This window comes from Trachypithecus francoisi, unplaced genomic scaffold, assembly GCF_009764315.1.
Source record: "Trachypithecus francoisi isolate TF-2019V2 unplaced genomic scaffold, Tfra_2.0 Contig01580, whole genome shotgun sequence".
In the NCBI taxonomy this organism is placed as follows: Eukaryota; Metazoa; Chordata; class Mammalia; order Primates; family Cercopithecidae; genus Trachypithecus; species Trachypithecus francoisi.
In genome coordinates, this window is record NW_022681443.1 from 354,742 (window position 1) to 475,838 (window position 121,097).

Sequence of the window (121,097 nt, forward strand, 5' to 3'; positions counted from 1 at the left end):
ATATGGGTCACAGTGGGGGAGAACAGCCCAGAGGTATAGTACATTGTCACTGCTGCGTGTCGGGGGTACAGGATGCATCGCTGGTGAAACTAACCCTGGTCACTTGGTTAGAGTGGGGCTTCCTTCACTTAACAGATAGCCTTAAACTGAGGCCTGGAGAGGTGAAGCTGCTTGCACTGGGGTGATGGTAGAGCAGGAGGTGAACCAGGCCCATCTGACTCCCATCATCCCACAATTCATTTTAGGCAGGGAAACTGAGGCAGAAGCCCAGCTCTAAGAGTTAGAAGGTGAAAAAAAGCTGTACCATGGAGTCTGTATTTGGTATGCAGCAAGAGAACTGAGCCCAAGACTTCTTTTTTGGGAGGTGAGTCCCCATCAGAATGGGCCTGGGGGCCTGGAAGTCATGGTAGATGCCAGACAAGAGGAGTGGGGAAAGGAAACGGGGGTGGGCATGAGGACCGTGGGAAGGAAGAATGAAGGAAAGAGGGAGTGGTGAGCACAACTGAGCTGGAGCAATCCAGGAAGGCTTCTTGGAAGAGAAAGCCACAATTTTAAGAATAGTCAGGAGAGCAGCTCAGGTGTGAGGTCCTTCCCAGGAGACAGGAGAGTAAAGTATTTAAGACCACAGGCCAGGCTGGGCAAGGTGGCTCACACTTGTAATCCCAACACTTTAGGAGGCCAAGGCAGGTGGATCACTTGAGGTCAGGAGTTCAAGACCAGCCTGGCCAACATGGTGAAATCCCAGCTCTACTAAAAATACAAAAATTATCAGGGTGTAGTGGTGGGCACCTGTAAACCCAGCTACTCGGGAGGCTGAGTCTGGAGAATTGTTTGAACCCAGGAGGTGGAGGTTGCAGTGAGCAGAGATTGCGCCATTGCACTCCAGCCTGGGCTACAAGAGCAAAACTTGGACTCAAAAAACAAGACCACAGGCCCTGGAGTTCGAGAGGCCTAGGTTTAAACCCCTGTGCTACCGCTTCCTGACTGGTGATCTTGGGCAAGCCACTGCTTCCCAAACTGGTGAAGTTTTCCAGCCCCCAGGTCTTGCCTGTCCTGCTCACCTGTCTGAAACAGTCATTCCTGAACCAGCCCCTGACCTCCCCAGACTGAACCAGCTACTGATTTTGTGAAGCTCAGTGAAAAATGAAAATACTAGGCTGGGCGCTGTGGCTCACGCCTGTAATCCCAGCACTCTGGGAGACCGAGACGGGCGGATCACAAGGTCAGCAGATCGAGACCATCCTGGCTAACACGGTGAAACCCCGTCTCTACTAAAAATACAAAAATTAGCCGGGCGCAGTGGCGGGCACCTGTAGTCCCAGCTACACGGGAGGCTGAGGCTCGTAGGAGAATGGTATGAACCCAAGAAGCAGAGCTTGCAGTGAGTGGAGATCGCGCCACTGCACCCCAGCCTGGGCAACAGAGTGAGACTCCGTCTCAAAAAAAAAAAAAAAGAAAAATGAAAATACTGGACTCTGGACTCTTTTTTCAAAAATTTATTATGAATTTCAAGACAGCAATAGCAGAGCATTAAATCAAGCATGGGATCCTTCCAGGTGGGAAGCCCTGAGCGACTGTGCAGGTTACATACCCTTGAGGCTGGCCCCGTCCCTGGCCTCAGTGACCACCTGAGCCCTGTGATCTGATGTCCATATTTTCTCTGCAGTTCCTTGTTAATCACAAGCTGTCTGCCGCAACTGCTCAGACCATCACATCAAACGGTTGCTTCACTCACACATGTTTTTTCTTGTCTTGCCCTGGGTGGAAGGTTAGATGCGATGGACTCCAAGGGGCATCCAACAGTTAAATTTGATGTCCTTTAATTTTACGGCTCTAATATTTTTCACCAGGAAACTTCTGAGCTTCCATGACCTAAAATGCTAAGAGTTAAGGGGTCAGAGCTTCCCCTGTGCGGTCTCAAAACTGTGATGATCCCCGGGCAGTTTGGAGGTTTCAGATGAAAGAAGAAAGGTTGTTAGAATTTCATTTACTGACGTTTTGCAAATTTGAAATGTGAAATTAATTGTGATTTTTGCAGGAATTTCTCAGTTCTTAAAGGTGCTGTGTGTACTATACAGTCCACCCATCCAAAATGGATCCAAAGGAAACCAGATGCCATGGCTTATAACTATAATCCCAGCACTTTGGGAGGCCAAGATGGGAGGATCATCCAGCTCAGGAATTTTAGACCAGTCTGGGCAACACAGTAAGACCCCATCTCTACCAAAAAAAAAACAAAAAACAAAATTAGTCAGGCACGGTGGTATGCATCCGTAGTCCCAGCTACTCGGAAGGCTGAGGTGGAAGATCACTTGAGCCCAGGAGGTGTGGCTACAGTGAGCTACAATTGTACCACTGCACTCCAGCCTGGGTAACAGAGCAAGAACCTGTCTCCAAAAACAAAAAGAAAAACAATGGATTTCTCAACAGCCCTGAGCCTGGCTGGCACATTTTTACATGTTTTGCATAACCACTTGTTAACTTTGCGTTTTTCTCCCTTATTATTGTCAAGAGGCAGAATATTAGAATCAACTGTACTCACCTCTTATCTCTTCCCTGAGAACATGTGCAAGTTGCTTAATCTCTCTGGGTCTCAATTTCTTTATCTGAGAAATGGAGATTAAATGAGTTCTATGTCTTCTGGTGATCATTGCTAATTAGAAATGCTAGTGGTGCAAAAAAAAAAAAAAAGGCACAGCTGCTTTATTTTGCTCAAAATTCTGTGGGTCAAGAATGGAAGGGCTTAGCTGGGTTGTTTTTGCTTGGGGTTTTCATGCAGTTGGCCTCAGATGTCTGCTGGAGCTGCCATCATCTGATAGCTCAGCTGGGATGGGTGCAATCAAGACGGTTCACCCGCACAGCTGGCACCTGATGCCTGCCATCGGTTGGCAGCTCTGCTGGAGCTGGTGACTGAAGTGGCTATCTGCAGCATAGCAGAACCAGAAGAGCCAAGCCTATTACACGGCAGCCGGCTTCCCCCAGAACAAGCATCCCAGGAGAACCAGGAGGAAAACACTTGGCCTTGGAAATGACAAAACATCACTTCTGCTGTTTTCTATTGATTATAATCGAGCCAGTAAGTCCAGCCCACATTTAAGAGGAAGGAACATAGACCCCACCCATCAACAGGAAGAGTGTCCAAAATTGGGGTCATGTTTTAAAACCACCACAGTATTTATAAAAAGCACTTAGAGCCGGGTGTGGTGACTCACGCCTGTAATCCCAGCACTTTGGGAGGCCAAAACAGGCAGATCACCTGAGGCCAGGAGTTCTAGATCAGCCTGGCCAACATGGTGAAACCCCATCTCTACTAAAAATACAAAACAATTAGCCGGGTGTGGTGGCACGTACCTGTAATCTTAGCTACTCGGGAGGCTGAGGCAGGAGAATCACTTGAACCCAGGAGGCAGAGGTTACAGTGGCCCAAGATCATGCCATTGCACTCCAGCCTGGACAGCAAGAGCGAAACTCTGTCTCAAAAAAAAAAAAAAAAAAAAAAACCACTTAGAATAGTGCCCAGCACAGAGTTGGCCCTATGTATTCCCTGTCGTGTTAAGCCCCAAATGACAAAAATGGATGGATAAGGCAAAATGGTTGTTGAAACATCAAAGTGGGGATGAAAATATTAACAAAAATTCTATGATTCAGAATACAACACAACCATAAGTGGTAAGTAGGATTTTTATATGCCTGTGGAATGTGCTGGTTCGGAAATGTATGATTTTGCACAAACAAAGAAGAAAAGTAAAAATAGAAAGTGCAACCCTAAATACCTGAAAGAGGAGACGCATCATACCTCTGGCCAGTGTGGGCTCTCTTATCTCAGGTGGCTGGTGGTGGCTGGAAGCCTTTGAAATGTTTTCATCTTTCCCCTACAAAACAAGGTATCACTCCAGGGAACCATTGGAATTTTTTTAGAACAAGCACAAAATAAAACTTTCCAGTACAAAATTGATGACTTCCATCACTAAAGGCAGAGAAGCGACCAAAAGCACAGAGGTGTTATTCAAAGTGGTGTGCCATGTAGAAAAGCCAGGTACAAGCCATTCTATTGCCAAGACACTTATAAAGCTAGTCACACAATGAGTGACAAGTCAGAGAAAACAGGTTAGGCTATTGGCAAGTAACATTACTGGTGGAGGGGCGCTTGAAATCCATGGCAAACAATATGGAAGGTCCATAAAATTGTCACATGTGCATGCCAGCAGATATTTCACTAGCAGATGAGCAAAGCTGCTGGTGAACAGGACATATTAGACTTGGGTGGCAGGCACATCCCCCATCTTTCTCTTAGCGAACCCATCTTTCTCTTAATGGAACCCTCAAGGAGGCAGTGCACCCTGTTCTAAGCCAGTCTTGAGATCCTGGTTCCTGATTTCCCAGCCTCCCTTGCAGCTAAGGATACCCATGTGACCCAGTCTGACCAATGAGATCTAACCAAAAAGCAGCTGGTGCGTTTCTAAAGAAGTTTTTTCCTTTTCTTTTAAAAGACATGAGACACAACCAGTGGGGCCCCACCTTTCTTCCACCTTCTTCCTGCTTGGAATGCTGGTGGTGATGCCGGAGCCCACTGAGGAAACCGTCTTGTCCCACCTTGAGGCTTGTTGTCATGTGAAGAAGCCCCAACCCCTGCAGCAGAAACACACCTCCTCTGCCCCAAAATTTCCTACCGCTCTTCCCCATCTTTACTCAAGACATCCATGACCTTGCTTCCCATTTCACTGAGGGAGCAGAAATTATCCAAAGAGGCTCCACCAACACCTACATTCCTCTTTCCGAGGCTGACTCGTCAATTCTGCCCCTCACCAAAGTCCACCTCCTCTGTGCCTTATACCCAGCCCTCTTACTTCCTTAAGGAGGGCACTCCTGCAGTGGGTACCCCTCTTTCTCCTCTTTCTCCTGCATTTTCATTTTTCTTTTTTTGAGACAGGGTCTCTGATGCCCAGGCTGGAGTGCAGTGGCACCATCATGTTTCATTATAGCCTTGAACTCCTGGTCCTGGGCTCAAGTGATCCTCCCACCTCAGCCTCCCAAGTAGCTGGGACTACAGGTGTATGCCACCATACCTGGCTAATTTGTTTTTTTTTTTTCCCTGTAGAGACGGGTTTTGCCATGTTGCCCAGGTTGGTCTCAAACTCCTGGGCTTCAGTGATTTGCCTCAGTCTCCCAGGTAGCTGGGACTACAGGCATGAGCCCTGTGCCCAACCCTCCTGCATTTTCATTTTTCCTTCTCCAGGAGGGATCATTCCCATCATAACCACATGCATGTACTGCCATTTCTCCATCTTAAAAACCTGTCTCATGCACACCTATAGCCCCAGCTACTCAGGAGGCTGAGGCAGGAGAATCACTTGAACCTGGGAGACAGAGGTTGCAGTGAGCCATGAGCTGAGATTGAGCCACTGCACTCCAGCCTGCTGACAGGGCAAGACTCCGTCAAAAAAAAGAAAAAAGAAAAAAAAAAAAAAACCTGTCTCAACAGCACATCCCCAGTTCTCTCCTTTCCTTAATAGAAAGAAGATACATCCAAAGAGCTGCCTTTTTTTTCACCCCAATTCCTATGCATTAGGTACTAGACTCCCCAGGCTTTGCCCTTCCTTGTCACTGATATGACTTTGTCAAGGTCTCCAGGGACTCCAACGGCCAGACATTCACCCTGCCTCTCTCTGACGCGCTCATCAGCTACAACAGACTCAGCTGGTCACTCCCTCCTCCTTGAAACGCTCTCCTTCTGGCTTCCAGGACACCAGGTTCTCCTCACTTGAATATAAGCTCTGGGAGAAACAGGATGTTTGTCATCTTGCCCACTACTGTATCCTCACCACCTAAAACAGTGCTTAGCAACAGTGGGGGCTCATCTCTCTTCATTTAATTCATGAAGAGCCTGCTGGTTGTCCCTCAATATCCACTATCCCTTTCTTCTATAGTAATATTAATAGTTTTAGCTGAGTCCATGGCTGCCTAGATAAAGACTACATTTCCCAGCTTACCATGCACATGGGCATGGCCACATGACTGGATTCCGGCCAATGAAATGAGGGCAGAAATGAGCTGTGCAATTTCCTGTTCAAGCCCGCCAAAGAAAAGGTGCATTCTTCCCTTTGTTTTTCTGCCCTTTCCATGGGCTGAAATGCAGATGTGACGGCAGGAGCTGCAGCAGCCATCATAAACCAGATGGTGAAGCCACCTGCAGATTGAGGAAAAATGGGTAATAAAAGGGGCACCCGCTCAGCATTGGTCACATTATGTTCAGATTGTCACTGACAGAGAAGTAAATGTCTATCTTATTCAAATCATGGCGATTTTGACTTTTGTTACAGCAGACAGACCTGTACTCTGAGGAATGCACTGTTATTTATTAAACCAATTGTAGTTTGATTTTCCATAACTTGCATCTTGATCCATCCATCCAGGAGGGAAATGGGTACCACTATGTATTTGAGTCCTGTTCATCACGTAACAGTGATGCTGCAAGGGAGGATGTTTACAGGGTAAGTTAATGAATACTTTGTGAGCTGGAAAGGGACTCTGGGAACCGGACCGGCAGAGTGCCCACCATGTGGGCTGCCAGGAAGGGCACCGCTATGTGGATGGAGGCACCTGCTCCAGAATGCCAGCACTCGGCACTTATTCACAGCGAGCAGCTGGTGGGCAACAATGTGCCTCCCAATCTTCATGCAGCACAGAGAGAAACTGAGAACATTACAATTAAACCCAGGCCACTGAGTGGACGTCGTTTTAGCCAGCTGTCAGAAGAGATGGGCAGAACAAAACTGCTTTTCCAACCTGAGCAACTCTCACTGTGGAATAAATGTGCATGTCAAGGTTTTTGAAATGGGGGGCAAGATTTTTTCAATCTTTTTAATCTTGCTTTTTAAAAAAATTTTTAATTTTTTTATTTTGTTATTTTATTTTATTTTATTTTATTTTATTTTATTTTATTTTGAGACAGAGTCTTACTCTGTCACCCAGGCTGGAGTGCAGTGGTGCAATCTTGGGTAACAGCAACCTCTACCTCCCAGGTTCAAGCAATTCTCATGCCTCAGCCTCCCGAGTAACTGGGATTACAGGCATATGCTAATTTTTGTTTGTTTTTGTTTTTGCTTTTAGTAGAGACAGGATTTTGCCACGTTGGCCAGGCTGGTTTTGAACTCCTGACCTCAAGTGATCCACCCACCTCAGCCTCCCAAAGTGCTGGGATTACAGGCATGAGCCACCACCACACCCAACCTAAATATTTTTTTAATTTTTTAAATCTTGCTCTACCAGGCACCACGGCTCACACCTGTATTCCTAGCACTTTGGGAGACCAAGGCGGGAGGATCACTTGAACCCAGGAGTTCAAGGCTTTGGTGAGCTATTACCACATCACTGTACTCCAGCCTGGGCTAGAGTGAAACCTGTCTCAAAAAAAAAACAAAAAGTCTCTGTATGACACAATAATGCCATTGAAAACCATTCCTTTGATTTTAAGAAACATGACTCAATGACACAATCAGCATCTTGAATATCCTGCCTCTGTCGCCTTGAAGCTAAAGCACAATTTTCACATTTGATCAACTGTGGGGCAAACTTCTTGATCCCCGACAGCCTGACTCCATCCCAGTACTGGTTGTTTTTGTCCACTGCTCAGGGGAAGAAATCAATGACACAGCAACGAACATCTTAAAAACCACATCCACATACTGCTGTCAAACAAGAAGGAATCCTCTCGAGTGTGAAATATTAAATACAACCAAAGCAGGGTCCGGGCCATTTGTCTGGACAACTTGCCAGTTCTTGAGTGTGCTGTGTGGGATGTCTCCTCTTCTGACGGGTACTGGAAGGACGCTTCCATGAGAAATCACCTTTTTGTCACTTCTGAGGCTGTGTCTAATCCGCAAATCCCAGAACAGGCATTTTCGGGCGCCATCACTGACCACCTGCAGCCTAGCAAGGGGCTATTGGCTTTGGGGAGATGAAGAGTACGAGGAAAGAAGCTGCCTGGATAGGAAACATGAACTGCTGGCCGAATTAGCTTGCCATGGTGCCAGCCGGACCATTTGTCCACTCAGCAAACAATGATTAAGGATCTACCGTGTGTTGGGAACACAGAGCCTGGAGGCACGATGGTGAACAGAAAAAAAAAAAAAAAAAGACAGAAGGATTGTAAACAGAATCATCACTCTCAGTGACACAAAACCTTGTTTAAAAAATTGTGATAAAGGGTTGGGCGTGGTGGCTCACACCCATAATCCCGGCACTTTGGGAGACCAAGGTGGGCTGACTGCTTGAGCCCAAGAGTACAAGACCAGCCTGGGCAACATGGTGAAACCCCATCTCTACAAAAAAAATACAAAAATTAGCCAGGCATGGTGGTGGGTGTCTGTAATCCCAGCTAATCCCAGCTACTTGGGAGGCTGAAGTTGGAGGATGACTTGAGTCCAGGAGGCAGAGATTGCAGTGAGCCAAAGATTGTGCCACTCCACTCCAGCCTGAGTGATAGAGCCAGACCTTGTCTCAAAACAAAACACAAGCAAAACAAAATTGTGACCAAATATACACAATGTAAAGCTTACCATTTTTAATCTTTTTATTTATTTATTTTTATTTTCATTTATTTATTTATTTTTTGAGATGAAGTCTCGCTCTGTCACCCAGGCTGGAGTGCAATGGTGTGATCTTGGCTCACTGCAACCTCCACCTCCTGGGTTCAAGCGATTCTCCTGCCTCAGCCTTCTGCGTAGCTGGGATAACAGGTGGGTGCCACCAGCCCAGCTAATTTTTGTATTTTTAGCAGAGACAAGGTTTCACCGTGTTGGTCAGGCTGGTCTCAAACTCCTGACCTCAGGTGATCCACCTACCTTGGCCTCCCACAGTGCTACTGGGATTACAGGCATGAGCCACTGCCCTCGGCCAATTTTCATCATTTTTAAATGCACAGTTCACTGGCATTTAGTACATCCGTGTTGTTGTACAAACATCATCACTGTGCCTTTCCACGCCTTTTTCATCATCCCCAACATAAACTCTGTACCCATTCAATGATAAGTCCCCAATTCTCCCTCCCCACTGCCCCTGGTAACCTCTGTTCAACTATCTCTATGAATTTCACCATTCCAGGTACTTTCTATGCATGGAATCATACAATATTTGTCTTTTTTTTTTTTTCTTTGAGATGGAGTCCCACTCTATCACCCAAGCTGGAGTGCAGTGGCACGATCTCGGCTCACCGCAAGCTCCGCCTCTTGGGTTCGAACGATTCTCCTGCCTCAGCCTCCTGAGTAGCTGGGATTACAGGCACCTACCACCACGCCTGGCTAATTTTTGTATTTTTAGTAGAGACAGGGTTTCGCCATGTTGGTCAGGCTGATCTCGAACTCCTGACCTCAAGTGATCCACCTGCCTTGGCCTTCCAAAGTGCTCGGATTATAGGCATGAGCCACTGCACCTGGTCAATATTTGTCCTTTTATGTCCAGTTTCTTCCACTTAGCATATTTTCGAGGTTCACTCATGTTGTAGCATGCATCAGATTTTCCTTTTTAAGGCTAAATAATACTCCACTGCATATCTACACCACATTTTGTTAGTCCGCCCTGTGTTGATGAGTATTTGGGCTGTTTCTACCTTTGGCTATTGTGAACAAGGCTGCCACAAACATGGGTGGACATGTATCTGTTTCAGTCCCTGCTCCTAGTCCCTTAAGTTACATGTCCAGGAGTGGGACTGCAGGATCACATGGTGATTCTATATTTAACTTTTTTTTTTTTTTTTTTTTTTTTGAGATGGAGTCTTGCTCTGTCGCCCAGGCTGGAGTGCAGTGGCATGATCTCGGCTCACTGCAACCTCCGCCTCCCGGGTTCAGGCAATTCTCCTGCCTCAGCCTCCCGAGTAGCTGGGATTACAGGCACCCACCACCACGCCTGGCTAGTTTTTGTATTTTTAGTAGAGACAGGGTCTCGCCATGGTAGCCAGCCTGGTCTTGAACTCCTGACCGCAAGTGATCCACCCCCCCAGGCCTCCCGAAGTGCTGGGATTACAGACGTGAGCCGCCGCACCCAGCCGTATATTTAACTTTTTAAGAAACTGTTAAACTGCTAAACTGTCTTCCACAGCAGTTGCACCCTCTACATTGTGTTTTGTTTGTTTGTTTGTTTTTGTTTTGTTTTGTTTTTTTGAGATGGAGCATTGCTCTGTCGCCCAGCCTGGAGTGCAGTGGCCTGATCTGGGCTCACTGCAAGCTCTGCCTCCCAGGTTCACGCCATTCTCCTGCCTCAGTCTCCCAAGTAGCTGGGACTGCAGGTGTCCGCCACCATGCTCAGCTGATTTTTTTGTGTTTTTAGCAGAGACGGGGTTTCACCGTGTTAGCCAGGATGGTCTCGATCTCCTGATCTTGTGATCTAATCACCCCAAACTGCCTCTCTACATGCACAAGCCTTCTCTGAGGATTCTGAAGGTGAGACGTGGGAAGGGACTGACACACACTCCACAGAATCGGAGGTTTCCAAGTCCTCTCAGGGATGGCACTACCATCAGTATCCCTCTGTCTAGCCCCCTCAAGCTGTCTCTGGGTCCCCCTTCCTTCTGCCCAGATCCCTACAGCACCCACCCCACCCTCTGCAGCAACAAATTTCTCTTCCTTCTGGAAAGCAGTGGCTGACATGCCCAACCCACCACGGCAGCCTCCACGGAAAGCTGGGCTCTCTCACTCCTCGTGAGCAGTCAGGGCTGCTAAGAACAAACATTTTTCCCCTTTGTCACATAGAGTAATAGACTCTTGAAAAATCGCATTCTGGAAGGCTCATGGCTGAATCTTATCATCTGAGACTCTCCATCAAAGAACCTCAGAGCCACCGACTAATAGAATCTCAAAGTCAGTGACCGGAGAATCCTACGATGCTGCACTCTCTCCATCAGCGACTGGACAACAGCTGGTGTCATACAGCAGGGCAGGCAGGGAGGCTGAGGGATGGCAGAGGCAAGAAAACCTTGGGGTACAGAGGACAGGGTGGGGTGCTGGAGAGAGGCCCAGCCTGTTGTCATGCTGGAGGAAGCAGTTGGTGGGTGAGGCCTGGCTTTGTTACTGATGGTTTTTAATTATGTAAATCAGCCCAGGGCCTGCGCCTGGCACAGGCTTGGCATTCATCAGCTGGCAGCAGAATTAATCAATAAATAACCAGCTGGATGGGCCTCAGCATGAACACCCAGCCACGCCCCCACCATCCCTCCAGAGGGGTCCTCCCAGGTAGGCAGGGGAGGAGCTACATGGAAGCTGCCACTCCCGGCTCTCAGTGCAGTTGCACACACGTACACACACGCACACACACGCACGCACATGTACCACACATGAATCAGCAGCTTGGACTCGCTGTGCATATGCACAGGTGAATACACCTGCACATACAGAGAGGCGTGGCATGCAAAGCATGCACTGAGACCCTGCGCCCCCGCAGCCCAGCACACATGCACAAATACAGCCATAAGAAGCGAGGGCCTCATTACAGCCTTACATTTCTCAGCTCACAGCCACACCATTCCCCTCTACAACCCACCCTGGGAGGCTGCCTGGGCTGGGCTGGGCTGAAGCCCTTATGTTACAGATGAGGAAACTGAGATCTAGAGAAGGGACTTGCCCAGGGTCCTCTCCAGGGGTCCTTCCTCCCTACCCACCTCACTCCAAGGTACAAAGGTGCTGCAGGCCCAAGAGAACTGAGGAAGGAAAGAGAGGGGCACAGGTGCTGGTGGCCCCAAAGCTTCTGAGGCAAGGTCTCCTCCCTGAAAGCAGGGCCCTTGGTGATCTGGCAGAGAACAGGGCAGGGCAGGTGACCCAGTGGGGGAACAGGTGGGGGCCGGGCAGGAGCAGGCAGTGGAGCTGGGCGCCAAGGCCCTCTCCACTCTCCAGGGAGCCGCGATGGATGGCTGCCTCCCAGCCTGCGTGCTCACTCCTGCTCCTGGGGCTGCCCAATAAATCAACTCCCTCGGCTCTGCCGTGGCTGTTCCTTGATCACTTTTCAGCATCAACGGGAGAGGGGCAAGTTCACCATCCCTAGCAGCAGGAGGGGGCTAGCAGAGAGGATCATAAAATTAATAGAAAGGTTTTCTCGTCCCCTTTTTGCCTTCTCTCTGCTTCCAGCTTTCTGCCAGCCTCTACCCCTCTCTGGCTGGGGCTCACTAAATACTGAGTGAGGAAATAGGACCTGAGGCATGGATGAATCTCCGAGACATCTAGCACTGTGTGTCTCTGTCACAGCCTCAGCCATGGGGTTTCCTAGCAGCCCCCAAAGACCAGGAGAGGAAGCAGGAGGTGCCCTTCCTTGTCCGAGCAGATCTCAAGTGGCTCTGGAAGGAGGCCAGGAAAGGGCCTTGAGCACCAGGGACTCCTTTTAGAGACCAGCCTTTTGGAGCCCCCCGCCCCTTGGAGAAGCCGATGAAGGCTGTGGGTGTCTGTGAAGGCCCTGGGAATGCGACGCCACACAGCGCAGTAGTTAGCAGTTCAGCCTCTGGGGCCAGCCTCCCCAGTCCAAGTTCAGGTTCTGCCACTTAGTAGCTGTTTCAGCATGGGCAAGCTGCTTCCCCTCTCTGTGCCTCAGTTTCCTCATGTGCAAAGCAGGGTGAGTTACAGGACCTGCATCCTAATCAATAGATACATATTTTTTAGAAGAGTCACTGGGGATTATAGAGTTAAATGCTCTAAAGATTATCAAGCGTTATCATTATTAAAGACACTGGCTCTCAGACCTTCGTGTGTATTCGCTGGAGGCTTTTCAAACCCTGTTTGCTGCCCCCTGAGTTCCTGTCTCAGTAGGCCTGGGGAAGGGCCCGAGGTTGCATTTGTAACAAGTTACTAACTGATGCTCAAACACTGGCGGGCCACTCTCAGAACCCACTAGAGTCCGTGTTGGTGTCACTGATCCAGCTCAGCCTCCTCAGCACTCTACATCTTAAGAGCTAAGGCCCAGAAAGGTAAGCTTGTGTCCATGGCCATACCCAGTGAGGGTGGCCTAGGCCTCAGTCTACCAGGCAGAGGGGTTCTCAGCAGGAAGTCAGAGGAGGGGACCTGGAGGTGGAGGCGGCTCTGTCACAGCCACCACCCGCCCTCCTTCCTCCCCCATTCACCCCTAACCAGCTCCAAGAGCAAAGAGGCAGAATTTGCCTTCCTGGCCAGAGGTAATCTTTTAATCTCTTTGGCTTTAATCTTGCAGCATAAACCCAAATCTGTACAGGGGAAGGAAGAGGGTGGGAGATACAGATCTCCCGTCCTGGGAAGGGGGTAATCTAGGCTTTACCTTTCACTTTGCCACAGATCTCCCATACCATCTCCACCTTCCCTACTCCTGCTTCTGGGAGCACTGGGCTGGGAGGCAGATCTAATAGGGCATGAGGAGGCAGACAGAGCAGCCAGATGGGGTGAGGCAAGGGAGAGTCACTTGTTAAAAGCACTCCACTTTGATAGGCAAAGCTTTCTTAAACAAGACATGAGAAGCATTAGACATAAAAGGAAAAAATTACAAATTGGGCTTCCTTACAATGAAAAACTTATGTTCAGCAAAATACACCATCAAGAGAAAGAAAAATCAATCCACACATGCAGAAAAGGTATCTCAATACATATATGTGACAAAGGACTAGTAGCCAGCATAAGTAAAGGACTCCTACAAATCAATAAGAAAAAAAATTTTCAAGTGGGCAAAAGATATGAACAGGCACTTCACAAAAGAGAATATCAAAATGCTCAATATATACTTGAAAAAGACACCAGCAATGAGCAAGCAGCAGAGATACACAACTTGAAATTACCTCAAGCTGTCATTCACACTCGCCAGACTGGCAACATTTAAAAGAACAAAAACATCAAACGTTGGAAGGATGAGGATCAACTCTCTTATACAGTGAGTGGGAGTGTAAATGGTTTAGCCACTTTGAAAAACTGTTTGGCAGTTTCTTCCTGCTATGGTTTGAAGGTATGTGTCCCCTCCAAAATTCATGTTGAAACTTACTTGTCAATGTGAGAGGACTAAGAAATGAGATCTTTAGGAGGTGATGAAGCCATGAGGGTGGAACCCTTCTGGATGGGAATCATGGTTTTATACAGGAGGTTCAAGGGAACTGTTCATCCCTTTTTGTCCCTTCCACCATGTGAGCATGTAATAAGAAATCCCAGGCCCTCAGCAGACACTGAATTTGCAGGCATCTTGATCTTGGACTTCCCAGCCTCCAGAACCATGGGAAATATATTTCTCTTATATGAATTACCCAGTCTCAGGTATTTTGTTGTAGCAAGAGGAAGGGACTAAGACACTTAAAAAACTAAATAAACATCTATTCTACAACCTGATCATTCCATTCCTAGGTATTTACACAAGATAAATGAAAGCAGGCAGACACTGGCTCACATCTGTAACCCCAATACTTTGAGAGGTCAAGGCAGGAGGATCACTTAAGGCCAGGTGTTGGAAACCAGCCTAGTCAACAGAGTAAAACCCCATCTCCACAAAAGAAATGTAAAAAAAAAATTAGCTGGGTATGGTAGCATGCACCTGTAGTTCCAGCTACTCAGGAGGCTGAGGTGGGAGGATCATTTGAGCCCAGGAGGTCGAGGCTGCAGTGAGCCAAGATTGTGCCACTTGCCACTGCACTCCAGCCTGGGAGGCAATAGAGTGAGACCTTGCCTCAAAAAAAAAAAAAAAGAAAAAACAGAAGAAAAGAAGAAATGAAAGCTTATGTGTATACAATGAATGCAAATTATCACGGCTAATTTTAGTCCCAAACAGAAAACAGCCCAAATGTCCATCAACACGTGAGTGAATAAACAATTCTGGTCTATCGCCACAGTGGAGTTCCACTCAGCGATAAAAAAGGATCGATTCCTGACATACGAACCACAACCCAGATGAATCTCACAAGGCTTATGCTAAGTCCAAGAAGCAAGATAACGCACTTTAGGAATCTATTTGAGGTATAAGAACAGGAAAAAACAATTTCTAGCAATAGGGGTTAGAAAAGTGGTTACCTTTGTGGAACGGGAGGTCAGTGACTGGGAAGGGACACAAAAGGGACCTTTTGGGGGTTTTGTTTTCATTTTTTGTTTTTTTGAGGTGGAGTTTCCTTCTTGTTGCCCAGGCTGGAGTGCAATGGTAGGATCTCGGCTCACTGCAACCTCTGCCTCCTGGGTTCAAGCAATTCTCCTGCTTCAGCCTCCCAAGTAGCTGGGATTACAGACACGCAGCTAATTTTTTGTAGTTTTAGTAGAGACGGGGTTTCACCATGTTGGCCAGGCTGGTCTTGAACTCCTAACCTCAGGTGAGCCACCTGCCTCAGCCTCTACAAGTACTGGGATTATAGGCGTGAGCCACCGCGCCTGGCCAAAAGAGACCTTTTTGGAAAGCTGGGTATGTTTGATAAATGTATGTATATCAACAAACTAAACACTTAAAACCCATGCACTTTCTTTGCTTTTCTGTATGTAAACTATACTCAGTTTTTTTAAGTTAAAGTAAAAAAGAAAAGGTACCACATTAGGAAATGCACTCAGGCCATCCCCAACCCCCTCAGGAATGAAGGACACAGGGACCCAGCCCAGCTCTGCCACCATGTGCCTTCCACCTCATTCTTTAGCTTCCCTCAGCCTCTGCACCTGCACAGTCTTCCCATCTGTAAAATGGGGATGACAATTTCTGCCCACCATACCCAATGTGGAGAGGACCAATGGGAAAATGGAGGCGAATGTTCCTTCCTGATTAAATGTTCCCTTTCATTGTCACAACCCTCGTGACGCTTTCCCAGGGCCGAGCAGAAAGGGTGAGGAACCAGGAGCATGGGCTTGGTCACTGGCCCTGCCGCAGAATCTCAGGAGGCCGTTCCAGGCGGCCTGTCATCTGGGGGTCACCACATCCGCAGGACCCTGGGGTGCCTCCATCCTGCCCTCCCAGATGGGCCACCCAGACCTCCCAACTCAGAGCGATGCCTGCAGTGCCAGATGACTATACTGCCACTGTCGCCACAGTTCCTCTCGGAACATACCTGCCAGGCACAGCCCCGTGCCTGGCAGTCTTCTCCTTCTCTCCTTAGACCTCTTCACGACTGTCCACAGAACCTCCCTCCCCAAGGCTGGAACTGCCACAGGATACTAAGGGAGAAATAAAATCCCGAACTCACAATCAGCTGACGGGGCGGGTTTCCAGTGCTTGCCTGTAGGACTCCTTTCCCCTCACCTGTCTGGCTGTTTGGGCTGAAATGGTCACAGCGCTTGGACAAACAGACAGGTTGCACCTTGGGATGCACAGGAGTCTACTGCTTGCTGTGGCAGAGACTGTGGGGTGCCCCTACCATATCCTGTCTCCCACTTGCCTTTACAACAAACACTTGGATGGCAATGTGCCTGGCCAAAAGGTTCTGTTTCTCAGCCTCCCTTGCAGCTAGGAGTGGCCAATGAGGGCCAAGTGTAAGTTATCAAGTAGGACAGAAAGCAACATTGGGCTAGTGTGTGCCCACTCCCTGCTGAAAGTTAGATGTGATGATGGAGGCCCAGCAGCCATCTTGGAACATGAGGTGACCCTGAGGATGGAAGCTGGCTGCTAAGGTGGGTGGGACTGAAAGAGAGGAGCCTGGGTCCTCAAAAACACCATTGGGGCCCCCACCAACCCAGGACGCCTACCCCCTGACCTGTGTTAGGTGAGAGAGTGGGAAGTCTGGATATGGTTTAAACCACTCTTATCAATATTTCCAGCCTCTGCTCCGCAATGGGAAATAAGCCCTGACTGATACACAAACCCTGTGAGATATTGCTGTGCCCCTGCCTCTCACACCCCCATTTTACAGATGCACCCCCAGCCTCCCTGCCTTCCTCTATGATGTCCACAATGCCCAAAAGACCAGTGTTCCATTCCCAGTCCCGCGACACTGTGAGTCAGCCTCTGCTGGACCTGGAGCGGGTCTCACCGCTCCAATGTCAACGGTGCTCCATGCAGATGGCTGCGGCTCGAGCTGGTGATATGAGCACTGTTGAGAAAGCAAAACGCTGTCATGGACAGCGTGCCCTGCTGTAGAGATCAAGGGGAAGCCGGAGAATATTTACAAACCACAGAGAACAGACACATGAAGCGAATACCAGTTGGGTCTAGTCAAAGCCTCTTTTAAACCTGTCCTCCTCTTTCTCTGCCATATGAAATCAAGTCATTGGCAAGAAGCTCCCCGGTAAGACTAAGGTTTGCGGTTCTGCTGCAGGAAACACCGTGAATTCCACACCGTGACCATGTGTGGGGCTGCCCTGCAATGCAGGGCACAGTGGCTGGGTACTTGGCAAGGACCCTAGACAGCCTGGGCTCACATCCCTGCTCCGTGAACTGGTTAATCTCAGAGCAAATTATTTTACTTCTTTGTGCCTTAGTTTCTTCATCTGTGAAATGGGCAACAGAGGGCGGCTGATCTGGGAAGAGCTGCTACACAGGAGAGGCCATTAAGGATCAGCACCATTCTCGGGTTCACGGTGAGAACCTAATTTCCTTATTGTCTGTTTGTTGTAGGAAACTGAATTTACTCACCAGTGTTGGAACATTCCATCCGCTGAGTCACACTCACTTCTCTTATCATCATTAACCCCACGTAGGGGATCCTGGCACCAGGAGGAGCCACCCAAAGCTCTTCGTCTTGGTGAGGCTGATGCAAGTAAAAATAAGTGGTGATTATAAGTGATTCATTTGTCAAACGCAAGGTCAAGGGTCCCAATTTGTACATGTCACTAAGGCAGCATCAAGAAGCTCCCCACATCCCAAACTGTCTCCCCTCTGACACTAGTGGAAATTTCACCATCAGAGCCAGAGAACTCCGAGGAGGAGAAGCGATTTCAGAGCACAGCGTCTTAGAGTAAATGCACGTATTGAGATCAGCTGCGGTGGGGGCGGGGCAGGGGAAGCGAATCATGGCAAGGAAAGGGAGGGAAGGCCACGGGCAAGTATTTGGACACTCTCAGGGTGGTTGAGGATTCCGCAGTCACTAAAGGCGCGCGCACACACACACACACACACGCTGGTAATCGCTTTACCCCAGTAGTAGAGGCTTAAGCCTCTATCTAGGCTAGTCCCACCCCCGCCCCCAGCTGCATTAGCCACCTCTGTCCCAAGGCAGGATTCCCAGAGATTCAGCAAGGAAACCCTGGAGGGCTGGAAGCCGAATGCAACAGAGAGTTAGCAGCCACCAGTGGTCACAACAACTCACACGCATACACACTCATGCACTCATACACACAGACAACACACTAGACTCAGACACCCACCGAGCTGTCCTCCCAAAGTCGCGACAAATGCAGAGAGATGTCCACAGAATTGTCCTATCCCAGAGAAAGCCGCAGAAACACAAGAAGCTGGGCACCGAGATGCTCACACTCTGCCCCCCGGATCTCTCTGCCTGGGTGCCCCCATTCCTGCCCCTGGATAGACATTCTGCCCCTGGGAGCCAACCCCAGTCAGGGTTTCCTCTCCCCACCTCTCCTTTCCCAGGTACGCAGGCCCCCAGTACATTTTCGCCTCCCGTACCTCCATTCGTGCCCCTCCTTGCCCAGGGACTGTGAGAACCCAAGAACAAGGACAGTCTGCCATTTTCCTGCGACCTCCCCAGCCCCCATGGCAGGAGCCGCAAACCTCCCCCAACCCTTCTCAGGGTTCACGCCTCATTCCAGCTCCTCAGAGAAGCTGGTGGCTCTTCTCATTTTCCAGTGAGTGCGTGAAAATACAGATTAGACCAATTAGGGAAAAGCCATCAGAGGGCAAGGCCAGAACCACCACTGCACCTAATCGTCAGGTCCAGCAACGTACGATGAGGCAGACTCACAGATTACAAATGCACACAAATTCCGGAGCAGGAAGAGGGTGGCGGGAGGGGAGCGGGCGAGCTCCATTTTAGATTCCCTTGTTTTTGTTTAGACAGCTCTCCCCTGTTGGCAACACACTTCCGCGTTCATGCTCCCAGGAGAAACAGGTAGGGTGGGAATGATTTCAGTCCCATCTTGCAGAAGGGGAACATGAGGCCCAAGGGACTGGTAAAGGACAGTTGCAGAAGGCCCAGGCCACCTGGACTGGTCTTCTCCTGGCTGGGCTGGAGGTGGGATTAGGGGGGCCCGTCCCCAGGAGAGCCCCCATTGGCCCGAAGTCCTGCTCTCTGGCCCACTCCTCTCCCTACAAAGAACCAGCATGTGCCCGAGAGGCAATCTTGTCCTTCACCAAACGGCAGGATTATTTAACTGATGGCTGCTGTCCCCCAGATGCTCATGTTTGTTAAGTCTGGTAAGGAGATGTGCTGTGTGCTTTTCTTCCCCCTGGCTGGGGAGGATTTTCTCAAAATCTGAGTGCAAGGGGCCCACTTTCATGCCCTTTTATCCCATAAGGCCCCTCCCAAGCCTGGCCTGGTACCCCCCAGCGGCACCCCAATCATCTTAACCTTCCAGCCAGGCCTGCCTTGCCCTGGCCCAGGTGAGAAGCCAGTGGTGATGCATGAGTGCCCCCTGCTGGTGATGTTCTGCACTGTCCACTGGGACTCCAAGCCCGGATCCAGCCAGGTAGCAGCATTCCTCACACACACCTCCAGGACTGCCTGGCTGGAGGGAAGGAAAGGGTGGGCACCTGTGGGAGGAGCACAGCGCTCTAAGACTGTGCTTCCTAAAGGCTCGAAGAAGCTAGGAACAGCTCCATTCCTGTTCCAGCAGCAGGGAGTGTGACTGTGGGTGGCAGGTAGACACTGAGCATTTTCCAGCAGGGGGCAGGGGAGGGTGCCTGTCATTGAGTATGAACTGCCAGAGAGACTCAGGATATGTGGGATGGATGAAGGAAGGAATGAGTGAATGAGGAATGAATGAACTCATTATTTCCTAAAAGATCGTGTGAATAACACTAGTAAACGATCAGGGTAATTTTTAGATAATAGCGATGAACTTCTGTAAGAGTTATGTATCTATTTTGATTGTATCTGACCCATCACATTCATTAATATTTAAAACAAATGTCTTTAGATACAAAAGCGTCCATGTAAAGAAAGACATTAGGTAAATAACATGTATGTACTCTCAGCTCCTAGCATAGGTATTCAATAAATGCTAGTAATAAATGAACAAAGAAGAAACAAATGCATGTACAGCTGACAAGGCAGATCATGGATGATCATTACAGGGCAGTCGGTACCACACTAAGCTGTACCTTGATATCACCTGGAGAGCTTTAAAAATGATCACTGGGCGACTCTGTCTCTGAACCTCAGGGGGCTGGGGAGGAAGATGGTGTACCCTGGACAACCCTCAGAGGAGGAGAAAATCACGGGCACCCAATTTGGGCAGCGAATCAGAAGCAGCATGGATTAACTGCCTTTTGAAATAGTGAGGCCGGGCGCGGTGGCTCACGCCTGTAATCCCAGCACTTTGGGAGGCCAAGACGGGCGGATCACGAGGTCAGGAGATCGAGACCATCCTGGCTAACACGGTAAGACCCCCTCTCTACTAAAAATACAAAAAATTAGCCGGGAGTGGTGGCGGGCACCTGTGGTCCCAGCTACTCGGGAGGTTGAGGCAGGAGAATGGCGTGAACCTGGGAGGCGGAGCTTGCAGTGAGCTGGGTGACAGAGAGAGACTCCATCTCAAAAAAAAAAAAAAGCCGGCGCGGTGGCTCGCACCTGTAATCCCAGCACTTTGGGAGGCCAAGGCAGGAGGATCACGAGGTCAGGAGATCGAGACCATCCTGGCTAACACGGTGAAACCCCGTGTCTACCAAAAATACAAAAAATTAGCCGAGAGTGGTGGCGGGCGCTTGTGGTCTCAGCTACTCGGGAGGCTGAGGAAGAATGGCATGAACCCGGGAGGTGGAGCTTGCGGTGATCCGAGATCGTGCCACTGCACTCCAGCCTGGGTGACAGAGCGAGACTCCATCTCAAAAAAAAAAGAAAGAAAAAAGAAAGGAAAGGAGGAAGGAAGGAAGGAAGGAAGGAAGGAAGGAAGGAAGGAAGGAAGGAAAAGAAAGAAAGAAGAAAGAAAGAGAGAGAGAGAGAGAAAGAAAGAAAGAAAGGAGAGAGAGAGAAAGAAAGAAGAAAGAAAGAGAGAGAAAGAAAGAAAGAAAGAAAAGAAAGAAAGAAAGAAAGAAAGAAAGAAAGAAAGAAAGAAAGAAAGAAAGAAAGAAAGAAAGAAAGAAAAAGAAAGAAAGGAAGAAAGAAAGAAAGAAAGAAAGAAACTGCAGTCATTGGAGAAAGGCAAACTTACTGGGAGAGAGGTTGAACTAGATGAACTTGAAGGTTTCATGCAAGGAAAGAGAAGTGAGCTGATATTTATGTAAACCAGCTTCTAGATTGACACTAAGTATAAAGCTAATGTATATTTACTATGGCTTTAATCTATATCGATTAAGAATGTCTCATTTATTCACCTGCACATCATGTTTTACTTGGCATATGTCTTTATTATAGTTAATATGAATATTACATTAGTTGCTTACAGAGCATATAGAATTTGCTGTCCTGAGTTTATTTATAAGTTAGTACCTCGCTTATGATGCTTTTTACCCCTTGAGAACATCCCCCTTCTTCTTGAAAACTGTGACTGGTTCATTATAAACATATATTCATATAAAGGAGTTAATGTGGTTATTATCTGTTTATCTCTTTTAATTAGGCCCTGATTTGCCCATAACAATTTCAGTTACTTTCTTGATTACAGTTGGAGGAGCATGTGGTTTGGTGTGGGCTTGGTAAAGAGCTGCTGTCTGCTTCTCTAAATCCACATATAGGACACTATGTGCAGGTTGAGTTAATATTTGATACGTGAGTTGTTCCCTTCTCTTGTTAGATACTCCTGATAAAAGAATTCCCACTCATGAATTTTCATGGCTAAACCTCTGGTAAGGAATTGAGAAAAATAAATGTTGTGCTATTTGGAAAGATTGGGAGACACGTTGCGATTGAGTCTGAGTTTTGATATCAGCTTAATGGTATTCAAATAGCAGCTTTTTTTTTAGCTTTGAGCGGATTTTTAAAACATAAAGCATAAATAGATTTGTCACAGTGCAGGGTCAAAATTAGTTCTGTCGATGGCAAGTTATGCAATATTAATTCTGTTTTATGAACAAATGCAATTAAGTTGCAAATCCCTTGACAGAGTGCAATGTTAGGCCAATGTTTTCATCAGTATGAGGAAATGTCAGATTAGCCTCCCCAAGGAAGACAAAATCTTTGGCACGATGCCAAAAACATACGTGTTTGTTTTATAGCTGTGCCTTGCTCTCTTACATGGCTGGTGGGAATAAAAGTGGACATATTCACTCTCAAGGACAATTGGACAGCGTCTACCCAAATGATAAATACACCTTCTCTCTCTCTCTCTCTTTTTTTTTTTTTTTAAGACAGAGTCTCACTCTGTTGCCTAGGCTGGAGTGCAATGGTGCGATCTTGGCTCACTGCAACCTCTGCCTCCCAGGTTCAAGTGATTCTCCTACCTGTCTCCTGAATAGCTGGGATTATAGATGCACACCATCACAGGTGACCAATTTTTTTTTTTTTTTTTGTATTTTTAATAGGGACAGGGTTTCACCATGTTGGTCAGGCTGGTCTTGAACTCCTGACCTCGTGATCCACCCACCTCCGCTTCCCAAAGTGCTGGGATTACAGGCGTGAGCCTCTGCACCCGACCATAGATGCACCTTCTTTTTAATCCACCAGTCCTCCAATGTACTCACACCTGCACTTAATAACACGTGTATGAGAAAATTCACTGCAGCATTGTTGGAACAGCACATGATTGGAAAAACCATCCAAATGCCCATCCGTAGAGGACTGGTCAATAGAAAACTGTACATCATCTATTATGTGGAATGCCATGTGGCTGTCAAAAAAAGAATGAGGACTCAACAACAACAACAAAACCACCTGAATAAAAACTGGGCCAAAGGGTTGAATAGACATTTCTCCAAAGAAATTACACAATGGGTGCCCAGTAACACCTGCAAAGATGTTCAGCATCCCTAATCATTAGGGGAATGCCAATCAAAACCACAATGAGGTGCCATTTCATACCCAGGACAATGGCTATTTTTAAAAAGAAAAACAGGCAAGTGTGATGACTCATGCCTGTAATCCCAGCACTTTGGGAGGCTGAGGCGGGCGGATCACCTGAGGCCAGGAGTTCGAGACCAGCCTGGCCAACACAGTGAGACCCTGTCTCTACTAAAAATGCAAAAATTAGCCAGGTGCCATGGCATGTACCTGTAGTCCCAGCTACTTGGGAGGCTGAGGCAGGGGAATCACTTGAACACAGGAGGTGGAGGTTGCAGTGATCTGAGATCATGACACTGCACTCTAGCCTGGGTGACAGAGTGAGACTCCGTCTCAAAAAAAAAAAAAAAAAAACACAGAAAATAAGTGTTGGCCATGATGCAGAGAAATTAGAACCCTTGGGCATGGCTGGTAAGAATATAAAATGATGCTCTACTATGGAAAACAGTATAGCAGTTCCTCAAAAAAAATTAAACATAAACTTTCCATATGATCTAGCAATTCTGGATATATGTCCTGAAAAACTTGAAAGTCGGGACTTAGACGGGTATCTGTATACCCATGTTCATGCCAGCATTATTCGCAATAGCCAAAAGATGGAAGCAAGCCAAATGTCCATTGATATGAATGGATGAGCAAACTGAGACATATCCATTCAATGGAATAGTATGCTGCCATAAAAAGGAACGGGGTGCTGATGTATGCTACAGCATGGGTGACCCTTGAAAACATTATGCTTAAACATTACAAAAAAGTTGTGGCGATGGTCACATAACATTGTGAATAAAATCAATGCCACTGAATTGTACACTTAAAAGTGGTTAAAAGCCAATCACAGGAGGATTGCTTTGGCAGGAGGATCGCTTGAATCCAGAGTTCAAGACCAGCCTGGGCAAAATGGTGAGACCCTGTCTCTACAAAAAAAAAAAAAAGAAGAAGAAGAAGAAGATTTAAATTAGCCGGAGTGTAGTGGCATGCCCCTATAGTCCCAGCTACTCAGGAGGCTGAGGTGGGAGGATGACTTGAACCCAGGAATTCAAGGCGGCAGTGAGCTATGATTATGCCACTGCACTCCAGCCTGGGCAACAGAGTGAGACCTCGTCTCTTTTAAAAAAAAAAAAAAAAAAAAAGGGCCGGCATGGTGGCTTACGCCTGTAATCTCAGCACTTTTGGAGGCCGAGGCAGGCAGATCATGAGGTCAGGAGATCAAGACCATCCTGGGTAACATGGTGAAACCCCATCTCTACTAAACAAAATATAAAAAATTAGCTGGGCATGGTGGCAGGCACCTGTAGTCCCAGCTACTTGGGAGGCTGAGGCAGGAGAAAGGCATGAACCCGAGAGGTGGAGCTGGCAGTGAGCCGAGATCGTGCCACTGCACTCCAGCCTGGAAAACAGAGTGAGACTCATCTAAAAAAAAAAAAAATTGCTAAAATGGCAAATTTTGTTATATATATTTTAACGCAATTTTAAAAAATTAATCATGTCATTTTTAAAAGTGTGGAAGTCTAGGGCCGGGCACAGTGGCTCACACCTGTAATCCCAGTACTTTAGGAGGCCAAGGCGGGCGGATCACCTGAGGTCAGGAGTTCAAGACCAGCCTCACCAAGATGGTGAAACCCCCTTCTCTACTAAAAATACAAAATTTAGCCGGGCATGGTGGTGTGTGCCTGTAATCCCAGCTACTTGGGAGGCTGAGGCATGAGAATTGCTTGAACCTGAGAGGTGGAGATTGCAGTGAGCCGAGATGGCACCCCCGCACTCCAGCCTGGGCGACAGAGTGAGACTCCATCTCAAAAATAAATAAATAAATAAATAAATAAAGTGGGAGTCTAAATCCCCTCCCTTTGAATATGGGCTGACCTTGGTTACTGGATTCTAATAGCATGATGCTGCCTATCTTCCTAGACCAAGTCATAAGAGGCCCTTTGGCTTCCACCAAGCTCTCTTAGCTGGGAACCCTGAGTCAACATGTAGGAGTCCAGCTACCCTGCAACAAGATACTGGAGAGCACTCATAGTCACAGGAAATGATGCCTGCCCAGTGCTGGCCCGATAGGACCAGCTGTTCCAGCCCCAGCTATCAGGGTCTGCCCCACCTGGGCCTCAGACAGGTGAGAAAGCCTCCTGATTGTCCCACCCCATTTGGGGCCACCTCAGTCAACACGGTGCAGAGGTGGATGGAGCAGAGATGAGCTTTCCCCACGGAGCCTGCCAAGTTGTGGGTTCACAAGCAAAATGAGCGCTGGTGCTGTTTTATGCCATGAGGTTTTGGAGTGGTTTGTAATGCAGCGGTAGATAAATGGAACAGTGAACATATTACTTATGTATTTGAATTTGTCTCAATTTAATTTAAAAAGCATCAGATTTAAAGAAAATGGATTTAAACTACATAAATGTCTCTTGCAAACCAATTGGTAAATTGGATGGTTTTCATTCTCATGGTTTGCATCTAGCCTCTATATTAAAGGTACAAAAATGTTTTCACCTGATTACTGAACAAAGCTTGGAGGTGGGGGGCATCGTCAGTGAGGTGGAGTGAGGGGGAATATAGTTTGGAGGGCTCTCTGCCCAGAAGGCAAAGGCGGGAAGGGGAAAGGTGGCTGGGGCTACATACCATGAAGGGGCAGACTTCCAACCCAGAAAATTAAAGACTAACCTAGTCAGCAGGTGCTTGAAATAAAACCCAGAATGTGGAGAAGTTAAGTGAGTGATTGATACATCACCTGAGATGGGGTTTCAGGAGGTTTGAGAAGGGAAGGAAGTTATATGGCCTAAAACCAGGACCCCTGAGGAGCTAAAGGTTTATTCGTTTAGTTTAGAAGAATTTAAAAGAAATCTGGCCGGGCGCGGGTGACTGTAATCCCAGCACTTTGGGAGGCCAAGGCAGGTGGATCACCTGAGGTCAGGGGTTCGAGACCAGCCTGACCAATATGGTGAAACTCCATCTCTACTAAAAATACAAAAATTGGCCGGGCATGGTGGCAGGCGCCTGTAACCCCAGCTACTTAGGAGGCTGAGGCAGGAGAATCGCTTGCAGTGAGCCGAGATCGCGCCACTGCATTCCAGCCTGGGTGACAGAGCGAGACTCCGTCTCAAAAAAAAGAAAACAAAGGAAATCCATAATATATCCTCCCCAAGGATTCTCCACTGTCCCCTTCCTGTTTATTTCCTCCATCACTCTGTCATCTCTGAAACTCCTGCTTGTTTGCACCTGCTTGATGTCTGTCTCTCTGTATTTGTCAGGACAGGCTAAGTGCTGCAACAAACACCCCAAAATTAAGGGCCTCAGCTCAACACTAATATGTTTCTGCTGCTCACAACAGTTCAGTGCCACTATTTGGTGAACAGCCTTCCTCCTGCTGTTTCTGGTCCTGGGCCCCTCCCATCTCCAGGCTCTGCCCTTTTTGCACCCGGAGGCTTTTCTCACCAGCCAGGGATGAAGACGAAAAGAGATCATCTCATGGGGGAGGGTTTTATGGGCCAGCCCTGCAAGTGGGGCACATCCATCAGGCGGAACTCAGTCACATGGCCACCCTCACTGCAAGGGAAGCTGGAAACGTCGCCCAGCTGGGGGCACAGGAGGAAAAGAGAAGGAGCCAGCCATGTCTGCCTACTCTCCCAGTATCAGATCCCTGGGTGCCAGTTCTCATCCACCTTATTGTCCATGTCTGGCACTGCACCTGGCATATAATGGGTCTTCAGCAAATGTGGAGTCTATGAATAAATGAATGGTGCTGAGGTTGGGTCCTGGGAACCAGGCCAGGTGGGCACTTTCCTAGTACATGCTGGGGGGTGGGGCAGGGATAGAAGGAGGGATGCAGTCACTCCCAGTTCTCAGATCAGGAAACCGAGGCTCTGAGAGCAAAGACACATGCACAAGGTCACGCAGCTTGTCAGTGCCAGTTCTCAAATGCGGGAAGCCTCTGCCACCAAATGTCTGTTCTCTCCACTCCCCTGGCTGCCTCTCTAACACGCACACTGACCGGACTCAGGGTCTGGTTATCTTCAAGGCTGCTCTCCTTTCTAACAACCAGTGAACCATGTTTGACAAGCTGCAGGTGGCTTGAGGCGGCGGCTGTATCTCTCTCTCATCCCTACATGCCCTATGGCTACCAGCACAGCCCTTGAACACAGTAGGTGCTCAAACCATGTTTGGGAGATTAATTTGTTCACACAGGCTCAGGCTTCATGCTTTGCTGCTTGCACAGTATGGGGGTCGCTTACAACTTATAAAGGAAATCGAGGGGATATTTATTATACGGCCCCTCCCTGCACAGAGTCAAAGCTGTCTCTGCAGCGAGACCGTTGTCCTCCCTGAAACTTGCTCCTGAAGTAGGGACCGGGGCTGCGTCTTGCGGGGGTCAAGACCACAGGTGTCACCTGGCCCCCATCGGGATTAGACTGTGGATCCCTGCCACATACAGAGACTGACCTTCCTTGCCCCCAGCTAGTCAGTCCCAGGAAAGAGAGTCGATGGAGGTGACAATGTGGCTCTGTCCGCGGTGCTGAACTCTCTTCTAACTCCCTCACCTCCTTCTCTAACCCAGCAGCCACTTACGACCTCCTGGGTGGGGGCCAGGTAAAAATACAGATTCCCTGGCCCTTTCTTTAAAGGCTTGGGCTCTGAGGGTCTAATATGGAGCCCTGGGATCTGTTTTAACCACCTATCCTAACTGCCTGTGATTCTATCCAGCCATTTTGGTACTGGCCTGAGTTTGAACACTGACCTCAATAATCAGTTGGTCTTCATGGATTGCCTGCTATGTACCCAGCACTGTGCCAGATACTGTGAGGCACAGAGCTGCATCAGGCAGGGTAGATGTGGGGAGGGAGGGACAGAGGGAGCCCCTTCTGTTTTGTGTAGACAGCACCAGGCACATACCTGGTCTTTATCCTGCAAGATGAGATACAAAGGCACATGAAAACAGTAGTTATTATAACCGTAACCAGCATCTGTATCTTTCCTTGGAGTCTCCATGGCCCTATCTGCAAGATGGAGTATGACACAGTCTGCTCCTTCAGATCTCCTCATGGCCTAGGACCCAGACACAATGCCACTTCACACATCAATGTGCCTGATTCCTGCCACCCTGAACCCCCCAGAATGTAGTCCACCCTCCCTGCACCACACGGTTGCTGATTATCGTTGTTTACATGATGTGCTATTTATTTATTTATTTTTTTTTTTTTTTTTTGAGATGGAGTCTCGCTATGTTGCCTGGGCTGGAGTGCAGTGGCACAATCTTGGCTCACTGCAACCTCTGCCTCCCGGGTTCAAGCGATTCTTCTGCCTCAGCCTCCTGAGTAGCTGGGATCATAGGCATATGCCACCATGCCCAGCTAATTTTTGTATTTTTAGTAGAGATGGGGTGTCACCATATTGGCCAGGCTAGTCTTGAACTCCTGACCTCATGATCCACCCGCCTCGGCCTCCCAAAGTGCTGAGATTACAGGTGTGAGCCACTGCGTGGCTGCTATGTTTTCAATCATGTCCCAACTGGGATTGGGACTCCCTATTGAGAGCAGGGCTTGTATCTGATTGTCCCATGTAGCATCTGACACAGAGACCCATCCCATCCCTACTTCTGCCACCCTGACCCCTGCCAGAGGAGGTGAGTAATTATTGGAGGATGAGTAGGGAGAGGAATGTGCCCAGGGGCAGTGCTCCTGGGTTACAGAGCAGCTGAGACAAGTGCTCAGAACCCAAAGAAATCAGGGTGGGCCTCTGGGAAACCAGGCAACAGGCCAAATGCAAATCAGGCAGGGGCCAGCATTGAGTCAAGGCCTGGCTTTCCTTTCTCTGGGTGTTTGGGGCTAACAAGAAGTGGGGCCAGGACAGCTGTGCCTGGTGAAAACAGATGTTCTCTGGGCCTGAATGTGGGGCATGGAGGAGGGGAGAACTGGAAGGGGAGGGCCACAGCCAGAGAAATGAAATATGCACAGACCCACTTTTATTTATTCCATTTTACTTTTATTGTGGAAAATCTCAAACCCCTACAGAAGTAAAGGGACTGGTATGAGGCACTCCCACGCACCCCTCACCCAGCTCTAACTGCCACCCCCACTTTGCCATTCTCATTCCTTTCCTCTCTCAAGCCCCTTTTTAACAAAAATGTCAGACATCAGATCATTTCACCCATTAATATTTCAGAATGTATCTCTCACACATTAGCACATTTCTAAAAATAAGTCCAACATCATCACCACACCTAATAAAATGAACCATTCCTTAAGATCCTTTAATATGCAGTCCATCTTCAAATTTTCTCATTGTCCTGAAAAATGCCATTTTAGGGTTCATCTGTTTGAATAAAGATCTAAACAAGGTCTTGTCGGCCAGGCTGGAGTGTAGCAGCACGATCTCGGCTCACTGCAATCTTCGCCTCCCAGATTCAAGTGATTCTCCTGCCTCAGCCTCCCGAGAAGCTGGGATTACAGGCACCTGCTACCACGCCTGGCTAATTTCTGTATTTTTGGTAGAGATGGGGTTTCTCCATGTTGGCCAGGCTGGTCTCGAACTCCTGACCTCAGGTAATCTGCCCACCTTGGCCTCCCAGTGCTGGGATTACAGGCATGATCCACGGGGCCTGGCCCATACATTGCATTTTGGTGCTTTATTTCTTAAATCTCTTTTCCTCTGTAACAGTCCTTTCTCTCTTCCTTTTTATGCCCTTTTACTTGTTGAGGAAACCAGGCCCTTCGTCATGTGAGACTGTCCTCATTGTTGATGTGGTGAACCGAACCCTCATGGTGTCATTTAACATGTTGCACTGTCCTCCTGCTTCCTGTGGACTGGCGTTGAGGTCCAGAGGGTGGATGTGATGTAGTGTCAATTATTTTAGCAAGCAGACTTCCTGGGAAGTGTTGCATCCTTCCTACGGGATCACATCTGGAGCATACTAAGAATGCTTTCTGGGTGATACTAAGAAGGTGTGGGGCGCTGGTGCACCGCTCACCCTTAGGGAAGAATGAAGGCAAAAGGGCTCAAGATGCCAGCCATGGCCAGCACATAAAATCATAGGATCGGCCGGGCGCGGTGACACACCTGTCATCCCAGCACTTTGGGAGGCCAAGACGGGCGGATCATGAGGTCAGGAGATCGAGACCATCCTGGCTAACACGGTGAAACCCCGTCTCTACTAAAAATACAAAAAATTAGCCGGGCATGGTGGTGGGCACCTGTAGTCCCAGCTACTCAGGAGGCTGAGGCAGGAGAATGGCATGAACCCGGGAGGCAGAGCTTGCAGTGAGCAGAGATCACGCCACTGCACTCCAGCCTGGGTGACAGAGCAAGACTCCATCTCAAAAAAAAAAAAAAAGAAGAAGAAGAAGGTTTGGTGCATTCCGCTATTGCCAGTCTGATCCCTCCATTAAGAAGCCCCCATTGCATTGCCTCAGTTATTTCAGTACCTTTCACAGAATCTTAAAATACGGACAGAGATGGAAGAGATCTGAGAAGCTCATTCACTTACGTTTCTATTTGTTCCTCAAATATTTGTTAAGCATCTACTATGCCAGGTCACGAGCTACAGGGAACAGAAGCAAAGGGATCCCTGATCATGGAGCTCACAGCCAGGTGGGAGTAGACAACAAACAAATACCTGGAAGGCAGGTCTGCAAGGGTGACGGGTTATGAGTGGCTGTAACAGGAGGTCATTGATGACCATGAGTGGCTGCTGTGTAATGGGAGTGGGGAGCCTCCCTAAGAGATGGGACATGGGAGCTTGACAAGAACAAGCCAGCCATGCAGGAATGGGGGTTGCAATACAAGGAGAGGCAAGAACTGGTGCTGGCAGAAAACGTGGCACCTGCCACAGCAAGCAAGGAGGCCCTTGTGCCTGGAGCCAGTGAGCAGTGGGGAGAGAACTACAGGAGCAGTGAGGAGGCTGCTGTGATAACAGCCCGGACAGGGAGTGGAGGTGATGGCCAGTCCAGTACCCCTACCTCTTACTGCTGAGAACGTGAGCTCAGCAAGGACAGAGAGGTGCTACTTACTGAGCAACCACCCCGCATCAGGAGCTTTCTAGGCAGCATCTCAAAGCCTCACATCCTGCTGCATAGGAGTCACTGTGCCCATTTTACAGATGAGGCTAGTGAAAAGTGAAGCCACCTGCCTAAGGGCCTAGAGCCACAGGTGGGCAGCAAGGTGGAGCCCAGGCCTGAGGAGGTTCTCCAACTCTTCAAAGTCGTCCCGCAGCGAGATGACCACTGCAGAGCCAGGCTGCCTCCAACCTTGGCTCTGGCACCGAGGAGACCTGTGACCTGGCCCAAGGACCTTCTCCCCTTCTGTGCCTCAGTTTCCCAATCTGTAAAACAGGAATAATGATTGCACCTACTTCAAATAGGTGGGAATGAAATGAATTAATTTATGTCAAGTACTTAGAACAGTGTCTGACCACCAGCATGCCCTTGATGGTAGATATTGACGTTTATAGTTCTGTTGGCATCAGTATTTACAGAAGGGCAAAGCTGAGATGCTAGGTCACCAGCCTCCTGGGGTGGAGTCAACCTCACTCACAGCAGGTGCAGGTGCATCAAATAAGAGGTTGTCAGGGCCAGGTGCGGTGGCTCGCATCTATAATCCCAGCACTTTGGGAGGCCAAGGCGGGCATATCACTTGTCAGGAGTTCAAGATCAGCCTGGCCAACTTGGCAAAACCCCATCTCTACTAAAAATACAAAAATTAGTCAGGCGTAGTGGCACATGCCTGTAATCCCAGCTACTCAGGAGACTGAAGCACGAGAATCCCTTGAACCCGGGAGGCGGAGGGTGCAGTAAGCCAAGATCACACCACTGAACTCCAGCCTCAGTGGCAGAGTGAGACTCTGTCTCAAAAAAAAAAAAAAAGTTGCTGGGAGGAGAGGAGGTTTACCTTGGGCCCCCTGCACTCTCCTTGCTGGGGACAGGGGCTGGTTGAGGGAGCCGTAGACCCCTGGAGGAGATCTCTAGGCTCCTTCTAATGTCTGCCCCAGGCCAGGGCTCCTGTTCTGGAGTCACTCTCTGTCCCTGTTATCATGGGGGCCTACCCTCAGCCAACCAGCCGAAGGATCAGTGACCACCCATGGTCCTCAAAGTATCCCATCCACATGCACCCTAAAATGGGCAGGCAGGGCTCAGGCTAAACGCGAGGACGCTGAGCGGCAGCTATGTGCCCAAGGGGCATGGCAAGGCCAAGACTAGGTGGCCTAACCTTCCTGCCCCACCCCACACTCAGGCCCTCCCTCTGGGGCCCAGATGGGTCACTTCGGCACATGGCACAGGGAGCTTCCTAACTTCCAGGCAGACACGCAAAGGGTTAAACTCAGACTCCCTCCTTCCTCCATCCCAATTCTGATCCTTGCTGACTCTGCTCCCCCTCCCTACCCCCAGCTATTCTGGGACAATGGAGGCAGCAGATGGCCCAAGTCCTGTTCCCTCCACCCGACCCTCAGGATCTGGGAGCAACCCGAAAATCTGCTGCTGCGTCTAAATGCGGGCCGACGAGCAGCCTTCCCTGGGTGGGGTGGGGAGGACGACGGCTATGGATGGCACCATTCCAGCCCTACCGGGCTGCAGGGCCAGAAGCTGCCCTCACTTGACTGGCATCCCATACACCCAGCCCTGGGCCAGCCCAGAAAGAAACGGAGCTTTGGAGAAGCACAAGAGGCCGGCTGCACCCAACTCACTGTGTGACCACAGCACGTGGCAGTCCCTCTCTGGACCTCTCCTCCCTGGAAAACAAGGGGCTGGCTTCAGGTGCTCAGTGGTTCCAGATGTCCCCACCACAGATGTAGCCAGAAGACAGTTACTGATTCTTCAAGAGTGGAGCCCCTGGCCCTGGCTCCCTGTGTCAGGGCCCCTCTGGCCCTCAGGATCCCTCCTCTTTCTTCCCCATTCGAGAGCCTCACTGTGACTCCAACTCCTAGCATCACTGGGCATGACACAGACCTCCCCTCTCTAACCCTTCCCTGCCTACATGCCGCCATACCTGAAATTTCACCATGATCACTTTCACTCATCCATCCACCTCCTTGGGATCCGACATTCCAAGGGCACTTGTGTTTATTCAGTTCCTGCCCTTGGCTGTCAAATCGCCCTTCGGCACCATTATCTGATACCTGAGGCTAAGTCCCTCAGCCCTGAGTCTCCATTCCGCCTTCCCTGATTCTCTGACCTCCCCCAACCCAGGGGCAGAGAAAAGGAGGAACCACTCCACACCTCACAGCACGCACGCTCACATGTACACATCATGTACACATGTGCAACACAGCCACAAAAACACACACCACAGGTTGGGCGTGGTGGCTCACGCCTGTAATCCCAGCACTTGGGGAGGCCAAGGCAGGCGGATCTCAAGGTCAGGAGATCGAGACCATCCTGGCCAACATGGTGAAACCCTGTCTCTACTAAAAATACAGAAATTAGTCGGGCATGGTGGCACGTGCCTGTAATCCCAGCTACTCAGGAGGCTGAGGCAGGAGAATTGGGAGAATTGCTTGAACCTGGGAGGCGGAGGTTGCAGTGAGCCAAGATTGTGCCACTGTACTCCACCCTGGTAACAGAGTGAGACTCTGTCAAAAAAAACCAAACAAACAAACAAACAAAAGAAAAACACATGTACATTTTTATGCACAGACACATGTAGAAGGTACATGCCACACACACACACACACCCCTGTGCACCGCCTCACACACCATGACTCACAAACACACTAGTAACAGTCACCATCCACTGTGCCCTTCCTTTCTCTGTGCCAGGCTCTGTAACATGGTCTTTGCATGCATCATATCACACCACCAAAAGTGACCGCCATCTGCACTGTGATAGACAGATAGACCCTACCCCCGTCAGGAACACTTTGGCTGCATGTAACAGAAAACTGGACCAAGAGAGACTTAAACAAATAAGCATTTAATTTTCGTACAGAACCAGATGCTGGAGGGAATAGCTGGGATGATTGTCTTGGCCTTTCCTTCATGGTAGCAAGGTGGCTGCCCCAGATCCAGCCATCACACCCACATTCACAGCAGGAAGATGGGGAGTGGGCTGCAAAACCTTCCCCAGAAATGTCTCTATTGGATTTGCTTAGTTCCCTCTGGCCAGAGCTGGTCCCATGGTAGCCCCTAACAGCAAGGGAGGCTGGGAAATGAGCAAAAAGGATCATCACGATTGGCTGGGACCCACTATGCTCCATCATCTGGGTCCCAGCATGCTGAGGATCCAAACCAAATCTGGTCCTGTTAGCAAGGGGTGGGGAGCAAGGAGCTTTGGGAGACTGGTTGGCAACAACAGCAGGTGCTTCAGACCCTGGGTTCTGCCATCATTCCTATATCCCTTTAGGAACTCAGGACCCAGGCGAGGGAGGCAGGAGTGGGCGGCCCAGTGCTTGAGCCCCAGGGGAATGACTGAGAGACATGAGCCACGGCCAAGGGCCAGACCCCACCCAGAGGCCATGTCACTGCCTAAAGGGTTAGGACCCCTGAGCCCCAGGCCAGCTCAAGTGCCCCCTGCCCTTCTTCAGTTCAGCCTCCGGAGGGAGTCTAGCCCCTGGAGCTTCTCTGGCCATCACCTGATCCACCTGGTCCCCTGGGCTGTCTAACTCACCTCCCAGGGGCCTGGGGTGCCTTCAGTGCCAATTGCCACCCAGATCCTGGGCTTGCCAACCACCAGAAGGCCCTGCCAGGGACTGTCTATCACAAGACACTTGCCAGGGACCCTCAGTGCCACCTTGCGAGCCAAGGCACACCCAGAAGCCTCTGCCCAACCTTTGCCCAGCAGTTCAGGATTCATCGGGCACCCAGCTGGGGACACCAGGGTGTATCTGGGTAGAGGAGACAATGGAGGGAGCGAAACCTGCAGAGAAACCAGAAAAGGACAGGATGGTCACCCCCACTTCTGCTCTCAGCCCACTCTCCTAGGTGGACACATGCCACAGAAATGGTTTGGAGCAGGGTTTCTCTATCTCAACACCACTAACACTTAGGGCCAGAGAATTCTTTGTTGTGGAGCCATCCTGTGCCTTGCGAGATATTTAACAGCATTCCTGGGCTCTACCCACAAGATTCCAGTAGCATTTTCCTGAATCGTAATAATCAAAAATGTCTCCGACACTGCCAGATGTCCCCTAGGAGACAAATCACCCCCACTTGAGAACTGCTGGTTTGGAGAAACTTCAAAAGCCAGAGAAGCCATCAAGAGACCTCAGCTGAGGCCAATCATCTGACCATCTAAGTGGCTCCAGACCCATTTGACAGTAATCTATGACTTCTAAAATCTTCGGGCTTTGAGGAAATTTAACAGCAATTCTTAAACCTCTTGTCAGTATAGCTATGGCTTACACACTTCTGCTGACGGGAGCTCATTCTATTAGAAGGCAGCTCCATTCATCTTGGAATTTTGAATTTTTGTTTCTATATCGAGCCAAATTCTGTCTCCTTGTAATATCCAACTTGTTCAACGCAGCCTTGGCCGCAAGGGCGCTCAGCATCGTGGGAGCCCTCTGCCCCGGGACAGGCAGCACTGCAGAATGTCAGGGCCAGGCGCCCTGTTTCCCCCAAGCATCGCAAGCATCCAGACAGAGCCTACAAAGGCCTTGGAGAGGCCCCCTGCCACGTCCCCAACCAAATCTGACACCATTCCTTCCTCTTCTCCACATTCTGGTCACACAGGCTCCCTTTCCCACCTTGAGCAGGTCAAGGCCTGTCTCCTGCCATCAGGTTTTTGCATATGCTGTCCCCTCTGCGGGAGCGATCTGCCACCTGCTCTTCTCCTAGCGAACTCCTGCTAGCCTTTCAGGTCCTTCACGTTACCTCCTCAGAGAAGCCTTCCCCGGCCAGCCACTACTCCCCGGTCAATATCAGGGCTCTGGCTTACTCTCCCATAACAGCCTGTACTTGCATACTCACCCTCATCCCCTACACACACAGTCTCCCGGACTCCCCGTCCCCCAGGACTCCCTCTGGATAAGTCTCTGTCACTCAAGTGAACCCAGAGTTCACCCATGCCCTCCTCTACTCATTACCTCCCTCAGTCCCTGCTCAGTCCCCAAAGGTAGGATCAGGCCTCCTTCCCCAGTTTCCAGACCCACTGCATGTCACTACACGGAGCAGAAATGGATATAGAAGGGCTGGGGCCAGTCCAGCTGCCTAGAGATGGAACAGACTGCCACAGGAGGGAGGAGCTCCCCATGGCTGGAGGCATGCAAGGTGAAGCCAGCCCATTAGTTGATGGAGATGCTGGGAGGGGTCAAGCATCCGTTCTGGGGTTGGACTGATGGACCCAGAGTCCATGTGTCCCCTCCCCCGACTCCTCTCCACCCCCATCCCACCACCCCTGGCCAGAATCACAAGCCATAGCTGGGCCAGGGGCAGCGGCTCATGCCTGTAATCCCAGCACTTTGGGAGTCGAGGCAGGCGGATCACTTGAGGTCAGGAGTTAGAAACCAGCCTAGCCAACACAGTGAAACCCCGCCTCCACTAAAAACACAAAAACTAGCCAGGCATGGTGGCAGGCGCCTGTAATCCCAGCTACTCGGGAGGCCAAGGCAGGAGAATTGCTTGAACACGGGAGGTAGAGATTGCAGTGAGTCGAGATTGCACCACTGCACTCCAGCCTGGGCGACAGAGCGAGACTCCATCGACTCCATCTCAAAAAAAAAAAAAAGAAAGAAAGAAAGAAAGAAAAAGAAAAAGAAAACCAGCCATGGCTGGCAGGTGCTGGTGTGTGGAAAGGAAGCTGCATCTCATAGGCTATGTTCCAAGACTGCTCTAGACCAGTCAGGAGTGAATTTGGGTGGCCCATCTCCCCGTGGCCAGTTCTGGGCAGAACTGGAAGGCATTATTCCAACCCTTTACCTACCTAAAAGAAGCATTTAAGAGTATCAAAGAAACCACAAGTCCAAAAGAGATAAAATAAACAATCCCCCATTAGAACCTGAAGTTCCACCATGAGAGCATTGCCTGTGCTCAGGGAAGGCATTTCAGCCTTCCAGGGACTCCTGAAGAACCCAGAGGACTGAGGCTGGGAGAGCTCTTCAGATTCACGATGGCCAGCATCCAGGTGTTACTAATGGGAGACTGAGTCCCAGAGAGGGCAAGACACTTGCCCAAGGTCACACAGCAAGCCAGTGGCAGGGTCAGAAACTGAAATCCACTCCGTCCACTCCTACCTCTGTGCTGTCAGCCACCAAAACCTGTCCAACTCCGCTCCCTCCCAGCTCCCCCATGTTTGGATGCCTGGACTCAGCCCCCACTCCTCCCATGCAAGGTTCTAGCCCTCAGACCCACCTGGAGGGGTCCTCCTCCGGGGAGAAGGGGCCCTGGAGCTTAATGACGTTGAGTTTCCCCTCAAAGACACCGTAGCTGAGGGTGACCTGGGCAGGGAGATAAAAGAGTGAGTGTTGGGGTGTCGCACTGGGGATCCCCACAAGGGGGCAGCATCCTGGCACAGGTGGAGGAGGGTGTTTAAGCTGCAGGGAAAGCTGCCCCGGAACCTGAAATTCCCCACTGGTGGTGGGAGCCCACCCCACGCCCCAAGGCGCTTGACAGCTGGAAAAGCACTGCCATGCTCTTAATCTCATTTGCTCCCTCGAAGGTTGAGCTCCCCTGAGAGGCTGGAACAATACTGCACCTACAGATTTGGAAACTGAGGCTCAACAGGAAAAGGCACCTTTCCAGTAAGCTGCATGCCTGGACTAGAGTGGAGGTTTTCTGAGACTCACTGGAGGGCCTTGGTACATCCCTCTTCACCCGGAGCCTGTACTGCACCAGTCAGTGATGACATAGATCATGATTTCAGCTCAGAGGCTGCAGAGCACAGTGGTTAAAGATTGTGGGCATAGGGACCACCCAGCTAGGGTTCCAGTGCCCCTCTGCCCCGTATTAGCTGTGTGCCATGGTTAGTTCAGCTCGCTGGGTCTCATTTTCCCCATCTATAGAATGGAGATAATGTTAGTACTGACCTCGTGTGAATATTGTGAGGAAACAGAGAGTTAAAGAAGGGTGGCTGGGCTTGGTGGCTCATGTCTGTAATCCCAGAACTTTGGAAGGCTGAGGCAGGTGGATTACTTGAGGTCAGGAGTTCGAGACCAGCCTGGCCAACATGGTGAAACCCTGTCTCTACTAAAAATATAAAAAATAGCCTGGCATGGTGGTGGGTGCCTGTAGTCCCAGCTACTCAGGAGGCTGAGGCAGGAGAATCACTTGAACCCAGGAGGTGGAAGTTGCAGTGAGCCAAAATCGTGCCATTGCACTCTAGCCTGGGCAACAGAGCGAGACTCCATCTCAAAAAAAAAAAAAAAAGAGGAAGAGAAAGCCCCCAGCGTGGTGCCTGGCATTGTGGGTACTCAGGATACCCTAACCATTAGAGTGCCCTGGTGTGGGCTGCCTCAAATCTGCCTCCTTTTCCTGGCTTCAGGCCCTGCCATCCTAATGGGACCAACCTCACACCCCAGTTCCAGGCCTGGCCAATCAACACTAACTCCAGGTGCTGGCAGGAGATGGGTCACGTGACCCAAGCTAAGTTGTCAGACCCATGAATGTCAGCCCTGGGATCTGAAGGAAGGGGGTGCTCTCCTCCGATGGTGGGGGGAAAGCTGGGGCTGCCATCTTGCCAACATGAAGGCTGAGCCCACTTGAGGACGGGCCAACTTGGGGGGAGAGCGGACTAGAGTGGAGAGAGTCTGGGAGGCCATCTGCACGCCTAGACCCCGCCGGACCTAGCCAGCCAGGCCCTCAGCTTCTCAGTTATGTGAGCCAACCATTTCCTTTTCAGGCTACCCAGTCCATGTTGAGTTTCTGTCATACTGTTGGGCAGGAGATTCCAGGGACACTCCCAGCCAGGACCATCTACAGCGTCAGAGGGCAGCCTCTCCGAGGCAGAGCCAGTTGGACCTGTATTACCTACCAGGTGGTGGGATGGGGTCCCCCTTCTCCCCCAGCCTAACGTAATGCTGAGCATCCCCCCGAAGACCCATTCCATCCCGGTAACCTCAGGGTTGGCAGGAACAGCACTCAGCAATGGATAGGGGAGTTTTGATGAAGAAGGGGCTCCCAAAAGGGAAATCAGAAAGGGCCAGCTGGGCTCCCAGGGAGGAATGTGGGGAGGATAGAAGACTGAGTAGAGGCAGCGGTGGGGAGCAGGGTGTTGGGAACCTGGAGACAGCCTCATCTCATCTGTTCAGGTCCTTTTGGCTGGCATTTGAGGACCAGATCAAAGAATTCAGCTTCACAAATGCTAATCCTTGAGGGTTAGAGGTGAAGGGGTTGAGTCCCTGTGTGCCCTTAGGGGGTCCTTCGCCACCCTAGGCCTCAGTTTCCCCATCAATAGGGAAGAGCCAAGCCCCATAATCTGGAGTTCCAGGTTTCTTTCAAACACCAGGAGGGAGGGTTGGGGAGACCTCATGTTCCTTTGGTTCCTCCTTCCCATTTGCCACCTGCCCCAAGGCCAGCTCACCTGTTCTGGGAGCTGTGCAGTCCTCAGCAGCTGCAGGGTCTCCAGGTGGGAGTGGAAGAGGGGGCTGGGCTGCAGGCTGCCGCCCAGTTTGCACTCAATGATATAGCCCATGGTGCAGTCATCAGGCAGCCGGATGAGAGCGGATGTGTCCATGAAACGGGAGCCGCTGAGGGACAGAGCCAGACTGTAGACACTGGCCCAGGCCCTCCACACCCAAAGCCGTGGGCTACCCCACGAAGGCCCTCCCCTGGGACAAGCTGGCAGAGCAGAGCACCTGCCTCCTGCATACTGTATGACCTTGAGCAAGTCGGGAACCTTGGGGAGCCTCAGCCTCAGTGTCCTGTTCTATGAAATGGGGATGCTAATGGCCCTGTCTTCACGGGGCTGTTGTGAGGATTAAATGGGGAATGGGAAGGTGAGGCCCTTTATACCTGTAGCCTTTCCTTCTCTCCCTGTCTTGTTATTCATTCATTTACTCATGTATTCATTGTTGGTGCCAGATACTATGCTAGGGCTGAGGATACAGAGATGAGAAGGAAACGCTTCCTGCCCCCGATAGCAGTCCCTATTCTGGAGGGAGACAGAGCAGGGAGCAGGGCTTTCAAAGAGTGGTGCTAAGTCAGAGGGAAGCAGGCTGCCTGGGGGTATAGGAAGAATCAGGTAGGCTTCCCAGAGGAGGTGGTAGCTTTTTTGTGTGTTTGTTTGTGTGTTTGTTTGTTTGTTTTTGAGACAGAGTCTCCCTTCATTGCCCAGGCTGGAGTGCAGTGGTGCAATCTCGGCTCACTGCAACTTCTGCCTCCCGGGTTTAAGCAATTCTCCTGCCTCAGCCTCCCGAGCCCGCCGCCATACCCGGCTAATTTTTGTATTTTTCATAGAGACAGGGTTTCACCATGTTGGCCAGGCTGGTCTCGAACTCCTGACCTCAAGTGATTCACCCACCTCAACCTCCCAAAGTGCTGGGATTACAGGCATGAGCCACCTAAGCAGTCTTGCAGGACGGGCTGGAGTCAGCCAGTACTGAGGGGAGAGAGGAACAGAGTCCCAGGCAAGAACTTCTACTGGCCACACATACCCCATTTATGCTGCCACCCTGGATGCTTGGCCAAGGGGCAAATGGGTGCAGAAATCCAGCCTGTACTCCCCTCCCTAGCCTGCGAGCCCTCAAGCTGCACCTGCAGGATTTGGAGGGAGGGGGCTTTTTCTAATTCACACACAGGTAATTTAGAGGTTGGCAGAAGCCTGGGTGGGGGCATCCCAGGCACAGGGATGACCCTGGTCATGTGTACACACACAGCTCTGTGGACATGCCTCAGGACAATTAGCCCGCTCTTGTCCTGGGGGGCCCCTCCCAGCCAGGCAAGGCAGGGCAGGCTTGGGTAGTAGCAAGGCTTGCAGACGTTAGAGCCAAACCCAGCAACTGAGTGACCTCGAACCTGGCTGACCTCAGACTGGCTTAATCTCAGCGCCTCAGTTGCCTGAGATCTAGAAACACAAGGCTAAGGCCACCTGCTCCCTGAGGTGTTGTGATCCTGTTGATGGAGCACAGAGCTGGCTCAGAGTCAGCCCTCAATACAAGAGAGTGGCCGCTGATGGTGCTGTTAATAATCATAAGAGCCCAGAAAGACCTCCGGAGGCCAGGCCTTGCCACTTCTGGAATACCAGTGTCCCGCCCCCACCCACACTGCGGCCTCCACTACCCCTGAGATCCCCTCATGAGATTAGGAGTGATATCATCTCCCTTAGATGGTATTCTGAGTAGTATCACAGGGTGTACACCCACTGTGATACATGGGGCTGACCCAGCTCAAATACCACCTCTTCCTGGAAGTCTTCCCTTCTGCCCTCAACCAGAAGGCCCTTCTCCCTCCTCTGAAGGCCCTTACATTTGGCCTTCGCCTCCCCTACGGCACTGACCGGTCAGAAAAGGGCAGCAAATAGCAGCTACCAGGACCAGTCCAGACATTTTCTCATTTAACCCTTACCACACCACTGGCCATTGTATTATCAGGCCCATGGGCAGACGGAGGGACTGGGGCTCTTGGAGATGATATGACTTGCCTGTGTGTGGCAAGTCATGCACTCAGCTGCGCAGCCCCGAGGGCAGGTGGCAGGTGGTTTGCTCACCACTAACTGCCACACTGTGACACACATGAATGAGGAGCAGGTTCTCCTGAGCTCACTCTCAAAGCCCTTCCTGCTGCAAAGGCCCTCCAGTACCCCAGCCACCACCCCCTCCCTGCCTTCCTGCCCACCTCGGGGTATCTGCTTACCTGGCCCACGGAGCCATCTTCAAAGCCAGTTTGCGATTGATGCAGAAGCCAGCACCCCCAGTGGCGAACCAGAACTGTACCAGCCTCTGAGGGAGAGGAGGTCAAGGGGCAGAGTGAGCCTGGTGGGATTTGTGGGGGAAAGGGACAGCCAGGCCACCCTTCACCCCCAATCAGTATGACTCAAAAGCTCTTTATTTTGAATCTCACTAGAATCTTGCTACGGCCTGGCATTACTGTGACCATTCTATAGATAAGAAAACAGAGGCCCGAAGTCACATAGTTAATTAGGAGTGATGAAGTCACTGATCAGACTCAAGTCCAGCTGGATTCCAGTTAAAGGGGATGAGTACTGGTTTACCCACTTGCCCCTTGGCCAGGCATCCAGGGCAGCGGCATTAATGGGGTGTGTGCGGTCAGTTGAAGTCCTTGCCTGGGACTCTGTTTCTCTCTCCCCTCAGCATTGGCTGACTCCAGCCCATCCTGCAACACTCTGTTTAGGTGGCTCATGCCTGTAATCCCAGCACTTTCTTTGGGAGGCTGAGGTGGGTGAATCACTTGAGGTCAGGAGTTCGAGACCAGCCTGGCCAACATGGTGAAACCCTGTCTCTACTAAAAGGCCACTGTGCCCCTTTTCCCTGAGAAAGGTCTCTACCACACTCCATGTGGCTTGGGAGGGGCTGCCAAACACCACACCTGCTCTCCTGGGCCACAGAGGTGGGCCTAGGTTGACGGGGCCTGAGTGTGCAGAGGAAAGATGTGGCTGGGAAATGAAGGTCAGGCTATGTCCAATACGGATCACTAACACTTTCTTTCCTTTTTTTTTTTTTCAGAGACAGAGTCTTGCTCTGTTGCCCAGGCTCAAGTGTAAGTGCAGTGTTGCGATCTCGGCTCACTGTAGCCTCCGCCTCCCAGGTTCAGGCAATTCTCCTGCCTCTGCTTCCCAAGTAGCTGGGACTACAGGCGTGCATCACCACGCCCAACTAACTTTTGTATTTTTTAGTAGAGATGGGGTTTCACTATATGTTGGCTGGCCAGGCTGGTCTCAAACTCCTGACCTCAGGTGATCCATCTGCCTCGGCCTCCCAAAGTGCTGGGATTACAGACATGAGCCACCGCGCCTGGCCTCAGATCACTAACACTTTCTAGTGTTGACTTCGTGCCAGGTCTCATTCCAAGGATTGGATAGATGACATCATTTCATTCTTTCTTCTATGTTCACAACCACTCTTTGAGTAGGGGCTGTTATTACCCATTTCACAGATTAGGAAACAGAGGCACAGAGAGGTGAGGTGACCTCATCAAGATCACAAAGCCAGGAGGTGGCAGGGCTGCCGTGTAAACCCAGGGAGTCAGGCTCCAGCGCGCAGTTCTCCACCCCAGAGGCAAATGGCTTAGGCAGAGGTGAGTGGCCAGTGGTGAAGTGGTATGGAAGCCTGGGGCCCCCTGGCTCCCCTGGAATCACTCACACACAGAGCCCCAGGACCCAGAAGAATTTAATTAAGGCTCAGAGGCTGATTAGCTACTGATAATTAAGGTTTTGTGTTTTCTGCTCTTGTTTTTTTTCTAATGAAGCAGATGGTGACCTGAGAAGGGAGGTTGAGCCCCACTGTGTGCCCAGCTCCTGCACCAGGCACTGCCTCTAGAGAGGGACCTCCCGACCTGCCTTTTTCCTTGGGCCAAGGGAGCCCTAAGGCCTGGACCACTCTAACACCTGATATCCAGTGGGTCCTGGGGACAGGAAAAGAACCATGCAATATTTGGGACATACTTATACTAAAAAATTCCTCATTACTTATTTGAAAGTCAAGTTTAACTGGATGTAGTGGTTTTTCATTTATTTGTTTAATGAATCTGGCAACCCGAATTAGCATCCATCCAGGTCAGGAACTGAGGTGGGTATGGAGCCCCCTGTTGTGCCAGGTGTCAACTCTTCAGTCACAGGCTAGTGGAGGTGTCTGGAGAGAGAGGGTGCCCAAGGAGGGGAAGTGGGGGAAGGGTTCTGGGGCTCAGGCAGCAGTAATTGATCACCCAGCCCCATAATATTCCAGCAATTTTTTTTTTGAGATGGAGTCTTGCTCTACCACCCAGGTTGGAGTGCAATGTCGCCATCTCAGCTCACTGTAACCTCTGCCTCCCGGGTTCAAGCGATTCTCTCTCTCAGCCTCCCAAGAAGCTGGGACTACAGGTACCAAACCCACATGAGGCCAAACCCAGAACCCAGAACCCAGAACCCCTCTCACCTCTCTAGCACACCCCCGCCCCTGGGACTGGCCCAGCCCTGGGACCAATGGGCCAAGAGGCAAAGGAGGAGGAGAGGGACTCACCGTGCGGTTGTGGGGCTGTGGCTCTGAGGCGTGGATGGGCCGGTTCAGGCTGGGCCTTCCCACGTAGACGTCGCTGGCCAGCGGGAAGGCTCTCAGCAGCTGCAGCAGCGCTTTTGGGTTCACATAGTTGTCATCGTCCACGTGGCAGAACCACCTGTAGGGATGAAACGGGGACAGTGAACTTGTTGGGGGGGTGTTCCAAGCCAGGGTCCCTAAGCAGCCCCACAGTCGGTCAACAGTGACAGAATGGGGGTAGGGGTGGGGGAGGCTGACATTTAAGGTATCTGCTTTGTGCCAAGTTGCATATTGTGTAAGCTCGTGAGGAGGGCACTCACTTCACAGTTGAGAACCAAGACTGAGAGGTTAAGACACTTGCCCTGGCCAGGTGTGGTGGCTCACGCCTGTAAGCCCAGCATTTTAGGAGGCCAAGGCGGGTGAATCACCTGAGGTCAGGAGTTTGAGACCAGCCTGGCCAACATGATGAAACCCCGTCTCTAGTAAAATTACAAAAGTTAGCCAGGCGTGATGGTGGGCATCTGTCATCCCAGCTACTCAGGAGGCTGAGGCAGGAGAATCGCTTGAATCCAGGAGGCGGAGGTTTCAATGAGCCAAGACCGCACCATTGCACTCCAGCCTGGGCAACAAGAGTGAAATTAACTCAAAAAAAAAAAAAGTCATTTTCCCAAGGTCACATATCCAATCCTGAATGGCAGCTGAACCCCCAGCTGGACTTCATCTGCCCACTGCCTGCTAGGGGAGTGGGGGCTGAAGTCAGATCCCAGGAGACCCACGGGTTATTTCCACTGGGCCCAGACCACACCTATCCCCAGAGACTCAGGAACACTCGCCTAAGCCCACTGGCCAAGAAGGTGTCGAACTCAGCAGCCATCTTGCAGGACAGAGCGGGGTGGCTGTGTTCCGCGGAACAGTTGGTGACCACAAGGTGGGACCCTGGAGAAGCGAGGAGGAGTCAGGGGACCCCGCCCAGCTCCCCCCTTCGCAGCCCTGAACACAGAATAGAGAGCAAGGCTGGACTACAGGGAGCCTGGAGCGGCCCACCCACTCCCATTTGACACATGGTAACACTGAGGCCCGGGGAAGGCAGACCTGCCCAGGACCACAGAGCTAGTGGACAGCAGGCTGGACTGGGACTCAGGTGTCCAGGGCCTTGTCCAGCACAGCTCCTCCCCTACCCACGCCCACACCGGTTTCCAGGGAAGAGGCCCACTTCCCTCCTGGACAAAGGGGGATCCCCGCATGCCAAGGGTGGGCAGCCCATTTCCCGGTAACCCTCAGGCCAGGACACAGCCGCCCCAGCTTTCCTGGGCAACAGCTAAAGACCCCCACCCAGGCAAGGCAGAGTTACCCAGTCTCTCCTGGAGGCCTTTGTCTGGGCTGTCGGTGAAGACAAATGTCTAGGAAGGAGAAGAAGGGGTCAGGACTCACGTCGGCCCAAGCAACACCCCAGACCAATCCACAGCCCACCACCACCAGGCCCCAGATGGACTCTGTACTCCTCCAGTGACACGCACACCCCTCTCATGGTCACACGCTGCTTCAGGACAACATATAACACATACAACTCAGCCTTCATAGACACACAACTCCAGGGTGTACACAGCCCACAGTCTAAACACATACACTCGCCCCCTTTCCAGAGCAGCCACAGGGACCCAACCACAACCACACACCTGGGCAGCATCTCACCCTTTTCTATCACACACACACACACACACACACACACACACACACAGCTGCACTCGGCTCCTCCACAGTCACGTAACACAACCTTAAACCCATTATCAGGACACAAACTGTATGTGAACAGACCCACACCCATACCCTGGGACACCACGCCACTGGGGAGACGTCACACCTTCACAGCCACACAAACCCCCTGTGAAAGCCATCTTGGGGCCAGGCGCAGTGGCTCAAGCCTGTAATCCCAGCACTTTGGGAGGCCGAGACGGGTGGATCACGAGGTCAGGAGATCGAGACCATCCTGGCTAACACGGTGAAACCCCGTCTCTACTAAAAAATACAAAAAACTAGCCGGGCGAGGTGGCGGGCGCCTGTAGTCCCAGCTACTCCGGAGGCTGAGGCAGGAGAATGGCGTGAACCCGGGAGGTGGAGCTTGCAGTGAGCCAAGATCTGGCCACTGTACTCCAGCCTGGGCGACAGAGCGAGACTCCGTCTCAAAAAAAAAAAAGTAAAAAAGAAAGCCATCTCGGAAATCCTGCCTCACAACCCAGTCCAACTCTCCCAGATTGGACATGCACCTTCCCCCAGCGACCCTCAAACCTCACAAAGCAGGTGTTTTCATCTGTTCTCTTCCCAGACGACAAAAAGGAGGCTGAGCGATGGACCAGGGTTGGCAAGTGCCAGGCTGACTTTCGAACCCAAGGACCTCTCCCCACTGCCTCCCAGGCAGCGAAAGCTGCTCAGCCCCTACATAATCCAAACCCAAACTCTGAATGAGAGGTAGAGGAAGCACATGGATGCGACAAAGACAAGCCAGGCTGAGGACAAAGACAAGCCAGGCTGGGGACTGGTGTCCTTCCCACTTCACGCCCAGCCCAACAGGGGCAGAGCTTCTCAGCTGCCCAAGTGGGTCCTCTCACCCAGTGAGCACCTCAAGGGCCTTTGAGGGCCTCCCTGGCCCTGGGACTGCCTGGCCCAGGACTCAGGACAATTCTGGACCCTTTCCAAGTGGCCCACCTCTTTAAAGCCCCCAGACTCTCTCAGCCCCCACTGGGGCCATACTCATGGCTCAGCCCTGTCCTCCCTCGAAGCTCAGGGCCTCCAACTGCAATGCTCCCCTCTGCTTACCCACAATCCCCTCCCTCCTTCCCAGGAATTAGCCCTTCAGATCAGAACAGTCCCTGCCTTGAGTCTCAGTTTACCCATCTACAAAAGGGGTAGATGGCTGTGAGTAGTAGTGGCTGTGAGAATAAAACAAGATTGTATGTAAAAGAGCAAGGAAGAGTTGACAGTGAAGTCAGGCTCACCTACTTGTATTTCAGGGGAATCTGAGGCATAGGAGGCCAGGAGCCAGGTTTGACACAGGAAGGGGCAGGAGGGAGCCAGGCTGTCTCCCAAGGCCCATGGCCACAGCCCTGCTTCTGAACCACTATCACCTCTCATTGGACTATTGCAAGACTCTGCCTCTTTCCCTCAGCTATGTTTTCCTGCCAGGACCAGAATCGGATAACACCCACCTCCACCACTGGCCACTAACAACTTCCATGGCTCCCTGCCATCCTTGGGATAAAGGCCAGCCTCCCTGTGGCCAGTGAGGGGCCACCTGGCCACCCTGCCTGATATAGTCTGATCTCATTACTTCCTGCCCACTCTTGGGGCTTCTCTCTCTCTCTCTCTCTCTCTCTCTCTCTCTCTCTGTCTCTCTCTCTCTCTCTGTGTCACACACGCACACACACACACACACGCACAGGCCCACACCTCTGATCCTCTGCACATGCTGTGCCCTCTTTCCACCCTCTATCTCCCAGCTTAGGCATCACCTCCCCCAGGAAGCCTTCCCTGAAACCCCTCCAGCGACTTTAGGGGCCCCTGCTATGTGTTCCTCAGCCCTCTGTTCCTCCTGTCACTAACAGCAGTTAGCAAAACTCCCTAGTTACAGAAATGTATCTCTCCGTTTCTTCCACCAAACAACGGCATCCTGGAGGCCACAGGCTTGGTCCAATTTGTCTCCTTGTTCCGACACCTGGCTCTCCTCGGGAAGGCCTAGGCAGCGTCCACTCTCTGAGCCTCTCTCCCTGGGGTCTGTCTCCCACAGTCAGATTTAGCAAATGCTGGAGGTCTCCGGATTTCCGCAGGGGGAAATGGTGGTGGTCCAAGCCTAGGCCCTGGTCCGCTTCTCCATGAAGCCCACTCCGTCAGTAACGCCATGCAGCCTCTCAGCTTTAAACACCATCAGGGAGCTGGAGACTCGTGGACACCACCAGCCCTAGCCTCTCCCTGAGCTCCAAACTGTCAAATCCCCTGAAACCACGACGTCTCCTGGGGGCTTAATGCATCAAGACTGAGCCCCCGTGCTCCAAAAGACCTGCTCCTCCCTCTCACTGGTTGGAACCCAAAACCTCAGACTCTCTGCTCCTCCTCTCTTCCTCTCGCACCTCCCCCCGAGCCTATCATCAGTTCAGCTCACCAGCCTCCAAATAGTCTGGGAGGCTGCTCTTCCCTCCAGCTCGCCCCAGCCACCCAGGTCCCCTCCACTGGCCACTGTCGTCACCTGCTGCCTGCTTTGCCGCAGGCCCTCCTCCCTGGCCTCCCTGCTCTGTTCTGCTCCCACCCCAAGACTGTTTTCAACACAGCCTCAAGGGACCCTATAAAAGAAGCCAGGCCTTTCCTGCCCTGCCCTCGGCAAACTTTTGCCACCAAACAGCCACCAGATAGTGAAGCACTCTCAAGCTTGGAGCATGGGCCAGATGGGCCGAGGACGGTTTCCGGGTGAAGATCTAGTAACCCGAATAAAGCAGAATAGGCACTTTGGGAGGCCAAGGCGAGCGGATCACCTGAGGCCAGGAGTTCAAGACCAGCCTGGCCAACATGGCAACACCCCATCTCTACTAAAAATAGAAAAATTAGCCAGGCGTGGTGCATATGCCTGTAGTCCCAGCTATTCAGGAAGCTGAGGATCGCTTGAAACCAGGAGAAGGAGGTTGCAGTGAGCCGGGATCGCGCCACTGCACTCCAGCCTGGGCAACAGAGTGAGACTCTGTCTCAAAAAAAACAAAAAAACAAAAACCAAACCAAAACAAAACAAAAAACAGCAGCCGTGAGCAGAGTGAGGGAGGAGCCGGGAAGGGGAGTCCGGATCCAGAGGGGGCGGGGACACGGGAGAGGGCAGTGAGGCTGGTGCTTTCAGTCCCTGGGAATCCTAAGGTTGGCACAGAGCAATGGGCAGAGTTTCCTCGGAGCCAAGGGCTGTATTTGACTTGTTTAAGGAGGAGATCTGACAATGGTGAAAACTTCACAGGCAGCCGCAGGAAACAAAGGGACACGCAGCCTGCTAGGGCAGGGGAGGGGTGGCCGGGGACCATCTGCTGCAGAGGAGGGGAGTTGTGGGGCTGCTGCCACGTCTCCCCCCAACGAGGGGACCATAGGGAGGAGAAAGGCTCCCCTTGAGCACAAAACCCACCTCCCCCAGCCCACCCCTCGGCCCAGGACAAAGGCCAGCACACCAGTCCCAGCCCCTGCCACAAGGCCCACCTGCCACCCAACTGCCCTTAACCAGCCAGGCAGGCGCCCAGCGCTGTAGTTAACCAGCTCAGGCCCGGTCCAGACACTCCTGCCCTGTGCAGACGGGGAAATTGCGGGCTGAAAGGGGAGGGCCTTGGCCGAGGTCACAGACAGAAGTGAGTCAAAGAGTGAGAGATGTGGGGTAGTGAGCAAGGGCCTCCCTGTCCTCCCACCTCCTCCTCTATCTCAGCATCCTTCCTTCTTTCAACTTCAAGGACAAGATTTCTAGAGTCTGCCCCTCGCCCCTTGGGCCCAGCTGAGTGGATTCATCTCCCACCTCGGCCAAACCCTGCTCAGTGTTTGCACTATAAGGCGGGAAGATCACGGTCATCACAGCCAATCTCTGGGGCTTACTGTGAGGATGAAACAAGCAACTTGCCTGATCTACAGCCCTGAGCGGCGGCAGAGCTGCTAGCATCCCCACTCCCACCCCACCGCCTGATTCGCATGTGGGATCGAGCTTGGGACAGGGAAGGGGTTGTTCTTGCCTGCCTCTCCTGGCCGGGTACTGCCAGACACAGCCACCCAGGCTGAAGGCCAAGGACCCTCTCCTGTAGCCCTGTGACCCAGGCCTCACAGGGCTCCCAAGTCTCAGCAGGGAAGAAAAGCACCCAGCCAGGAACAAGGTTCTAGGTCCCACTGGGCTCTGCCCCTCAGGCCTTCTGCGTGACACCACGCCAGCCAGCACTTCCTCCTCTCTGGCCTCAGTTTCCTCATCCGGGGCAAGGGCACCACCGCAGTGATGGAGACAAGACAGGAAAGGGCTGTGGGCCACGTGAGGCCACGCTCCCGGGTACACAGACGCATAAACAGGAAGGTCTGCGGGAGGGCCCGCCTTGGCGGCTCCGCAGGAAGAACCAGGATCTCCCCAAGATGAGAAGCCATGTGGGGCCCAGAGAAGAGCTGGGGTGCTGGGGGCCAGCTGGGGAAGAGTTAATCCTGAGTATAAGGGCAGAAATCAGGGCAGGGTGCCCCTCCCCAGGAGGGCCTGGCCTCTGCCAGCCATCCTCTCCCCCTCCTTTTGGTCTTCCAGGAGGCCTCAACTATCTCCACTCAGTCACTTCCTCCCACTGAGCCAGCCGCCAAAGAGGGGACGGATGTGTGTGTGTGTGTGTGTGTGTGTACCCGTTTTCCACCTCCCCCATCAACGGTCCCTAACACCCGACATCACTGACTTTGCTTAAGGAAGATACTGGATGCGAGGAGGGGAAAGGCTGGAAGGGACTTGGCTTGCCAGAGCCGTGCAGCCATGTGACAAGACATGCCTCTTGTCACGCACATCTAGCACACTCCAGCTCCGTGCGTGTGAGCACGCGTTCAGACACACGCAATCCCACCTACTGCCTCACCGAGGCCTCCCCGACCTACTGCCCACCACTGCCACAGGCACCACCCTTGTGGCATGCGCTCTCCTTCCCTGCCTCGGAAGCAGCCCACAGGAAGCCAATGCAGGAGACCAGACATGGTAGCCTCAGCACACCCAGGGCAGCAGAGGCACAGCGGGACGGGCTGTCAGGAAGCCTGAAGGGATGCCTCCCCCAAGAACAGACCCCACCTAGACATCCTCCCCACATCCTCCACCTTCAGAACCTGGGCAGGACATCCTCCCCACATCCTCCACCTTCAGAGCCTGGGCAGGACAGCACCTAGGGCCTGGGTGGAACAGCCTGGCCTGGGCACGGGTCAGGGTCAGGACCTCTTGGAAGCCTCCACCCCAGCTGCCCAACATCCACCATTACCCCCGATGCCAGGCTGGGCCTGGGTGGCTAGGAGTGAAGCCCTCACGGGAGCAGCTAGGAATAGAAGGACCCCCAGGAAGGACCCGGAAGCCTGGAGCAGGGGCCCAGCCTGGCCCCTAAAAGTGGTGGAGTGGTGGGACCTGGATGGACCTGGAGTCAGGACCAGTACAGGGCACAGGCAGGACCACAGGCAGCCCCTGAAGCCGGGAAGAAGGAGAGGGGAAGAGGATCCCAAATTAGGCAGGTAGCGGGCAGCTTCTCCCATGAGGCAGTCAGGGAGTAGAGCCCAGTAGAAAGGCCTCTGAGAACCCCTTAGGCCAGGGGACACTCCCAGGGCCCAATGTCACCCACTTGTCACCTGTTCCCTGGTCCTGGAAACCCACGTGTCAAGCAGCAGCTCCAGGCGCAAGCGGTGGAAAGCTCGGGTCGTCTTCACTGCGATGAAAACATCGTGTAGCTGCAGCTCAGGGGGCCCCGGGCTCGGCTGGCTCAGCTCCGGGGTCTCCTGCACCCGCTGCGGGGACAGGTTCAAGTGGTACCGCAGACACAGGAGCCCCATGCACAGGAGGGTGAGGAGGGCTCCAGCCAGGCCCCGTGGGAGCCGGCACTGCATTGGTTGGCCCTGGGACCCCAGACAGCTCAGCCCCCAAATCCCAACCAGACAGGGAGGGGAAGCTGGTCAGGCAGGGGCTCCGGCAGAGGCAAAAGTCTGGCAGGCATCAGGGGCTGGCAAGGAGGGAAGAGGTAGGAGCTGAGGCTCTGGACCCAGAGGCTGAGCCATGGCAGCACGATCTCGACCGCCGCCAGCCCTCCACCTGCTCCCGCTGTCCGGCCTGCAGCAGCCCCGGGACCGCCTGGCCCCGCCCCGCTCAGCCCGAGGGGCGGGGCCAGACGAAGGGAACCCCAGACAGACGCGGCTGAAAGGAGGCAGCAGCAGAAGGGGCAGCCCCGGCTCTGCCAGCTGCTGCGGTGGGAGGAAGTCACAGCAAACCCTCCGTGCCTGGTGGAAGAGAGGGTCCTCCAACACTGTCCACTCCTGCAGAGAGCTGTCAGCTTGGCCCATTCAACACTCATGAATTTGGTGTCCTGCTTCATCCAGCCCCCAGCTTTTGCTCACCAGTTTCCTCCGGGATGCTCTCCCATCTTCCACCAGTCTCACCCATATTCCCTCCGCTAGGCTGAATTCTATCTGGACTTCAAAGCTTAAGGGTTCCCTTCTCCAGGAAGCCCTCCGTGATAACCTCTTAACCTTTGGGGCTCCCACAGTTGTTTGCTCAGTTCCTGTGGTCTTCACAACAGCACTAGGACTGTCATTCCCAGTTTATAGCTGAGGGCATATGGCACAAAGGTACAGAATGAGCAAAAACAATCCAGCAACTCAGCCGCAGAGCTGGTGGAACCCAGGTCTCTGGTCCTCCTCGGGTTCACAGGAGGTCCCCTGAGGGCACCTGCCCAGCTGTGCCCCAGCCCATACCTGACTTCACTCCGCAGTCTCTGGAGCTGCCTCTCTCCCAGCACCCAGCCAGTGGACAGACAGAGAGCCTTCTCCAGCCACCACCTCCATCATGTTTCGCACAAGCTCACTCACACCTCCTCCCTCCTCCACTCAAAGCCTGCACTGGCTCCCATTTTCTTCAGAACAAAAGCCAAAAAGCACACAGCAGCCCACAAGGCCCTGCGTGAGCTGGCCCCCAAGTTACTCCCACCCCATCTACTGCTATTGCACTCCAGACCCCTGGGATCCCGGCTGGCCCAGGCATGCGGCCGCCACAGGACCTTGGCACTTGCTGTTCCCACCTGGGCCCCTCCCTAGAGACCTGCACGTCTCACTCCCCCACTCCCTTCTGGTTTTTACACAAAGGTCACCATCTCTGTGAGGCCTTCCCTGACCACGTTGTTAACACTGCAACCCCTCGCCGCCTCTCCACGTTGTTAACACTGCAACCCCTCGCCACCCCCTTCCCAGCCCCCAGGCCTGTCCCTCCCAAGCCTTCACTGTTTTCTCCATCATGCTTTTCATCTTCCAACATTCTGTATGTTTAACTTATTTATTGTCAGTCCTCCTCATGAGAATATCAGGGCAGGATTTCTTTTTTGATCACGGAGCCCCTAATCCCCAGTGCCTAGAACAGTGCTTGGCAGATAATAACTCAACCAATGTTAATTCACAACAAAGTACCAGGTGGCTGGCGAAGTGAACTGGCCCTGCCGGGCTCAACCCTGCATGAGGACAGCTTGGGGAGAGGAAAGGAAAACCAACCCTTTGGATCACCCTCTCATGGGCCAGCCCCCAGCCAGGCCCCTTCACAGGCCATATTCTCAGAATGGTGATGATGCCAGCCTTGGTGATGATCCCAGGCTCTGTGCTCCACAGACCAGGTTCAAATCCCGACTGGGGACTGGGCGCTGTGGCTCACGCCTGTAATCCCAGCACTTTGGGAGGCCGAGGCAGGCAGATCACTTGAGGACGAGAGTTTAAGATGAGCCTGGCCAACACAGTGAAACCCCGTCTCTACCAAAACTACAAAAATTAGCCAGGCATTGTGGCAGGCGCCTGTAATCCCAGCTGGTAGGGAGGCTGAGGCAGGAGAACCACTTGAACCAGGGAGGCGGAGGTTGCAGGGAGCCGAGATGTCACCACTGCACTCCAGCCTGGGCAACAAGAGTAAAACTCCTTCTCAGAAAGAAAAAAAAAATCCCAACTGGGCCACTCACTGGCTGTGTGACTCTAGGCAAGTTACCTTCATCATTTCTAAAATGGGGACAAATATATGACTTGGCAACGATTACAGGATGAGTGGGCTTCTCCACCTCATAGAAAGGGTAACAGGCAAGTCACAGGGCCCCTGCGTGTCCCCAGGCCAAGCACTGGGCCAGGCTCACTGTGGGGCAGGGGGAGGTTCATGTACCCAAATGCGCACAGCCCAGTTTCCATGCCCAGGGAGCCACAGACGTTGAGAGACAGCCACACAGATGCCCTCGTCCTGCCACAAGGCAGAACACGGCATGGCCCAGGAGAAGTCCCAAGGGCTGGGAGGACCTGGTGGTGGGCTTCATGGAGGTAGTATCTCAGCCAGGCTTCAAAGTTCAGGAAGATTCAGGCAGGGAGGGCAGCCCAGGCAGGGCTCAGATGAGCAGAGGAGCACAGCTAAGGGTAAATTGAAAGCCCACTGCCACCGCCTGAGGTAGGGAGGATGAGGCTGGGGGGATGGGAGGGTCAACACCTGGGAAGGCCTGGCGTGGAAAGGGGCATTGCTGCTGACTCCCATGCTGGGAGGCTGCCCTTCCCCCCGGCACCACCTTTGCCACTCAGGGTCCAACTCTCCAGCCCCTACCCCAGTGGTGACAGACTGGCAGGCCTTAAGGTCCAATCTGCACCTTGTTCAAGACACCCTGTCGTGGAGAGAGTGGGAAGAGCTGTTTCCCAAGCAATGGCTCAGCCCCAGCCACACATGCTCACCGAGCCGTGGCCAATCCATACCTCCATGCTCACTCCACCATCCTGGCCTCCACTCCACGGGGTGGCGCCCTGGACCCAGAGAGGTCATCCGAGTTGCCAGGGTCACCTGGCTGACCAGAGCTTTGGTTTTCAACCAAACTACAGTGCCCTGCGCAGCCTGTACTCCATCCCGGGAAAGCCTCTCTGGGTTCCCGGGACAGCCTGGGCCCACCATCCCCCCTGGCCTCCATACCCAAGCACCGTCATCCTGCGTGGTCCAGTCTCTGAGACCCTTACCACCTCTCCTCTACACCCACTCCTTGTCTCCTCCCACTAAAGATGGAGCTGTGGCCCCCCAATCCCCTCTCAGCTTCTCCATTCCCTTCTCCACCCACCACCCCAAATCCCCAGCCCTGACCCCTTCTTAAGCATTTTTCTTGTCAAACATGGAGATCCAGACCCATCCCTGGAGGCCACAGAGCCCCTCCTTCCTGTCTGCTCCTCTCTCCTCCACTGCCCCTGTACCCCCCGCCCCCGTCGGCCTCAGCCCTCTCTGCGTCAGCTCCCACAACGCTGCTCCCGCATCCCCAGAGGCTCCCACAGCCTCCAGGGCACAGCTGAAGCTCCCCTGCGCTCCCAACTCCCCACCCCTGGACTTACCCTTCCCAACCTCATTTCCAACCCCATCCAAGGTGGCCAGATCCAACCCCCTGTGCTGCCTCTGAGCTTCTGCCCTTGAGGCTGCCCTACGTAGTTAGTACACCCACACCCCAAGCCCCAGGGGCCTGCCCAGGCTCCTCACTGTGGCTGAGGGCAGTCACCTGCACTTGGACACATAGGTCTAATAAGTGGTTCCTGAAGGAAGGAATCCCAACTCCCAAGCTCAAGTGGCACCTCCTCCAGTAAGGCTGCCTGGATTGCTCCCAGTGGGAGCAACCATCCTCTCTCTAGCAGAGCCGTCTCAGGAATCCACGTGCATACTGAGGATTTGCTCTTGAGCTCCTGGGCTCAGCAGCCAGGTCCCTTCAGTCTGAGGCCACACCCTGCCAGTTTTGGTGCCCCACTCCAGGGGACACTCCTCTGATGGTCAGCTGTGGGCAGGGCTGAGCACTGGGGTGGCCCATCTGTGGGGCCCTATTCTGGTCATTCAGGGGCAGGTAAGGTGACGCCAGCAGATGGCAGGCGGCCCTGGGAAGAGGCAGGCGGGAAATCTGACCCTCCCAATGGGCAAGCGGGGACCTGAAAGGTGGTATCCACCTGAGCTGGGAGACAAACGAGGAGAGTGGCGGGGGCCCAGGCCAGGGATACAAGCGAGCAGAAGGCCACCAGCATCTATGACAAAAGTGTTTAATGTTCCATAATGTGCAGCTTCTGAGTGAAAAAGGCCCATTAATCACCCACGGGCCGTACATTCTCATGACAGAGCAGCCGCCCTCCCTGGCCCCCCAAGAGGGAGGCATAGGCAGGGAGTGGGCCCACTAAGGCACAGTCCTGCGTGTGCACACCAGGAACGCACGCGTGTTAGTGCCCACATGAAACGGGGTGGGGCGTGACATTTACACAGGAGAGAACCACAGACACCCATGTGAGGAGACACGAGGGGTACAGGTGACCGTGGGCAGGGAAGCCCCCAGTCCATGCACGGCTGAATCCATGAGGAACATGAGCTGGATGGCAGGAGTCATGGGGTAACAGGCTCGGGGCTCCTGGGAGCAGAACAGGCCCAGGTCCTCGGGAGATCTCGTGCCCAGGGCAGCGGGACAGACCTGAGCCTGCCCGTGAGAACTTGAGTGTGCAAACCTGTGCACAGGTGTGAGAACAGACTCCAGGGTGAGTGTTTAAGGAGAAGACACAGACACACATGTGAGATCCACTAGTGGGAATGTGGAGAGCCCGGGACACATGGGGAGGCCCAGAGCAGCAAGTAGAGGGGAGTGGGCGCTCTGTCCCGGGGCTCCCGCAGGCTCGGCAGGGCCAGAGACAGTCTTGGGGGTGAGATGCCAGAGCCAAGGGCCCTGTGTCTGAGAGTCCAAGGATCTAGGAAGGCTCAGGGTGGGAGGGCCCAGCTGCACCGCAGACACCAGGGTCCCCCCTGACTTGGGAAGAAGCTGCAGGTATCAGATGAGCCTCAGGCCTCACTGCTACCGGAGCAGCCTCTGCTGCTGCCGCGCTCCACCCACACAAGGCGGGCCTGCTCCTGCAGGATGCGGCCGCGCACCACCTTGGCCAGCTCCTCTGCGTGGCCCCACTCACGGGCAGGCACCTGCACCCAGGAGCAGGGCAGCCCCCAGAGCACCTGCTCCGAGCCACGGCACTGCCTCAGCAGCTCTGAGTCCCGCCAGCCTGGCCGGCCTAGCAGACCCCTGCCGAGAGAGAAGTGGGTGGTGGTCAAAGTGGGGGACCAAGACGGACAGAGAGACAGGGAGAGAGGGACGGACAAAGTGGAAGAGTCAGAGAGAGAAGACGGACAACCCAAGACAAGAGAGACAGATGGCAGATGGAGATGGGGAGAGAGAGAGAGAGGTGGCGGGGGAGGGAGAGAGAGGGGTAGGGGAGGAGAGACGGGGGAGGAAGGGAGGGGGGGAGGAGGGAAGGGAAAGGGGGTAGGGGAGGAGACAGGGACGGGGAGGGGAGAGGGAGGGGGGAGGGGGAAAAAGGAGGGAGGGAGAGAGGGATAGGGAAGAAGGAGGGGGGAGGGAGAGAGACGGGGGGAGAGAGAGGGGAGGGAGAGACAGGGGTAGGGAAGGAAGCGGGAAGGGAGAGAGATGGGGAGAGAGAGAAAGGGCAGGGAGAAGGAGGGGGGAGGGAGGGGGAGGAAGAGGGGGAGGCAGAGAGTGGGTAGGGGAGAATGAGACGGAGAGAGGGAGAGAGAGGGGTAAGGGAGAAGGAGAGAGGGGAGGAGGAGGGGGAGAGAGGGTGGGGGAGGGGGAGGTGGGGAGGGAGACAGAGGGGTAGAGGAGGAGGGGGAGGGTGGGGGAGGGAGAGAGGCAGGGAGGGAGAGAGTGGGGGAGGGAGAGAGTGGGGGAGAGAGAGAGTGGGGGAGGAGAGAGTGGGGGAGGGAGAGAGAGAGAAGGGAGAGAGATATCCTCAAGGCACAAGCTCTGGGGTCTGAGTGCCCCGCCCGCTCCCCCACCCACCCACCCGCCTCACCTGACTTCCCGGACATTCTTCTCAGTCACCTCCACATGGATGACAATGGGGTAGATCTCATTCTGCACCAGCTCCGCACACCCCGAGCGCCCAGCTCCAGCAGGCAGTGCTTCTGCTTGGAAGATCGAGGCCACACTGTACTCTTGGGCCAGAGACATCAGCCTCCCACGCTCTGCTCCCAGAAGGGTCCCCTATCACCGCCTTCCCAGATGCAAGTCCTGCCTCCCCACCCAGAGGAACCCTGGCAACGAGGAAGGAGCCCAACAGGACAGACAAGAAGCCTGGGCTCATGGGGTGACCTGGAGATAGACCTCCCCCTCAGGACCCAGACCTCCCCACCCAGAGGATGAAGTCGACCCAAACCCACCCATCACCCTCCACCCACCAGCCAACCGCCAGCTCCCAGGAGAGTGGCAAGTTCAGCGACAAGGACGTGTAGGTGAGCTGTGTCAGCCAGACACCTCAAGGGGGGCCCACATGCAGTCAACTGCCCCCACACACCCAGGCCACAGGTGAGGAAACTGAGGGCCACAGGAGGAAAAGGACTTGCCCAGGGCCGCCCTGCCAGTGAGCAGCAAGAGCATGGCCCGCGCTCAGACGCCAGCGCTCAAGCCCAGAATAGCAGCTCCCGCTCTGGGCCACCTCTCTGAGCACCCCAGACCAGCCCTCAGCACCCACCTTCCCAACAGACTCCTGGATGGCCCGGATCCTGCTGCCCAGCCCAGGGGTGGCAGGCTGAGCCTTGGGGGCTCCAGGCGCTGAGGATGGGCACAGTTCCTCCCCGGAGAGGCTCTCTGCACAGGGAGTGGGAGAGGGAGAGATGAAGGGTCCATGGGCCCAGCTGCCCAGAGGGCCCCCCAGCCCTCCCCTCCACAGCACACGGTCTCACCCGCTGGGCACACTTGGAAGTCCAGCCGGGAGCTGGGCAGGTCTAGCAGGTTGCGGATGAGCCGGGGCGCCAGGCACTCAGGCAACAGCACCACGGGCCGCAGGGCAGACACCAGCAGCGGCCGCACCAAACTGTAGGGTCTGAGGCTCCGCTCTGGCTCTGTGGCATGGGAGGGGTGCAGAAGAGATAAGGGCACAGGCAGACAGCATACCAGCTCCTTGATACCCCAAAACCCACACCACCACCCATCCCTTCCTAAGTCCTGCTGCTGCTCCTCCTACACATACACACACACGCACACACACACGCACACACACACACCCTTAGTAGGACCTATGGTGTTAGTAGGCTCCTCCCTGATTGTCTGCCTCATCCCTGCCCTCTACAGGTCATTCTCCACCCAGCAGCCAGAGAGGCTTTAAAAAGCAAATCAGATCATGTTAACTTCCTTGCTTTCAACACACCAGTGACTTCCCAGATTCTCTGGAATAAAAACCACAACCCCCACATAGGTCCTGCCTGAGAGCCTGGGGAGACTGCTAGCCACTGACCCCATACCACCACCTCCACTCTCAGCTGCCTCCAACCACAGGGCCTTTGCATGCCCTGAGGCTGCCCAAAGCCCCACCCCTGCACCACTCAGTCCAGTTAACCCTTGCCCTCCCTTCAGAGCCTAGGTCACACCTTCCCTGGTCCCCAGACAGCAGGGCCCCTGGCATGTGCCCCATGGCCCCCGGTTCTCCTCCACTGCACACCTCACACTCTCTAATTGTGTTCACAGGTGGGATTATCTGACCCCCTACCCCCAAGTTAGACGGCAAGCTCCATGAGGGCAGGGACAGTCACATCCCCAATGCCTGACAGAGCTGGTGCTCAATACTCACCTGCTGTACCCAAGACCCTCCAAACACACCACACACAGCCATGCCTCTGTGCCTTCTGCCTGGAACGAACTCCTCTTTATCTTTGAAGGCCCCAGTGGAAACTCCCTCTCTTCTAGGAAGTCTTCCCTAACTACCTGCTCCTCTTGCCCCAGATTTGCTACTCCCTCATCTGAGCTCCCACAGCCCCTTCTCCCTGTCTGGCCTAAGACCTCACCCTACTGCCTCCGGGAACCCCCCTGGGTCCTCAAAGCACCCACCACTACACACACTCTGCCAGACAAGAACAAGCCCACGTTTGTCCGAACCCACAGTCACAGTCATGCCTACATGCACCTCCCCGCAGGGTCTCCCTCAACCTTGGCGATCACTATGGCAGCAGGGTGGTCTTGTCTCTCAGGTCACCAGCATGACCCCCACCCCTGTTGGAACCCCCATAACAGGCCCTTCCAGGCCAAAGAGGCCACCCAAGCTAAAGGACACACAGCCGCACACATCCCTGGACACCGGGAGCAACACAGATACAGCTTTGCTCCCGCGCACTCACCTGCACAGGGCTCCAGCAGCAGCTGCTCCGGCGAGTCCCCTGCGGGCGCCCCCATGGGCTTGGGCCTCACCAACCGCAGTTGGTCCAGGGCTCTCTTCTTCAGCTGGGAGGGTGCCAGGGAGAGAGGAGCATCTGAGAGCTCAGCCCTGCCCGCTCAGGGAGAGAGGAGGAAAGGGGACCCCTGGCAGAGTGGACCCCCCAGCCACTGTGGTCTAGGCTTGCTGGAAGAGCCTGGGTCAACAAAGATGTCCTCCTCAACCAGGCCCTCTCCTGCCCCTCCCCGGCCCAGTGCAGTCCCCAGGCAGATGAGGGCAACCATCCCTGTGGCCCCAGGAAACCAGCCCGTCTGAGCCCGGTGGAGGAGCCTTAGGTCTAACCCCCAAGTTACAGATGGGGAGACAGGCCCAGAGACCAAGAGGAACCAAATGTCACATACGAGGCAAACTTTAGGGTCTCTTCCAATGAATTAGTAATGTGACCTTGGTAGGAACATCAATGAAACCAGTAACGACATCTGACAGGTCTCGAATGCCTAGGACATGACAAACACTCACTAAGCCCTTGAGGGGCACTAACTCATAGAGGCCATCTCCTGCCATGCACACAGCCTGAGAGGCAGTGCAACCCCCGCATTTTACAGATAGGGAAACAGCCTCAAGGAAGGTTCAGGTGATTGTCCAGTCACACAACTGATAGTGGCAGAGCTGGGGTCGAATGCAGGCTGCCTGGCTGGGGCCCTGCTCTTCCTTTATCTGATGGCTCTGAGCCTCACTTGCCCTTGTGCACAGCAGGGCTGGCCATGTAGCCCAGCCACCATCCAGGCGTTGGAAAAGGGTACGTGACGGCTGTTTTTTGTTTTTTGGGTTTTTCTGAGACGGAATCTCGCCCTGTCGCCCAGGCTGGAGTGTAGTGACGTGATCTCGGCTCACTGCAAGCTCCATCTCCCAGGTTCACACTATTCTCCCGCCTCAGCCTCCCGAGTAGCTGGGACTACAGGTGCCCACCACCGTGTCCGGCTAATTTTGTTTTCGTATTTTTAGTAGAGACAGGGTTTCATCATGTTAGCCAGGATGGTCTTGATCTCCTGACCTTGTGATCCGCCCGCCTCAGCCTCCCAAAGTGCTGGGATTATAGGCATGAGCCACCGTGCCCGGCCTGTCAAATGTGCCAGGGGTACTCCTGAGTACTAGGCACACTTTACCTCATTTCATCTCTAAACTACCCCGGATGGTGAGCTCTGCTGTTCTGTTTGCTGGGCACATAGTAGATGACCAATTAAATCACCAGGGAAGGAGGGAGGGAGTGTCTTCCTAGGTTGCCAGAGAACAGAGCCTGCTAGCTCCCTTTTGGGCTCCACCCTTGGGGCCCCCCCACCCACTTCCCGTCCAGCTGTGCTCACATTACTGCGGGGGCCTCGGTGCCGGCTGAAGGGCAGGCATTTCTCCTGAACTTCTAGGAGCTGCTGGGCTCTGTGGGAGGGAGTGACATCATGTGTGTAGGAAGAAGCGAAGCACCTCATCTCTTCTCCTCGAATCCCCCGCCCTGTCCCAGAGGATAGTGAGGCACTGGGGGAGGAGGGAAAGCACCCCCATCTGGGCCCTGGCTCCCAGGAGGACCCCATCCCCAGCTCCTGGCTCTGCATCACCTCTGATAATTGGGCACGGTGCCCCGATCCAGGTCCCGCAGAGTGAGGGGGTCAACCCGGGTGCAGAACCATTCCTGCCTCCGCTTGTAAGCCGGGTCCACCAGCCGAAGGATCTCTTGGGCTTTCACACAAAGGGCATGGGGATCTGCCCTCTCAGGCAGGGTGAGGTTGGCACGAATGTAGAAGGGCTCAGCACTTGGCCCCTTTGCCCAGGCTTCTAGGGCCTCGTGGAAGGACTGGCAAGCTGGGCATGGATGGGGCAAGGGGCAACAAGGAGGACAAGAGGAGGATGGTGAGGTCCAGGATCGGCTTCGGTGGGCTATGGCCCTCTCGAGGCCTGAGCTCCCAGGACTTCACCTTCCCCTTCTTAGAATGAGAGACTTAGGTCCAGAGGGAGCAGGGACTTGCCCAAGGCCAGTGCCTTCTAGGAGGAGAGCCAGGACTCAAACCCAGGTCTCTGGACTCCTAATGCAGTGCTCCTTTTCTGTAAGCTGCTTACAGAGGGAGACAGAGAGAAAGGGCACAAGGACAGACAGAAGGAGGCGTCAGCAGCGGGGGAGCCAGGAGAAGGGAAATTGGGGCAAGGCTGGTCCCTTCTCAGGTCCTTGATCCCCCTGCCCCCATGCACCACGGGTTAGTGGACCCCTCTCGGGCCATCAGCTCCAACTCCCAAGGCAGACTTACCCTTCGAGTCCATCAGGGAGGGGAGGGTGGATCCCTGGTTCCAGAGCAAGGTTCTCTGCTGGGCCTCGGCTTCCAGGCACGCCCCCTCCAGACCAGCAGCTTCCACCCTTTGCTGGGAGAAAACCCAGGCAGGGAGGGAAAGAAGTGAGACTGAGAGCAGAGCAGCCCAGGGACTGGAGGAAGACCAGGTGTGGGGATGATCATGCCTCACAACTCAGATAGCGCCCCCTCAGAAACTGCCATGCCCAGCCCAGTCAGACCCGCCTCCATCCACAGGACTCCCCAACCCACCCAGCTCATCCGACTTGAAGTGCAGGGATGTAAGGTGCTGTCAGTTGGCTCCACCTCCCAGTCCCCACCCAATCAGACTTCAATTAACCCTCGCTGAGTGGGCAACCAGAGCTAATCACAACCCGCTTCTGCTTTGGCCAATCCCCAGAAGCTCTGCCCAGTGATCTTGATCCACCAACTAGGGGGTGTCCAGCCCGGGCCAAAGCACTGACCCCGCCCCCCAGCCCAGGAGGCGGGGCCTCACCTCTCTTGGTTCCATCCTGGCGGACCCAGGCCCAGACAGCACCCTGCGCACCACAGCCCCAGACCATCTGTCCCCATAAAACGACAGTCCATCTGGTCCCTTGTCCTGCGGCTCTGGGCCCCCTGGGGGGCTCCGGCCAGACACCCGAATAGCCAGAGACCTGAGAAGGGAGAAAGGAGACGAGAATTAGAATCCAGTCAGTACTTGGATTCAGTTCAGCATTCTTAGAAAACCAGTGATTCCATTTCCAAGTATGCCATGACTCCCACCCCCAGGCCTCTCCATCTTCTGCACCCTCTGCCTGGAATGCCCTTCCTTGCCTTCTCCACCTGGGAAATGTTGACCATCCTTCAAAGCTCAAGTCATAAGCAGCCTCTCCCCTGGACCTGGGCACACAGTGCAATGCAGCCTGCCACAGGAGCATTCCAACTTTGCCTTGCCACGGCCCTTTCGTTTCCTCCATCAGAACGAACGCCTCCAGGACCAAACTTCTATACTGTTACGCTCTGTATCCTTGGCACCAAACCCAGTGTCTGGCACATAGCAGATGACTAATAAAAGCTTGTTATACAGCCAGACACGGTGGCTCACACCTGTAATCTCAGCACTTTGGGAGGCCAACGCAGGTGGATCACGAGGTCAGGAGTTCGAGACCAGCCTGGCCAACACAGTGAAACCCCATCTCTACTAAAAATACAAAAAAATTAGCGAGGTGTGGTGGCAGGTGCCTGTAATTCCAGCTACTCGGGAGGCTGAGGCAGAAGAATTGCTTGAACCCAGGAGGCAGAGGTTGCAGTGAGCCGAGACCGTGCCACTGCACTCCAGCCTGGGCAACAAGAGTGATACTCTGTCTCAAAAAAAAAAAAAAAAAACGCTTGTTATGCTCACAGTCTGAGGAGGGAGGTCGCCATTAGCACGTGGCACAGATGTGAAGGTGGTTACAACCAGCTATAGAAGCAGAGAGAGGCTTCCCACGGAAGAAGTACCTGGGCTACACACTGGTGAAGAATAGACGCACTTTGGTGACAGATGGAGGAAATGGAGTTCCAGGCTGAAGGAATACATCAAAGCAAAGGTGTGGAGGACAGAACACACGATATGTGGAAGAATTTAATAGCAACAATAGCAGCAAACACTTCCTGGGTGCTTTCCATGCACCAGACACCATGCTGAGCTCCTTGAACTAATTCTCATTTTACATCCTGGGAAGCAGCTCCCAGGAAAGGCAAGCTGGAGCCACCCTTTGGAGGGCGTGGAACAGAGGTGTCTGGTTTTCCTCCCATGGGCAGGGGGACCACTGACAGTTAAGACGTCACCAAAATCCCCTTCATGGTAGGGTTCTGCCTGTCCCTGGATGAGAAAAGGTGAGGCCCTGTGGCCAGGCTCAGAGACAAATGGACCCAAAGTCCCCTGCCAGACACCTTGGCCTGGAGGAGGTGGGGAGACCAAGGTCAGCAGGTGTGCTGGCTGGAGAGGCAGCAGGGCAAAGCATCTCCATCCACCCCAGGAGCTGCAGCCCAGACACAGCTGCACTGCCCCCTGCTGCCAGCCTGGGGAGGGCGAGGCTGCAAGGACCTTCACCCAATCAGCACCGCTGGGGAGCAGCCCCGCCCCCTCAGGTAAGACACAGAGCCAGGCCGAGGGGCCGGGCAGATGCAGGCGTGGGAGGCATCATTCAGTGCTCATGTCCTGGCTGCATCGAGGTGGCATGGAAAGGTGACAGGCCTGAGACCCGGCCTGGCTATGCTGACCCTGGCTGTGTGGCTGGAGCACATAGTCCGCTCCAAACCCCAGGGCAAACCGTACCCTAGCCTGGGCAAATGAGCCGGTTGCTGAGCATCAGTTACTGTATGCATAACACGAGGCTGACAATGGCACCCCCTGCCCTCTGTGGGTGTAGGCGGGGGGGCACATGAATAAAAGATAATGCAGGGAGCGGGGAAACCAGAGAGCTCTGGGGCCTCCAAACTGCAGGCCTGGCCCTTAGTGAGTGGTGACATTCACTGGGTTGTGACTGGCACAGCTAGATAATGCAATGGAATAGAAAGTACAAGGCTATCCCCCACCCCCCTCCCGTCACCCCAGGTAAATCCAATTATTATCTCATGACCTTTTTGTTCCAGGCGTGTGTACCAGGTTTCTCTCACTGTGGGCTGTGGTCAGATGGTCTGAGAAGCACAGCATGCAGAGTGCCAGCAGGAACTCTGGGGTCAAATGGCCAGGCCGCTCAGCCGCTGAGCCTCAGCTCCACCTACCTCCCTGGCTACTCGCTGAGTTTAGACATAGGCAGCTCTCAGAACAGGGCCCAGGAGACACTAAGTGCTCTGTCAAAACTAGACATTGACTGGCACCAGGTGTAATTCATAACAAATCACCTCTCTCGCCTCAGTTTCCCCACCTGTTTCAAACCCACAGACAACTGACCATCACGGCCTCCTCAGACCAGAGCCCAGTGAGCAGCCGGCACCCAGGCTCTTCCGCCAACCCCACCCACCTCTACTCGCTCCCTCCCCCACCCCTCCCCTCTGCAATGCAAGTATCAAGGCTGACCCCAGCCTTGACCACAGTTTTTCAGGCTCTTCTTGACAACTCCTACAGATCCCTGAAGACCCAGCTCAGGCACCCGCTCCTCCAGGACACCCTTGCCAACCTCCTCAAAGGACCAGCGACTTCTCTGAGACTCCGTAGATCAGGAATACCCACTCCCAGCACTCCTCGGAGTCTGCAGAGCCCACCTGGGGGCTTGCCGGGAGCAGGGTCCAGATGGGGTCCCTCCCAGCACCCCCGCCTCAGCAGGAGGGGTAGAGACATAACACGGCAGGGAGAGGGGCTACCTGCTCCCCACTCCTGGGACTGGCTGACCAACTGGCTGCCTGTGGGGTGCTAGGTAGCACGGTGTCCCTAGCCACCAGCTCCCGGCCACCCGCCCCAAGTCAGGTCAGGTCACAGGCAGACAGGAATGGGGCAAGTCTGCCAGCTCTGCCAGCTCTGAGCAGTGACGGGCCACATGGCCTCAGTGAGTGTCCCCCAGGGCCCCATGGGAAGGGAAGATCTCTGAGTAGTCTGCATGCCTGCTTGGTACCAGGTCAGGGACCTGATGCTTAGACTGAAGCATGCCACACAGATCACCTCAGTCAATCCTCCTGACAACCCGATGGTTAAGGGAAACTGAGGCACAGGAAAGTTAACTTGCCAAGAATGGCACAGCTAGTAGGCCATGGAGCCAGGCAATGACTTATGGGAATCTTCTCTTTGCAAAGACAGTGCCAGAGATCCCCTAGGGCCACGTGAGCGAGCTGGGGCAGTGGCGGGGCTATGCTGGGGAGACGGCACCCCGAAACCCTCCAGTGCTCTCCATGCCCTGCCCCTCTCACCCAGCACCTCACTTGCCCCATGAGCTCTCCCTTGCTGTCCCCCACCTGGCTATCTGTCAGTCCATCCCCCTGCCTGCCCCAGCCCCCCACTATCCACCATCCCCTCCCGGCACTCAGGCTCCAGGAGCTGGGAAGGACAGGGCAGAGGCTGAGGGCAAGAGATGGGCAGGAAATGGGAAAGAGGAGAGAAAATGCCTAACACGGTGCCCAGCACACAGTGGGCACACAACACAGATGTGAGATCTCCAGCAGCTGAGACAGGGGGAAGGCACATCGGAATCCCCAACCAGCTCCGAGGGGCCTGTGACTTGGGACCAATTTCTTTTTTTTTTTTTGAGACAGTCTCGCTCTGTCGCCCAGGCTGGAGTGCAGTGGCACAGTCTCAGCTCACTGCAAGCTCCGCCTCCCGGGTTCACGCCATTCTCCTGCCTCAGCCTCCCCAGGAGCTGGGACTACAGGTGCCCACCACCACGCCCGGCTAATTTTTTGTGTTTTTAGTAGAGACGGGGTTTCATCGTGTTAGCCAGGATGGTCTCGATCTCCTGACCTCGTGATCCGCCCGCCTCGGCCTCCCAAAGTGCTGGGATTACAGGCCTGAGCTACCGCGCCCGGCCCTTGGGACCAATTTCTAACTGTCTCTGCACTTCAGTGTCCTGGTTTGTGTAACGAGGTTAAAATTCCAGCCTTGCAGAGCTGCTCTGGGGGTTAAACAACAATGGCGACAATAATTATAGCTAACCGCGAGCATATGCTGACATCCACTTTGAGTGTGCTAAGCAGTCTAGAAGGGATACTGGAACCCCCACAGTGGCCCTAAGGGACAGGCACTATGTGAGCCCATTTTACAGAGCAGGAAACTGAGGCACTGGGAAATTCAGACACTTGCCCAAGGTCCCACAGTAGCAAGTGCTGGCACCAAAGCCAGCTCTTCCCACCTCACCACAACACAACCCCACGAGACATGCAAGTTGCCCAGACCTGGGCCCTATCTGGGCCCTCATCTCCCTCTCTACCTGTCTGCCCCTCTCTCTCTCTCTCTCTCCTCTCTCTCTCTCTCTCTCTCTCTCTCTCTCTCTCTCTCTCTCGGTCCACCACCTCTGCGCCCTCCCCAGTCTGGGTTCTTTCCCAGGATCCTCTCTCCTCCCCAGGAACAGCATGGGCAGCAGAAGTGGCCCCATGTGACCATGGGGCCTGGGCGGGGCTAGGACAGAGGCTCCTGCTCCCTGGCTGCATGCTGGCGCCCCCTGGACAGCAGCCAGGACCCCTGCTGCAGCCCAAACTGAAGGAAGGGAGGAAGGGCCGAGGCGAGCAGGAAGGGAGGCACCTCCACCCCTTCCCCGAGAAGCACGTCCTGCACAGGCAAAAACAATGTCTCGCTGGGCCCACTGCCGGGGGCCAGGTGGGGGCAGGGCCTGGACACTGGCCTGACAAAGCCGCTCCGGAGGCCAGAGGCCCTGGTCCTATGCTGCACTGATCTGCTGTGTGACCCGTCCCTCTGCACCCAACACCCCCACATTCCAGCACTGACAATTCACGTTTCCTACGCCCTTTCCAAAACCCAAATCTGATCAGGTCACTATGAACCCAGACCTGGTACTTCCCAACTGTGGGACCCTGGGCAAGTTGCTTAACCTCTCTGAGCCCCAGTTACCTCCTCTATGGAAGAGAGATAATCGTAATTATGCCTACTCCCAGGACAAACGGCATGCTGTAAAACAGCCAGCAGCTGGCCTTGCAGTTAATAACTAAACCCTCCCACATTTCCCAGAGTGTACAAGCCAAAGTCCACACTTTCCCGGCCTGACTCAGGAAGCCTTGATTTTCGCCCTTCCCCCTCACTCCTCCTCCACGGTCACCGGATGCTCTCCCTACCTGCCCTCTCCTCACAGCTGAGTTCCAAGACCACAATGGCAGTGCAGCCCCCGCTGTGCCTCACCCCTCCTTAGATACACTGGCAAGTGTGAACAGCGGCCACGCACCGGCCACACCAACAGCACATCGCCTACAGTGCACTCTGCGCTAATGGGCTTTGTGACTCCTGTTACGGGCCTGTGGCTGGCCCAGTCACAGGGGCTCCTGAGGAGACCCAAGCCCACCCACAGCATGAAACTTTGCTGGGTGGCTCAGTCCCAGGGACTCAGAGCCAAGGGACTGACAGGCAGGACATTGGGATAAGGACAGCTTGTAGTGACAACTATCACTAAGCACCTGCTATGTGCCTGGCAGAGCTGGGTGCTTTGCTTCTGTTAGCAGAGCCCTCAAAAGACCTCCATGCAAAACGGGTCATGATCTCCCTTTAGCTACTCAGGAAACGGAGGCCCACAGAGTTGAAGGGACCAGACTAAGTTACATGGACAATCAAGAGCAGCAGCAGGATCTGAATCCAAAGGCTGCCAGCGTCTACAGACCTTAATCTTCCGACAGTTGCATAAAACAGGGGTGAGGCAGTTGCTCCTCCCACCTCACTCCTGTTCCCCTCTCAAGCAATCACCCTAGCTCCACCCACCGCAGGCAGCTACGGTACCTGTTGAGGAAGTCCAGGCCACAGCCCCGAGCCAGGAGGCCTTCCGGCTTTCCCAAAGGCCACACGCTGTCGGAGGACGAGGATGAAGAGAGGCCAGGGGACCAGGGCTTAAGTGTCACACTCCCTGGGGAAAAAGAACAAGGTTCAGGGGTCTGGGACTGGGAAACAGGGATGGCCAGGGTCCACGACCAGGGCTGACCCCCTCCAGCCCAGGACCCGAGGGGCCTTGGCAGGTTGGAGGCCCCAGGAACACATCAGACCCACTGGGCTCAGAGACAGGTCAGGGCCCACCAGGCTGACCCCGCAGTTTCCCGGAAGAGGGTGAAAGGTGGCCCAGAACTGAAGAGCCTCGTACATCACAGCCAGGAACAAGAGTGAGGCCCAGGACTGGGCTCAGGGTGAGAGGCCGGAACCAAAGCCCCCAGGGGCCTCCCAAGCACAACCTTCCTGCCTGGCAGGGGCCATGGTGGGGCTTCAGGGAAGGGGATGCAGCCCAAGGGTAGCGCAGGTGGCAGGCTTCAGGTGGACTGCAAAGCCACCTCCCCCTCCCCAGAGGATCTCTCCCCATGGAACTCAAGGGCTGTTACCTGTGATGTCTGACATGCTGCTGAAGGATCTGGGCAGAGAGAGGGCAGGGAGGGGGTAGGAGGTGAGGCACAGTGGGCACTCTGCCCTGTTCCCTCCTCCTGCCCCCACACCAGGTAAAGGTCTCATAGCCCCCAAGCAAATGCAGGCAAGACTCAAGGCGGGATCCCAGGTACAAGGCATCCATGCCACCTGGCTCCCCTAAACTCACAGGGCAAGAAGTTAATGTCCTGGCCTCTGTCCAGTGTTGTTCCACCTACAATGCCCTGGCATGCCCTTCAAAGCCAGCTCTTTCAATGCCACGTCCTCCTGGAAGCCACCCCTGATCTCTCACCCCTCATCTCATCCTCACTTGCCATCTTTGTGGTTTGTGGCTCCCAGGTACGCCTCCTAAATTAAACCATGACCTCCTCATCAGATGCATCCTTGGGACAGATTCACACAGACCGAGGCCATACTGACCACAGCCTCCCAGGCCCAGCCTCTCAGCGGTAAAGGAATAAATCAAGGGCTGCTTACAGGGAAAAGCAGTGACAGGGATCGCGCCCCAGGAGGCAGGCTATCTCCCGCCCTTGGTCTTGCTACCAGAGGGTGCGCCTCGGTCCCTATTTTCTGGTCCCTATTTGCTGCTGATGCCCAAACCTGAGACGTGGCTTTCTTGCCCGAGGTCCCTGACACCTTGAAACATTCTCCACGCCCCCCAGTCCTGAACCATCAAGCTTCTCTCCTTGGGTATAGGATCTTCGAGGCTTGACCCCCAGTGACTCTCCTGCCAGGATGCTTGGCTAGGACTGAGTTCGCTCTGCCCATCGGCCTTGTCTTAACCCTAACCTTGGTCGCCCCTGTGACTCACAGGGCCTGGGTTTCCAGAGCTCCAGCCATCTGAGGGCAATAAAGGGAAGTGACTCCCTGGACCTGACTTTGGCATTCCAGATTCTGGGAGGTGGCTGTTCAGGAGACAGTAGCCCCACCTCCCTGGGTGTCTACTGCTATCCCCAGCCATCTCACCTCTTAGGGGGTGCGGGGTCCTCCTCACGCTGCCGGCGGAGGATGGAGCCAGCACTGGGGGGGAAAGGCAGGATGGAGAGCCGGTTGATCTCCTTTTCACTGTCTGTGGCTTCCTCCTGCAATGCCATGACAGGGCCTGGGTCACCCCCACTGCTCAGCACCACCCGAGTCCTCAGCACACCTGGTTTGTGCCCATTCCACAGATGAGAACTAGGGCCCAGAGCAGAGGAATGGGGTCTGCAAGATTACAGTGTGTGGGTGGCTCCCCAGGCCTCCTGGCACCCAGGCCTGGCAAGGAAATGGTTCCGGGTGAGCTTCAGTAAAGTACTTGGCCTCCCTGCGCCTCAGTGTCCTCACCTGTGAAATGATCCTTCGGAAAGCACTCTCTACGTTAGTAATAATGCTACAGCAGCGTCCCCCCTTATTTGGGATGAGGCAGTTGTCTTACCAAGTTGTGAGGTTCAGGTCCCCCCATGACAGCGGCCTCCCCAGTTGCTTCTGGGCCTCCCAGAGGGGAGGGGAACTCGCTCAGGCTCCAAGTGCTGCTGAGGTTGGAGCACAGGGAATGGGAGGAGGCACAGGCCTGGAAGAGGGAGAGGGGAGGAAGGAGGTGAGCAGTGCTAGGCCCAGGCCAGCCACAGTCCTTTACTGAGCACCTGCCATGTGCCAGCACAGGGACAGATCCCTGTCCTCAGGGAGCTCACAGCCTAGACAGGGAGACAAACCGTAAACCAGCAGACATGTGAACAAAATAGCCTCAAGCTGAGACAATAGCAAAAGGAAGGTGCCTGGGGTGTGGAAAACATACAAACACCCCATCCAGCCTGGGAGTCCAAGTACTCTCCAAAGAAAGTGTGGTTGGAACTGAGAACTCAAGGGTATACGGGCACTAAGTAGGTCCAGTTGGGATGGTCCAGGCAGATCAACGGCATGTGCAAAGGCCCTGAGGCAGGACTGTGATGCATTCCAGTTGAAAGGCTGAAACCCACAGAACCAGGCGAGAGGACAAAAGGAATTCCATCCGCAGGACCTCTTGGCCATGAAAAGGGACTCTGTCTTTACCAGACAGCAAAAAAGCCACAGGGGGTTTAAAAAAAACAAGTCATGGATTAATGCTGACTTTTCCTATATTCCTCTGGGCTCCAATGCTTCAAACACCAAGCCTGCAGAGCTCACTGTCAGGCAACTCAAAATAAGAAAAAGCAGGCTGGGGCCAGGCGCGGTGGCTCATGCCTGTAATCTCAGCACTTTGGGAGGCCGAGGCAGGCGGATCACGAGGTCAGGAGATCAAGACCATCCTGGCTAACACGTTGAAACCTCGTCTCTATTAAAAATACAAAAAGTTAGCCAGGTGAGGTGGCAGGTTCCTGTAGTCCCAGCTACTCGGGAGGCTGAGGCAGGAGAATGGCATGAACCCAGGGAGGGGCGGAGCCTGCAGTGAGCTGAGATCACGCCACTGCACTCCAGCCTAGGCGACGGAACGAGACTCCGTCTCAAAAAAGAAAAAAAAGAAAAAGAAAAAGCAGGACCCAGCACTTTGGAAGGCTGAGGCGGGAGGATCCGTTGAGGTTAGGAGTTTGAAACCAGCCTGGCCAACATGGTGAAACCCCCACCTCTACTGAAAATACAAAAAACTTAGCTGGGCGTTGTGGCAGGCACCTGCAATCCCAGCTACTAGGGAGGCTGAGGGATGAGAACAGCTTTAACCTGGGTGACACAGCAAGATTCCATCTCAAAAAAAAAAATAAAAAAGGGAAAAGCAGAGCTCCCGGCAGCAGCCTGAGGACCACGATCCAATTTACAATGGGTCTGGGACTCCAGCTCCAGTGCCAGCTGGTTATGTGGCCTTGGGCAAGCCCCTGACCCTCTCTGGGCCCTGTGCAATGAGAGGATTATACCAGCTGTTCTCTGAGGGATGCTTAGGCTCATGCTAGTCCTGACTAGCTGGTCTCTGAGGGCTAGGCTTTGCATTCTAACAAGCACACAGGCCTTCGGGCAGCCAGCTTTCCCCAGCTAAATGCAAAGAGCAGCTCCAAGCTATTCTTAGTGTCCCAGAAGCAACCCCAGAAACTCAGAGACCAACATGCCCCCTGCCTGCTCACCAGCCCACACCCAGCCCAGCCTGGGCTCAAGTTCCCACTCGTAACTGAGGGCTCTTACCACTTCCCCTGAGCTTCCTCCCCCGGCTGAGGTCTCCCACTAGGGCTGGCACGTTCCCAGCCCTGGCCAAGAGCTCCTGCCAGGACCCCAGCCTTCCCACCAGGACTCCCACAGTCCTGACCCGCTCACCTTGAGGCAGGTGCCACCCTGGGCCCGCTGCAGCTGCACCTCCAGCAGAGCCTTGGTGCCCTCCAGGCTGGTGAGTGTCGTCAGCAGCTCATCCCGCTCTGCCTCCAGGCCCCGCACCTGCTTGCGATACTGGTCCTTCTCAATGAGGCTCTGTGAGTACTGCAACTGGATCCGGTCACGGCTCTGGATGGCCTAGGGTTGGGGGAGGAGAGGCAGCAGCTGAAGGAGCCACCCTGGCTCAGCTGTCCTGGCCTATGACTTGGAGAATGGGGACAGTAAGGAGAACGGCAGCTATCACTTACTGAGCACTGTGTGCCGGGCCCTGAGCTAAATATCAGCTCATTTAAATATCTTCATACTAACTGGCTTAGTGAGATACTATTAATATCATTATTCTCATTCTGCAGATTGGGGAAACCAAGCCAGGAGAGAGAGCGCTGGGATTCAAATCGGGCAGTCCATTTGCAGAATCCAGGCTCTCACCGTTTCACCAAGAAATGAAAACTTTTCCACGAGACCTGCTGAGTGCCAGGGGCTTCACTCCCAGCATCCCAGTTGGTGGGGAAGCCAGGAGTCAAACCCAGCCCATTGCATCCACAGTGGAGACCAGGGGCTCTAGATCTAGAGCCATGGTCCAGACCTGACAGCCACGCCTCAGAGAGAGCTGAGGGCAGCCCCATAAAATGCAGATTCCTGGGGCCCACCCCAGACCACCTGAATGAGAACGTCCGGAGAATGAAGTCTCAATTTTGCACTTTCAAGCTTGCCAGGGGATTCTGAGGGCATTTCTCATATGTAGACTTCGGCTGGGCATGGTGGCGCACGCCTGTAATCCCAGCACTTTGGGAGGCTGAGGTGGGTGGATCAGTTGAGCCCAGGAGTTCAAGATCAGCCTGGTGAATATGGTGAGACCCTGTCTCTACTAAAGATACAAAAATTAGCCGGGCATGGGGGCATGCCTGTAATACTGGCTACTTGGGAGGCTGAGGCAGGAGAATCACTTGAACCCGGGAGGTGAAGACCGCAGTGAGCTGAGATCGCGCCATTGCACTCCAGCCTGGGCAACAGAGCTAGACTCAGTCTCAAAAAGTAATAATAATAATAATAATATGTAGACTTCAACTCCTCTAGTGGGATTCACACTGGTCAAGAACAAAAACCTCCTGCCCTCACCCACTGCACATGGAACCTGGTGACACTGGCCGGAGGTCCTCAGCCCACCCTACAACCTTGGCAGGAGACAAGGGTCATCCAGGGACGGAGAGCCAAAACTTTTGAGAATTTCTTCATCGGCTTCTATTTGTAAGCACCTCCTCTGTACTGGCCTTGTCTTTGAGATGGAGAGAACAAGGGATATTCGGAAATGAAGATACCAGGACCAGCTTCTGCAACTGCCATGGGAGCTCAGACAAGGCCAGTGGGTCCAGGGTGTAAGGCTGGTATCTCAAGGGCTCCAGGTCCCCTGTCTGTTCCCCCAGGCTTTGTGCCCTGTCCTAACCCACCAGGGAGCTGCTAACCTCTCTTTCTACCATTCTAGTCCCCTCCATTGCTTCTCATCTCCTCCCATATGAGAAGCAGCAACTGGCCCAGGGCCTCGTACACAGCAGACTGGGCTCACCTGGTCTCGCTCCTTCTCAATCTCCTCCAGCTGGGCCAGGACAGTGGCCATGCGGTGCTTGTACAGGTCACAGTCCTTCTGCAGTGTGCGGTGCTTGAGCCGCAGGTCTTCCATCTCCTGCAGGTACTGAGGGTGGCACGGGGGCGGGGTCAGACCACAGGGCTGGGGACCACCAGAAAGCTAACCAGCAGGTGCCCAGGAGGGCCAGTGAGAGCCAAGAGCCTGAGACCCGATAGCAAGTCCCCTCCTGCCCAGTGGAGTGGTCTGAGCCACTGACTTTACCTCACGGGCCCTCAACTGCCTAATCTGTAAAATGAAAAGAATGATCATCATTTCACCCACCCGGCCACCCTTGGCCTCCCCACTGAAACTGCAACCGGCCCCTTCCCCAGCTCTGCATCTCCCATGGTACTCATCGCCTTTGGCTACATGAAATAGTTGACGTGGGACTGTGTGTCTCATATACTGCTGGTCTCCCCTGCTGGAGGTCCCCCTAAAGGAAAAGGCACCTTTGTTTTGCTCACTGCGGCATCCCAAGCGCCTAGAAGGGTGCCTCCGTCAACATCTGAGAACGAACGAACGAACGAACGCAGTTCTCAGTAAGGCGCCCGCGTCAAGCGGATGCTCAGAGAAGGCGTGAGCACACTGGCCCTGGCTGACACCCTCCCCCACCAGAGGCAGGGCATGGGCAGGGCCCCACCTGGTCACGCAGCTCCTCGGCCCACTGCAGCTCCCCCTGCACGGCATGCAGCTTCTGGCACAGCTCCTGCCTGCTGTCCTGCGCTTCCCGCCAGTCATGCTCTAGGATGTCCAGCAGGATGCGCTCGGAGCCCGGGGCCCCTGGCCGGCTTGCCTCCTGGGGATCACAGGGCAGGGCCACCTCAGGGTCTGGCTCGGGGCCCACCCTGGGCGTGGGAAGGAAGGGGACACGCAGCTGTCAGCCCTCCAAAACCACCTGACCAGCTCTGCCATGCTGGCCTGGGGACTTGACCCTCTCTGGATCTCTGTTTCCCCCTCGGCAGAGTGGGTGTGGCCCCACCAGCCCTACCTACCCTCCAGGGAGCATCTGGGGTACAAGTAAGCTAATAAGCTAAGTGGATGAGGGTGTGACTGGACAAGTTCAGCCAGGATCTTATTCCTAAGCAAGCACCAGGCACACACTTGTGCTCTGGCCCTCACCCACCATCCAGGGCAGCAGACCGCGGCCATTTCCAAGGCCTATTCCCACCCCCATGATTAGGGGTCTTCAAGGGGCTGAGCCTGGCCCATACAGGTAGACCCTGGGCCCAAGATCTTGCCCCCAGACCCACACTCCAGCCAAGTGCCCCAACCTCATGAAATACACTGGTTCCCATCCCCCACTTCCTGTGTGGAACAATGGCCAGGAGGCAGGCCCATGTAGCCGCTGACCTGCCACTGACCTGCCACAGGACACTAAGCAAGCTCTGGGACCACCAGACCACACTCTCTACACATCCAATGAAAGCTGGGGCCCTTTCCCCAGAAAAATGCTCACACTCAAAATCAGGTGGACAGTTTTAGGGAGTTCGGGGACCTCCTGGAGGCTGCTCACACACCTCAGACCAGACAACCAGGGACAGCCACGTGCTAAGGGCCCTCAGCTCAGAGCTTCAGGCAAGAGGCTGCCGGGACTCCATCCAGATCTCAGATCCCTGGTTCTGAAATCCTCAGCTTTCCAGGCCTTGGGAGGATGAGCAAGCAAGCAAGAGGGCCTGTTTTCCGGGTCTAACCCCCACCCCCACTCCATGGCCATGAACCCCAGCCGTGATAGCTGCTGCAGCTCCTCCTGACCGCCGCCCCCAGCCTAGGCCCACAAGCCTCAGCCCTGGTACCTGCTGCAGGCCCTCCTGACCACCCCCCCACCCCCGTGCCCATGGACCCCAGCCCTGGTACCTGCTGCAGGCCCTCCTGACCGCCCCCCCAGCCTGTGCCCACAAGCCTCAGCCCTGATACCTGCTGCAGGCCCTCCTGACTCCCCACCCTGCAGCCTGTGCCCATGAGCTCCGGCCGTGGTACCTGCTACAGGCCCTCCTGAACACCCCCCCACCCCCATGCCCATGGGCCCCAGCCCTGGTACCTGCTGTAGGCCCTCCCGACCGCCCCCTACCCAGCCTATGTCCACAAGCCCTGGCCCTGGTACCTGCTGCAGGCCCTCCTGACCACCCCCAGCCTGTGCCCACGAGCCCTGGCCCTGGTACCTGCTGCAGGCCCTCCTGCAGCTCCCGCAGCGATGCCATCAGCCGCTGGTTCTCAGCACGCAGCTCAGAGACGAGGTCCATGTTGTCCGGCTCCTTCTCCTTCTCCTTCTCCTTCTCCTTCTCCTTCTCTTCTGCCCCAGGAGACGATCCTCTGGCCCTTCGCAGCAGTGCACACTCTTCCTCCAGCCGACTCACCTTGAGCTTGAGCTGATCCACCTGAAGCCCAAGACATGGGTCAGCCCAGAGGGGGACACACTGGGAGCCACAGGTCACAGGGGTGGGAAGTCCTGCTCCCTCGCTCCTGGATGCCTTCCAGATTCCCAGAGAAGCCGAAGCAGGGGTCCTCCCCAGACTTGTCTATGAAAACAGGACAGGCTGGGCAGATATGAAACAAACAGGGCTGAGGAAGAAGCAGTGGGCAGTAAGGCCAAGGACACCCCCCAGGGGAATCTACTCTAAGAACTTGTGGGTGGATGTGCTGCACCACAACATGCTGTCTGTCCCGCAGTTCTGACACTGACTCCCGTCAATTTAGCGCAGTATCCTCATGGCAGAAAGGAGGAGGGCCACATCCAGAAGAAGGGGGGCCAGGTACAGCGGCTCACGCCTGTAATCCCATCAGCCTGACCAACATGGCGAAACCCCGTCTCTAGTAAAAATACAAAAATTAGCCTGGCATGGTGGCACATGCCTGTAGTCCCAGCTACTAGGGAGGTTGAGGCACGAGAATCGTTTGAACCCAGAAGGTAGAGGTTGCAGTGAGCCAAGATGACACCACTACACTCCAGCCTGGACAACAGAGCAAGACTCTGTCTCAGAAAAAAAAAAAAAAAAAAAAAGACTACGGAAACCAGGCCAGGTGCAGTGCTCACGCCTGTAATCCTAACACTTTAGGAGGCTGAGGTGGACGGATCGACACTAGCCTAGTTAACACAGTGAGACCTCCTCTCGACAAAAAAAATTTAAAACATTAGTTGGGTGTGGTGGTGCCTGCCTATTATCCCAGTTATTCTGGAGGCTGAAGCAGGTGAATCACTTGAGCTTTGGGAGGTTGAGGCTGCAGTGAACCATGATCGTGCCACTGCACTCCAGCCTGGGCAACAGAGCGAGACCCTGTCTCAAAAAAAAAAAAAAAGAGAGAGAGAAGAAAAAGAAAGGAGGGAGTAGGAGAAGGGAGGAGGAAGAGGGAGGGGAAGGAGGGAGGAGGAGGGGAAGGAGAGAGGAGGAGGGGAAGGAGGGAGGAGGAGGGGAAGGAGAAGGAAAAGGGGGAAGGAGGGGAGAGGAGGCTGGAGGAGGAGGAGGAGGAGGAAAGAAGGAAGAAGAAAGAAAGAAGAAGGAGAAAAAAAACAAAAAACAAAACCAGGGTCAGACTCCAGCTCCATCTCTAGCTCAGTGTGACCCTGGACAAGTCATGGTCCCTCTCTGTGCCTCAATCTTCTCATCTGTACCTGGGGTGTGAGGGGAGAGGAGAGGGCAATGGTTTTAAGAGTTGAGGGTCTCATCCAGCCTAGGAACCAGACGCTCCCCCTGCAAGCCAACACCTCACCTCAACATACTCAGTGAACAGACTTAGTCCGGTCTACCCTGAAAGGAATTCCTAAGAAAGCCTCTACTCCAGAAGATTTGGCTTTTGGTTCATCCTCCCTCAAGAGCTCCATGTCCAGGGTTCAGGTTTCAATTTTGCTACTTCTAGGCTCTGTCATCCTGAGCAAGTCACTTACCTCCTCTGGGCCTCAGTTTCCTCATCAGTAAAATGGGCCCAGTCGATCTCCTGGCCTCATCATTTGCCTTCCAAAGGTGTTGCAAGAATTAAACAAGACAGCAAGTGGGCAGAGGCCTCTAAACTGTGAAAGGCAGGCTACAGAGCTGCCACAGTGTGACCGTGGCTGTCTTCACAGCGTTAAATAAAATCCCATGCCCCTAATCAATCACCAGTTCAGAGTGTGCAGCCAGAAGTTGGCCCGGTGTGGTGAGTGGGCAGCTGTGGGGTGACCACCAAGCTGGGAGCAGACGTGCATGGTCAGTTTGCTGGACTATGAGTGCACTCAGCCAAGTGTGACGCATGTGGGGTCTGAGGTGGCCAGACAGTGACAAGAGTGGCAGCAGGTGGCAGGCTATAAAATGAAGTCATTGTTGGGAAAAGGTCACAATGACTTCTGGTGCCATAGTCAGGCATGCAATATTTGGTGCCCCAGGAGTCCCCTGGCCTCTCTTGGAAAATGACTTGCTAGTCCCCCAGCCTTGAGAGGTTAGAATGGCACCCCTAACACACACACACACACACACACACACACACACACACGGGTCTGAAGGCTGGGTCAGGCAATTCCACAAATTAACAGTCCACTCCTCCTCCTCCGCAAGAGACTCAGAAAGAAATTCATGACTCCCACATTCCTTTCCACTCACAAAACATGCTTTGTGAATAGCCAGAGAAAGACAGCTCATTACAAGGACAACTGTGGTCACACCCTCTCAGCAAACCGCAGCCACACACCAGGGCCTCCTGCCTGACCCCTGGCCGGCCGGCTTCCCTGATGAGCTCAGAGGACAGGACACCTGGGAGTCTCCGACGAGCAACAGGAAATACAGATGCATTTAATCTCGGTGCACAAACTCACTGAGCACAAAATTATAGCGTTCGTTCCTTCAGTTTATGTTGCTTAGAAATAACCGCTCATTAAATTTGCACCTCATAAAACAGGGTATTAAATCTCAGCCGCCACACACCTGTACATGGGAGGTGAGGACAGAAGCTGCCAAGCCAGGCACGATCAGGTGCTCTGTTCAGATCCATCTGCAACACCTTTGTTAATTTTGGAGCAGAAAAGCTCTAAACATGAATTATACATTAAGGCAAACTTATAGTAGCTGAGTTTAATTTCATTTCCTTTTTTTTTTTTTTTTTTGAGATGGAGTCTCACTCTGTTGCCCAAGCTGGAGTGCAGTGGCTCAATCTCGGCTCACTGCAAACTCCACCTCCCGGGTTCAAGCGATTCTCCTGCCTCAGCCTCCCGAGTCCCTGAGACTACAGGTGCGTGCCACCATGCCTGGCTAATTTTTTGCATTTTTAGTAGAGACAGGGTTTCACCATGTTAGCCAGGATGGTCTCGATCTCCTGACCTCGTGATCCACCCGCCTCAGCCTCCCAAAATGCTGGGATTACAGGCGTGAGCCACTGCGCCCGGCCAATTTCACCTCTTAGGCCCCTAAAATAGGAAAAAGCAGTCACTCTGCCTAGAGGTAGATGACCTGCAGACTACAGAGGCACCTCCAACCATCTCTTTTCCATCCCCCTCCCCTGTCACAGCAGCCCCCAGATGGCCACACACACAGGACATCTCCTGATCCCATCACACCCAACCCAAAGGTGGGATAAGCTATGCGGGCTGCAGCCTCTCCCAGAGCCCCCAGTCCGCAGCCCTCACGCCGTCCTCTCTGAGCAGCAGATTATTTCTTCTGAGAAAACTTTACAGCAAGCCCATGTCTGTTTCAGAAAAAAGGGGAAGCTCTCTGGGTAAAGAAAGGGGAGCACTCCCACCTGCCAGCCACCACCCCTCAAGCAGTGCTGAGAGCCAACTCAGAAATCCTTCAATCCGGCCGAACACAGTGGCACTTTGGGAGGCCAAGGCGGGCGGATCACCTGAGGTCAGGAGTTTGAGACCAGCCTGGCTAACATGGTGATACCCCATCTGTACTGAAAATACAAAAAAAAAAAAAAATTAGCCAGGCATGGTGGCACACGCCTGTAATCCCAGCTACTCAGGAGGCTAAAGCAGAAGAATCGCTTGAACCTGGGAGGTGGAGGTTGCAGTGAGCAAAGATCTCGCCACTGCACTCAAGCCTGGGTAACAGAGCAAGACACCATCCAAAAAAAAAAAAAAAATCCTTCAATCCCAGGACATTGGGAAAGTACTCTAACCAGCTTCTCTGTGCCTGTTTCCTCCCCTAGAAATGGGGAAGATGGTGCTGTCCACCCCAGCGTAGGGTGGCTGGAAAATTAAAGGGGTCTATATGTGGCAAGCACTTAGGATGGTACCTATAAAGCAAGAGGCTGTTTTATAATTGTTACATCACCCTTATCTGTGATGATGAGGACACTGAGGCACAGAAAGGAAAGCCTTCCCCACGCCACATGATTTTTCGCAGTAGAGCAGGCCTGGAACCTGTGTCCCTGTCCCTGCCTACCACTCCTCAGAAAGCCTCCATCTCATGCCACACACCAACCAGGCCCTCAAACGATGGCCTCAAGGTCATCTCACAACCTCAAACCAGCCACCTACATCCTCAAGCAGGACCAGCGGCCTGGACCCTTCAACTGGTGGCCTCAACACCCCCATCAGGGCTCACCTCCCCAGGATATCGACCCACCTGGCATGCACAAACCGAGGACTGGCACACCGGTGCACCCACATCTACAGCTTCACAGCCACCTGCAACACTGTAGCCACAGCCCGAGGCTCCTGGGGTAGGGAGGCTTCAAACTCCATAGTCAGAACCCACTGTGGAGCCTTGAGCCAACATGGCTGGAGAAAGCCTCCTGCGTGCCATGCGGCTGGCACTGCTAAGCCCTTGACGTGGATGAGCTCATTAAATCCTTGGAACAATGCCCTGCGGCAGTCAAATACCACTATTATCCCCCTGCTGAGTCCCAGTCGGAAACCAAGAAAGTGAGATGCAGTAGGAGGCACGACCTCACTTGCTGCTGGAGGGAGTCGGGTGAGACTTCCCCACACAGGGAGCAGGGCGGAACAGCAGCGTGGGAAGGGGGCTGGCACTGGAGCCAGCCGGACCCAGTTCAAACCCAGGCTGTGCAGCTTCCTGGCTCTGTGACCTTGAGCAAGTCCTTTCACTAATCTGAGTCTGAGTCTGTATTTGCAAATGAGGACTTGGCGTATGGTGCTTTGGGGAGGATTAGAAGACATGATGTTTATAACTTGTGTGGCTCTTGATAATATCAACAATGGCTATTGACACAAGTTGTGAGCAGTGTGCTAGGGGCTGTACATGTTTGAAACTCTGTGTCTTAAATGGAAACTCACCAGGCCAGGTATGGTTTCTCACGCCTATAATCCCAGCACTTTGGGAGGCCCAGACGGGCGGATCACCTGAGGTCAGGAGTTCGAGACCAGCCAGGTCAACTTGGTGAAACCCCATCTCTACTAAAAATACAAAAATTAGCTGGGTGTGGTGGCACATGCCTGTAATCTCAGGTACCCACCTGAGGCAGGAGAATCGCTGGAACCCTGGAGGCAGAGGCTGCAGGGAGCCAAGATCACACCACTGCACTCCAGCCTGGGCAACGAGGGTGAGACTCTGTCTCACAAAAAAAAAACTCAATGAATCCTCATAGCCCAGCGTTTCTCCGCCCCGGCCCTAGGCTGGGTAATTCTTTGTTGGGGACTGTCCTGTGCCCTCAGGGCATTTGACAGCATCCCTGACACCAGATGCCAATAAATCCCCACTCATTGTGACAACCAGAAAAGTCTCCCAGACATGGCCAAATGTTTCTAGGAGGTCAAAATCGTCCTCCATTGAGAATTATAGTCATAACCCAATGAAGTAGGTACACCGAGCACTAAAAGGACTTATCCATGTCAAAGAGCCCACAGTGGTTGCTCTGGGACACAGGCTGGCTGGCTACTATACTGCAAAAGCTGCCCCTTCCCTTGCCTCCCAACTCATCTCCCCAGGGCCTACCGCCAGCTGCAGGTCACGGCTGCGAAGTACAGCCGAGTTCTTCTCCTCACTGAGCTGTGCCAGGCGCATGGCAATCATGTAGTTCTCATCCTTGAGCCGCAGCAGCTCCAGGCTGCTCGCCTCCCAGTCCTCCCGCAGCCGTTGACAGCGCTCCTGAGCCTGCTGCTGGTCCCGCAGTCGCTGCTCCAGCCCTGCCCGCTCCTCCTCAAGCACCCGGCCCCGGGCCTGCAGTTGCTGCTCCCGCTGCAGCTGGCTCTTGCGAGCTTCCCGTAGCCGTCGCACCTCTGTCATCAAGAATTGGGTCAGGCCCTCAGGCCCCTCCTCATCTGCCAGGACAGAACAGGGGACAGAATAGGCAGCTCAGGCAAGTAAAATCCAAGAGACAGTAGACTGTGTCAAAAAACTCAAATCATAAAAACACTAGAGGGAAATTCTGGAATATATTTGTAGAATTTGGGAGCAGGGGAGGTCTTCCTAAACAACACACAAAATCCAGGAGTTGTGAGAGAAAAAAGAGACAAATCCATATAAAAATGTTTAAACCGGCCGGGCGCGGTGGCTCACGCCTGTAATCTCAGCACTTTGGGAGGCCGAGGCAGATGGATCACGAGGTCAGGAGATTGAGACCATCCTGGCGAACACGGTGAAACCCCGTCTCTACTAAAAATACAAAAAAAATTAGCCGGGTGCGGTGGCGGGCGCCTGTAGTCCCAGCTTCTCGGGAGGCTGAGGCAGGAGAATGGCATGAACCCGGGAGGTGGCAGAGCTTGCAGTGAGCCAAGATCGTGCCACTGCACTCCAGCCCGGGCGACAGAGCGAGACTCCGTCTCAAAAAAAAAAAAGTTTAAACTCTGAAAAATGAAAGATGCAACCAAGTTAATAAGCAACAGAGTGGGAGAAAATATAACAAGAACTCAGAGCCATAATATATAAAGAGCTCCTACAAATCAATAAGAAAAGATCAATGACCAAATAAAAATATAGACAAAAACTATCAATAGACAAGTCCCAAAATAAAAATGGCTAATACAGGAAAATATGCACCAACCTACCAACAATAATTACAGTAGCTTCTCATATTTGTTAACTTCATTCTTTGTGCCAGATACATCTTATTTAATCTTTATGACAACACTATAAGGTAGGTACTATTATTGTACCCATTTCAAAAACAGAAAAACTGAAGCACAGAGCAGTTATTTACCCAAAGCTTAATAAATAGTAACCTGGGAACAATATCACTCAATGAAATATAAACTTAAAACAGTAACATTATTTTTTACATATCAGAATGGCAAAAATATTTAAACATGATCCCCAGGATTCAAATGGTCACTTACACACTCCTGGTAGGAGGTATGTTGATTTAACAGTTAAAATACACAGACTCTTTGAGAAATTATTCTCAGAACCTCTTCGCCTGAGATGCATTTGCACAAAGATGCACATACAAGAATGTTGCTGGCATCGCTGTAATAATACAAAAATGGAAACCTAAGTATCCATCAACTGGAAATGGGATAAATGAATTATGTCCTAACTTCACTAATGAATAGTATGCAGTCACTTAAAACAAGTGTATGTAACAGAGATGAAAGAATCACTAAAATCAGTTGTTCTTAAAAAAAAAAAAGCAAAATACACATGTAGGCGTGTGTGTGTGTGTTTTATATAAAAAAAATTCAGCTGGGCGCAGTGGCTCATGCCTGTAATCCCAGCACATTGGGAGGCTGAGGCAAGCAGATCACAAGGTCAGGAGATCAAGACCATCCTGGCCAACATGATGAAACCCCATCTCTATTAAACATACAAAAATTAGCGGGGTATGGTGGCTCATGCCTGTAATCCCAGCTACTCAGGAGGCTGAGGCAGGAGAATTGCTTGAAACTGGGAGGCAGAGGTTGCAGTGAGCCGAGATCACACCACTGCACTCCAGCCTGGTGACAGAGCAAGACTCTGTCTCACACACAAAAAAAAGTTCAAAGTCACCTGAAGCCTCTGTATTTTTTTACTTAAAAAACTGTACATCTGCGTATGTCCGACATATGTCTGAAAACAGTATCAGGGAGAAAGAGCCATCTTAAGCATGTGGCTCTGAACTTGGAATAACAGCACTAGCATCCAGCCCCACCCTCAGCCTACCGTGGGGCCCTGCGCAAGCTCCTTCAGCTGCTCCATGCCTCAGTTTCCCTTACTGTTCAACAAGCATAGTGGGAGCGCCTCCCTAACAGGGATGGGGGAAGGAGCCTGTGCACTGGAAGCCGAGGTGCCAGCATCCACCGCAGGTCCACTCACCGAGGATCATGGAGCACCGCTGGGCGGGTTCCTGGCCCGTGAGCAGCGTGAAGTGTTCGGGGTAGTAGAACTCCAGGGCTTCCAGGAAGGCCTCATAGCCCCTCTTGCCACGGCAGCGCAAGATGTCCATCAGGCGCCCTGGAGAGTAGTGGGGGGATGAACCCACGGTCCAGGGGAGGGCCTCCCCAGGTGCCTGGTTGCTTCTGCCCCCACCATGCTCCAGGCCCACGTTCCCCAAATTTTTGAGCCAGTGACACACACAGGGGCCTGTCCCAACACATCAGGGAAGAGAAGAGAGCCAGTCTGCCATAGCCAGGGGAGCACACTCCCTCATGACTCCTGGGCTCCCAGAGCTCCCCAGCACCTCCCACAGACACAGATGCGGGTCCGCAAATGCAGTCTGCCTTTTCAGTGGCACAGAGAAGCCCCTCTATCACCAGAAGCAAAGAAAATACTTCTCCCATTGGCCATGCCTGAAATTCCACCATTAAGACCATTCCATCATGCCTTTGTGAGCTCTGGTTCAAAGGCACACCCTGTGGGAGAGGGGACCCTCGTAAAGCTGAGATGGGTCTTGACACTTGAAAAATGACTCCCCCAGGAGTGTGTGGCGCACAGAGGAGGGGACAGACAGAACTCGGACATCAAAGAGCGCAGGAAAGGTGCCAAGTCCGCCGGCTGTGACCGGCAGGTCCCAGGCCCAGCCGGCCCTGGCAGCCACATCCAACCCTCTGCTCTAATGTGGACCCAGGAAGTAGGAGAGAACCCCGAGACAAAACTCTGACGCCGGTGTGGGCAACGCGGACCACCAGGGCGCAGTGGCTGTTGGGGACGAGGCAGGCTGGTGGGCATACCCAGCCGGCCCACTTTACGGATGCGGAGACCGAGCCCCAGGACAGCAGAGCCCTAGCTTCTCGCTCCACTGCTCTGGGCGCTGCGCCCAAGGTCATGGCCGGCCCGGGTCGTGACCCACGCGGGCCTCGCGGCTCACCGGTGCGGTTGACGCGGCACGGGAAGCGGTAGGTACTCAGCACCTCCTCCTCGTCCTGCTCGTCGATGACCCGGCACTGGCGCAGATACGGCGTGAGCTTGGCCGGGTTCAGGGCGCGAGCCAACCGGTGCCGGACGCCCTCGATCCGCTCCCACAGCGCGTCCTCCTCCGCCTCGGACCCCGAGCCGGCCCCGGCCTCCTCCTCGGCCTCCCCCGCCTCCGCCCGGCCCGGCATGGCCGTGTCCTCGGGGTCTGCGGGCAAGAGGCGCACGGGGGTCGACCAGGGCGCCCTGGGGCTGGGTGTGCGGCTGAGCCCACCTGGGGGCGTCGTCCGCAGGACCTGCCGTCGAGGACGCGCCCGGAGCTCCCCGCAACTCACCTCGCACGCTACAGCCGCCTCGGGCTCCCGAGTCCGCGCTCGGGCGGCGGCTCCGCAGGCGCAGGGGGGCGGTGCCCACGGCGCCCCCGGCTCCGCCCCCGTCCCCGCCACCGCCCAGGCTGCCCGGGCCTCCCCACATCGCCGCCAGCCCCGGGCCGCGCGTCCGGCCCCCGGCCACCCCGCGCGTCCGTCTGCACGCCCTCCCTCCCGGCCGTCCGGCCGCGCCTCCCCCTGCTTCCTGTTTCCCGCCGGCTCTCCCAGCCCGGCTCGGCGGGGTCCTGGCCGCCCGCCCACACCTGCCCGGCCTCTGGGCGGGGCCGGGGCGGGCACGCGCGCTCACACCCCCAGCGCGCCGCGACACACCTTCCCCGGGCCACGCGCATCGCCTCCCTACGCCCACAGCGCGCCCGCCCGCGCGGGGCTAGCCGCTCACTCCCGGCGCAGCCTGCGGGCACACAACCTGAGCTTGCCCTTCCCGGGTCCCCACATACACTGCAGGCTTCGGAGCTTCCCTGGAGCGCAGGACAGCCCAGCTGGGAGCAGCAAAGGGCAGAGGTCATGGACGCCTTTTGCAAGATGGGGATCTGAACCTGCAGGGCGGCGCTACCAACTTCCCTCCTATGCAAACCCCCGTGGCACTTGGGGACCAGGGACCCCACAATTCTCAAAGGGTGTTCCTCCAGGTGTTGGTCCTAGAGATGCTGGGGGCGGGCTGTGGCTAGCCATCCATGCTCCCGCTCCCGCCTGGGAGGCCCGTGGTCGCTTACCATGATAGTGGCTGAGTCTACGCAGTATCTGCTGGTGCATGCGATACAGCCTCGCTATGCATTAGAAGCTTCCAGGTACCTGCTGCCAGGGAGGAACAGAGGAGGCACAACCGGTACAGGAAAGAGGTGTGAGCTCCCCAAACCCCTTCCACAACTTCTGAATTAGATGCCGTGGACATATGTATTACTTATCCAAAGAATTAAGGTTTCAATCAATAAAGGCTCTGCAAAGCCCTGCTTAAATTAAGGCGGGGGGCTGTGACTCATGCCTGTAATCCCGGCACTTTGGGAGACCGAGGCAGGTGGATCACCTGAGGTCAGGAGTTCGAGACCAGCCTGACCAATATGGCAAAACCCCATCTCTACTAAAAACACAAAAATTAGCCAGGTGTGATGGTGCGCATCTGTAATCCCAGCTACTCAGGAGGCTGGGACACGAGAATCTCTGGAACCCAGGAGGCGGAGGTTGCAGTGATATCGTGCCACTGCACTCCAGCAGCCTGGGCAACAGAGTGAGACAGACAGAGAGACAGACAGACAGAAAGAAAGAAAGAAAGAGGGAGGGAGGGAAGGAAGGAAGGGAAAGAAGGAAGGAAGGAAGGAAGGAAGGAAGGAAGGAAGGAAGGAAGGAAGGAGAAAGAGAGAAAGAGAGAAAGAAAGAAAAGAGGCCCAGGAAACAGATTTAACTTTATATATCCTGGTGTCCTTTTCCAAACTTAACCACAGCCTCTTTTTGGTTTGGATTTGTTGTACACGTGTTTCTGCTTTGGGTGTCACCCGTTCACATGCAGAAGAAATGCTTTGGGAGAACTGAATTCTAGTGCAAATTCCTCAATTAATAGAGGAGGAAGCAGAGCTCAGAGAGGGCAAGGAACTTGCCCAAATTCACACAGCGAAGCCACAGTGGGAATAGGCCGGAGCCCAGCCCCTGGCTTCTCTCCTCTCCAAGCCCTGAGTCCAGGCACGCACCAGGCCTCCCTTTCAATACGTCCTTTCCCTCTCTGTGGCCTTGGTTGCCCTCCTACGCAGAGTGGCAGCTCCTCCCACCAGCAGCCCTGCTCCTTGTGAGTATTTTTAACTTGGCCAGCAGAGTGGGATGGACGCCTTGAAAAATGAGGCTATGGTTAATTATTTTTTCATCAAGAAGCCTAAGCAGGGCCCAAAGATAAGGCACAGAAGCCAAGAGGTCTCTGCAGATAAGTGGACAGAGAAGTGAGGGCACACTGGGTCCGAACAGGCAGGTAGCTGGGTACCCTGAGCTCCCCTGGTGCCCGGCATTCCAGGGGGAACGACAGTGTTCCTGTGGGCACCGCACTCCCACATTCACATGTACAATTACACAGGCATGCACACACACCATCACATATACATGCACACATACACACTCGCCCACTGCGGGCATCAAGCCAGGCAGGAGGCAGACAGGGGCGTCCCCACTTCCCCACAAACATCTGAGCCTCCTCATCTTTCCCTGGGTGTCCATAGCACCGAGTGTGCTAGCGTGTGATTAGGTACCACGTCCATTATTGTCCTCTTGTGGGTTCTGCTACATTCATCTGCTCTCTATAGCTATGCCAGGAAGGCGGGCAGGGACTACAGCAGGAACACAGAGAATCTAGACTTTGTACCAGGGGCCCTGGGTTCTATCATGGGCTCACCACTATGAGTATTGTTCTTCTTTGAGTCTCCATTTCCCTGTCTGCAAAAGGCAGGCAGTGAGTAGTCCCAGCCACACCTACAAAGGCAGACAGTCCGGGAGCAGTGAGTGCCCTGGAGACCAACATTCAGCCTTAGCTGCATGTACTCGGACAAATTCCTCCCCCTCTCAACTTCTACATCTGAAAAATGGACAATAGTCTCCCATGTGCAGGGACTGCCTCTGAGTTGCAGTCGCTCCGTATGTGAAATGGGTACAGGAATGTCAGTCCTCTTCCCAACTCATCAAAAGGCATGCCTCCATGTTTCAAACAGGTCCGCGTCCTACCACCTGTAGCCCCATTGGTCCAAGCCACACACACCCCCACAAACTCCCACCCACAGGGTTCTGGGCTATGGTATGTTCTCCACTCTACAGCCTTAATGATGTTTGTTTGGTTTGGGAGGTTTTTCTGAGACAAAGTCTGGCTCTGTCACTCAGCCTAGAGTACAGTGGCCCAATCATAGCTCAGTGCAGCCTTGAACTCCTGGGCTCAAGCAATCCTTCTGCCTCAGGCTCCCATATAGCTGGGACTACACATATGCATCACCATGCCCGGCTACCTTTTTATACTCTTGGTAGAGAGGGGTTTTGCCACGTTGCCTAAGCTGGAAAGAATGATGGTTTTAAAAACAGAACAGGCTTTTATCTGGCTTAAAACCTCTTAATGGTTTCCACCAAATTGGAATAAAATGCAAACTGCCCCCAGACCCTGCTGGCTCCCCTGCCTCCCACTTCCCACTGCCCCACTCACTCACCAGCTTCATTCTGTTCCTGGAACCTGTCAGCTTCTTCCGCGTCAAGGCCCTTGTCCAGCCTGTTGCCTCTGCTGGGACTGCTTGTCCCTCCACTCTTGTTATGGAGGGTTCCTTCTAGCTTTTCAGGTCTCAGATCAAATTTCCCCTCCCTTGATTCAGGAGCCCCCCCCTACCCCCGGCAGGGAATTCCATACACCCCATCAAAGCCATTCTGTGCTACTTGGAGGCCAAAGGACAGCTTCCCCTTCTCCCTCTAAAGGTTTGCCGGAAATGCGCTGACAATAGGCAGATAAGTAGAAGGAAAAAAGCATAAAAAATGTATTTAACGACCAGGCGCGGTGGCTCAAGCCTGTAATCCCAGCACTTTGGGAGGCCGAGGCGGGCGGATCACGAGGTCAGGAGATCGAGACCATCCTGGCTAACACAGTGAAACCCCGTCTCTACTAAAAAATACAAAAAGCACTAGCCGGGCGAGGTGGCGGTGCCTGTAGTCCCAGCTACTTGGGAGGCTGAGACAGGAGAATGGCGTGAGCCCGGGAGGCGGAGCTTGCAGTGAGCTGAGATCCGGCCACAGCACTCCAGCCTGGGTGACAGAGCGAGACTCCGTCTCAAAAAAAAAAAAAAAAAAAAAAGTATTTAACATGCATAGCACAGGGGAGTCATAGGAGAATGATTATCCAATAATCCACTGAGGTCCAGACGTTTATATCGGCTTCCTCACTGGGGAAGGGGAGACGGGCTTTTGGAGTAAATGACTGTTAGGAGGCATTAATTGGCCTGGGAGGTAGACATTATCTTACAGATGATTTTCTTTGGAAATTGAATGGGACCGAAGAAGAAACACTCGTTTGGGACAAAGTTTGTCTGGACTCTAGACATGATGTTTAATCTTCTCTTCCTCTGTGATATGAATTTTAATCTCCCGTTAATGAGATTTCAGGGAAGGGATCGAAAGCAATCGTGCTCCTCTTTGGGGGTCCAGTTTCTAGTAGATAAGGGAACTTCAGAGAACAGCCTCCTCCTGTGCTTTGAGAGACACAGAGGATTGACAGACAGGATGGGGGAAAGGTGGGCAGAGAGACCTTGAGGCGGCATCTTTATTCGGCCTGTCAAAGCGCCATATTTGGCAGGTATCACTTTCTGAACCCCGACAGCCATTTCCTCTCTATCTGACATTTTCTTGGTGCTTGCTTTGCTGCACCAGGAAAATGTCAGCAACCTGTGTGTTGCCTACTTCCATCCCAAGAACAGAGCCGTCCTTGGCTAGCAGGAGTGAGCTGGAATGTTCCAAGAGTGGTGAGGATGAGGAGTGCAACAGGGGAGGAGAGGAGGTTGAAGGAGGATTGGAAGGGGAGCAGACAGAGCAAAGGCCTTGAAGGTCATTATGAGGACTTTGGCCTTCACTTTTCTCGGTAGCAATACCCTGCTATCATTGTCTTCCCCAAATCAGCCACAGAGGCCACAGAAGCAGGGATCCACCTTTTTGTTCATTCCTTCAAGGATGCCCCTGACCCTAGCAACCCTTCCATTCCCCTTTGTCGGTCTCTGATTGCATCCAGAAATGTGGGTCTGGAGTTATCTAGTCCGTAAGTCAGGATGCCTAGTGAACCTGTGCTCCCTGACCCAGCCCCCAACCCCATCTTGCCTCCTCTGGCCATCTCTTCACTAGGATCAGGGCCTGGGCCGCATGGATCCCAGCACAGGACCTGGCACTCAGGTGTTCAGCAGGGGATGAGTGAGTGGGCCAAAGAGTGGGGTGAATTCCTGTGATGAGCTGCACTACACCACAGCCAGAATGCCCATGGTTCAAATTCCAGGACAATGTGTGCCTGTGATCATGGACAAGTTCCTAAACCTTTCTTTACCCCTCATCTGAGGGGCTCTGGCACAGCCTGAGCACAAGACCGATGCTAAATGCCCATCCTCAATTGAATTCACCTGGAGATGTCACTTCTCCTCCCCATTGCCAGTGTCCCCCTGTAGCAGCCTTCCCTAGGTCACACTCCCTTTTTTTTTTTTTTTTTTTTTTTTTGAGACAGAGTCTTGCCTATCGCCCAGGCTGGAGTGCAGTGGCGCGATCTCAGCTCACTGCAACCTCTGATCCCTGGGTTCAAGCAATTCTCCTGCCTCAGCTACCCTAGTAGCTGGAATTACCGGCGCCTGCCACCACGCCCACCTAATTTCTGTACTTTTAGTAGAGACGGGGTTCCACCATATTGGCCAGGCTGGTCTAGAACTCCTGACCTTGTGATCTGCCCACCTCGGCCTCCCAAAGTGCTGGGATTATAAGCGTGAGCCACCATGCCCGGCTCCCTAGGTCCTATTCTATGAGACTGGGGAGAGAAGGGGCTAGGGAGGTTATTGTGCCCAATCACAAGAGTCTAGGCTGAAAGGGTACTTAAGACCTTTATTTTATAGCCAGGCACAACTGTAATCCCAGCATTTTGGGAGGCCAAGGTGGGCAGATCACTTAAGGTCAGGAGTTCGAGACCAGCCTGGCCAACATGGTGAAACCCCATCTTCACCAAAAATACAAAAATCAGCCAGGTGTGGTGGTGGGCACCTGTAATCCCAGATACTCGGGAGGCTGAGGCAGGAGAATCGCTTCAACCCAGGAGCCAAAGGTTGCAGTGAGCCGAGATGGTGCCACTGCATTCCAGCCTGGGCAACAGAGCAAGACTCAGTCTCAAAAAAAAAAAAAAACACACAACACTATTATTTTATAATTTGATAGATATTGGGGAAACTGAGGTTGCAGTGGCCCAAGTGAGCCCTGGGTTCCTCAAGGCAGAGAGAGCCGAGCACAAGGAAGTGAGATAGGAAGAGCCAAAGGGATGGTGTTGGCCCTCCAGTATCAGGTGACTGCATCTGCCTGAGAACCAGGGACTCCTACAGGGGCCAGAGGAAGGGTGGCCCTGTCCCCACCTTCCCTTTCTCCCATGGCCACCTCCAGCAGCCCTGAGAGCACGGAATAGAAATGCTGACCCACTCTCACCCCAATTCAGACCAATGACGGAGATGTGTGCCTACTGCCTGACCTTGGGCTAGGCAAGGAGCTGGGCTAGGCTGGGGATATCCAGGCATGGGGCAGGAAGCTGTGCCAGGAGGTGAGAGATGGGACTGGGGCAGGCTGGGAAAAGACGGAAAAAAGTGAAGCTGGGCTCCCCAGGCCTGGCTCCCCTCGCTGAGGCTGTGCCATCCAGCCCGGTCCCTGCCCCTCTCTGTGTCTCAGTTTGCCCCTCTGCACCACAAGGTGGTTGGAGGGAGATGCTCACCCTAGCAAGCGCCTGCACTTCAGAGGGGCTCCCAGGGGGCCACAGGACACAGCCAAGGGCGGCCATGGGGGCTCAAGGCACCCACCAGCATCTCCATGGAGGAACACTGCCTGGGGCCCTGAATTCCAGAGAAGAGCCTGTGGAATCACTGAGGCTGACTCAGAGGAAAGGGCGGGCCAGGGGAGCCGCGGCTCTGAGTCACCAGGGCTGCGCAGGCTGACCTGCCTTCCTCTGCCGCCCACCCAACCACAGAGCCCCAACCACGGAATCATCCTGACCTGGATTCAAATCCCAGATCAGTGAGGTTGTCAGGTCATGACCCTTGACGGGACTGATGTGTAGAGACAATCATGGATGTGTCTGATTAAATGAATGACTTTATGTAAAGTGCTTGGCACAAAGATGTCACTCAGTGACAAACACTTTGCTCAGTAGCAAACAGTTTTGAGCACTTTCTGTGCATCCAACGTATGATGTACAAGCATTTTCCAGGGTTAACTCCTTAAATCTTCCTAATAAACCCACAAGGTAAGTCCTCCTATTCTCCCCACTTTTCAGAAGATGGAACAGGTTTGGTGAGGTCCTACGGTGAGCACGTGTGGACCTGAAAGGGAGTTATCACTGAAGTTAAGGGTGGGGTGAGGGCCTGCCCTCGCCCCACCCCTCACCCTGCAGCCCAAATTGTGACCTTCCCCCACCTGCCAGCACAGTCCCCTGCCCAGACTCTGTGCCCAGCCCTGTTTGGTGCCCTGAGGACCCAAATGAATGGACCAACCCAAGCACTGCTCTGAGGAAACAGGTTCATACCCAACCACTTTACGTTGCTGGCAGCGATGAGAGGAGGAAATCCTCGACTGCCCAGGGGCCTCAAAAACTAAAGCAGAAGAAGAGGCAAAAGAGGAAAGGTGCTCCAGGCAGAAGGAAAGGTCAGTGCGAAGGCCCAGAGCCCAGAAGTCTCATGCCAGGCTCCTACAGGGATCCTCGTCCTTCGCTTGCTTTAACTTGCACCGTTTCGGTCGTTTGTCCTTGTTCCCATGACTCAGGCGCCCCTCGCACAGGAGAGGAGGAGCTGGTGAGTGGGCCCTCCCTGCCTGGAAGGCTAGTGAATAATTATCCCACTGGGGTTCACACTAGGACTGAGCCAGGTGCCGAACTCATTCCATCTCACGCTACCCCAGGGGGCGGGGCCTGTGACTACCCCAGGTCCAAGCAAGGAGGCCCAGGCTCAGGTAAGGCCATGGGCAGAGCGCCCCGGTCGCACCCAGGCACCTACATCAGCCTCAACACACACTTGGGAGAACGAGCAGCCTCTGTGGCTGTGGAAACCCAAGCTGAAATCCCTACTCTGCCCCTCTTTTGTTACTGGACTTTGGGGAGTGGACACCTCCTTTCTTGGCCCCATTTTCCATCCCTGTGCAGTAGGGGCAGCCTGAATGAAAGGGACTGCAGCATGGCCTGGGGTCAGGAGCACAGGCTCTGGAGCTGGACCGCCTGCATTCACACCTTCTCTCTGGGTCTCAGTCTCCTCATCTGTAAAATGGGGAGGATAGGAGCACTGTCAAATGACAACACGTTTAGTTTAAAGATCTAATTGGATTTTAGGGCTGGGTGCAGTGGCTCACACCTGTAGTCCCAGCACTTTGGGAGGCCGAGGCAGGTGGATTGCTTGAGGTCAGGAGTTTGAGACCAGCCTGGCCACCATGGTGAAACCCCGTCTCTACTAAAATACAAAAATTAGCTGGGTGTGGTGGCAGGTGCCTGTAATCCCAGCTACTAGGGAGGCTGAGGCAGGAGAATTGCTTGAATCCAGGAGGTGGAGGCTGCAGTGAGCCGAGAGAGAGCCACCACACTCTAGCCTGGGCAACAGAGCGAGACTGTATCTCAAAAAAAAGAAAAAAAAAATCTAATTGCCTTTTATTTGCAGTTCTAGAATCAGGCAACACCTCCCTCTGTGAAATAGAAGGGAGATTCCCATAAGCTGAACAGAGGATGTTAGCTTTTTTATAGGCAAAGAGGCGCTAAAGAGGGCAGAGACAGAGAACGAAAAACGGGATGGTTGTTTCACAGTTACTTTCCTTGTAAAGGGTTAGAGCACAGACTCAGGTTGACTGGAAGCTCCTGTTTTCTAGAACAACAGACTCATTTCAAAGTTCAGTTTGAGCATGGAGCTCTTAGCACAAGTGACTCCTTTCTGATTTGGTCTGGTAGGATGGGCCTAGTACAGGAGGCTAGTCTGAAACAATGGACTCCCATGCATTTTATTTAATAGCACCTACCAGATAGGGTTGTTCTGAGGACTGAATGAGTTAATACACATAAATTGCTTAGCACAGTGGCCTCCACACAGTAAGTGTTCAGCATAGTGTTGGCTGTTGTCATATATGAGTATACTATCTGCCGTGACAACCCTGACCAGCAATCAGGGTGGCAGCAAATTCTGCTCACTCCCCCCAACCCCCACCATCTCATGCCCATCCTGGCCTAAGTCCCACGCACCTGGCCCCAAAGACACTTCTGGACTAGCTCCACCCCTCTGTCTGGAATGCTTTTCCCTCCCCTTTCCTCATGCCCGGTTCCAAAACACCCTTTGTTTCTCTGTTCATAGGTCCTGCCCACCCAGTAGAAAGGAGGTCCTCCAATTATGTTGTTATGTTATGTTATGTTATGTTATGTTATGATGGAGTTTCACTATTGTTGCCCAGGCTGGAGCACAATGGTACGATCTTGGCTCACTGTAACCGCCACCTCCCGGGTTCAAGCGATTCTCCTGCCTCAGCCTCCTGAGTAGCTGGGATTATAGGCACCCATCACCACGCCTGGCTAATTTTTTGTATTTTTGGTAAAGACGGGGTTTCATCATGTTGGCCAGGCTGGTCTCAAATTCCTGACCTCAGGTGATCCACCCGCCTGGGCTTCCCCAAGTGCTGGGATTACAGGTGTGAGCCACTGTGCCCAGCCCTCCAATTATTTTTTTTGTCTCCAGTCCCTATTTTTCACTTTGGTACTCTCATCAAAATTTGTCAACTCTGGCCAGGCGCCGGTGGCTCACGCCTGTAATCCCAGCACTTTGGGAGGCCGAGGTGGGCGGATAACAAGGTCAGGAGATCGAGACCATCCTGGCTAACACGGTGAAACCCTGTCTCTACTAAAAATATAAAAAATTAGCCAGGCATGGTGACAGATGCCTGTAGTCCCAGCTACTCAGGAGGCTGAGGCAGGAGAATGGCATGAATCCGGGAGGCAGAGATTGCAATGAGCCGAGATGGCGCCACTGCAGTCCAGCCTGGGTGACAGAGCGAGACGCTGCCTCAAAAAAAAAAAAAATCTGTCAACTCTTTTATGTATTTGTCCACTTCCGTCTCTATAGAATGTACACCCCTGAGGGCAGAGGTAGTGTTTGCACCTCCATCGCTGCATCCCTAGATCCTAGCTCAGTGCCTGGTACCCCAGACATACAGGTAGAATCAATGAATGGATAGTATGTAGTAGGTTTCCTAGTAAATCCTACACACTAAGCCTAGATCATCAGTGCCTGGCATATAGGTGCTCTCAAGAGATATGTGTAAAATGAATTAATTAATAGTATGAATTAGGTTCCCAATGAGTGGGCTCCCAGAGTGCAGGATGGGACCCTAGTGCCTGGGGAAATACAATAATTGCCAACATTATGGCTGGGTGAGGTGGCTCATGGCTATAATCCCAGCAGTTTGAGAGGCCAAGGCAGGTAAATCACTTAAGCCCAGGAGTTTGAGACCAGCCTGGGCAACATGATGAAATCCCGTATCTACAAGAAAAATACAAAAATTAGCTGGGTGTGGTGGCACATGCCCATAGTCCCAGCTACTCGGAGGGGCTGAGGTGGAAGGATGGCCTGACCCTGGGAGGTGGAGGTTGCAGTGAGCCAAGATCGCACCACTGCACTTGGGGCTGGGTGACACAGCAAGACCCTGTCTCAAAAAATAATAATAATAGGCCAGGCACGGTGGCTCATGCCTGTAATCCCAGCACTTTGAGAGGCCAAGGTGGGTGGATCACCTGGGGTCAGGAGTTCGAGACCAGCCTGTCCAACATAGTGAAACCCCCATCTCCACCAAAAATACAAAAATTAGTCGGGCGTGGTGGTACATGCCTGTAATCCCAGCTACTTAGGAGGCTGAGGCAGGAGAATCACTTGAACCTGTTTCAAATAATAATAATAATAATTGCCAACATTATGGAATGCTTGTTATATTCTAGGGAGCATTCTGAGTGCTTTCCATAGATTAACATCTTTCCTCCCCACAACGAACCAGTGAAGCAGTCACTATTTCTGTTTTTTTGTGTGTGTGTGTGTGTGTGTGTGACCGAGTCTCACTCTTGTCACCCAGGCTGGAGTGCAGTGGCGTGATCTCGGCTTACTGCAACCTCCACCTCCTGGGTTCGAGTGATTCTCCTGCCTCAGCCTCCTGAGTAGCTGGGATTACAGGTATGCACCACCATGCCTGGCTGATTTTTGTATTTTTAGTAGAGACAGGGTTTCACCATGTTGGCTAAGTTGGTCTCAAACTCCTGACCTCAGGTGATCCACCTGCCTCGGCCTCCGAAAGTGCTGGGATTACAGGCGTGAGCCACTGTGCCGGGCCAGCAGCCACAATTTCTATCCAGATTTTATGTATGAGAAAACTGAGGCTCAGAGGCAAGGAACTTGCCCAAGGGCACCCAGCTGTGTGACCTGGAATTTGAACCTAGACACACTCTGGTTCACAAAGTTGACTTGCTTTTCAACCCTGCCTGCTACTGCAAGCAGGAAGGCTTCCTGGAGGAGAGAGGGCAGAAGCTGGGCCTGGGAGAGTGGAATAGATTCCTACAATAGGGAACTGAGTCGCTGGGTGCAGCAGCTGGCAGGAGTGGAGCGGAGATGGCACTGGGGAATAAGGTTGGCAGGTGTTTCAGTTATCTCTTGCTGATAGGAATCCACCCAAAAACATGACTGCATTGACTTAGCAACAACCATATACTTAACTCAGGAATCTGCAATTGGCAGGATTCAGCAGGGACAGCTCATCTCTGCTCACATGACGTCAGTTCTCTGTAGTGTCACTACCTGGCCTCTACAACATGGTGGCAGCAGGGCAGTCAGCTTCCTACATGGTGGTTTCAAAGACACGTGGCAAGAGACAGCCAGAGGAAGCCATTGCCTTTTATGATCTGGCCTTGGAAGTCAGCCAGTGTCACTTCTGTTATATTGTATTAGTCAAAATATAAGTCTGCCCAGGTTCAGGGGAAAGAGGAGGACTAGGTATAGCCTGTTTTATAGTCTGATAGATAGTTCTGAAGGCTGAGAAGTCCAAGATCAAGGAGTCAGGAGATTTGGGTCTGGTGAGGGCCCACTTTCTGATTCACTGATGGTACCTTCTTATTGTGTCTTCATGATGGAAGGGGTAAGGGGTCTCTCAAAGGTCTCTTTTTTTTTTTTTTTTTTTGAGGCGGAGTCTCGCTCTCTTGCCCAGGCTGGAGTGCAATGGCGCGATCTCTGCTCACTGCAACCTCTGCCTCCTGGTTTCAAGCAATTCTCCTGCCTCAGCCTCCCAAGTAGCTGGGATTACAGGCACCTGCCACCACACCCTGCTTATTTTTTGTATTTTTAGTAGAGACAGTGTTTCATCATGTTCACCAGGCTAGTCTCACCTCAGCCTCCCAAAGTGCTGAGATTACAGGCATGAGCCACTGCACCTGGCTGCCCTACCTCCTAATAGCATCACCTTGAAGGTTAGAATTTCAACATATGAATTTTAGGAAGAAACAAGCATTCAGACCGTAGCTTGATGAAAAAACAGCATTTAAGTGTTATAAACCCCGAGAAAACAAAAATAAAATCAACAATAATAGTAGGAGGGGAAATAGGGAAAAAATGTAAAAGAACTTTCACCTTTTGTTACAAAGAATCAATTCATACTGATTAAATTGGAACATGTAGTTCTTTTTTAATTATTCAAAATAAAAATATTCCAAATGAAAGATGAGACTGTCAGGCTGAATAAAAGTAATAAACCCCACTATATGCTACTTACAAGATACATGATTTAAATATAAGACCACAGAAGGCTGGGTGCGGTGGCTCATACCTATAATCCCAGCACTTTGGGAGGCCGAGGTGGGTGGATCATGAGGTCAAGAGTTCAAGACCAGCCTGGCCAAGATGGTGAAACTCTGTCTCTACTAAAAATACAAAATTAGCTGGGCGTGGTGGCAGGCACCTGTAATCCCACCTACTCGGGAGGCTGAGGCAGAGAATTGCTTGAACTTGGGAGGCAGAGGTTGCAGTGAGCCAAGATCGTGCCCCTGTACTCCAGCCTGGGAGACACAGCAAAACTCCTTCTCAAAAAAAAAAAAAGAACACAGAAAGGCTGCTGCAAATTAAAAGATAGAAAGAGATATATCACCCAAACAATAACCACAATAAATCTGCTATACCTGTCCCAAAGTTAAAGAGTAGAATTTAAGGTAGGAAGCATGAGCAGAAACTTTATTTCAGTTAGGAAGGTATCAGAATCCCAAATCTGTATACATCCAATAGCAGAGCTTCAAAATACAACTAAAGACTAGTGGAACTAACAGGAGAAACGGGCAAGTCTAGTCGTGGAAGGAGACTTAAACACACATCTCTAAAAAACTTATGTGGATTTAACAAAGTCACTAGATATGGGGTCAATATATAAGAACAACTATATCTCTGTCTACTAGCCACAAATATAAACAAAGTTTTTTAAATGAACCCATTAAACTCCTAGCAGATAATATGGAAGAAAATCTAGTCGTTTGGCAACGACTTTTTCTTTTTATTTTTCTTTTGTTGTTGTTGTTGCTGTTTTTGGTTTTGTTTTTGGAGACAGGGTCTTGCACTGTCACCCAGGCTGGAGTGCAGTGGCACAATTATGGTTCGCTGCTGCTTCGACCCTCTGGGTTCAAGCACCCTCCCACCTCGGCCTCCCGAAGCGCTGGGATTACACGCGGGAGCCACCACTCCCAGCCTTATTTTTCTCTTTATTTTTTTCCTTCTGGTTTGTCACAGGCTCAGAAAGAAGGTAATGACTTTTAGATAAAACTGCAAAGCCATCATCCATAAAAGAAATAATTGATGAGGCCGGGCGCGGTGGCTCAGGCCTGTAATCCCAGCACTTTGGGAGGCCGAGGCAGGGGGATCACGAGGCCAGGAAATCAAGACCATGCTGGTTAACACGGTGGAAGCCCATCTCTATTAAAAATACAAAAAAAAAAATTAGCCGGGCGTGGTGGCAGGCACCTGTAATCCCAGCTACTCGGGAGGCTGAGGCAGGAGAATGGCGTGAACCCGGGAGGCGGAGCTTGCAGTGAGCCAAGACCACGCCACTGCACTCCAGCCTGGGCGACAGAGCGAGATTCCAACTCAAAAAAAAAAAAAAGAGCTGGACGCGGTGGCTCACGCCTGTAATCCCAGGACTTTGGGAGGCCGAGGCGGGCAAATCACGAGGTCAAACGTCGAGACCTTACTGGCCAACATACTGAAACCCTGTCTCTATTAAAAATACAAAAATTAGCTGGGCATGGTAGCGTGTACCTGCAGTCCCAGTTACTCAGGAGGCTGAGTCAGGAGAATCACTTGAACCCGGGAAGTGGAGGTTGCAGTAAGCTGAGATCGTGCCACTGCACTCCAGCCTGGCAACAGAGTGAGACTCTGTCTCAAAACAAAACAAAAAATAAAAACAAACAAAAAAGAAGAAATAATTGATGACTTGGGCTTCATTAAAATTTGAAACCTTGGCTGGGCACAGTGGCTCACACCTGTAATCCCAGCACTTTGGGAGGCTGAGGTAGGTGGATCACAAGGTCAGGAGTTCAAGACTAGCCTGGCCAACATGGTGAAACCCCGTCTCTACTAAAAATACAAAAATTAGCTGGGCGTGGTGGCGGGTGCCTGTAGTCCCAGCTACTTGGGAGGCTGAGGCAGGAGAATTGCCAGAACCCAGGAAGCAGAGGTTGCAGTGAGCCAAGATCGTGCCACTGCACTCCAGCCTGGGCGACAGAGCGAGACTGTGTTTTAAAAAAAAAAAAAAAATTTAAAACCTGTGCTCTGAGAAACACACTGTCAAGAGAATAAAAAGGTAAGACCAGGAGAAAATATTTGCAAAAGACATATCTGATAAAAGACTGTTGGCCAAAATATATGAAACTCTGAAAACTCAACAATAAGAAAATGAACAGTGGAACGTGCCTATAGTCCCAGCTACTCAGGAGGCTGAGGCAAGGGGATCACTTGGGCCCAGGAATTCAAGACCAGCCTGGGCAACATAGGGAGACCTCCATCTCAAAAAAGAAAGAAAGAAAAGAAAAGAAAAGAAGGTAGGGCACAGTGGCTCACACCTGTAATCCCAGCACTTTGGGAGGCCGAGGCAGGTGGATCACCTAAGGTAGGAATTGGAGACCAGCCTGACCAATATGGTGAAACCCCATCTCTACTAAAAATACAAAAAGTAGCTGGGCATGTTGGCACATGCCTGTAATCCCAGCTACTTAGGAGGCTGAGACAGAAGAATTCCTTGAACCCAAGAGGTAGAAGTGGCAGTGAACCCAGATCATGCCACTGTCCTCCAATTTAGGCAACAGAAACAAGAAAGAAAGAAAGAAGAGAGAGAGAGAGAGAAAGAGAAAAGAAAAGAAGGAAGGAAGGAAGAAGGAAGGAAGGAAGGAAGAAGGAAGGAAGGAAGGAAGGAAGGAAGGAAAGAAAGAAAGAAAGAAAGAGAGAGGCCGGGCGCGGTGGCTCAAGCCTGTAATCCCAGCACTTTGGGAGGCCGAGACGGGCGGATCACGAGGTCAGGAGATCGAGACCATCCTGGCTAACACAGTGAAACCCCGTCTCTACTAAAAATACAAAAAAAAAAAAAAAAAAAACTAGCCGGGCGAGGTGGCAGCCGCCTGTAGTCCCAGCTACTCGGGAGGCTGAGGCAGGAGAATGGCGTGAACCTGGGAGGCGGAGCTTGCAGTGAGCTGAGATCCAGCCACTGCACTCCAGCCTGGGTGGCAGAGCGAGACTCCGTCTCAAAAAAAAAAAGAAAGAAAGAGAGAGAGACAGGGAGGGAGGAAGGGAAGGAAGGAAAGAGAGAAAAGAAAGCAAATGAACAACCTGATTAAAAAATGGGCAAAAGATCTGAACAGACACCTCCCCAAAGAAGATGAATAGATGGCAAATAAGCACATGAGAAGATGTTCCACATCCTGTGTTGTTGCAAATTAAAGCAACAAAATACCAATACAAACACCTTTTCGAATGTCCAAAATCTAAAACACTGAAAACGTCAAATGCTGACAAGGATGTGGAGTAACAGAAACTCTCATTCTTTGTTGGCGGGAATGCAAAATGATACAGCCACATTGGAAGACAGTTGGCAAGACAGTAAAGCTTCTCACAAAAATAAATATAGGCTGGGTGCAGTAACTCATGTCTGTAATCCCAGCAGTTTGGGAGGCCGAGGTGGGAGAATCGCTTGAGCCCAGGAGCTCAAGACCAGCTTGGGCAACATAGTAAGACCTCATCTCTACCAAATGAAAAGGTTTTAAAAATTAGCCAGGTGTTGGCCGGGCGCAGTGGCTCAAGCCTGTAATCCCAGCACTTTGGGAGGCCGAGACGGGCGGATCACGAGGTCAGGAGATCGAGACCATCCTGGCTAACACGGTGAAACCCCGTCTCTACTAAAAATACAAAAAACTAGCCGGGCGAGGTGGCGGCGCCTGTAGTCCCAGCTACTCAGGAGGCTGAGGCAGGAGAATGGCGTGAACCCGGGAGGCGGAGCTTGCAGTGAGCTGAGATCCGGCCACAGCACTCCAGCCTGGGTGACAGAGTGAGACTCCATCTCAAAAAAAAAAAAAAAAAAAAAAATTAGCCAGGTGTGGTAGCATGTGCCTGTGGTCCCAGCTACTCAGGAAGCTGAGTTGGGAGAATCAGGTGAGTCCAGGAGGTCAAGGCTGCAATGAACAATGATCATGCTACTGCACTGCAGCCTGGCTGACAGAGTGAGACCTTGTCTCAAAAATTAAATAAATAAATAAATACACTGTTACCATACAAACCAGCAATCATTGTACTCTTTGATACTTATCCAAAAAAAAGTTGAAAATTTACTTCTACACAAAACCTGCACACATATGTTTATTGAAGCTTTCTTTGTAATTACAAAACTTGAGAGCCATTCAGATGTCATTTGGAGGGTGAGCAGATAAACTGTGGTACGTCCAGACAGTGAAATATTATTCAGTACTAAAAAGAAATGAGGCCGGGCACGGTGGCTCACTCTTGTAATCCACCTGCCTTGGCCTCCCAAAGTGTTGGGATTACAGGAGTTCGAGACCAGGCTGGCCAACATGGTGAAACCCTATCTTTACTAAAAACACAAAAATTAGCTGGGCGTGGTGGTGCGCACCCGTAGTCCCAGCTACTCAGGAGGTTGAGGCAGGAGAATCGCTTGAACCCAGGAGGTGGAGGTTGAAGTGAGCCAAGATAGTGCCACTGCATTCAGCCTGGGTGACAAAGTGAGACTCCATCTCAAAAAAAAAAAAAAAACAGCCGACGCGTGGCTCAAGCCTGTAATCCCAGCACTTTGGGAGGCCGAGACGGGTGGATCACAAGGTCAGGAGATCAAGACCATCCTGGCTAACACGGTGAAACCCCGTCTCGACTAAAAAATTACAAAAAACTAGCCGGGCGTGGTGGCGGGCACCTGTAGTCCCAGCTACTCGGGAGGCTGAGGCAGGAGAATGGCGTGAACCCGGGAGGCGGAGTTTGCAGTGAGCGGAGATCCAGCCACTGCACTCCAGCCTGGGCGACAGAGCGAGACTCCATCTCAAAAAAAAAAAAAATGAGTTATCAGGCCATAAAAAGACATGGAAGAACCTTAACTGCATATTGCTAAGTGAAAGAAACCAGTGTGAGTACTCTACATACTATATGATATTCCGGAAAAGGCAAAACTGTGGAGATGGCAAAAGGATCAGTGTTTGCCAGGGGCCCCGGGGAGGGAGGGGATGATTAGGTGGAGCACAGAGGATTTTTAGGACAGTGAAACTATTGACTATGATACTAGATACGATAATGGTGGATACATGTCATTGTAATTTGTCAATTTCATAGGATGTACATCAAGCATGGATGTACTCTAAGCGTTTACAATGAAGCTTATGTCAACTATGGGCTTTGGGTGGTAAAGATGTATCTATCCATGTACCTTCACTGATTATAGCAAATGTGCCACCCGGGTGTGTGATGTTTGTGGAGAATTCTGAGTTAGCGGGGTGGGTGTTATATGGGAAATCTCTGTACTTTCAGCTCAATTTTACTATGAACCTAAAACTGCTCTAAAAAATAAAGAAAGTCTATTTTTAAAACGAAGCCATTTATGGAAGCATCAAAAACATCAAGTTGGTAGGAATAAACCAAAGATGTGCAAGATCCGTACACTGAAAACTACAGAACGTTATTATGTATGAGTCACTAAGAAATGCAGATCCAAACCACAATTCAATACCACTTCGCACGCACTCAGATGGCCGTAATCAAAAAGACAAACAAAACAAGTGTTCACCAGAAGGCGGGGAAATTAGCTCCCTCACACGTTGCTGGTAGGAACGTACAATGGCACGGTCTCTTTGGGAAACGGTTTAGCAGTTCCTCAAAAAGTTAAATATAGAGTTACCATATGACCCAGCCACTTCACTCCTAGGTATAAAATACCCAAGAGAATTGAAAATACATGCCCACACATGATATTCATTACACATGATATTCATAGCAGCATTATTCATAATAGAACAAAAGTGTTAACGACCCAAATGCATGGGTGAGTGGATAATAAACGTATCATTCCAGCCATAAAAAGAAATAAAGTTCTGATATGTGCTACCACATGGATGAACCTTGAAAACATTACACTAAGTGAAAGAAGTCAGACACAAAAGGCCACAGATTGTATGATCCCATTTATATGGAAAGTCCAAAACAGGCAAATCCATAGAGACAGAAAGTAATTAGTGGTTGCTAGGGACTAGGGGAAAGGGAAACAGAGAATGACAGGAATGGAGGGTGACGGGTGGTGTATGGGGTTTTGGCGGGAGTGAAAACGTATCCGGAAATTAGGTAGTGGTAATGATTGCACAACTTTTTAAATACACTAAAAACCTGGCCAGGCGCAGTGGCTCACACCTGTAATTCCAGCACGTTGGGAAGCCGAAAGGGATAGATCACAAGGTCAGGAGTTCAAGATCAGCCTGACCAACATGGTGAAACCCCATCTCTACTAAAAATACAAAATTAGCTGGGCATGGTGGCAGGTGCCTGTAATCCCAGCTACTTGGGAGGCTAAGTCAGGAGAATCACTTGAACCCCAAGAGGTGAAGGTTGCAGTGAGCCGAGATTGTGGCATTGCACTCCAGCCTGGGCAACAAGACCCAAACTCTGTCTCAATAAACAAATAAACAAACAAACCCACTAAATTGTACACTTTAAAACAGGTGAATTTTATTGTATATGAGTTACATCTCAATTTTTAAAATTAATAAAATGACATTACTGTGGGAAATTGAATAAGATCTAAATACATCTCTGGGCACAGTGGCTCACACCTGTAATCTCAACACTTTGAGAGGCCAAGGCAAAAAGACTGATTGAGCCCAGGAGGTTCCAGACCAGCCTGGGCAACATAGTGAGATCCAGTCTCTACAAAAAATAATTTAAAGATTAGCCAGGTATGGTGGCACATGGCTGCAGTCCCAGCTGCCGAACAGGATCACTCAAGCCCAGAAGGTCAAGGCTATAGTGAGCACGAGAATCATCTGAATCCAAGAAGCAGAGGTTGCAGTGAGCCAAGATCACACCACGGCTCTCCAGCCTGGGCGACAGAGCGAGACCCTGTCTCAAAAAAAAAAAAAAAAAGGTCGGGCGCGGTGGCTCACGCCTGTAATCCCAGCACTTTGGGAGGCCGAGGCAGGCGGATCACGAGGTCAGGAGATGGAGACCATCCTGGCGAACACGGTGAAATCCCGTCTCTACTGAAAATACAAAAAAATTGGCCGGGCGCGGTGGCTCAAGCCTGTAATCCCAGCACTTTGGGAGGCCGAGACGGGCGGATCACCTGGTGAGGAGATCGAGACCATCCTGGCTAACACGGTGAAACCCCGTCTCTACTAAAAAAAAATACAAAAAATTAGCCGGGCGAGGTGGTGGGCGCCTGTAGTCCCAGCTACTCGGGAGGCTGAGGCAGGAGAATGGCGGGAACCCGGGAGGCGGAGCTTGCAGTGAGCTGAGATCCGGCCACTGTACTCCAGCCTGGGCGGCAGAGCGAGACTCCGTCTCAAAAAAAAAAAAAAAAAAAAAAATTAGCCGGGCGTGGTGGCGGGCGCCTGTACTCCCAGCTTCTAGGGAGGCTGAGGCAGGAGAATGGCGTGAACCCGGGAGGCGGCGGAGCTTGCAGTAAGCGGAGATCGCGCCACTGCACTCCAGCCTGGCCGACAGAGCGAGACTCCATCTCAAAAAAAAAAAAAAAGAAAGCCAGACAGAAAAGAGGACAGGATTCCATTTATGCGGAGGACAAAAACCAGGTTAAAATCTGCAAGGTCAGGACAGTCCTTCCTTATGGGAGAAAGTGTAGAAAGTGGGCTCTCAGGCGTCCATGGAGGCTGGCTGCGCTCTGTGTCTTTATTTGGTTGCTGGCTACATGGCTTACTCACTGTGTATACACTTATTTCATATATACAATATTTAAATCAAAATTGTACCCCTGCTTCTCTGCCATGGGCTGAGGTGTGTTCCCCAAAAATCCATATGTTGAAGTCCTAACCCCCAGTATCTCAGGATGTGACCATATTTGGAGATAAGGTCTTTAAAGAGGTGACTGAAGACTGGGTAAGCTGGGCACGGTAGCTTATGCCTGTAATCCCAACCCTTTGGGAGGTCGAGGCAGGCAGATCACCAGAGGTCAGGAGTTCTAGACCAGCCTGGCCCACACGGCAAAACCCCATCTCTTTGTAAAAATACAAAAATTAGCTGGGCATGGTGGTGCACACCTGTAATCCCAACTCCTCGGGAGGCTGAGGCAGGAGAATTGCTTGAACCTGGGAGGCAGAAGTTGCAGTGAGCTGAGACTGTGCCACTACACTCCAGCCTAGGTGACAGAGCAAGACTTTGTCTCAAAAAACAAACAACAAAAAAAGACTGGATGAGGTGGCTTACATCTGTAATCCTAGCACTTTGGGAGGCTGAGGAGTAAGGATGGCTTGAGCCCAGGAGTTCGAGAACAGCCTGGCACCATAGTGAGACCCTCCTCTCCATACAAATTAGCCAGGTGTGGTGGTGCCTGTCTGAGGTCCTAGCTGCCCTGGAGGCTGATGCAGGAGGATAGCTTGAGCCCAGGAGGTCAACACTGCAGTGAGCCATGATTGTGCCACTGCACTCCAGCCTGGGCAACAGAGCGAGACCCTGTCTCAAAAAAAAAGTTAAAATGAGGTCTTAGGGCAAACCCTAATCCAATATGATTTGGGTCTTTATTTGGTTGCTGGCTACATGGCGTGTTCACTCTGTATACACTTATTTCATGTATATAATATCTATCAAAATTGTACCCTTGCTTCTTATAAGAAGAGGAGATTTGGACACAGATATGTACAGAGGAAAGATGAGGGGAAGACGGCCATCTACAAGCCAAGGAGAGAGGCCTAGGAAGAAACCACCATTGCCTTCCTTTGATCCTGACCTTCCAACCTCCAGACTGTGAGGAAATCAATTTCTGCTATTTCAGTCCCCCGGTCTGTTTGTTAAGGCAGCCTACAGTAATACAACCCCCAAAGGTAAATTATATGCAATCATATGGAATAAATGCAAAAATGTCATTAGGTGGCAAAAGAAAGTGCAGAATTGTATATCGTATGCCACCATTTGTTTTAAAAAAGAAGTGGGGGAATGTGTGTGTGATGTGTCTGCATATACTGTATACATGTACATACATAAATACATAGATAAATCATCCCAGATCATCTCTGCAAGAATATGGAGGAAAACTGCCATCAGTTGTTGTTTTTCATTTATTTTATTACTTTTTTTTTTTTTTTTTTTTGAGATGGAGTCTCGCTCTGTTGCCTAGGCTGGAGTGCCATGGTGCGATCTCGGCTCACTGCAACCTCCACTTGCCGGGTTCAAGCAATTTTCCCTGCTGCAGCCTCCTGAGTAGCTGGGATTACAGGCGCCCCCCAACCTACCACACGTGGCTATTTTTGGGGGTTTTTTGTTTGTTTGTTTGTTTGTTTTTAAGATGGAGTCTCGCTCTGTCGCCCAGGCTGGAGTGCAGTGGCACAATCTCGGCTCACCGCAAGCTCCACCTCCCAGGTTCATGCCATTCTCCTGCCACAGCCTCCCCAGTAGCTGGGACTACAGGTGCCTGCCACCACGCCTGGCTGATTTCTTTTAGTATTTTTAGTACAGATGGGGTTTCACCATGTTGGCCAGGATGGTCTCGATCTCCTGACCTCGTGATCTGCCTGCCTCAGCCTCCCAAAGTGCTGGGATTACAGGTGTGAGCCACCACACCCAGCCTAATTTTTGTATTTTTAGTAGGGGTTTTGCCATATGACCAGGCTGGTCTCAAACTCCTGACTTCAGGTGATCCGCCTGCCTTAGTTTCCCAAAATGCTGGGATTACAGGCGTGAGCCACGGTGCCGGGCCTTTTTTTTTTTTCTTAGTAGAAACAGGGTCTCACTATGTTGCCCAGACTGGTCTCAAAGCCCTGGCCTCAAATGAACCTCCTGCCTTGGCTTCCCCAAAGTGCTGGGATTACAGGTGTGAGCCATTGCGCCCAGCCAGCTGTCGTCTTTTAGAGGGGAACTAGAGGCCTACATAAAGTTGGTTTTGTTTTGTTTTATTTTGTTTTTTGAGACAGAGTCTCGCTCCGTCGCCCAGGCTCAAGTGCGGTGGCACAGTCTCAGCTCACTGCAACTTCCACCTCCCCAGTTCAAGTGATTCTCCTGCCTCAGCCTCCCGAGTAACTGGCACTACAGGCAATGCACCACCACAGCCGGCTAATTTTTGTATTTTCAGTAGAGACAGGGTTTCACCATGTTGGCCAGGCTGGTCTCAAACTCCTGACCTCAAATGATCCACCCACCACGGCTTCCCAAAGGGCTGAGATTACAGGCGTGAGCCACCATACTCAGCCCTACATAAAGTTTTAACCCAGTAAGTATGTTTTTAAAATCACTAAATAGTTCACACACATGCAAATGTTTAGAGAAAAACAATGAACACCAAAATATTCAAAAAGACTAATGTTTGGAAAGTACTCAGAATTGTGTTCCCCAAAAATTCATTCCCCCAAGAGCCACGGGCCTCAGGGGTCTGCAGGTTTCTCTCAGGGCCAGAGATGGGGAAGGGGCCACCTGGCAGGGGCAGTCGTTTGCACCTTCCCCCCTTTACAGAAGAGGAAACAGGACACCCTGAGCAGTCTGAAGGCTTGCACCCAGACCCATGCACAGGTCTGGTTTTTGCCCACAGCATGGCATGGGTGTGACTTTGGAGTGGGCGGCAGCTGAGGGCGGGGTGACATTGGCAAGGTCTGAGCCTCAGTCTCCTCATCTGAAAAAGTGGATAGTAATCCCCTCTTTATATTGCGGCCATGAAGAAGAGGACTGATGTGTGTGGAGTGACTGGTGGATGGCAGGCGCTCTGTAAGTGGCTGTCAGCAGGGCAGGCACTGGGCTCAAGCCTGCGACCACACTGCTCCAAGCTGGACACAAGGTGGCGCCCTCATCCCGCAGGTGCAGCGCCAGTTCCAGCCTCTGGGGGCATCAGTTACTGGAGGGAGGGAAGAAGAGAGGAACAGAGTTATATCTGCAAACACATTGCCCACTCTGGGGCCTAGGGGTGGAAAGGTGAATGAGGACCACACAGTTCCCACTCAAGGAGGCTGGATTGGAGGCGCTGGGAGCCCCGAGGAGGAGAGGAACATGGGAGAGGGCACTGCCTGGGGATTTTGCAGTGGGTTGACTGGTGGCCCCCGTGCAAAAGACACGTCCACCTGGAACCAGGGAATGTAGCCTTATTTGAAAAAAGAGTCTTTGTGGATGTAATGAAGATAAGGATCTCGGCCGGGCACAGTGGCTCACACCTGTAATCCCAGCACTTTGGGAGGCTGAGGCTGGTGGATCACCAGAGGTCAGGAGTTCATCCACTGACAAGTGTCCTTACAAGAAGAAAAGATGCTGACACAGAGGGAGCTACACAGACACGATGGCAGAGGCAGGAGTGAGGCTGCCACAAGGCAAGGACACCTGGAGCCCCCTGACGTGGGAAGAGGCCAGGAAGGATTCTCCCCTAGCACCTTCAGGGGGAGTGGGGCCCCTCTGAGACCTTGATTTCAGACTTCTGGATTCCAGAACTAATCGTGTTTGTTTGTTTGTTTGTTTGTTTTTCAGTGGCAGGGTCTTGCTCTATTGCCCGGGCTGTAGTGCAGCGGTGTGATCATAGCTCACTGCAGCCTTGACCTCCTGGGCTCAAGCGATTCTCCCATCTCAGTCTCCCAAGTAGCTGGGACTCCCAGCTTACACCACTATGTCCAGCTAATTTTTTAAAGTTTTTTGTAGAGATGAGGGTCTCACTATGTTGCCCAAGCTGATCTTGAACCACTGGGCTCAAGCGATCCTCCTGCATTGGCCTCCCAAAGTGCTGGGATCACAAGCGAGAGTCCTTCACCTGGCGTGGAGAGAATAAATTTTTATTGTTTTAAGCCGCCAAGTTTGTGGTCATTTGTTACAGCTGCCACAGGAAACTAATAGAGACGTTTAAATTCTCTTCCTGTCACACAGTTCACTGACCCCCACTCCCAATAGCCTACAGGATGGTGCCCAAGGCTCCAAACTCCTGGCCCCCTACTTCCCCCCAAAACTCAAACTCCACCACGCCCACTGCTCTCCAAACACACAGGCTCTTGGACCCCTCTGCACTCTTGCTTTGGGGACTCTCTGTCTGGTATGCCCTTCCCTTGCTGACCCGCGGGACAACTCCTAGAGACACTTCAAAGTCCTCCTTCAACATCCCTTCCTAAGTATATTAGTATCTTCTCAATCAGTGGCTTCCAGGACACCTGCACTCCTCCATCTCCCTCAGCCCACTGTGTTCCTCGCTCCTTGTTTCGTCACTGTCAGCTCAGCTACATGCTGCCCCCTCCACTAGTCCTCTCCTGGCCTCTCCATCCCCAGAGCTAATGCCCTTGTTCAGGCCCCCCATCTCCCACCAGGCTTCTTGTGCTGACTCCTCACTGGTCCCTCTGCCCTGGTCTGGCCCCTCCAGTCCATCACCACTCTGTAGCCCTGACATTCACCTCTACCATGTCACTCCTCTGCTCAAGAGCCTTCCATGGCTCCCTGCTGCCCTGAGGAGAATGTCCAAAGGGAATGATAGCATCTTCAAATGCTCCTTCCCACCTCGCACCTCATCAGTGTTCAACACATCCACGTGCTACACACCTCTAGGCCTTTGCACAGGCAGTGGCCTTCCCCTGGCATGTCCTCTCCCTGTCTGCCAGGCATGCTCCAACCCATGTCTTGGGCAGCCCCTCCCACAGTACCCACCACTCAGCAATGGCATCAGCTAAAACATCACAAGGCTGACCATACACCAGGTGCTGTTGTAAGTGCTTTACATGTGTTAACCCTTTGGATTCTCATAACAACCCCAGGAAAAAGGCACCATTCCTGTGTCCAGCTCATAGATGGGAACACCAAGGCCCAGATGGGAGAAGAACCATTCAGAAGTGGCAAAAGGAGCCAAACCCAGCCTGCACTGTCAACCTTCCTGGTAGGGGCCTCAGAACTGTTGAACCTCCCCTTACCCACACCAAGCCCGAATTCACCACCCTCTCCTCCATGGATTGCAAATTTTGTAAACACATCCCTCGCTGTGCTGTGCAAGGGTTACCCCGATTACACGGTGGTCTCCCCATCCCCGAAGCCCCCCGGAAAACTTCACTGTACTTGTCTAGGTCCCTGGTAACTGGCACAGCGCAGGGGTTTAGTAAACGAGAATGAATGAGCTCATGAGCAAATGGTTTCCAGGGAAATCAGGCCCTGGGGATTTCTCACCCTCCTCAAAGAACAAATTATGCAAATTCTCTGGGACAAGGCCCTCCGCTTTCCTCCTCCCCACTAGGTTTCTGGGAGGGTGTCTGGGCTCACCAGAAAGTGCCCCGGGCTCTCTAGTGGCCCGTTTCCTGATTACAAATGAAACTAGGGCTTAAAGCTGGTGAATCACTAGCAACTGCCAGCCAGGGCGTGCTGGGTGTCAGTTGGGTGGATGGGAGAAGGCAGGCTTACAACCAGACTTCCTTGCTACTCCTGCCACCCCCAACTTTGCCATCACGGCATGACCTCCCCAGCCACTGGTGAGACTAGCTAGGAAAGAGCCTAGCTCTGGGGACAGACAAGTTTGAGCAACTCCTGGACTGTCCACACTCCTATCCCTGAGCCCACCACCCCTGGGTCCCGAGGAACCCACAGCCTGAACCATTCTCAAACCTCCCTTCCCAAGCCCAGTCTTGGGTAACTCAGGAATGGTATCCAGGAAGGTACTATATCCCCATTTTAAAGATACAGAGACCAAAGTTCAGGGTGAGGGACCTACCCAAGACCACCCCAGAGAAAGTAAGTAGGGCCTAGGAAGTTGAACCCCAGTCTTCTGCCTTTCCAGCGGGGTTTAAAGCAGAATTGGCCTTTTTTTTTTTTTTTTTTTTTTTTTTGAGACTGGGAATTGCCCTGTGGCCCAGGCTGGAGTGCAGTGGTGCAATCATGGCTCACTGCAGCCTCCTGGGCTCAGGCGATCCTCCTGCCTCAGCCTCCTGAGTAGCACCACCATGTCTAGCTCATTTTCTTTCTTTCTTCTTTTTTTTTTTTTCTTTTTGAGACAGAGTCTCTCTCTGTCACCCAGGCTGGAGTGCAGTGGCATGATCTCGGCTCACTGCAACATCCACTTCCCAGGTTCAAGCAATTCTCCTGCCTCAGCCTTCCGAGTAGCTGGGATTACAGGTACCTGCCACCACACCCTAGAGATGGAGTCTTACTGTAGACTCACCCTAGAGATGGATCTCACTGATCAGGCTGGTCTCAAACTCTGGGCCTCAAGCATTCAGCCATTTCTTGATTCAAACGTCACAAACTTAGAGGGCAAAAGAGTGAAAAGTAAGGATCCCAGCTCCTATCTAAGACTCCTGGAGGAATTTCATTAAGCGTTCAAGGACCCTGAGGCAGGTTGGGAAACTGCAAAGCAGTGGGTAAGAGCCCATGTCCAGGTTCAAATCTCAAGTGGACACCTCACAAGTCACAGGGTTTTTGTGATGTTGGGCAAGTTTCTTAGCTTCTGTAGGTTTCAGTTTCCCCATCAGTGAAATGGGAACAAATCTAAGTACCTACTGCAACGTAGGATTGTGGTGAGGATGATGTGAATCAACATGGATGAGGCTCAGAGCAGTGCCAGGTGGGCAGTACATGCTCAATAAACAGCAGGGTTTTTAAAAGTATTTTGAAAGATTCAGGCTGGGCATGGTGGCTCACACCTGTAATCCCAGAACTTTGGGAGGCCAAGGCAGGCAGATCACCTGAGGTTGGGAGTTCCAGACCAGCCTGACCAACATGGAGAAACCCCATCTCAACTGCAAATACAAAAAAATTAGCTGGGCGTGGTGGTGCAGGCCTGTAATCCCAGCTACTCGGGAGACTGAGGCAGGGGAATAGCTTGATCAAACTCGGGAGGTGGAGGTTGCGACGAGCCGAGATAGCACCATTGCACTCCAGCCTGAGCAAAAAGAGTGATACTTCATCTCAAAAAAAAAAGGAAAGAAAGGAAGAAAAGAGAAAGAAAGAAAGAAAGAAAGGAAGAAAGGAAGGAAGAAAGGAAGGAAGGAAGGAAGGAAGGAAGGAAGGAAGGAAGGAAGGAAAAAGAAAGAAAGAAAGAAAGAAAGAAAGAAAGAAAGAAAGAAAGAAAGATTCACTTTCCAAGAAGGAACCATTTGGGTGAGTCCTTGTCAACAGAGAGGAGTGTTCCCCATACCTGCCTGGTAGAAGGCTCAGGCCTGGGGCCTCCTTATAAATCCCAAGACCTGTTCCACCCAGACCTGCCCAGTCAGAGACTTGGACGAGGGGAGCTGATATTTTGGGTTTGTTTTTTGTTTTTGTTTTTTAGACAGAGACTCACTGTATCACCCAGGCTGGAGTGCTGTGGTATAATCTGGGCTCACTGCAACCTCCACCTCCCGAGTTCAAGCAATTCTCCTGCCTCAGCCTCCTGAGTAGCTGGAACTACAGGCACACCACCACATCTGGATTTTTTTTTTAGTAGAGACAGGGTTTCACCATGTTGGCCAGGCTAGTCTCGAACTCCTGACCTCAGGTGATCCACCCCCATCTCGGCCTCTCAAAGTGCTGAGATTACAGGCATGAGCCACTGCGCCCGGCCAGAAGCTAATATTTCGAACCACAGCCCTGGGGAGTTTCTTGTCTCAGGCAAATCTGGGAATCCTAGAGGCTGAGTATCAGGTCCTTCTTTGAAGACTGTTCTGGTGAAACACCTTCCGCCCACCTGTCAACATGTCCTTGGGGTAAAGCCAACTTTCTCTTCTTCTCAATGAATAATAACGCTTCCTAACTGGAATTGGGTGCTCACTAGTGCCAGGTGCTTTCTAAAATATAAATTAATTAATTTCACTCACCAGTAGCCCTCTGGGGCAGTTATTTTTAGCTCCATCTTACAGAGAGGGAAACTGAGGCCAGGGGAGTTCATAACTCACCCAAGGTTACATAGCTGGAAACTCGGAAGAGCCAGGACTCTCTTTCCCATCACAGAACAGCCTGCCTGAACTACCCCAGTGCCCCAGTCAAGCACCTGGAGGCGCCAACCCAGAGCGGGTCTCACAGGGCTGAAAACCTGGGGTCTTCCCAGGGCAGTAGGGCGGCTTCACAGAGCTAGAGGCTGTAGTTCCAGTCCCAGTCCCCAGGCCGGTCCCCTCGCCAAGTCTGCATAGCCACATTAAATTGCGGTGGTTCCTTTACCAGGCTCCCCTCTGCCTTCCTGCCTGGGGCAAAAGAGGGCGCTCCAGAGCCACGGAAAGTCCACTGGGACGAATGACCTCATCCTTGCACCCCAGCCCTATACTCCCTAAAACCTCCCCTCCTTCCCTCACCTGTGCCTTTCTCCAACCCTATCATGTCACTAGCATTTCTCTAGAAGTGCCATGCCTTTGGCCAAGTTGTTTCCTGGGTCAGGCACACTCTGTGTCAGGCTTCTAAATTTAGAGGGTGGCCTCCTTCCTCCAGGAAGCCCTCCCTGACTGCCTCCTCCGAGCTAGCTAGTTCCAATGTGCCCCCACGGCCTCTGGAGGATGACTGCCCCAAGCATCGACCATGTTGTGCCCTAAGGGGCCGGGGTCCAGAGGGGAGACGAGGACTGGGGTCACCTACCTCCTTTTGGGTTAGGTGCGGGAGGGTGTGGACGATGGGGCAGGCCTCCCTCTGCCCAGCCTCTTCTGGACTAGCGACCCTGACCCTCAGGCCCTCGGTCAATACCCATTGGGCAATCACAGGATCGATTGGCTGGAGCTGCCTGGAGGGGGAGGTAGGCAGGGCTGTTTGCTTCCCCAAGGGCACCTTTGGCCAGCCCCACCCCTCCGTGGAGGTCTTCCCTGCTGGTCCCAGCCTCTTGATGTCCTCACCCCTCCTCTGGGGTTGTGGAGGCAGCAGGGGGGGAAAAGGGAGGCAGCAGCAAATGGGGGCTGACCCGTGAACTGGCTCAACGCCCTGCCCTAGGGATGGAGAGACAGGCTGCCAGAGCCTGGTCAAACCAGAGCTGAAGCTTCGGGCCCCAGCGGGACGGGAAGGAATCTGGTCTCCTCCTTCCTGGCTCCCTCAGCCCTGCCCCCATCAGAGCTGGAGAGGCCCCGGGATCGGAGGAGAGGACTGGGGCGGGGCACCCAGACTTGGAGTGGGGCCTGGAGCCAGGGATGCTTCCTGCGGACCTTCAACTCCCACATTCCAGGCTGTTCCCAAGACTCCTCGCTCCTCCTCCTTTCTCTACCCATCCCGTGTTGCGGGCGGGGGCATGGGTGTTAGTGGCCTGGGTCTGAACTAGCTGCCTGGGGCCTGTGGCGGTACTCAGGGGGCCCCTCCTAGGGAGGGATTAGATCTAGACTAGAGGGGCTGCCCTGGAGGCCTGTCCAGGCACCACCCAAGGGTACTTGTGATTGTCGTAAACAGGAAGCTGCCCTTTCCCCACCGCACCATGTAGACAGGCCCTGTGTGTGCAGACGCTGGGCTCTAGAGGCCGGGGGCTCTTGACCTCCCTGGCTGCGTTTCCTGTTAGCTGGGCCAGAAGAGAAAGAAGGGGACTGAAATGGGCTGGACAGGGGAGGTGTCTGAGGGAGTGAGAGCAGAAGGGGAGAGAACGGAGGCCAAGATTGAAAGGCCAGAGCCGCCTGGCACACAGTAGGTACTCAATAAATAGTCTGTGGCCTGAGTTTGGGTAAAAAGGGAGGCATCCCTCTGAGGAGAGCCATACAGTTGCGGGGAAGAGTGTCTGGAGGATTCATCCCACTGCCACCAAGGCCTGGCACATAGTAGGTGCTCGGGAAATATTTGAGATCCATGTTTAGAGTAGGCCGGGAGGAGGTGTTCTTGGAAGACAGCAGTGTTTCTGGAGGAAAAAATGAGGCCACCCTGGCCCTGCAGCCCGCTGCGGGCTCAGCATTCCCCCACCATCCCTCTCTGGCCCCCGCCCGGCCCCGTGGTTGCCTGGGCCAGGCCACTGTCTCAAGGCCCTTTATTTTTAAAATCCCTGTGGTGTTCCTGCCCCAAGCCTAAGGAGCAGTGCCAGCCAACAGCTCAGCCTGCGGCCTGGGCTCAGGGCCCAAAGGCGCCAGGGGTGGGGCATCCGGCCACCCCACAGCTGCTGGCCCAGCCGGACTGCCTGAGCAGGGTGAGGAGGCCCCTGGAATGCCCCTACCCTGGGCCCGAGGCATTAGTCCTTAGTCCCTGGTGAAGGGACAGAGGCCCATAAGGGTGGCAGCCAGGCTTTGCATGTTGAATATAGTAGCTTATTCCTCCCATATCCTCCAAAGAAATATGTGCACAGCACCTACTGTGTGTAAGGAGGAGACACGAGCTGGACCTTGTGGGGTAACAAAGGAGTAAGACATGCTTTCTCTTTTCCAGGGAGTCAGGGCCTGCAGAGGAAACAGGCATTGCAGTTGTGGGCATTTCTTGAAAGAGCCACGGACGGGAATCTAAGAGGCCTGGGCCCCAGTCCTGGCTCCATTCCTTCCCAGCTGTGTGGACTTGGGCAAGGCATTTGGTCTCTCTAAGCTTCTCTACAAAAGAAAACAATCACAGCTACCGTGGAAGGCTGCTGTCTGTCACCAGGCACAGCGATGAGCAAGGCAGTCACCATCCCTGCCCTCGCGGAGGTTAACATCATGGGGGAAGATGATCCCCTGAACAAGGTCATGGCAGTCACCAGAGGCACAGAGCAGCGGCATGGAAGGGAGGGTGCTGGGGGCAGGGATGGGAGAGAACTTAATTTATTTGTTTTGATTTTTTGAGACAGTTTCACTCTTGTTGCCCAGGCCAGAGGCAATGGCACAATCTCGGCTCACTGCAACCTCCACCTCGCTGGTTCAAGTGATTCTACTGCCTCAACCTCCCCATTAGCTGGAATTACAGGCACACATCACCATGCCCAGCTGATTTTTGTATTTTTAGTAGAATCGGGGTTTTGCCATGTGGGCCAGGCTGGTCTTGAACTCCTGACCTCAGGCGATCTGCCCACCTCAACCTCCCAAAATGTTGGGATTACAGGCGTGAGCCAATGCACCCAGCCAAGAACTTAATTTAGATCCCCGGTCCTGTAGGCCCCTGAGGAGGGGACATTTGAACTGAGCAGAAAACAGCCTCTCACTTGCCCTTCCCTGTAGAAGGAAGGGCAGCGCCAGGGCCCAGGCAGCAGGTGACAGGTATGGAAATGAAAGGACTTTGTAAACCCTGGAGGGCTGTGCACCTGGCAGGAGGTGCCATTATTATTATTATTATCATTATTATTTTTTTTTGAGAGGGAATCTCGCTCTGTCGCCCAGGCTGGAGTGCAGTGGCACAATCTCAGCTCATTGCAAGCACCGCCTCCTGGGTTCACGCCATTCTCCTGCCTCAGCCTCCCGAGTAGCTGGGACTACAGGCGCCCGCCACAGCGCCCAGCTAATTTTTTGTATTTTCAGTAGAGACGGGGTTTCACGGTGGTCCCAATCTCCTGACCTTGTGATCCGCCCACCCCGGCTTCCCAAAGTGCTGGGATTACAGACGTAAGCCACAGTGCCCAGCCTATTATTTGTTTTTTTGAGATGGAATCTCGCTCTGTCACCCAGGCTGGAGTGCGGTGTACAATCTCAGCTCACAGCAACCTCCGCCTCCCAGGTTCAAGCGATTCTCCTGTCTCAGCCTCCAGAGTAGCTGGGATTACAGGTAAGCGTCACCACACCCGATTAATTTTTGTATTTTTAGTAAAGATGGGGTTTCACCATGTTGGCCAGGCTGGTCTGGAACGCTTGACCTCATGATCTGCCCACCTCGGCCTCCCAAAGTGCTGGGATTACAGGTGTGAGCCACCGTGCCTGGCCAGGAAGTGCTATTACTATCAGTGTCACTATGTCCTGCAGGGAGGAGGCAGGGATGTCAGGCAGATAACACCACAGCTAAGGGTTGCCCCTGCCTCCCCTTCCCTTCGCTTGCTCCCCTAGAGAACGCCAGGCTGGCCAGCCAGCATGTGTGGGCCTTTGCTCTACAAAGGGCGTTCACTCTGGCCCAACTTGTTTTTGCTTTTGATCCTCCCAACAGCTGTGGAGTAAGGCAGGCAGGGTATATTATCACATATACCCATTTGATGGATGGGGAAACTGAGGTGGGGTGCAGGATGGTGGGGGCGTCTCACTAAGATCACCCAGCTCATTCATGGCAAAGCTGGCCAGGTGTAGTGGCTCATGCCTGTAATCCCAACACTTTGGGAGGCTGAGATGGGAGGATCACTTGAGCCCAGGAGTTCGAGACCAGCCTGGGCAACATAGCACGACCACATCTCTACGGTAATTTAAAAATTAGCCAAGCCGAGCATGGTGGTATGCACCTGTGATCCTTGTTACTCAGGAAGCTGAGGAGGGAGGATCGCTTGAGCCTGGGAGGTTGAGGTTCCTGTAAGCCATATTCATGCCACTGTACTCCAGCCTGGGCAACAGAACAAGACCCTGTCTCCAAAAAAAAAAAGAAAAAAAAGACCAAGCTGAGCCATGTAACCAAGTAGCCCAGTTCCCAGGCTAATCCATTTGCTCTGAGATGGTCCCTTGGGAAGCCATCCTCGATCCCTGCAAAAAACATTTTCTGCCTCACCCCAGCATCTGTCCCAATGCCCACAAACCAGATGAGCTTCTCTCCAGCACACAGACTCCACCAGGAGGTGCCAGCCACCCCTCAGGCTCCAGCCAGAGAAGAATGTGGCCTGACCCTCCCCGTAGGAGCTCTGACCAGCAGGACTTGGCAGAAGAGAGGCCGGCTGAGTCAACAAGAGGCTGGCAGGGGCTCAAGCTGCCCACTGAGGGGGAGTCAGAGATCCAGAGGGGGCTGCCCATTCTCCAACTCTCACTCTCTGTGAGATCCCCCCTCCTGCTTGGTAGGCGCCAGCCAGCCGGGTTAACCCCTGCAGACCCAATCGGGGAATGGCCTGGTGAGAATCCACTGTCAATCCCCTTTGGAACGGTGGTGTGGGACTTCAGACAGGTCACTTCACCTCTCTGGGCAGTTTCCTTGGCTGTGAGATCCTCCACTTGCCCATGAGGATGTTGTTAGAGTCTTTATGAATTCATAAAGATGGCTCTGCACATAAAACCCTAAACCATTGCGTCTCCTCTCTGCAACCTGGGAGTATGAATTTCTGAGTTCAAAGGCGGCGGCTGGGCCAGGCATGGTGGCTAACACCTGTAATCCCAACACTTTGAATTTCTGAGTTCAAAGGCAGCGGCTGGGCTAGGCATGGTGGCTGACACCTGTAATCCCAACACTTTGGGAGTCTGAGGCGGACAGATCACCTGAGCTCAGGAGTTTGAGACCACCCAGGGCTACATGGTGAAACCCTGTCTCTACTAAAATACAAAAAAATTAGCCAGTTGTGGTGGTGAGCGCCTGTAGTCCCAGCTACTCCGGAGGCTGAGGCACCAGAATCGCTTGAACCCGAGAGGTGGAGGTTGCAGTGAGCCAAGAGCGCACCACTGCACTCCAGTTTGGGCTACAGAGTGATACTCTTTCAAAAAAAAAAAAAAAAGAAAGAAAGAAAAAAACCCACAAAGGCAGTGGCTGTGCCAGGTGCTGAGCTGGGGCTTCATGAGTGTTTGCTGTGAAGTGAAAGTTAAGTCCGTGAAACAAACGAGAAAAGTACAAGGAGCTTGAGCCTCTGCAATGATTACAACACACCCCCAACCTGTGTTTCTAAAGCTCCTTTCGCAGACATGTTTGATCACAGGCACTTTTTATTTTGTTTTTGGGTGTTTTTTTGTTTGTTTGTTTGTTGTTTGTTTTGAGACTGAGTCTCGCTCTGTCACCAAGCTGGAGTGCAGTGGCGCCATCTCAGCTCACTGCAACCTCCACCTCCCGGGTTCAAGTGATTCTCCCGCCTCAGCCTCCCGAGTAGCTGGGTCTACAGGCATGCGCCACCATGCCTGGCTAATTTTTGTATTGTTAGTAGAGACGGGGTTTCACCATGTTGGCCAGGATGGTCTCAGTCTCTTGACCTCGTGATCCGCCACCTGGCCCTCCCAAAGTGCTGGGATTACAGGCATGAGCCACTGTGCCTGGACAACCACAGGCATTGTTACTCCCACTTGACAGATGAGAAAACTGAGGCACGGGGAGGCTGAAGAACTTGCCCAAAATCCACAACTGGGACTACTTGGAGCCAGGTCTTCTTCTGACTTTCGGCAAAGGAAGCATCTGGGGAACTCTCTGTTCTCAGAGGTGGAAGGAGGAGCAGTGAACAGAGGTTATGAGGAGTTTTCTGCTCCATTTCAGGGAGAAATTCTTAGCTGGCAGAGCTGTCCTCCTGGGGCAGTGGTGAGCTTCCAGTCACCAAAGGGATGTAAGTAGAGGCAACAGCCATCAATCAGGGAAGCTTCTGAACAATTCCTGCCCCAGAAGGATGTGTGTACAGGACGTAAGTTTCCTCCTCACCCATGGAGACCAGGGGAGATCATGATCCCTCTGAGCATGGTCCCAGAGCCTTTGCCCTCAAGGCAGCAGGCCACTGAGGGGCGACAGACCTGGACTCAAATCCAGCGTGATCATTTCCAAGCCATGAGAGGTTACTTCACCTCCGTGGCCTCAGTTTCCTCATCTGCACAACGGCGTTGTGAGGATCAGAGTAAATATAGGTGGAACTTCAAGTTCTGAGCTGTGTCTGGCAATCAGGAGATGCTCAGTTAATGCTTCTCCTGCTTCTGCTGTTATTCTTATCATCAGTCCAGGAAAGAGAGGAGGAAACCAGGAGCTAGGAGGCAGGTTTGGGGCGTAGGAGGTTGCTGGATGAACCCAGGACCTAGAGCCAGGAGCGCCGGGTCCGACTCCCAGTCTTTGATGAACAGGCAGGTGCCGTGGGCAAAAGGGGTGTTCGCTTGTCCATTTCTGTCTCTACCACACAAAGGAGATCATGAACATGGAAGTGCTTCATTAACCAAGGCGGACGGGCTTTTGTTAGAAGAAAACAGAGA

General features: G+C 52.8%; 2 protein-coding genes and 2 long non-coding RNA genes across 5 annotated transcripts; all 4 read right to left on the bottom strand.

Annotated features, from left to right (window-relative positions):
- Positions 1-1,517: 1,517 nt before the first annotated feature.
- On the bottom strand, positions 1,518-6,921 carry LOC117070065. The gene is made up of 3 exons (XR_004431759.1): positions 5,991-6,921; positions 3,797-3,872; positions 1,518-2,220 (listed from the first exon to the last, which is right to left on the bottom strand). It is a non-coding gene; the product is annotated as an uncharacterized LOC117070065 (long non-coding RNA).
- Positions 6,922-15,428: 8,507 nt separating this feature from the next.
- On the bottom strand, positions 15,429-20,415 carry LOC117069988. The gene is made up of 2 exons (XR_004431749.1): positions 17,521-20,415; positions 15,429-16,978 (listed from the first exon to the last, which is right to left on the bottom strand). It is a non-coding gene; the product is annotated as an uncharacterized LOC117069988 (long non-coding RNA).
- Positions 20,416-33,868: 13,453 nt separating this feature from the next.
- On the bottom strand, positions 33,869-52,011 carry MFNG (MFNG O-fucosylpeptide 3-beta-N-acetylglucosaminyltransferase). 2 transcript variants are annotated; one of them, XM_033188719.1, is made up of 8 exons: positions 51,384-52,011; positions 45,391-45,439; positions 44,873-44,975; positions 44,025-44,178; positions 41,701-41,786; positions 39,431-39,596; positions 37,264-37,349; positions 33,869-34,831 (listed from the first exon to the last, which is right to left on the bottom strand). In XM_033188719.1, the coding sequence occupies exons 1-8, from the start codon at positions 51,636-51,638 to the stop codon at positions 34,765-34,767; spliced, it is 966 nt and encodes a 321-aa protein (XP_033044610.1). In that variant the 5' UTR covers positions 51,639-52,011; the 3' UTR covers positions 33,869-34,764. The 2 variants fall into 2 exon arrangements, with proteins under 2 accessions (XP_033044610.1, XP_033044616.1); XM_033188725.1 differs by lacking the exons at positions 44,873-44,975; positions 45,391-45,439 and having other exon boundaries at positions 51,409-52,011.
- A 3,784-nt stretch (positions 52,012-55,795) lies between these two features.
- Positions 55,796-85,972, bottom strand: CARD10 (caspase recruitment domain family member 10). The gene is given in 22 exon segments (XM_033188737.1): positions 55,796-56,827; positions 57,615-57,690; positions 57,693-57,726; positions 58,293-58,408; positions 58,504-58,662; positions 59,932-60,034; positions 61,331-61,400; positions 61,577-61,820; positions 62,261-62,372; positions 62,796-62,955; positions 68,694-68,817; positions 69,281-69,309; positions 70,287-70,402; positions 70,735-70,869; positions 72,576-72,767; positions 74,194-74,319; positions 74,894-75,049; positions 76,413-76,628; positions 82,113-82,438; positions 84,408-84,545; positions 85,399-85,650; positions 85,778-85,972. Coding segments are annotated over 22 exon segments (3,258 nt in total). The 5' UTR covers positions 85,917-85,972; the 3' UTR covers positions 55,796-56,592.
- Between the last annotated feature and the right edge of the window lie 35,125 nt (positions 85,973-121,097).

Bases quoted from the DNA above. Each gene is read 5' to 3' on its own strand.
- MFNG (XM_033188719.1), bottom strand. From the start codon at position 51,638: ATGCAGTGCCGGCTCCCACGGGGCCTGGCTGGAGCCCTCCTCACCCTC. The intron at 44,976-45,390 runs GTAACTCTGCCT...TCGCTTCTCCAG, and splicing joins AGGCCTCCAGGAGAGACTGG to GGTCCCACCTTGTGGTCACC. The intron at 44,179-44,872 runs GCGAGTGTTCCT...TCATCCCTACAG, and splicing joins TTCTTGGCCAGTGGGCTTAG to GTGGTTCTGCCACGTGGACG.